The following is a 121896-nucleotide window of genomic DNA, read 5'->3' on the forward strand; positions in this document are numbered from 1 at the left end:
CAGCCGTATTTTAAATTTTCAAAACCCACAATATAATGTAATGGCATAAGGGCATTTATTATTAAAGGACACCGATGGAGAGGGAGGTGGAGGAATTGCTGGGATGGTTGCTCAAGGCGGGTGCGAGGGGCTGAGGCCTGCGGAACTGGGGGCTATTCACAAGTTTGCTTTTACAGAGGTGGGGGGTGAGTTGTGGCTGTGCGGGAGAGCCGCACAGCCGGCTGGCCGTGGAACCCGAAGCCTTCTTTGCTCTGAATTTCGGATCAGAAGCAAAGAACCCAAAGCTCTTTGAAGACGTACCAGGGAAACGTGCAGACTCCTGGTGCTGTAGCATTAATTTTTAAACCACAAACATGTTTCCAAGGCATGCAGGCACTGAAAAAGTTTCCGCCTATGTAGAGTGGCAGGAGAGAAGGGTGCTGCCGTTCGCTGGCGTCGACTGCGTGCAGAGCACTGAACCGTTTTCTGCAACAGGCGTCTCAATCCTCCGCCAAGATAACACCGTTCTGTGGTAATCTTCTGATGACCATTTCAAATGGGGACATTTGGAAGAGGCTCCAATATTCTGTCCGAGCAGCTGTTTTTCTCCCCACCCTCCTTTGCCTCTACCCTCATCTCTGCAGCTGTTTGGATCATTTAAAATAGTATTTTATTTTTTATCAAGTGCCAAGCACCACCTACCAGCCGCCTCCCATAGACAGTCCTTACCCTAACAGTGTGAGCTGGGTAATAGGTATTCATTCTGTAGACCAACAATCCTGACCAAGAGACATAGAAAAGTTAGAAAACTAGCTCCAAGGTGATTTAGCTTTTGAGTGACAGGATTGGAGTTTTACTCCCAGTCAGCCGGGCTTCCAAGTTTCCAAGAGAATAGCCTGACAGTTTCGCATCAAGAAGCATGGAGGAAATTGCCTTTGAAGGCGTTTGAGATCCAGAGAGTTGAAGCTAGGTCCGGTTGCCTTGTGTTTGTCGTAAGAGAGTGTTACTGCTTGGGAAGGGAGTGGGGAAGAGAGACAGGTTTTCATTTTTAAATCCTTACCAAGTCTAAATGTCTTTAGCACCAGGGAAGGAAAACTTCTGCAATTCAGGTCGAAAAATAAAGCATTTATTTTAGAAGTTAATATAAGGGGTAAAGAGAAGAAATGCAAAGTTTTATTTGTATCTATTCCAGAAATGAAACCAAAGGTTACACAGCAACACACAAACTACAGGAAGCAACGAAAAATAAAATATGAGGGAGCTGTGGCCACAGGGAGAAGACATCCAGTTCTGTGGTCCTGCGCTTTCCCCTGCTGGAAAACCCTAAGTGAACTTCCACAGAGAGCTAGGTACGGGGTCAGGGAAGGTGGAGTTAAATAAATAACAAGAGCTAGTGGTGCCAGCAGCCACAGTAATAAAAGTGCAACAGTTAGGTTAGACATGTTGGAAGGGTCTGCCTACGATTCCAGAAGCTAGAGTCACTCTCTGATGCCGGCACGGGGGCGATCAGAGACAGGGTGTCTTCTTCACCTGGTCTCATCTGGAACCTCTGAACTCCCCTCCTCCCCCCAAAAAATAAGGGGTCGAGAAAGACAGCCAGAGCTAGCACTGGCCTCTGCTCACCAACAGCCAAGACATCCAAAGTATTTTCAGTCTCTGGGTTGGGCCCACCTTGTCTGGAATCTTACTGACCACCAACAGCCCAGCAGGCCGGATCTCCCACACACCATCCCTGAACTTAACCCATGCTACTTGATGAGAATGTACGGTAAACCAATAGATACTATGGTTAGAATTTAGGCGCAGAAGGGAATTATTATAAGGCTCTCCTTTGGAAACAGACGTGTTTTATATACTCTAATAAGTTAATTAATCTCCATGTTTGTGTCCCGCTTAAATATTCTAGACTTTATATCATTATCTATTGCTCTTTTTCTTACCTTCGTCCCTGCCTAATGGCGCCTAGTATAAAAGTGATACTTTCACCTTGGAGTGGGAAGGCCAGGTCAATTCACTAGCCCCTCTGCGTTGGGGCTGCAGGCCTAAGGTCCTGCGGTCTCACGAGCAAGGCCGAGTTTCAGCACCTCGGACAGCACAAAGTCCCACCAGGCTTTCCCTTGAAAAAAAAATTTTTTTTTTCCTTAGCGCCAGAACTTTTTTTGGTGGGGATAGAGAGAAAGGGGAAGAAGAGATGGCCGGGAGGCAATTAAGTGGGGCAAAGGGGGAAAGTCTGTGACTCGAGGGAGAGAGCCTGACCTGCCAGGAAAAACCCTAGAGTGTCCCGTAACGTCCCCTCCCGTCGGAAGGGGGCGATGCCACTAGGCTCTCCCGGGTCCTCCGGGTGCCGCACCCGCCGCAGTCAGTGAACAGCCGAGTACTTCATTCGTTTCTGTTTCTGTCTCTGGTTGCAGAACCAGACCCTCACCACATTCTTTTTAAGGTCCAGTTTCTCAGCGATGGCCGCGATCTTCTCGGACGAAGGACGAGGCTGGATGGCGAAGTAGGCCTCGAGCGAGCGCTTCTCCGGGGCGGCGATGGACGTGCGCTTGCGCTTGCGCTCGCTGCCGTTGAAGAGCTCCGGCTTGCTGTTCTTCTCGCGGTAGGCGGCTTCCGCCTCCTCCAGCCAGGCCTGGAGGACCGGCTTGAGAGCGATCATGTTGTTGTGAGACAGGGTGAGAGACTCGAACCTGCAGATGGTGCTCTGGCTGAGAGAGCCCACGCCGGGGATCTTGAGATTGGCCAGAGCTGCGCCCACGTCCGCCTGGGTCACCCCCAACTTGATGCGCCTCTGCTTGAAGCGCTCGGCGAAGGCTTCCAGCTCTCGAGGGTCTGACTCCACGTCGCTGAGACACGCGGGCATGGCACTGTGGGGCGCTACGGCGTGCGGGTGACTCATGCCCATGGCCTGGTGCAAGTGGCCCATGGCGCCCAGATGGTGCGGGTGGATCTGCCCGGGCATCACCGAGTGCTCCGGGGCCCCCAGGCCGCTGACGCTCAGCGTGGGCGAGATGTGCTCCAGCAGGTCGCCCTCGAGGCCCTGGTGCACCGCGTGGTGAGGGTGCGAGGTGAGCGCGGCCGGGTGGGAGATGGGCACCGTGGGCGAGGTGGACGTGCAGGGCACGCTGCTCATGGTATGGTAGGTGGCGTCGGGCTTGAACGGATGGTTCTTGCCGTGGGAGACGATATCCACCGCCGCCAGAGCTTCCGCGCGCGCCAGCAGGCTCTCATCAAAGCTTCCAAATATATTACCCTGCAGCTGCAAGCAAGAAGGCGCGCGGCACGGTCAGTGGGGAATACTGTCAGCTCAGGGTTAAAACACATTTTCAAGCAACCGAGATGCCTCTCCTCAAAGCCCAGGTCATAAAAATTAATACGGAGGCAGCCTCTCTGTTGGAACAGACGTGCGGATCAGAGACATGAATGAGAGAGAGAGGGAGAGAGAGAGAGAGCGCCGCGAGAGAGCGCGGGGGAGACAAGGCGAGGGGTTCAGACAGCGGCGATTGTTCTGGGCGACATGAAAAAAACATGAAGCGAGTGCCTGTCAAAAAATGTGCCTCGGAGCGGTAATTATGCTCCACTACGTACCTGCGGGGCTGGGAGACAAACTCGGCGCATGGCCTCAGAGCCGGAGTGCAGACTGGAGAATTTGGGTTCTTGCAGGACGGGGTGCATGCCGAAAGGCTGCTTGGCGTTCATGGCCATCATCGTCGGGAGTCTGGCAGGGAGGCAGCGGGGGACATGGAATCAGGATCGTCTGGCCGGCTCTCCGCGCTCCGAGTGAGCGCTGCTCAGCGCCAGCGCTCCCCTCGCCCTCTCGCCCGCTGCCTCCCCTCTCCCCCACCTGCTCCTTCACTCATCTTACAAGCAGCTTGCCAGGAAGGGCCCGAGCACGCGCAGGCGTGCACGCGCCCGGGGCTCGCAGGGGCGGCCCGGGAGGCGAGGCGGGACCGCAGGGCTCGGCGCGCCACTCCGAGCCTACTGCGGCTGCCCCCTCCGCTGCGTTTATACCCGGGTCTGGCCGGGCCTCTTCCTGTCCGCCCCGCCCCGCCTGGCTCCAGCCTGCCAGACTTCACGGACTCTCTCTTCTTCCTCCTGGACTTCTTTGCACAAAGTCCTAAACCTCTCTCCTGTCCCAGCTCAAACTGCCTGAATGGAAAGGCAGGCACCCAATGCGCGCGCGCACACACACACACACACACACACACACACGTGTGTGTGTGTCTATCTGTCTGTCTTTCTCTGTGTGTCTCCCTTTCCAAACTGGCCATTTCCAAGGTGCCCTGGGCCCTAAGCTCAAAGTCCTGCACCCTGGTGCAAAGCGAAGTGGCGCCTCCAAGCTCAAGGACCAGCGTGGGCAAGGACCAGAGGCTCCCAGACTCTCCTCCACTGTGGGCTTGGACTGACACAAGCAGTGACTGCCTTCCTGATCCACAAGCCTGTGGCCACTTCCCAGCCCATTGCCTTTTCTGCTTTCATGTGAGAAAGACAAGTTGGCCCATTCCCTTTTACCCAAGGCGCCTAGTCCACGAAAGCTTGCTAAACCACCAGTCCCTCTCACACGCTTCTGCAGGGCGACTGCTTACCTGTAGCCCCCATTACCCGTAACAACAGCTGCCACTTTTGAGCTACCAATTTGTGCGAGGCAATTCAGGCAATCATAATAATTAATAATAACAATGTAGTAAAAATACTGATTACTCAGTGTGAGAAAGAATTGAGTTAGTTTATAGGACCGAAGTTCTGCCGACAGGACTGAGTAGCTGCTGCTATCCCATTAGTGAAGCGAGGAAAACAAGAGCCAAATAACTTAAGGGAAGATATCCGAGCTGCCAGAAGTCTTTCACTCACACGTTTGGCAACGACACCACTTCTGGCTTTGGGCTCTTGACCCCTTCGCCTCTTCTTCCTTCAGGGAGTTCCCCAACTTGAGGGTCTTAAATTTGGTTCTGCCCCATCCCATGTGGCCAACTGTTTCTAACCCCCCCCCTTCTCCTCTCTCCTCGCTGGAGATAATAAACAGCATGAATAATGGATAGGGAATCCTGGGACTGTGGCCGATGGAGATCCGCCTTCGGGTTGGAAGAAAAACTCCTCCTGCCCAGCTGCCTCCCCCAGCGCAGGGTGTGCTGGGTTTCCCAGAATCTTAACACCGTGGGGGCGGAGTGCGGAAAGCCTAGGTGCTAGGGATGAACTTGGCCTAAGAGGACGCCCTGCCTAGACCCAGCTCCCTCATCTCCTCTGGACCACCAGCCAGCCCCTTCCCTACTCATCCCAAGGCACCATCTAGATTCTGCCATACCGGTGGCTGAAAGAGAGGGAGGACAACGGGAATGGCACTCAGGTAGCTTTCTCGGGTTCTGTGGATGCCTATGCTGATGATTTAAAGGAGTGAAGGAAGTACTGAGTACTCGGGGCACTTCCTCACAACCCAGTGCACGTTGCCGGCAAACTGCCTCTACTGGTAGGGGACCGTCACCTTGAAGCCTCTGTACTGCAGCACCCATCTGTACACAGGAGGCGACAGCTTCCCCCACTGTTGGGAGGATGGCTTCACCTGTAAGCACTCGAGACAGAGCCTGGCATGTTGAGATGATGGAACAAATGTTAGTGCCTCTTCTTTAGCCTAAAGAGGGGCCTGCAGTCTCTCCAGGAAGGTGGCAGTCTCCCTGCGATTTGTTCCTCTCCTTCTTCAGTACTGGCTTTGTGCCACGACATCAGGGGCCACCGGGACAGTTGTGAACTCCAAGGAGTCACCAGCCTACTAGCAGAGGGAATGACTATAGATCAGGCACACACCTCAGGGAAAGCTTAATACCGCACCACCACCACCAGTTCTCACTGTGGAGCTCTTGCTGTCCTGGAACTCACTTTGCAGACCATCTGTTTTCAGCCTCACCCTCACCAAGATCATCTGCCTCCACCTCCCGACTGGTACTAAAGGTGGATATTGCGGGATCCAACAGCAACTGAGATTTTTGAAATGTGGAACACACATCACGACAGTGGGATTTCAGAGGGCTGATTTCTGACTTTGGATTGATGTGAACTTGGCTAGGCCTCAGTTAATCCAAAATAAGAGAGCAGGCTATATGATTGCTGAGTACTTCCAGATTTAACAAAGGGCTAGCGAGCTGTTTTATCTGTAACACATTTTGGACAGGTCATAAATGTCTGGCCAGGACCCCTGAAGTCCCCAGACTTCAAACATGTATTAGTTTATTTTCACTAGCATTTAGGACTCCTCAGTCTTGTTTTCTGCCAAGTGTGAAGTCCAGAACGTAGGAGGGAATAAACATGAGGGTACTGGATCTACATTTTGCCTGGCCCCATGGAGCTCTAAGATCCTCTTCTCACACCATAATTCCCCAATTGTCTGTGAAGATGAATACTTAGATGAAGACCCATCCCCACTCATCCTCTTTCACTGCTCTGTCACTCATGAGAAATACTGACCAGGGGGTCTGCAGAGATGGCTCAGAACACTGGCTGCTCTTCCAGGGGGTCTGCAGAGATGGCTCAGAACACTGGCTGCTCTTCCAGGGGGTCTGCAGAGATGGCTCAGAACACTGGCTGCTCTTCCAGGGGGTCTGCAGAGATGGCTCAGAACACTGGCTGCTCTTCCAGGGGGTCTGCAGAGATGGCTCAGAACACTGGCTGCTCTTCCAGGGGGTCTGCAGAGATGGCTCAGAACACTGGCTGCTCTTCCAGGGGGTCTGCAGAGATGGCTCAGAACACTGGCTGCTCTTCCAGAGGGTCTGGGGTCTATTCCACGTGGCAGCCTATCCCTGCTTGTTACTCAGTTTCAGGGGATCCAATACCATCACACTGACATATACGTAGGCAAAACATAAAGCACATAAAGTGAAAATAAATAAGTCATTAAAAAATACTGACCATGGCTGGTCATGGTGGCATACACCTTTGATTTCAGCACTTGGGAGGCAGAGGCAGGTGGATCTCTGTGAGTTCAAGTCCAGCCTGGTCTACAAAGTGAGTCCAGGAGAGCCAAGGCTGCACAGAGAAACCCTGACTTGAAGAAGAAAGGAAGGAAGGAAGGAAGGAAGGAAGGAAGGAAGGAAGGAAGGAAGGAAGAAAGAAGGAAAGAAAGAAAGAAAAAGAAAAAAAGAAAGAGAAAAAAGAAAAAGCTAAAAGCTACTGACCAGGACAATACCACCACTCTCCTCATGCCCCTGGGAAACACCCTCCTGTCCTTTCTTCTCAGAACATCCACTAGCAATGGTCACAGCGAGTGGTAAGCTGACACATAGCAGTAAAACAGCCTCTGTGTACTCACAGGAGTTCGAATTTTGCCATTTTTAATATTTATTTTTGTGTCACATTTTCAAATAAATCTTTTACACAGTGGTATAGTCAACATGGTTGGAACTCAACCATCAATTAGCCTGAAAGATAAGGAATGTAAATTGCAAGGAAACTATCCTTTTCTTCTTTAACTGGCAGAAATACATTTTCTTTATTCTACAAACATCAGAAAAATCTATTAAACCATTAAAAATTTGTAAGATGGATATGGTTGTCCACACCTGTAACTCAGTACTTGGGATGTGGGTAGAGGAGAATTGGAAGTTTAAGACTCACATTTACAACACAGGGAGTTCAAGGCCAGTTTGGGCTACTTGAGAACCTAACTCAAACAAAACAAACAACAACATTAAAAGAAAAAAAAAAACTAATAAAACCTGAATAATTATCTCACCACTGGAGATGATTCTCAGAAAAAGTGATAACGACCTTACCTAAACATAATCCTGTTTATGGAGACAGAGTGAAACTACAGGCAAAGACACCCAGCTACAAAAAGGAGCTGAAATTTTAAAACTGAATTGACTGTGGCCATATGTGTACTTACTTGGCTGCTTACAAGACCTTTGTAGTCTCCTTTATCAAAGTTTTCTGTCTTGTCAGAGGCTTTATCAAGGTCTTTAGAGAACACACTGGGAAATGCCTCAGGGCTGGGTGGGAGACCTGGTGACAAGGAGACCACAAATCACAAAGAACAAAAGTGCTGGGGTTGTTCTCCCAGAAGACCCAAGTTCAATTCCCAGCACCCACATGGTGACTCAGAACTATTTGTTAATTTTAGTCCCAGGGAATCTGATGTCCTTCTCTGGTCTCCGGAGACATTTCATGCATGTGGTACTCAAACGTTATATATAAAACACCCATACTAATAAAATAATAATTTTTTTAAAAAAAGAATGCAAGTAGAAGATGAACCTTACAACATACTTTCCAGGACTTACAAACTGAAATTCAATTAGACAAAAATCTAATAAAACCCAGTCAACCAGTATCTGTAGTTGGTACATGCCAGGGAGGTTAGCCTGCAGTAAACTACAGAACATGTGCTTGTACCGAGACATTACATTGTAATTAAAACACACAGAGAGATAGGTGGGAAGCCAGCATTTTCTACATAGTGAGTTAGAGGTCAGCTAAAGCTACATAATGGGGATCCCGCCTAAAACAACAAACAAACAACCCCATACATGCACAGGGTTCAAAACAATCTGACTCAAGGCTCAGCCAAGGGCCTCATGAGCCCTTATGCAGGTAGCACCAAAGAAATCACAATTTTCTTTCTACAAGCACTTTGAAATACCCAGTGTTTCCTGCGGTTTGTGGCGGGCCCTGTAGGTATAGAGGACACTGTTTTAAGATCTTAGGGTTTAAGTGGCAGAGACAGGTGTATCCCTGTGCGTTTGGGTCCAGTATGGTCTACATAGTGAGTTGCAGGACAGCCAGGGCTATATAAATGAGACCCTGACTTTAAAAATGAAAACAAACAAAACTTGGAGTTTGGCAAGGACATGGGGTTACCATATAAGTCAGTGCCCAGAGCACCAACGTCTCCAGAGAGATACAAGGTAGTGGCAAGAGACCTTTTCCTGTAGGCTAGTGGGCTTACCTGAAACATTAGTATGAGTAGAAACAACTCCAGCTTCTTAAAACCCAGCACCTAACTCTCAGTCTCAGGTTTTGACAAAGGCTGTGGTGATTAATCCTCCTTGTCTATATTTGGAATTACCTGGGAGACTGGTGAAGTCAAGGGGGAAACTGATTAATTCTGAATACAGGTGGTGCCATCCCCACGGGTTGGGAACCGGATGGAATAAATGGTCTAAAAGGAGGGGCTGCCATTCTCCTTTCTCCACCTCCTGACTCACAACATGAAACACTGTGCCCTGACTCTCTCACACTGTACCCTCTGAGGCGGCGATACAAAGTAAATCTTCCCTTTCTTAAGTTGTTTCTATCAGGCATTTGATCAGTGCCAAGAAAAGTATCTAATGCACAAACTACATTCTCACAGCGGTTAAACCTAACCATGGGATTCTTAACCCTTTGGAAGGCATTTGCTGGAGGGACTTGGAAGAGCTTTGGAGAGCAAACTAGAGAAGGTCTAAAATGTGCTGAGCAGACCTTAATGGGAATTCTGTCAGAGTTCAGTAGACTAGGATGTATAGGAAGAAAATATTGGTCTCCTGAGGTTTTTGATGGAAATGAGGTCTCTATTGGGAACTTGACTGAAGGCCATTTGAATTCCATTCTGGCAAAGAATGTTGTCTGTGTCCATAAACCTTGCAGAGGTGGGGGTGGGTGGGTTTAAAGCTGACAGACTTGTTTGGTGGAGGAAATTTCAAGACAGCATAGCATTCAGGCTGTGGCGTGGTTACTGTTTTTAGTCAGGTTTATAGTGAGACTCAATGCAGCAGAAGAATTTGAAAACCACATAGTATGGCCAGAAAAGGGATTGAGTTTAACACTGGAAAAGAAGGCAGCAGTTATTAAAGTGATCAGCACCAAAAATAAAAATAAATTAAAAAAAAAAAAAAGAGCCAAGGCTGGAGAAATGGCTCAGCTGGTAGAGGTGCCGGCTACCAAGCCTGAGGACCTGAGTTTCTGAGTTGGTTCCCCGGATCTAAGAGAAAAGTGAGCCCTGAAAGTTGTCCTCTGACCTCCACAGGCACGTTGTGGTACGTGCTCTGCCTCAACCAGGAGATAAGTAAATTCATTCATTAAATATATATATATATATATATATATATATATAATTTTTTTTTAAGAGACAGTGTTCATCCAGGATCCACACAGCAGCTAGCAACCATCTTTAAGTCCAGTTTGCATTAGAACAGGATGTGCCCTCAATGCTAGAAATGGAACCTCCGGGTTTGATATCTGCCCTCCTGGGTTTTATTCTTGATTTGGTGCCTTCCCTCTCTGTGCCCTCCTTTCTCTCTTTCGGAATGTGATGATCACTTGGTGTCATTGTATGTTGGATGTAAATTGTTTCTGGATTTTTTTTTTTCCAGAGCTCACAGCTAAGCTCCAGAGATCCAGAGACTTTGTTGATTTTGGACTTTTGTCCAGTGTTGGAACTTCTAAGATCATGGGAACCCTTGAAGTTGGACAGGTTGTTCTGCCTTATGAGATATGATACACAAGAGCATCGTGGAGGCCAGACAGAATGTCGTGGTTTAGAGTGCTGTATTTCAGTGTTAAGTAGACAAGGAGTGGTATCACTGGTTAATCCACCTTAGTATCATCTAAGTGGGCACACCTTTAGTTCCAGCAGAAGGGAGGCAGAGGCAGAGGCCCGAGTATCTCTGAGTCCGAGGCCATCCTGGTCTACCTAGGGGTTCCAGGACAGCCAAGGCTATACAGAGAAATCCTGGCTTAAAAAAATAAAAAAGAACCACCTAAGAAGCAAGTGTCTGGGTGTGTCTGTGGGGGTGTTTCTTGAAAAGATTGACGGAGAGAAGATCCACCTTGAATACAAGTATCACCCTCCCAAGGACTGGTATACACAAGGGAATAAAATGAGGAATAGGAGAGAGCGAGGGCAGCACCAGACACCCCCACACCCTTCTCTCGACTTCTTGTCAAACACAATGTGAAGAACTCTATACACTCACCTCCATGTGAGGACCTGAGACCAGGGCCTTGCGCATTCAAGGCAGGTGCTCCACCGCTGAGTTATCCCTCCACTCTACTCCTTTATTAATTTGTTTCAGACTATCTTACGTATATAGATGTTTTGCCTACATGTGTGTATGTCTACCCCCTGAGTGTCTTTGGTGCCCTCAGAGGTTCAAAAAGAGTCTTGGATCCCTTGGAATTGTAGTTATAGATGGCTGTGAGCTTCCGTACAGATGCTGGGAAATCAATCCGGGTCCTTTGTAAGACGAGTGCCTTTACTATCTCTCCAGCCCCATCCGCTCTTATTTTGAGACAAGTTCTGTTTGTGTAAATAAGCCTGGCCTTGGCCTTGCCTTCCTGCCTCAACCTACCCCACAGCCTGTACAATGAACTTTTTGTGAGGAGCTAGAGAGATGGCTCAGCACTCAGGAGCACTTTTGCCCTTTCCAGAGGGCCCTGGTCCAATTTCCAGCAACCATATGGCGGCTCACAACTGTCTCTAAGAGTCCCAAGGGATCCAACATCCTTTTCTGGCCTCTGCAAGGCACTGGTATGCGCGTATACACTTACACACGTTTTTTAAAAAAATGTATGTGTATGGCTGGTTTTGCCTGCATGTACGTTTGTGTACCACAGTTGTGCCTCACTGACGCTGGCCAGAAGAAGGCATCAAGTCCCCCGGAATTGGAACTACAGATGAAGAGGTCCCCTAGAGGTGTTCTGAACGGCTGAGCCATCTCTCCAGGCCTGCTCTGTTATCTTTTAGAAAGAATGTGACATTGAGTGTCAGCTTCTTGAAAGACTGAGAGCTCTTAGAGGGCGAGTCTGAGCTGTCCCTGTGTTAAATGAAAAACTTTAAAGGGCAAGTCTGTGTAATTTGTGTTTGAATAAATCCTCTCCAAGACTCTGGCCAGAGGGATGCCCAATGTGAAGGTGACGACAGGCCCTCTTCCAGAGTGTTCGGCTTGCTAGGCTGTGAAGTAAACTGGCCTCCTTTTCTAGCAAACCGGCGGCGATTGTGCTGAGCCCCGGCTAATCCCAGCCACCTTCACCTCAGCAGAGCCCCGTCCCAGCACGCTGGAGAAGGGGCAGGGAGGATGCCAGGCAAGATGGCTCCGATAGGACCAGCCCGAACTCAAGATGCCATCGCAGGCTGACAGCTGGCGAGGCCACCCAGGCCAGGTGTCCGTGACTGCCTTGCCTTCCGCCTTTTTTCTCTCAGCTTCTTTCACAAACTTCTCACGTGTACCCGCCGCCTGCGCAGCTGCTGCTGGACTCGCCTGTCGGCCGCTGCCTCTCATTGTCTGCCAGGCCCCTGGAGGATCCGAGATGCCCAGAGGGACCGGGGAGACAGAGGCCAAGCATCCCAATTGTGAGACACGCGCCACGAGGCTCCCTCCCCCGTGCCGCCAGCAGGTTCCGGTACAGGCCCTTGCTTTGTACCAGCCTCAGTTTCTCCATTTGCAAAGCCAGTAGGACCTCAGAGTTTACCTGAGCGGTGGGAGGACCTCATTTTCACTCCAGAATCACAAAAAGGTGGAAAGTCCAGTAATTCCTTCCCGTTTCCCCCCTCCCCAAGCTCTTGGGAAACCTGGAGCAAGAGAATCAAGAGTCCAGGCTGGCCTGGGCCACACAGACTCTCAAAATAGAGGGAGAAGGAGTGTGGATGGACTGAGCCAGGGGCCTGTAGGAGACTTCTCAGTTAAATGAACAGAACCCCCACTGTTGAGTACTCACTACTAGTGTCACAACAAATGTAGGTAAGACCTTACCTGTAGACAAGACAGCTCTTCATCTGCATGAAAGTCCTGTAGATGGAAAGCTCCCGAAGGAGATAAAAGGGGTGCATGTGTGTTTGTGTGTGTGTGTGACAGGGTTTCTCTGTAGACCAGGCTCGCTTGAAACTCACAGATCCACCTGCCTCTTGAGTGCTGGGCTTAAAGGTGTGCACCCCCACGGGCTAGTGCAGAAGGTGACGTTTTAAAAAGATAAATGACGACTGCAGAAAAGCAAACGGAAGTGGTGCTGTAGAGAATGCTTAGGCAGAAGAGAAAGGCCTGGCCTACGAGCTAAGCCAGGCCCGATGGATGAATACACTGAGAAGCAAACACTTCTTGAAGGGCCCGAGGGGACGCAAGGCTTGGGGGCTGAGAAGCCAGGGGACTTGTGTGGCTGGAAGGTAGTGATCTTGACAGAGAGGTGAGGCTGGATCAAGCCAGGTCCTGGCAGGAGGGATATTCTGAGGAGAACGAGAAGCTGGGAAGAATGGGCTTCAAGCAGGACAGTGTTGGCATCCGACAGTTGCGCCAGGGCTGCCATCCAGATGTCCGTGCAGCCCTGGGTTGAGAAGAACAGTCCCCAGGTGTCCTGGTTGAATCCATTTACTGCTTCTTGGAGAACAGAGTCAATAGTTGGGATCTGACATACAGTGCCTGACACTTTCCAGTCTGTACCTGCGTCCAGTGACTAGCTTAGTTTTTGTTTATTTGTTTGTTTTTATTCTGCCTTCTCCAGGCTCTGAAGACAACTGGGACCATCATGGCTAGTCCTGGCCCACAGGGTCTGGTTTCATCTTTCCTTACTCCAGTTCACAGACCTCTTGAGAGTTGAATTTCCAGCTGGCAAGTGATGGCACATGACTTTAATCCCAGCTCAGGGAGCAGAGGCAGATGGATCTACAAAATGAGTTCCAAGACACAGAAACCCTCTCTCTAGCCTTCACCTCTCCCCCAAAAAAAGATTAATGGTGGCAGGTGAAGGTATAGGTTAGGGTAACACTGGTAGATGAGGGGCACAGAGTCCCAGGGTATCACATAATCTGGGCGGAGATCTGGGGTTCTTCAGGCTCCTCTGCTGAGAGCTCACTGCTTGTTCTAGTCACAGGTGCATACTGAGACCACCTCTGTGCCCAGCACATACTAGGCTTGGGTGCCCACTCCCCCGGAGAAGTCACAAAGCCTAGAGCCCTGCTGCTATCCATTCTGCAACAAGCGGCATCACCGCCCGCTTTCTTTGTGGATGAAGGGAGAGGTGAAGGAATGTGTCTGGACAGAGCTCTCAATCAGAGCTCAGCTTCCCACTGTCGGTTAAACTTCACTATGGAGCAGGGACTGATATGGTAGTGCCTCTTCTTTTGTGGAGGCAGGAACTGGGATCAGGGAAGCTTAATGTGTTCCTCAAGGGCACCCAGAAATAAGTGGTAGAGATGGGATTTGAACTCACTTTAGGGTGACCTTGACCCTACACCTCAGCTATTTCCACCACACACCCCACCATGGCAGCCTGAGAGAGGGTGAATACTTGTTCCCTTCCGTTTAAGTCCTGGACTCAGTAAAAAGAGCTATTAAATAGTCTTCCTGAATTAAACCAAGAAAGAAAGAAAGAAAGAAAGAAAGAAAGAAAGAGAATAAAAGAAATGAAGAAAAGGGAGAGAAAGAGAAAATAAGAAAAGGCTTTGCTCCCATCAGGGGGGAAGGCGGCGTCTCGTCGCCTAGCTCCATGCCCTGATTTATGATAAAAAATTTAGAGGAAATCATTTATATTTTAAAGGATCTAAATAGCTGCATGAAAGTTTTATCTAAAGTGCCACTGTATTTATAGGCAGTTCTTCCATGCTGGAGGTAATTAATAGCTGTATAAACGCCGGGCTCCCGCCTCTCCCGCCCACCAGGCGGCCTGGTGCCTTGGTACTTGGGGACCGTGCATGCGTGCGCAAGAAAGGGTGACAGGAGCGAGAGATGCGCACTGCAGCTCACCATGCTGACACCAGACCCCAACAAAGGGGAGCTTTGCGGTTAGGTATGAGAGGAGTGGATGCAGCCAGTCTGCAGCGCCTAATTTCTAATCCCTTGAAGGAGTCTCCAAAAGAGGGTCCAAGAAGCCTGTCCTGGACCTGCACCCAATGACTTCAGGGGATTTCCAACTCCCCGGGGCCCTGTTAAATAAAATTCTAGCCCCTTACTTCCTTCCCTAACTTTGAGCAGAGGCCTAGTACCTACGCTATGCCCACCTCCCACCGTAACCCCCACCCTGGCCGAGGTGCTTGCTGTTTGTTTTGGAAAAGTGGGCCAGTTGCGAGAGGCCCACAGCTCAGCTCTCTCTGCTTACTTTAATTACGGCTGTGAAATATTGATGTTTTTGGCGCTGTTCTTGGCCGCCACACCTTAGGAGCTCGGAGAGGAGGCCAGGATGAACAGGTGGTGGGGGCCAGGTGGTTCTCTTCAGACAGCCACACAGACTGTGACACGGAGGCGTGTCACTGCGTGAGGGTAGCGCTCCGGCCTCAAAGACTGATGGAACTCCTGAGTTTGGAAGGAAAAGGAGGCACCAAAGTCGAAATGCCAACGGCGAATAATTCCTGGTCACACCTTGGTAATGGGAGGAAGAGGTGTTCAAAAGCCGGATCAGGGGAGGAGATAAAGAAGAGGTACACTCCTGCCCCCCTCTGGGGTCTTCCAGCTGGTCCACCTGCGCAGCCTGGCTTACCAGGATATAAGGCCCAGAGAGTTCACTCCAGCAAATCACAGTCTTCTCTCCTCTTGGGGCACCAAGCACAGGAAGGCCTTTTCTGAGGAGAAATGCCAGCGCCTCTGCAATTCTTTCTTTCTGGGAGAACGGCAGTTCTTCCGTTTCTCCAGCTCTTGGATCTCTCCCCCTTTCTGAGCAGCATACGAACCTCTGCATGCATCCCTAAGAGTCTTTTAAAAATAATTGTTAAGCCAGGCACAGTGGCCTTTTATCCAAGCATTCTGAGAGACAGAGGCAGGCTGATCTCTCTAAGTTCAAGGCCAGTCTGGTCTGCAAAGTTAGTCCAAGACAGCCAAGGCTACACAGAGAAATCCTGTCTCGAAAAACCCAAACCCAAACCAAAACCAAACAAAACAGAAAACAAAAAAACTACTTTTAACTGACCCTCAGGAGACACAAGTATCTATGAGAAGCAGGGTTTTTCAACACATAGATATGATGTGTCCTGATTAGCTCATGATAATTGCTATCATTTCTTTATATTGGGAATATTCAAAATCCTCTACTATTTTGAAACAGGCAATCACAATTGTCAGTCATCATGATGGAATGGTTCAAAATTCAAACTCAGATCTGGCAGCAAATAGAAGGACCTGGAGAGGAATGCCACGATCTAAAAGGGATGTAAGTTCCCCAATATGATAGGAGCCACTTGGTTACATTTCACATTTATAACCTCCTTTTCTCCAAAGAGCACATTATACATGACCGGACAGTTTCATTGCAGAAGGAAACGGCTGCATCATTTGTAAGTGGTAAGTGGTCCTAATAGGAGGGCCTTTGATGACAACGGGGGGGGGGGGGGGGCCTCTGTGGTGGAGAGTAGCCAAAAGGATTCAGTGAGTCTGAGAAGCCTCCTCTCAGTTGCCAGACCTTTATGGGAAGAAGGCATTAGCATAAGATGATCTCTAGGCAGAGAGATTAGCGAGTGCTGAGCTCCAGACAGGAGTTAAATGATTTGCAAGCCAGGGTGTGTTTTTAACAGAACCCCAGTGATTCAATTTTACCAATAAAGTCTCAGCAGCCAGATGCTGGGGTGAAAACCTGCTAGCTCAGAGAGGCAGAGAAAGCACCCAGCTCACCTTCCTCTTTAGCCAACATCTCAAAGAGAATGCTCCTTCCCCATACTGTCTCAAAACAAACAAACAAACAAAAAACAACCCTCAAACTTTTACTTCCTGTTAGTCTCTATCCATCCTCCTGACTTCCTCTTACTCTCTGTTTTTTTTTTTCCTTCTATATTTACTCCTTTTCAATTGGTTGCTTGCTCTGCCTCTTGACCTATGGTTGACTTTATTTAATCAGTCATGTTTACAAAATCAAGCAGAAAGCTCTTGGATTAAAGGTGTGTGCTAGGGCTGAGCCACACCACAACTAGAGACAAGTTTTTCCAGTAAACTACACAACCTCTGGGTTCATTGTGTGATCAAGTACCCTGCAATAGCAGGGCAAGCCATATTTTATTCCAAACATGACAGAGATAAGCATTTTAGTAAAAGTCTCTCAGAGGGGCATAAAATGCAGGAACAAGCAGGTGACAGGGGAAAACAGTACCTCTTACTGTTCCCTTTGTCTAAGATGGCTTCTCCAGTTAGCCAAGTGCTCACTTTTCCGTTTTCTTCCGATCACTTAAGTGTCACCTCCTCACTGACAGCCACTCTATGTAAACTGCGTCCACCTTTCTCAAAGATATCTTTGAGAGCCCCTTTCTTGGTTGATTTTCTCCACATTAATATCATTTTATGCTCCCTATAGCTATACTTTATAGGCTACTTTCTATCTTTCTAATAAAATGTAAACTTGATGAGGTCAGTGTTGGTATAATGTTCTTCTGGAATGTATACAATTTACCCTCGTTCATTCAAATGCTCATTTCTCTCCCCCACTATCTGGTGTCAACCTGGACATTGCATTGTAATGTTTATTCTAAGTATTACCTGTCTCAAGTTTGTAAACATGCCACCATTTGTTCTCTACATTGTCAATTAAAACAACCAGCCACAATGCTGAGCAAAGGAGAGGATGGGGTAGGACATACTGACCTGGAGTAGGAGGAAGAGAAAGGAGGCTGGGGGCGGGGGCAGGGGCAGAGAATCCACAGGAGAGGACTTGGAACCATGTGGAGAGATGGATCAAACCTGAGATATGACTAAAAGCAAGTATAATGGGTAAAATCTAAATGATAGGAAGCGATGCCAGTTTGGAAGTTTAGGATGGAGTAATCATTGCCCAGCATTGTGCTCTGAGTTAATTAAATAAATCCCAGTCTCTGTGTGGTGATTTGGGTACACAGCTGTTTGAGGAATAACGCTGCCTAACTAAAAGATAAGTCAATAGTAAATATTAAATACCTACAATAGTCAGTAGCTATCGTTAGTGAGTTCTGAATGCTTTCTACTACTAACGTTAGAGCTCAATAAATATGTACTGAGTGAGTGGATTCACCTGAGCTAGACTATTTTGAGACAGGGTCTCAACTAGCCAAGGCTGGCCTCAAACTTTCTAGCTGAGGGTGATATTAAAATTTGAATTCTTGCAAGGCATGGTGGCACATGCATGTAATCCCAGCACTCAGGGAGACAGAAGCAGGTGGAGCTTTGTGAGATCGAGGCCAGCCTGGTCTACAAAGTAAGTCCAGGACAGTCAAGGCTACACAGAAAAACCCTATCTTCAAAAAATAGAAAAAAAGAAAAGAAAAGAAATTTGGGTTCTCCTGCCTCCACCTAAGTGCTGAAATGACCAGCATTTACCACAGTGCCATTTTATGCAGTGCTGGAGATTAAACCAAAGGTTCAGGCATCCTAGACAAGTGCTCTCCCAAATGAGCTACATCCTCAGCCCCTTCCTTGAATTTTGACAGCATCCAATTCTCATGTATTCAGAGGGTCACTGTCTGTACTATTGGTGAAACATGTATTGTGAAAAGCTTATCCCGACCCATAGTTCATCATCCGTATGTAGCTCCCCATGGCCGACAGATCCTTGTGTTCACAAAAGGAATCAAAGGTGGACATCCAGTGTGCATTAAAACTAACTCATGCCATGGTTCATGAAGCTCTTCCTGACTCTTCTGTATAAATCCTAAGACAGGCATGGAGGAACCATTGGCAGGAGCATCACAAGTTTAAGACCAGCCTGTAGCCAGAGCGAGCCTACCTCCTCATCAGTCATGCCCATCCCACAACCTCATGAGTATTTGTCACTATCTGAAGAAAAAGGAACTTACTTTACTTTAGCTAACTTAACCCCTTTACTTGTAGGCTTTTATATAGCCTATAAATTCCATAAAGACAGACACTGTTTGTTCTGTAATCTTCCATGCCTGATATGTAAGAGGTGCTCAATATGTAAACCAAATGAGCAAGGAAAAGAACAGAGACAGTGAGATCACTCAGTACCTTACAGCACAGGTCTGATGCCCTGAGTTCAAGTCCTGGCACCCATGTGTTCGTTTTTGTTTAAACCACAACGAAGGACAGTGATGGCCAGGCCTGGTGGTCACACCTTTAATTCTGGCAGAGGTAGGTGGATCTCTGTGAGTTTGAGGCCAGCCTGGTCTACAAAGCGAGCCCAGGACAGCCAGAGCTGTTACACAGAGAAACCCTGTCTCCAAGAACAACAACATCAACAGCAGAAGCTCCAAGGCCAGGCAGCCTGGGACTAGTTCTGCATCAGAAATGAGCGGGATCCTGGCTCAATGCAGGCAGAGAGAACTGACTCTACAAAGTGGCCCCTTATTTCTGCATGGGTGTGGTAGCATGTGCTATGTCCCAACACCTACCATGTATATCAGGTACATATGAGGATTAAAACTGACTTAAAAACAAATAAGGGATAATAAATGAGTCAGATAAACTAGGACCGGCCTTGAACTGCAAAGCGAATGAGTGGCCCTGCCCGGAAAACCCCAATCCCCACCTCCCCTCTCGACCACATTGCCTTCCCGACTGTGTGTGAAAAAAGGTAACACAGAAGGGCTGCAAGTTTTCTAAACCCAAACCAAAGGGGAAATGCTGAGCTCTTGTGGAGGAAAGAGGAAGCGTGTCTAGGCTCGGGAGAATCCCTCTCTCATGGTTCACCTGAGCCTCCGGGTCAAGAAAGCAGATTTCTGACATCATAAAACTGATTAAGATAAAAAAAAAAAAATTTAAAAACTCGACACTGGCTATGACATGACTGTTCCATTGTACCATCTGATGGAGGAAATGTATCTAGGATTACCCAGACAGTCAATTATTCATGAGCTAAACGTCCAGGCATCAATTACCTGGCTTGATGCTCTTTTTCATTAAGGAGATTGAACAGCCCAACTTAACAAAGCTGGAGGAAGTTGCTAAGTAACAGGAGTTACCTGACCAGCCTCAAGCCTGACGCCTCCACAATGCGAGTCTTTTCACGGCAAGCAGAGGGCCTGGGGATCACCAGCGCGGGAGAGCAAGTGGTAAACGGCACTGGAGATAATTTCAGCCTTGGCAAAGAAAAGGAAGTGGGTGTGGGTGGGTTGGATTTGTGCAGAACAGGAGACGGGTACGAGATATAAGCTAAGTCACTTTCGTGGTTTTTACACTGGTGTGTTGGGGATCAAGCCTGGAATGTTACTTACACAAGCGAGGAAAGTGCTCTACCACTGAGCTACAGCATAGTCCCAACCAGGTCACCATTTATTTATTTATTTATTTATTTATTTATTTATTTATTTATTAACAAGGTAGGTGTCTATCAAAAATTATAAGACTATTTCACAAGATATTAATGTTGTGAAGTCTGTCAAGGATGCTTATATAGCATGTAATTGAACAAAAGTCAAACCCAAGTATGAAGATTTCCCTGGGGGAGCTGGAGAGGTGTCTCAGAGGTTAAGAGCACTGACTGCTCTTCCAAAGGTCCTGAGTTCAATTCCCAGCAATTACATGGTGGCTCACAACCATCTATAGTAAGATCTGGTGCCCTCTTCTTGCCTGCAAACACACATGTTGGCAGAATACTGTAGAAGTAATAAATCTTAAAAAGAAAGAAAGAAAAAAGATTTCCCTGGGAAACAAAGATTCATAGATTTTCTTTTTGATCATTTATCCGAAACTGAGTCTAAACATTACTCTAAAGGAAACCTGTAAATTGGATACAGTTCATCTAGAGATCAGAGTACATTATGTCCCAGCCTGATTTGCTGCTCAAGAGAACTTGTTCTGCTGTCTATAAAATCATGTGCAGTCCTCTTAATTACCATCTAACGCCTTTCTGTATTTTTTTTCTTTTTTTTTTTCCTGTATTGTATGGCATTGGATGGTATTGACACAGGAATTCACTCTGTAGCCCTGGCTGACCTAGAACTGTATCACCAGGCTGGCTTGAGCTCACAGAGATCACCTGCCTCAGCCTTCCAAGTGCTTGGATTACACCCATGCGTGGTCCACCAGCTCTGCTGTCTGCCTTCCTTTTATCACCAGGGAAAAAGAGCTGTGGGTATATTTTGATTTCTGCATGAAGTCTTGAGAAAGGGAGTTTGCGTTTTGAGCATTGGTGTATACAACTTTTAACAAAATTTTACCAAAACCTCAGGATGCTCACCACAGACTTGGTACCAGACAGTGTGGAGGAGGTAGAGGTGGCTTGGAAAATGTGAATCGTTTTGTCAAAATGTATTGAGAATCTCCATATGGTGAAATCAGAACATTAACCAAGTGCAGAAGCCCTCTAAACCCAGGAGCACACAGCGTGCGCCCCTGAGGTCTCTGCCTCAGCTGGCCATGGCTCTGGGTCTTGAGGTGGACCAGCTTTCCAAAGAGATAAGCCTAGGTTTAAGCCCTAGCTCCACCCTTCCTAGCTGGCAGGCTTCCAGGGGTCTCCCAGTTCTCATCTGTGAGGCAGAGATAATAAGAGAATGTTACAAAGTTTCCATGAAATTGTGCCCCTGAATGCCACATGCTAACAGCGTGTCAGTGACAAGTAGTGACTGAAGTGTTAGCAAACCAAGAGCTGAGCATCTATAGTGGACAATTGTAAGGGAAACATGCACACTCCATCATGAGGCAAACTCCAACGTGGGGTAGAGTCCTTTCTCTCCACACCACAATATCACAGGATCTCAGTGGTCAATGGAATCCCTTCTGTCCATATCTATTGGCACCCGAGAGGCCTGATTTGGGGTGATGTGATCATTATGTGAAGTAAGACTGTTGCTGGTTTGATTGCTCAGGTCTGTTCTGGGATGACACAGTTTGGCCCATTCATTTATTTACTCATGAAACATTTTTGATAATCATTTACTGGGCCCACACTAGATGCTATGCACTATGTCAGGCATTGAGAATCAAACAAATTATATCCAGTTCCTGTTATAAGGTAAAGAAGTGGATATGGGATGTGCACTGTTGAAAATACTGCCACCATCCCTTCATGGTATGGACTTTTCTGTATTCTTCTAGTTAACCATCTCAAATAGCCCCATAGACGGATCTTTCTCAATTCCCCCTGACCAGTGACTGTCACATCACTCCATCTATTTCCTTTCTAGATCTTCTTCTCCTGTTTGTCAATGACATGATCATATCTTGCTCATCCCTGTATATCCAGAATAAAGAGCAAGGCCTGGTTTGTAGTGGGAGCACACTAAATCTCCTTCAAAAAATTAATGATAAAATATGAGAGATATTTGGTAGTGCGCAGAAAGCACAGAGGATACCCTCCATAGCCTACCTGACATGGTTACAGATAGAGGTGTCTTTTTGGAGGAGATGCCATTTCAGAGGCTTTTTGAGAGATGAAGGGAGCTTGAGAGGGATGGGGATGTTGCACACTGAGGCGACAGGATGCATACATAAAAGAGGAAGTGCAAAGGTGGCAGAACCAAGAAGCAGGGGACAGCAAGAGCAGGAACAAGGACCAGAAGAGAAGCAAGAACCTCATTACAAATCCCTTGTATTTAGTTCCCAGAGATCTAACGTCTACACTGTCAGCAGGAAAGCATACTCCATTTGCCAAGCACGGGCTACATGTAAGATATACACAGTGCTAGCAAGAAATTCAGTCTCTGCCCTCAAGGAGCCTATTTTCTTTTTAACAAAGAGGGTAGATGTGACATGAATGCATAGTTATGTAGCATTTAATGGTTAAACAAAAGTAATCAGAGGCATTATGATGCAGCATCACAGAAGAACAACATGTGGTGAGTGGCTAAAGCAGGGAGACACAACCAGATCTACGGTTACAGACCACAGTTCATGCTCTCAAACTTGTGCTGAGAAAAAAAAAAATGTCTTGGTGCTGAAAGTTACCTTAAACCACAAACACGAATACAGAAACAAACAAACAAAAGAAACCTTACGTGTATACTGATGAGTTTAGGGTCCATTCTGAAAAAAATATATTTGGTTTGATGCTATTTATATAACATTTAAGGGCCAGAGAGATGGCTCAGAGGTTAAGAGCACTGACTGCTCCTCCAAAGGTCCTGAGTTCAATTCCCAGCAACCACATGGTGGCTAATAACCATCTATAATAAGATCTGGTGCCCTCTTCTGGCGTGCAGGAGTACATGAAGGCAGAACACTGTATACATAATAAATAAATAAATCTTTAAGAAAATCATTTAAAAGCCTATACAATGCTGCTGCGTGTGCATAAGGACAATGGGAGGAATGATGGGTACCGTGGGTGGTACTAGTCAGGGAGACTGAAGGAAAACTATCACAGAGAAGATCCTGTTTTATTTCTTTTATTTTTGTTTTCCAAGACAGGGATTCTTTTTGTAGCAGGCTCTCTTGGAACTCACTATGTAGACCAGGCTGGCCTGGAACCCACAGAGATCCTCCTGCCTCTGCCTCTGCCTCCCAGCTGCTGGGATTAAAGGCATGGGCCACCATGCCTGGCCCTGTTTTATTTCTAACTTGGGGATAGATAAGTGAATTTAATCTTGGTGTTTTTCTATATTGAAAGTATTTTACTTTTTAAAAATATGTAGCGCTGGGCATGGTGGTGCACGCCTTTGATCTCAGCACTCAGGTGGCAGAGGCGGGTAGATCTGAGAGTCTGAGGACAGCCTGGTGTACATAGTGAGTTACAGGACAGCCAGGCTATGAAGAGAAACTCCATCTCAAACAACGACCAAGTCTGTAACGGCTATGTTTATTAGTCATGATTACCACAAAAGGGGTGCTAAACCTCTTCTCAAAGACTACAGGAAATGGAATTAAGCAAGCCTCTCTTGTGCAGGATAAATGAACCCCAAGGGCATTAAAGGACTGTGGATTAAAAGCATCCCTTATTCCTGTAGGATCTTTTTATGTTTACTTTAAAAAGAGGCTCCTCAAGTAAAGAACAATCTAAGCAAGGCAGAAGTGTCTGGAACCTCAAATTCAATGTCAAGTCTAGGTGCCAGTGAGACAGCTCTCTAACAGACAGTGGAGTTCAAGGAGGTGGCTGACCCTTTGCCCCTCATAGACAGTTTGGTAATACCCCTCCGGGGGAACTCTGGATTTACCTATGTGCCGTAAGTCCACAACCACAGCTAAAGCTATATCCTGTTTCAGAGGACATGCAATGGGCTCCAATGCTTTAGGACGTTTTCTCTTGAGTCCTCCGTAGGTCTCTGTGGAGGTCCTTAAAATAACCAGTGAGGAGGACCTGGACTGGCAGCCAGCTATTGATCACTCGGCAGAGCGCGATCAGCTGCCGTCAGCCCAGAGCAATATAGACCGTGTACCTCCCTCCCCAGCAGGACGCATTTCCCTAAATCCTTATCACAGACCCAGAGCTAAAAGCCCTAACTAATTTGCTACCTCAGCATCACAATGTCTAATAATATTCTCTGATAAATGGAGATAAATAGCATTTGGAAGGCAGACTGTGCTTTCTAGATTGACAGCCCAGTCCTAGGAGACAGAAAGGCGTCAAGCCATCAGCTGAAGTGGAGGCTTTTTCTATGGGCCTATTCAATTGCTAACTCCATCCATCTATCTGTCCATCTACCTACCCACCAATCCATCAATCAAAACATGGCTCAGTATCTCTCTGTGTCAGGATCCATTCTAGATTGTAGAATATGAAAATGACCAGATTTTTCCCCAGAGAAGCACACAATTCATGTTAATGATGTAGTCAACTAGAAATAGCACCTGGCATAATATTTCTTAGGAAAAAATCCTTCCTCTAGCTTTGATGTATCAATTTTGACTAGCTGGCAAGGTCACATGGAAGGCTAGACAGTATTGTCTCAAATGGCCAGTAAGTTACTGTAACAGTACTGCAACTTTTGTCCAGTGAGTAAAGACCATCCAGAGTGTTGCAGAAGGACATGATCCTGAACATGCATTTAAGTAGACCAAGGGAAAATGTGATTGATTAGTGACAGCAATTATAGTTTAAGAATCAGTGAGTGGGGGCTGGAGAGATGGCTCAGAGGTTAAGAGCACTGGCTGTTCTTCCAAAGGTCCTGAGTTCAATTCCCAGCAACCACATGGTGGCTCTACAACCATCTATAAAGATAGCTAGTGCCCGCTTTTGGCGTTCAGGTATACATGCAGGCAGAACACTGAATACATGATAAAAGAAATGTTTTTTTTTAAAGAATCAGCCAGTGGCTTCATGCATTTGCTATCTCTAGGATGGTGGAAAGCTGATAGTCAGAAACATACACTTACCTTGCTTCTGTTAAAATTAATCGTGGCTGGATGTGGAGTCCTAACACCTTTGTGTCCAGGACTCAAGGAGGTAGAGGCACCTGGAGCTCTGTGAGTTTGAGGCTGGCCTGCTCTACAAAGTGAGTCCAGGACAGCCAGGGCTACACAGAGAAACCCTGTCTTGGGGGGTGGGGTAACTATGGAGGTTGGTGAGATTACTCAGCAGGCAAAACCCACCGACCCTGATAAGCTGGTGATCAGGAACTCACGTGGTTGAAGGGGAAAACTGATTCCGGAGAGCTGTCCTCTGACCTCCACGTGGAGTGTGGTAGGAGTACGCCCTGCCCTTCTAAGTAAGTGCTTAAGGGACGTGCTTTTTAAAGTAACGATGCTCTCACATAAGTTAGCTACTTTTCCCCCCTTAGCTGCCCTCGCCATGGAACAGCAATGACACACACACACTCTTTGCACCACTTTCCTCCCAGCCTCACCAGTGTTCAGTGAGATAACAGTAGGAGACAGGACTTGCAAACTGTAAATCAAACCGCCCAAAAGAGACTTTTTCCCCCAACATGTTTTTATTAATTATTTAGGAATTTTATACAGTGCATCTCCATCACACTCACTTCCTCTTCCTCCCAAATCCACCCTCCCATTCTTGTGCCCCACCCCCAGCCCCCAGGCTCAACTTAAGTTTCCCAGACTCCCACTGGAGCACGGTGAAACTCCCAGTGGCCTGTCCCTTAAAGAAAACTGAATTCTTCCCCACCCCCGCACCCCACCAGAAGCCATTAACTGTGAAGAGCTACTCTTCAGCATCTTTATCACAAAATTTCAGGACTCTCTTCAGTAGCTTTCTGTGTGGACTCGTTCTTTCTTTCTTAAAGAATTTTATCATTATGTGGCAGGTTAGTATCAGGCCAGCTAACCTGAGGAAGACGAGGAGATCACTCGGTTTATCTTCCTTTACTGCGACTTCTTTTTCCTATTTATCTGTATCAATGAGAGCACGAGATAGGCCTTGAAATGGTTATTTGCTTTTCTTTATTTTGATGGAGAAAGAGGGCTGGAGGTCAGAGGACCGACTTGTGGGCCCTGCAACATGGCCCCAGGGATGAAGCTCAAATCATGAGACTTGGTTGCAGGTGCCCACTGAGTCCTCTTGCTGGCCTAATGTAGGCTTTAAAAAAATGCCAGTGAGCATTCAGAATAGATGCTATCATAAGCCCTTCAAAAGTGAGAGGAACAGAATTCTCATGAGAAACCAGTTCGAAATACGATGAAGCCGGGCGCGATAGAACAAGGCTGTAATCACAGCACTCAGGAGGCCGAGGCATGAAGATTGCTGAGAGTTCAGGACCAGCCTGGGCTATATAGTGAAAACCAGGCCAGTCAGAACTACCTAGAAAAACCCGGTCTAAAATCAAAACCATGAAACAAAACAAACAGGCGAAAGATAAGATGGCTACCTTATGACCAAATGCAGTCTCGGAGTGGGTGAGTCTTGCCCCTTCGTTGTGCCTGTCTGTGAGGTTAAGGATGATACCAATGGTGAAGGACCCACAGACTTCACTGGTGCTTCTCCCTTCACTCCTTCCTTTAGTCCTGTGGGGAGGAACTATTATTGCCTCCGTTTTAGAGATGAACGGAACTGACTCTTAAGAGGTCACAGCTGCAGTACTGCTGAGGTCCCCACAAGCTCTTCCACGATACTCCTCGAAGTCCCCAAGTGAGGTGAGCGATCCACCCAAGAAAGATTGGCTCACCCCTCTTCTCAAAAGGACTTGAAAGCTCCCAGGGCTCCTGTGGCTTGGAACCCTATGACTCTCAATTTCTCGGTGCCCACATGGAGGACCGCCGCATTAAGGAGACCTTGATGGTGCTAGACTGAGCTCAACCTACCTTAGAATGTTGTAGTTCTGTCATTTGTGTATGTGTGTTTAAAAAAAAAAGTATATTTTTTAATTACTAAGTTCTAACAAAGCAGCAAAAAATAAGAATTTTTCCCATTTTCCTCTCATCACCTATTTCTCTTCCCAGAACTCATAAAATTTCCATTTTCTAAGATCATATTTTACAGAGCCCTCGTCCATAATGCAGACCACATCCTCTTAGCATTTATATCCTAGCAGGTAAATAACACTCATTTAAAGAAGTTCCCATCACATGCTTCTCAAGAAACAGCGAAAGGCTATAAATAGAGCAAGTGCTTGGGCTCGTCTAGACCACCAAAAGGAACTGTTCTGCCATAGACCCTGGGGTGGGAGGAATATCATTGAATTCACAGCCCCACTACATCCACGGTCTGAAACCATCACCTTGTAACTTGACTTTTTTTGTGGGGAGAGAGAGGCTGGGCCTCTTGTAGCCCAGACTGGTTTTGAATCGGCTGTGTAGAGCTGAGAATGACCTTGAACTTCTGGTGTCCCCACTTGTGCTTCCTGAGTGGAAATGTTCATCTGCACAGCCGGTTTGCAGCTTCCTGTCTTCGGCTGTCCGCCTTGCCCACAAACTGATGGACAGTAGTGCCGGGCAGAGCACAGGTGCCCAGGGTCCTGTTCAGCTCAGGTTGATGGGGACGTCACAGAGGCTGGCTGGGCTACATTTGTAAAGCAGTGATTAGTGGCCGATCATAAGGGGGGTTTAGGAGGGGAACACGGATGGACATCTGTGGTGACTGACGGATGTTAGTGATAACTGCTACCACAGCCATCGCAGGCCACCTCAGGACATAGGGCTCTTCCTTACTCTTTTAATAGCCTCACGTAGCCCATGGTAAGAAAATATTTCTTTTTTGTTTAGGTTTATTCTGTTTTAATTCTATGTGTGGGCGCCTGTGGGGAGGGGGGAGGTCAGGGGTAGGCTAGTCCAGGACAAGTGTTAGCCAAGTGACATTCAACACAAGAATAAGGAAAACTGAATTCGGCTTCTCGGCATAACAAACTGCCCCAGGCCAGAAATGGTCCACAGAGTACTCAGGGCTGGTAAGGCTCAGAGCCAGGGAGGGCCCGAGGCAACCACCGTGGGTCAGAGTTTGTTCTACAGCACCGACCCTGCCTCTTTCTGATCCTGCGTGGGAGATTTCTGTAGGGTACCAGACAGCGGGGCTGGCTACTTGTACTGTTTCTAAACTGTGGAGTCCTCATCCTTTTCCTAGTACACAGTTTGCCTGGGCTAGGAGGAGAGAAAAAGGGGGAGTCCCACTTTGCTAAATCTTACTTGGCACTTTTGAATTAAAAAGCATTTCAAACACACTCAAAAGTCTACAGAGTACAATGAACCCCATATACTTAGAGCCGTGTACCCCCATTATATGCAGAACATAGGAGCAGTTCTGGCCACCAAGACTCAAAACGTGTGTCTCCTGTTATTTTGTTCCTTTGAGTTCTTGTTATTTTATGCGCACTAGTGTTTTGCCTGCCGTGGATGGCTGTGCGCCATGTGCATGCAGTGCCTGAGGGGGCCACAAGAGGGCAGTGAATCCCCTGGAGCTGGAGTTGAAGACCGTTGTTGGCTAGGAACCCAGCCTGGGTCTTCTGCAAGAGAAGTGCTCTTCACTGCTGAGCCATCTCTCCATCCCTCCTGTTCTATTTTAAAGCAAATATCCGGTGGATTATTTCCATAATTATTTCAGAATGCATCTCTCCAAAGATAAAAACTCTTCAAAACTATCACAAAAAAATACATATCAATAATTTCATATTGTTATCTAATTCTTACTAGTTTTTGAACCAACGGGGTATCTATAAAACTTGAAAATATGCATGGTGTTGCAGGCCTGTAATCCCAGCGCTCAGGGAGGCAGAGGCAGGCGGGTCTCTGTAAGTTTGGGGCCAGTCTGGTCTACAAAGTGAGTCCAGGACAGCCAAGACTACACAGAGAAACCCTGACTCAAAACAAAAACAAAAACAAACAAACAAAACAAAAAACAAGCAAAAATCAAGAAGAAAAAAAAAATAAAACAAAACAACAACTTGAAAACAGAGCCAGGCATGGTGGTGCATGCCTGTAATCCCAGGCAGAGGCAGGTGGATCCCTATGAGTTCGAGGCCAGCCTGGTCTACAAAGCCAGTCCAGGACACCCAAAGCTACACAGAGAAGCCTTCTCTCAAAAAAAAAGAAAGAAAGAAAGAAAGAGACAACAACAACAACAAACAAACAAAACAAACAAACCTCAAAAACAAAGCCAACAAACAGTTCACCAACGTGACAGTTTGTGACATGATGATGCAGTTTGCTTGGGACTTTGATAACACAGTGCATAAAAATGTCTGTCTCAGATTGGTGTCTTAGAACAGAGATAAGATCGAAACCCTCTTTAAGGGTCGGTCAAGGAAAGCTTAGCTGAGGAAGGAGTGTTTGGGCTGATACCTGAAGGCTGTGTCTCTGAAGGGTGTGTAAGGAAGGCAGTTTAAGTAGAGAGAACTTTCCCTACTTGATGGACCACTGATGGGTCATCATAAGATGAGGTCATCATAAAAATCAAGATTGAAATCAGGCGCGATGGCACACACCTGTGATCCTAGCACTCTGGGAGGCAAAGACCAGCCTGGTCTACAGAGTGAGTCCAGGACAGCCAAAGCAACACAGAGAAACCCTGTCTTAAAAAAAAAAAAAAAAAAATCAAGGTTGAAACACCAGGGCAGACTGGGGTTCTATGTGGGTGCTGTTTTCGCAAAGCAGGCATCAAAATCAAAGTGTTGGGCGGCTTTTAAAAACTTCACATTACTTCTGCTATCGATTCTATTTCCACTTCTCAGGATGTTTAAGCATCCTCCCTTGAGTCCTCCTTGTTGCTTTTCTTCTTTGGATCTACGAATTGTAGTGCGGTTATCCTGTACTGTACGGCTGGTATCCACTTAGAACTGAGCACACAGCATGTGTGTCTTTACCTCACTCAGGATGATCTTTTCTAGTTCATTCCATCCATTTGCCTGCAAGTTTTATGATTTCCTTGTTTTAAGCTGAGTAGTATTCCATTGTGTAAACGTACACGTTTTCTTTATCCATTCTCCAGTTGAGGGACATCTGGATAGGTTCCAGTTTCTGGCTGTTACGAATAAAGCTACAATGGACATATACATAGGTGACAGGTAGCTCGGTCAACATGTGAGTGCCCTAGCAAGAGGAAAGGGGGCTGTCTCTGGTATGGACTCTGTTGCCTGCTCTTCAATCACTTCCCCCTGGTGGGGCTGCATTTCCTAGGCCACAGGAGAAGATGCGCTAAGTCTTGATGCGACTTGATGTGCTGATCTGAGTTGGTAGGGGGAAGCTCCCCTTATCTGAGGAGCAGGGGAGGGGAGACGGGGAAGTGGGAGGGAGGATGGGAATGGGAGAGAGGAGAGGCTCTACGATCGGGATGTAAAATAAATAAATTAATCAATAAAAAAAACCTTAACACTACGCCATAAATACCTTTGCTTGGGGTCTCAGCAAAGCTAGTTTTGATAGACACATACGACAATGCCGTTGTATGATCCAGAATGCCTCGCTTGGGTAGTCCCCTCTCTTTTCACTCCGAATGCTTTCCTCACCATCGTGAAAAGTCCTGAAGAGAAAATGCTTGTCATTCAGTCCCTGAACTCAGCATCAGCTGATTTTCATGAATTAATCTAGCATAATTTCTAGGCCAATGGGTATGAACATTTTAAAAGCTTGCTTGCTCTTTCTTATGAACTGACAGATCATTGCTGAAAAGCTACTGATGGACCCAATATGGAAGTGGACATCCTTAATCACAGCACTTCGGAGGAAGAGCATGAGAACACATGAAAAATGGAGGCGAGCCTGGACTACATAGGGAGTACCAGACTTCATAGTGAGATTCTATCTCAGAAAACAGAGGTGGGATGGGAGGAGCAGAGAGACGGTATAAAGTTTCAAGATTATGATATAAGAAAGTCACTTGATTTCACTATTTTCTGGCATAACAGAGGCAAGGGGAAGAGGCTGGAAGAAGGAAGTCTGCAAATACACAGGGATATTTCATTGAGACGAAACAGCAGAACTCATACATCAAGCAAGAGTTCCAGTAAGCACTCCTCTCTCCATCCACAGTATAGATCTCTCTCCCAGCAAACATTTAGGGGCCGTATAACTCAGGAGCTGCTGAAACCGATCAATGGGCCCTGCTCATGATGAGAAGCTTCACCCACAATTGAGAGCCTGGGAGTCAGCGCTCTTGACGGAGCAAACCAGGATTGTGAATGGCAAATCGCCATTCAGGCCGCAGTGGGAGGCAGCGCTTTCCCTCCGAAGCCCAGCCCTGAAGTGGCGGAAAGGGAAGCCTTGTGGCTTTGTGGTTTCATCGGAGGACTGGGCCATTAGAACTTCAATTTCTCTTTTGGGCTCCACCACCGACTTCTCTGATGGCCTTGGCACTGTCTGTCTCCTTTTCTTAGCTGCAAGAGGCAGACAACAATGCTAGCTCTTCTTCATGTAGAAGGTCCCCTAAGTATGTGGGGACCTTTAAAGCCTAGATATCCATAAAGGAAGGTTTGTTGCCACGAGCAGGTCAGATATTTGAAAACCACTATTGTGTCTGTCAGTGCTTTTGTTAGGTCCCTTACAATAAAAAAAAAAAAGAAAAAAAAATCTTGCACTTTTTTGGTTCTATAAAGAGACAAATCAAATGAAGTTTCCAAATGAGAAATAAGAAAAGCAGTACAGGGGTTTTGTTTTGTCTCCAGAATGAACAAATAAGCAAAATGATAAGACCCGATGCCCAGGCAGGTGTGGTGGCTCATACCTGGAATCCAAGCATTTGAGAAGCTGAGGCAGAAGAATCGCCATGGGTTCAAGGCCAGCGTGGAGTCCCGGGGCAGCCTGATCTACAGAGTGAGACTTTTGTCTAAAACAGAACAAAATCCTGATCCTCACTGGAACTGCAAAAACAATATGGGAGTGATGTTTTGGAAATTGTAAGCACATACATGTAATGCCTGACATGTAGAAAAAAAAAAGGAAGCAAGCAGTGCACGCACACACAGTGATGAAGCAGTTGTGTCCTCTTTTCAGTTTCTTTCATTCTGTTTTTTAGGTTGTTCAGATTTATTTATACTATTTCATATGTATGAGAGTTCTGCCTGCACATGCTTCTGTGTACCACATGCATACCTGGTCCCTGATGAGGTGAGCTTCCATGTAAGTGGTGGGAATCAAACTCAGGTCTTTCTAAACAAGAACAAATGCCCTTAACCACTGAGCCAACTCTCCAGCCCTCACTCTCTGTTTCTTTTTCTCTTTCTTTCCAGTTTTCTATCTCTGTTTTCTGATTTTTCTACAATAAGCATAAATTACTTGAGTGCTAAAAATTATCTTAAAGTAAGTGATGAATATTTCAGAAGACAATGATCTTTGTGAATCTAAATAGTCAACCGGGAAGCTATTATATCTAGATGGACAGCATCCAAAATTGAGTAATATGAAATATTTGTTTTCACTGGAAAGAAGTTGGTAAATCACAGGGAGCTGGCATTTCCTGACAAGCAGGAGACATATTTGGGGACTTGACTGGGACTGGTTATTGACTTTTCAGAGTTAGACACTCTGTCTGTAATTGTGTCAAAAGTCAGATTCTCTTTTTGCAAAGATGGTGCAAGTCTGAGCTGCAATCATAGAGCTAATTACAGAGGGCGATAGTGATGTCTGAACACCCGTTGTTTCTTTTCTTCTTTTCTTTCTTTCTTTCTTTCTTTCTTCCTTTCTTTCTTTCTTTCTTTCTTTCTTTCTTTCTTTCTTTCTTTCTTTCTTTCTTTCTTTTTCTTTCCATTTCTTCTTAGTTTTTCAAGACAGGGTTTCTCTTTGTAGCTCTGGCTGCCCGGGATGGAACTCACTCTGCAGACCAGGCTGGCCTTGAACTCACAGAGATCCTCTTGCCTTTGCCTTCCAAGGGCTGGCATTAAAGCCATGTGCCACCAACAACAACTGTTTGTTTCTTTATTTTCTAAAGTAGCCAGCAACCCAACACCTAATACCATGAAGTCTTACGGAAGGCAGGCAACTCTGGCCTCACACACATGCCTATACATGCTAAGAACATGCCTTATGGTAATCAAAAGGCATGACAATAACAACCCTATACAGAGTGGATTTTTTTTTTTTTTTTTTTTTTAGACAGGCTCTCACTTTTGTTGGTCTCAAGCTCAGTCCTCCTGTTTGCTTTGCCGACCGAAAGCTGGGATTACAGGTGTTGCCATCACCCCTGGTTCGGCTCCCAGAAAGAACTTTCTTGTGCTACTCTTGGTGGAATGCAATCCTAAGAGAACAGGAAAAACATTTACTTTTACTTTGATCATCCACTGACATGCACCCCATTTGTGCTTTGAAGAACCAGCCCTTTTGATAACATATGATGTTGGTGGTTTCAATGAAGAATGTCCCTCATAGGCTCATGTAGTTGACTACTAGTTTCCTTCTTGTAGGTCAGTGGTTCTCAACCTTTCAAACGCTGTGACCTCATGTGCTGGTGATTCCCAACCATAAAATTATTTTTGTTGCTACTTTGTAGCTGTAATTGTGTTACTGTTATGAGTATAATTAAACACCTGTGTTTTTTGATGGTCTTAGGTGGCCTGTGTGAAAGTTTGACAGACATTCCCCTTCAAAAGGGGTAGAGAGCCACAGGTTGAGAAACCTGTTGTAAGTTCTATTTGGGAAGCTTATGGAAGGAGGTGAAGCTTAAGGATTTACAATCTTGCCTTGCTTCCTTTTCTCTCTCCTGCTCTCACTCTGCTTCCTGTGTGGATAAGAATGTTATCATCCAGCTTCCTGTTCCTATCTCCTGTTGCCATGCCCTTCCCACCATACTTTTTTTTTTAAATCCCGCAGGAACCATAAGGTAAAATAACCCCCTTTTTTCCTTAAGTTACTTTTGGCTGTAGTATTTTATCACAGCAACAGAGAAGGAACGAATACTTTGGGAATCTCAAATAAAAGCCTTGTGTTTCTCTGGAACATAGACTAATAAAGGCCAGCCTGTCAGAGCTGAGGACTTTGTTCTCTGCAAATGAAGACAATGTAGTGTTTTTTTGTTTGTTTGTTTGTTTTTCCCTAGGCCCTCTGATCTGCTTCCTAACATTCCTCTCAATTGTGTGAGCTAGTCCACATTTGCCCCTAAATTCTTGTTAGTCAAGATTGGTCTCTATAGCTCACAACCAGAAAACCCAGTCACCAAGTGAAACATTCACATCCTCTGACTCTTTTCAAAGTCACAAGATGGTCAGACTCTACACTTTCATGGAAAATGTGTGTCTGGAGTATGGTGACCAAAGAGGTCTGGAAGTCTTAATTGTTCCCTGAAAATAAATACAAATCAGCATATGTATCGTGTATTTTGCTGTGAAGGCAGCACTAACCCTCCTGAAAAAAAGAGAGAAATTCTGAAGAATCCAATCAAATAATTGATAATTTCAGCACTAGGAGGTCAAGGCAGGAAGATCAAGAGTTCAAGGTCACTGTCATCTATATAGAGAGCTCCAGGCCAACCTGCACTACAGGAGTCTCTGTCTCAAAGCAAAACCAACAATGAACAAACAAACAAACGCTGAACTTCCGGAACTCCATCTTGTCTAAATGATCTTGCCCACACAGAACTGCTCTTTTCAAGGATGGATGTTCTCCATAGGTCATTCACCTGAGGCCACAGATGGATGGGCAGTAGAAAAAGGCCTGGCTCTGAGAAAGTGCAGGGCAGTTACAAGAAAAGGTCAAACACATGCTACAGCAAGGTAAGCTAATAAGAGGGAATGTTAGAGAAGAAAGCCCAGTTTCAGGCTAAGACTCCAATATTAGACTATACTATCACTTACAGTGTGGTTTTTGTGAAAGAGAGGGACAGAACAGTAATTCCCAAGGCCCTGAGAGCAATGCAGCATGGTGCAAAGATTAAGCTTGGGGTAACCTGGCTAGTAAACAGAGCATTTATTCACAGCGCGGTAGACATGCTTCAGAGGACAGGTCTAACATAGGTTCTAATGTCAGGCTTCCTGAGTTCAGCCTTGGCTAAGAGTGTACCTCTGCTCTCTCATATCCCCACAGTCCTGCCTTATAGGAAATCACTAACATGAGACGTGCTGGGCTACCACTGAGATGTGACATCTCTCTGCTCCATGGTCTCCACAGGGAAAAGGAAAATATTAACAAATCCATTTCTCTCTCTCTGCCTGATTTCAGAATTTAATCTTCAGTTTTTTTCTTTTCTTTTTTTTTAACTTTTTTTTTTTCTAACCAGTCTTACTATGTAGCCCCGACTGGTGGAAAACTCAGAGACATTCCTGCCTCCTGCCTGCTGAGTGTGTGCTTCGTTGCACAGCTCCGGTTTTTAATCTTCTCATAAAGTGCAATCTTGTTTTTTAAGATTCATTCTTGCGTCTATGTATGCATTTGTTTGTCTTTGTGTGTGTGTCACGTGTATACAGGGGCCTGCAGAATCCAGAAGAGGGTGGTGGATTCCTCGGAGCTGGACTTACAGGTCACTATTAGCTGCCTACCATGGGCCCTGGGAACCAAATCTGGGCCCTCTGGAAGAGCAGCAAGTGTTCTTAAAGACTAAGCCATCTTTCCAGCTCCAGATCATAATCTTATATCAATCTTTCACAACAAAAATTCATGTACTCTCAGGAAAAAATTCTTTATTACTGTGACCATTTAGGGTAAAGTGTAATGAACGAAACAGGGATATGTGATCATGTAAGCACTGCTAATTAAATTTTTTTCTTTAAGTGATCAAGGCCATTTCTCATTAAACCCTGGCTCACACAGTGAATGCTCCCTGACACTGGCCTCCTACACTCCCTGCTTGCCCGTTCCCTGCTTGCACCCTCCCTCTCCCCTCTCCCTCTTCTTGTTCCTACCCCTCAGCACTGTCCCAGCTCCTGTGATCTGCCCTCCCAGGACTGCCTTCAATAGCGGGGGGGGGGGGGAAACACACTTGCTATTGATTTCATCTCGTATACATTTATGCTGCTGGTTGGGTGCTTTCATGTTACACCCAGCCTTCAGAATTCAGGCCGAATATGTCATGTTGTGATATGTAGGAGGCATCACAGAGTCAAAGAGACACTGGGGCCTGCAGAGAGCGCCCCTGGACTTTAATAGGAGATGAATATATTCAAAAGAAGAATTTTGCTTTCAGTGTATTTAACACTGCTTGCCCGGAGTTCCGTCTCTGCAGGGGCTAACATCTGTGTAAAGAAAACCAGGAGGGGAACCCTTGGCCTGCTGAGAACAAAGCCAGGACACTGGAATTAAAGGGGCCCTAGTCCTACAAAGCGTTGCTTGTGCATCTCAGTATTTTTACTACCTGTGCCTATATCCTTCCAAAGCTCACGTGGGCCAACCTCCTGAAAGTTTGTGAATTTGGTACAAATGGCCTTATATTGTTCCCATGCTATTGTCACTTGCCTGTCTTGATGAACGTTCTGTTTCTGAGATTTACCCACACAGGACTCCACTTGATTCATTGTAACGGCTCTGTAGAACTTTGTAGGGCATGTTGCATTCTGGTGACTTGTCATATTCTTTTCTGAACTCTATGGGAAGTCTAAAATAGTCTATTGTTAAAAAAATGAAACAAAGCAGTCGCTGTCCTTGGTGTTTTCCACACTCGCTGTCCTGGGAGACTGCGAGGGAAGCATCCTACAGCTGCACCTTCCTGGCCTCCTGGCCCTGCTGCTCGGCAGGCAATGGTTTTATAATAATAGCTAGTTGTATTTATTGAGCCTTATACTATGGCAGGCACTGTGCCCAGAGCTTGAGAGGGCTCATTTAATCCCAACAAGAGCCCTAGAGGAGGAGATGCCATCATTATCCTGCATTTATAGTTAGCAAAGAGGCTCAAAATTGGACGGTGTCCGGCACTTCGTGACTAGAAGACGCAGAGCCAGGCCTGGCGAGTGTGTCTCCAGGATGTGTGTCCTCAACACCTTCAGTTGCGTCACCCTTGGGAGCAGGAATGATGCCTGTAGGCTGCTGTGGCTGTCTAGGTTGCCTCACTCAGACACCAACAGTACAAGCACTGGGGTTACAATCTTCCAGTACAGACGAGTGAAGAGAACAGTTTGAGACGATTTTGTTTGATTGACACATCCCGTATCTTCCTTCACACCACTGAGTTAACCACTGAGTCATCCCTCCTTTTTTCTGTCTTTAAATACTAAGAAGCATTTGCACAAGTCAATGAAAGGATGGAAATATGACAATTCCTTAGCTGCATTTTCATGTTTTTTATTTTATGATATTTTAGGAATAGCCTGAACTTTTTAAGACTTGTGTGAATTGTGTGAATTGTGTGTGTGTGTGTGTGTGTGTGTGTGTGTGTGTGCCCCCTTTCTAGGGTCCTAGAGTCTTCCCTAGATATTAAAAGTTCTGCTATTACCCTGTAAAATGTAACAGCCAAACCAAATGAAGACTCCTGGGCAGCCCACAATTCAGTATCTGTAGAAGACTGAATAAATGCCACATAAAGATTTGTTTTCCTCATTCAACAATGACTGAGAACTGCTTTTGCAGAGTCCACCTTCACCCCAACACCCCCAGCAACCAAGTCCATGCCAAAAGCCATGGACTTTTAATCCAAAATCTATTAATCCTCTTTCGTGGCTACCAAAATCCAAGCCTGGGGTGAAAACAGAAATAAAACTTTATGCTTCTGAAGAGTCATTCTGCTCTACATTCTACATCAATCAGAGATGTCTGCTTCCTAGCCAGGACTCTGATATGCTATTTTAATAATTTCAAGCATTCCAAGAATCGCTGCTGTAACTTCAGGCTCTTGTGACAAAACCTGGGTGAATTATTAGACAATTTCATGCTGGTTTGCGGAGTGATTAAAACAAGTGGCCTTGAATGATAGGGTATGTTATAAAGAGATGGAGCCTTTCAGTTATAAAAGATGTATCAATCAGGGAAAAGCAAACACAAATTAAAGTTTGATGAGCAATCGGGTATTAATTGGTACTAGCTCTGCCTTTTATGTCACTTTGATGTGGAGCTGCTCATGAACACGGTGAGCGATGCTCATAATGTATACTCACTTCAACACAGCTTTATGGCTCCATTTATTAAAGAGGCCAATACTGAGATTGAGTTGTGAGTGTTCTGGTGAACTCTGTTCTGCGGTCTACTCCACCTAGCTCCAGGCCTGCAGGCGCTCAGCTCAGCCCTTAGTGCAGGCTGCAGACCGTTAGACAAGCAAGTCATTGCCTAGTTTTCTTCAGACACCAATCAGCTCTAACTAATGGTGAAAACAAACTTAACAGAAATGTGGGGAGTTACACTTTTAAAAAATAGCTTCTCTGTGAGTTGCTGCTGTTTAGAACTCCGACAGTACTGTCAAAGGAACATCCACAGGGCATCATGAAGTAGACAACAAATAGACCTTGTAGTAGCATGGTTCTATAAATGACTAATATATTTTATTTTAAACATAACAAACACATCTTATCACAAATACAAAAGTGGCTTTTTTTTCCCCTTAATCACAAAGATGCTTTGATACATGATCACAGGTTAAAGAAGGGAAATTTTTTTTTTCTTTAAAAGCCAGGCATTTGGGAGTTGGAGGTTGAATGATCAGGAGTTTAAGATTGTCCTCAGCTGCATAGAAAGTTAAGAGCTAGCCTGAGCTACAAAAATCAAGGATGCAGGGGCTGGAGAGAGGGCTGAGGTTAAGAGCATTGGCTGTTCTTCCAAAGGTCCTGAGTTCAATTTCTAGCAACCACCTGGTGGTTCATAACCATCTATAATGAGATCTGGTGCCCTCTTCTGGTGTGCAGACATGCAGGCAAAATACTGTAAAATTAATAAATAAATCTTTTTTTTTAATTAAGGACACAAACAAAACCATAAATAAAGTATATATATATATATATAGAGAGAGAGAGAGAGACATTTTAAATTAAAATGAGAAATTTTAATTTAAAATGTCTAAATTTTAATTTCTAAATTAAAATTTAAATTAATTTCTAAATTAAAATTAAAATTTCTAAATTTTAATTTAAAATTTAGAAATCAGTTTTATGAAGGCATTTTCTCCTTAAACTTTCACTTGTGCAGTGAGATGACTCAGTGGACAACACTGCTTGTTTCAAGCTTGAGGACCGGAGGTTGATCTCTGGGACTCCGGTGGTAGAAGGTGAAAACTGACTCTAAAAGTTGTCCTGTGGCTTCCACACAACTGCTGTGACACACACACACACACACAAAACAGCACGTGCACTTGTGTGTGTGCACATGCATATAGCTAGCTAAATAACACGTGATAAAATTGCAACTCTATTGGCATAATTTTCAAATACTTCTATTATGTGCATTAGTAGCCTTGGTTCCCTTGGTTACTTAATCTCTGTGCTTTTTATCAGAATAGGTTGTCTGTAAAATGCATATAATAATATGTACTTAAGGATTATTGTAAAACTAAATGTCATATTTTTCTTAAGAAGCATTCTTTAAAACCGTTTCTTAATACTAGCACGGTGCTTAAAATGCTTTAAACAGCTGTTTGGGTCACGACAATCAATCTTGATTGTGACAAGAGGGGTCTCTTTGGTTGTGTGCCATCCTATGGGGTTGAATGCACAGACTTGCAATGCTGAACAAGTGCTCTGAGGTATATTTCTAGGATCTGTTAAACTGATCTGCTGTTGCTGGTCTGGCCTACCTGGTTGACACTGATATTTCTTACTAATACTTGGCATTGTTAGCTGGGGAGAAAACTCCAGAAGCCCGCATAACGACAAGCCTGCCCAGCCCCATGCATGGTAACCTCCCCAGGACTCATTACCCGGCTGCATCAGAGGATCAACTTCTGCAGAATAATGTTAGCACGGGGCTCTGTTTTTAAACTGGCCACAGTTTACTGTTGGTGAGTAAAGCATAGCCCAGCTTAGAGGGAGGCTGGAAAGACCAAAAGACCATGTTGTAGCTGCTAGGAGTGGAGTGGGAGAGGGGGTTATGTCCGCTGAAGGCATCAGAAGCAAACAAACCCTGAGGTTCACTTCTCATCCAGGAGAAAGTCTGTTCATCAGGCTAATGACTTGGAGAAACAAGTATTTCACTGGGCTATTTTCCCCAAAACCTGTATTTTTATTGTCTACTCATTAATTGGAATAGCTTATTTATATGAGACAAACATAACAAATGAAAGGGCTAAAAACTAAACAGGACGAAGGCTCTGCTGTGTGGGGATCATCTCAGAGGAGGCCCTCAGCAAGCAACAAGAAGAAGGTGGCTCGGTAAGCAAGGAGGACAGGGCAGGGCTAGGAGGGATCTCTGGGTTTGGGATCTGCTTAATTAATGGGAAGACTTGCAAGCTGACTGTGGTGACTGTAACCCTAGCCCTCAGAAAACTGGGACAGGAAGATCACCTGAGCTACATAGCAAGACCCTGGCTCAAAAGTAAAATGCAAAGTAGCCAGGCAGTGGTGGCACTAGCCTTTAGTCCTAGCACCCAGGAGGCAGAGGCAGGAGGATCTCTGAATTGGAGGCCAGCCTGTTCTACAAAGCAGATTCCAAGACAGCCCAGGCTATACAAAGAGACCTTGTCTCAAATAATTAATTAATTAAAAATTTAAAAATAATGAGAAACAGATTGTCAAAAAGTTGCCTTGTGATAAAAAGACCTTAAAAACCAAAGTCTTGCATTTGCCACTCAGTGCCATAGGCTTGATCTTCTTGCTACTAATGACTCAGATACCACAGTTTCCCCCCAAACATAAATGGCCTGTTTTCAAAATAAGCAGTATTTCTGTCTTTATATCTCCTCTTAATTCAAGAAATTTATCTAACTCTAGTCTAACAAGAGTCAGCTTCTGCAGAAATTAATCAGGAGCAGCCATTAATTATTTACACTCTAAAACAGTAGGTCTGCTAATGTTTCCACTAATCATCAAAGCTAAGCAGATGTGTCTCCATAAAGAATAGAATGAGGATAACAGAGGCACAAACAGGAAAAATCCACGTGTGTATACAGCAATGACAGGAACCACCAGTGAATGCATCATTACAGGACAGCATTTGTTTAAACTATAAGGCATAGTCAGATAGTTCTCATGGCTTTCATTATATAAAATATCCTATTAAGGCAGTATTGGTAAGATGCTGCTATAGTATCAGCACTTCCGAGGCTGAGGTAGGAGGGTTTCGTTTCAAGGACAGCCTGAATTATGTAGCAAAAACTGTTTCAAAGTCCAGCTGGATGGTGCATGAGCTGACAGTGCTTGCATCTGGGCCTGATGTCCTGAGTTTCATGCCTCAGACCCACAGGGGAGAAGAAAACCGACTCAGTTATCCTCTGATCTCCATATGTGCACCCAAACATGTATACACCCAAAGCTAATTAAATAGATAAACTAACAAGTAAATACCCTGCTTCAATAACTTGTGCATGTATAAATCAACACAATCAGGAGTAGAAGTTATGAAGGCTAAAGTTAACAGGAAGAGATGAAAAGAATCCCATTCCCCTTTCTTGACAACATTTAGAAGGCATCCAGTTTTGCTAAGCATCTGAAAGCAGCCTGTTTCACAGGTGTTAAACGTACGATGATGTTGCAGATTTTACAATCATTTCATATAAATTCAAGATGATACAACCTTCACTTTGGGCCTGTTTTGTTTTTTGTGTTGAGTTTTGGAGATGGCGTAGTCTGTCTGTGTAGGTCTATGACTTGTGTGTGCAGGAGTAGAGGCTCCCACTTGTCAGAGCGCCATTCCCTGGGCTTGTCCCCACTCTGCCACTTGCTAACAATGAAATGTCACCACTCGTCAATTCCATTGGCCATATAAGGCTGGTAGGAGTGTCCAGACGAAGGCATTACAAAATGAGTTCTTATGGTATCCGGGGTATCCTAATTATGGGCTAGATTTTTCTGTGACTCGTAGGAATTGAGTGAAGTCCTCAGTGACTGTGTGCTGTTGGTTATACCAAGTACACCAATGCCTCAACCCCATGGGAGTGGCAAAGCCTTCTCCCGGCAAGGGTCACAGGCATGGCGACGCCTTCCTCCTGTCCAAGTGGGAGTGTTGACAGTGTGTGCAGCAAATGGCCACTGTAGCTTTCTGTGTTTGCAGCCTGAAGCCTGCTCCCTTACAAGACTGCGTCTACAAGGCTAGCAAAACCTGAGTCTTGTTTAGCTGGATATAATTGCCCTGCCTCCCACTAGGGGACAAGAATCAGGAGGAAGAGGGAGTGAGAAGACCAGGGAGGGGGCTATGACCGGGATGTAAAGTGAATAAATTCATAAAATTAAATTAAAAAAGAAATGCGAGAGGAAGTTGGATATGTTTCCAAGTATGAGAGGAAGAGCATAAACAAGGGGAGATCCATATTACAGGTTTTTAAAATAATCGACTTATTTTTATTTCATGTACATTGGTGTTTTGCCTGAATGTATGTTTGTGTAAGGATGTCGGATCCCCTGGAAATGGAGTTACAGACAGTTTTGAGCTGCCATGTGGGTGCTAGGCATGAACCCAGGTCATCTGGAAGAGCATACAGAGCTCTTAACTGCTGAGCCATCTCTCCAGCTCCACACTGTAGTTCAATTCAACTGCAGCAGAAGCCTCAGTCCCACTGGGCAGAGAAGACCAAAGTCTGAAAGAAAAGCAGGTGCTGGAAACAGAAGAAATGATGGAGCCACAGAAAGGAGAAAGCTAAATTTAATAAAATGGCCTGTTTACATCGTTTAAAAAAAACAAAAACAAAAACAAAAAAAACCCACCTGCCTCTTTGTTTATCTGTATGTACTAACCCTTCTTCTATTGCATATAATACACACGCTGAGCTTCCAGAGTGCGGCGGCTTCTCTCTTAGAAAGCCCAGGCCACTTGATGGCAGCTCTTCTGTACGTGTGTCTGTGTGTCAGTCATTTCTTTATTGTCTCATTATTCCTTGTCTGAGTTCTGGGACCCAAGCAGAGCAAGGGGTCAGCATGTAGTGAGGCCAGTATTTCTGTGGTCAGCCAGTCAGGGCAACTGTGGGTTTACCCAGGCTCTCTCCTGGAATGACAGTCACAGACCCCACCTTCCCTCCTAATTCCTGTCCCTGTCACAGTGCTAGACAGAACACAATCTTTTCATGTTCCAGGAAGATTTGTGGGGTGGTTATTATCAGCATGGAGACCAGACTGGGAGCCTAACCTTTTTCTTTTCCTAGGTGTTTGCTCCCAACCCTCACTGGAGACTGGGAATTAGCTTCCTCACTGGCATGCAGATCTTAAGATCCCCCATCAAAGTACTAATCAGGTCTGACCCTGCTTAGCTGCTTAGATCAGGTGTTTTCAGCACAGCATGGCTGCAGGGACTCAGAAATTAGGTATAAAATGTCACAATAAATATGTGCTTGCCCCTCGATGGGAATACCACCTGTACATCCTGCTTGCTGAATGACATGACATGATCCTAGGAAACCCCTTCCCTACTAGGGACCCTTGGGGGGAGAGTGCAAGTGTAGATGTACATACAGATGCATGGAGAGAGGAAGGAGGGAGGGAAGGAGATGGAGAGGGAAGAGAAAAAGTAGAGGAGGAGAAAGAGAGAGGAAGGGACAGCGATAAAGCCAGGGTGGAAGGGTGGGAGGCGTGGTAGCTTGTCCAGGACGACTGCCTGAGATTCCTCAGGGCTGGAGCGGAAGCTCGTGATTTCAAATACTCTGCAGGCCCTTTGGGGTACCCTTAGCTCCAGAAGCTTCCGCTCAAAGGCAGTGAGTCTCTGCGTCCTGTGTCACAGCACATGGCATCTAGAGAATGTCATCAGTGAACGACCCGCTTGCCATGAAGGTAGATCTGAGGTTACCCCCTCCAGAGAAGTCACTCTCTGCTCGTACTTTGTCATGCTTCCTCGCAGGGGGTGAGCGGAAGCTGAATCTCTAGCGCACAGCGTTGGTCTCCTACATTCTTCCAGCGTGTTGTCCTGCGGACAGTACAGACGCTGTTTTCTACCCATCAAGGACCGCTCCCAGCAAGAGCCCACCCTCTCCCAGCAATCAGCTTCAGCTGAGGACCCAAAGGCCGCGCTAGAGGTGGTAAAACGGCAAGCACCATAGATTCCTTCCGTTCCCAGCGGGCCTCTGCTCTCCATCTACCGCGTGTGCAAACAGCTGCTAGGCTGTGAAATTTAAATAGGGATGCCGAGAAGAAAAGAGAGTCTGTCACCTAAATCCAGGTACCCGTGAACTCAGGTAGGCTGAGGAAAGCCTTCGCTGTGCCGGCAAAGCAGCAGCCAGCTGGGGTCACAGTTCCCTGCGTCGCTGCGGCGTTTTCATTAGGCCGCCTAGCCAGGAAAGCGGCACAGTTTCTGGGCACAGACCAACTAAGTTCACAGATGCTCAGTTATATACGGGGCAACTTTATGTTCGGTTCCTTCCACCCTTGAGGGTTACATTTCTGTTTCCAGGAAATCCTTAGTATCCACACTACCTGCAAAAACATACACCTTCGCTATCTATGTCATTAAAAAAAACAAGCAAAACAAAACCCACAGTAACAACAGTAAAGAGATGTTTGGATTACTACCAAAGATGGTGATGTCATCAACAGGCCCGGGCCACACAGCGACAGCGTTATCGCCAGGTCCAGACTACTGTTCACGTCATTTATTTTATTTTTTTTTTTCACGTCATTGATTATCACACACTTCTGCTCTGGTACCTTTTACATTATCAACTCTGAAAAGCAGCACCTAAAATTGCATCCATTACTGAAAGATCTGCAGGGTCTTAAGATATTAAACCAGACAGTGAAAGAAAAGAAAGAAAGAAAGAAAGAAAGAAAGAAAGAAAGGAGGGAGGGAGGGAGGGAGGGAGGGAGGGAGGGAGGGAGGGAGGGAGGGAGGGAGGGAGGGAGGGAGGGAGGGAAAGAAGGAAGGAAGGAAGGAAGGAAGGAAGGAAGGAAGGAAAGAAAGAAAGAAAGAAAGAAAGAAAGAAAGAAAGAAAGAAAAATTAAACAGTCATCCCAAAATTCCTCTCTGTTTCTCAGCCTTGCCAACTTGAGATTGCTCAGGAGAGGATGCTCATGAAAATGTGAGCGGCTGAGATAACTTAAAAATCAACACGTCCCGGGGAAAGGCAAGAATGTGTCTGTCCTTTGAGCTTGTCATGGGATTTAGCACAGTCCTGAAACAGTGGCACCGCTTGTTCCCCACAGAGCGCCGTGATGGTGAGATCTTTGTAAACTGCAATGCTCTTTCACATTAGTGCAATGCATAGCATGGTAATGTCAAATTATCTGTGCCCACGTGGAGAGATCCAAACTCTCACGCAGTCTGAGACCCCACAGCAGGAAGTACTGTAAGGACTTGAAAGTCTGGATGATTCCACAGTCCTGAGGTTTGCAGCCTACAGACGCACCGTGTCCATTATAGGGGCGGCTCTGTGGTTGTGAGCCCTTTGGGGGTGCATGCAGAGTTGGGTGGAGGCCCTTCCTGTACTCCAGATCTAGTCCTGATAGTCATCCAAAATTTCACACTTGCTATTCTGTTTTGATTTTTCTTTCGAAGCACAGCTTCTGCCCTGGCTCCTGGGCAGTTCCATTAAGTTAATCACTCCACCAGAGAGAAAGATAAAATGGAAAACAAGGGCTCTCCCAGTGAATGAAGCCTGGTACCCTGAGGGAATCATATTGTCACAACCTTCTTTTATTCCTAAAGGAAATCCACTGCTACAGGAAATGAGTTAAAAAGAGAGAGAGAGAAAGACTTAAGAGTTGAACACAGGGTGCTGGAGAAATGGCTCAGAGGATAAGAGCACTGATTGCTCTTCCCAAAGGTCCTGAGTTCAATTCCCAGCAACCACATGGTGGCTCACACCCATCTAAACATGAAATCTGGTTCCCTCTTCTGGCGTGCAGGTGTACATGCTAACACACATTGCATAAGTAATAAATAAATCTTTAAAAAAAAAAAAAAAGAGTACACAGAGGTGACATCTTGAGGGCACACAGAAATGGAAACAGCATCATGGAAGCAAACATCTGACTTAGTCTCTGCAACTGTGTGGTGCACACTAGCAACAAGAGAGAGGCAGGCAGGCTGAAGCCTCATTTCAGGATACACTGTATAATATATCCTCCACTGGAGCATTTAAAGCGTGTCCACATTACAGAATGGTCAATAAATCATTTGCCTAAACCCAATGAAAGTAAAAATTTAATCGTTTTATTAACATAAGTTGCATGTGTGTGTACTGCATGTTTAGGTGTATATGCATGTAATGTGTGAATATGTCTGGGTATCAGAGAACAACTCAGGTGTGGTTCCTTAGGCCTGTTGCATTTTATTTTATTTGAGACAAGGTGACTGGGACCTGGGCCTCACCAATTAGGCTAAGCTAGCCAGTCAGTGAAAGCCAGGGATCTACCCTTCTGTGTGTCCGCGCCACCACTCCCGGCTCTCCTTTGCATGGTTGTTTTGGGATCAAACTCAGATCCCTACGCTTACAAAGCAAGCTCTTTCTCAACTGAGCTATACCTGAATCACCCATACTTTTATTAGCTTGATCACTTTTTCAGAGAACCACGGATAATTTTTGTGTGCATTTTGCTTGCATGTGTATCTGTGTACCACCACAGGCGTGCCTAGTGCACGAGGAGTGGGGCACGGAAGAGACCTCTGGATCTCCTTGAGAGGAGTCACAGACAGTTGTGGACCTGGGAAATGAACTCGGGTCCTCTACAAGAGTAGGCAATTGTTTTGAGTGTGTGGTGTATGTGTTGGGCACATGTGTGCGCCGATGCACGCACATGCAGAGGCCAGAGGTCAACACTGGGTGTCTTCCTCTAAGTCTTCTCCACCTCATTTGAGGTAGGTTTCTTTCTGAGCCTGGGGCTCTATGTTTAGGCTATACAGGCTGCTGGAAAGCCTCTGGGATCCCAGATCTGCCTTTTCCCCCTGAAATCTGGGCGTTCAGACTGCTGCCTCACTTTGCCAGGTTGGTATGTGGGTGATGGGGATTGGAGCTCCAGGTCCTCACGCTTCTACTGCAAGTGCCTTACACGGAGTCAGCTCCCTAGCAGTTCCTCCCCCTATCTTCTTTTCTTCATTTCATTCAGAAACACAGACCCCGGGTGAGTAGTGAAACTGTTTCATAGACTTTGTACTATCTGTTCAGTCCCTATTCCACGTACCCCAAAGAGATCTGCTTCCTGTGAGAATAGTTTAATGAAGGTCTCCATCTCACTGGTCTTCCTCTAGTCACACCCAAAAGCACAAGTCACTGGCTTCTTTTCACATGCAAATATATACAGCTTAGGGAACAGCTCAGCCAAGAGCTTAGGAATAGCACTCAGAGGTAGAGAGAGCCCTAGCCTAGATTCAGCCCCCAGCACCAAAACAAAGAACTGCTAAGGCAAGGGAAAAACATATTTTACATAGCTAAGAGATTGACTGAAGGATTTATCAGGAGCAAGTCCTGCGGACACATAGTAGGGCAGCCTGTAAGGGTCTACGGTCAGGGCCCAGGGTGGGAAATATTTATTCTCTTAGAAAGGCTAAGGAAAACTGGTTAAAATGGGACTGTAGTGAGGAGAGGAAGCCCCCTCTAACATAGCAGCTGGCTCATAAGACTGTCAAAACATGCTGGATTTGCCTTACTTTGTGGCTACAGGTAAGGGAGCACTCCCAAAGGCTGAGGTCTAACTGAAAATTAAGACAATAAATAAGGGAGATCATCCCTGGAAGTCTATGAATGCCCGTGATGCCTTATAGAAAGAGTCACAAGCTCAGGCAGAGAAATCTCGTCTTTCTCCAAGGTCATCAACACTCACTAGCTGATGCTATATGATTTAACAAATATGGTAGGAAATTCAATTATAGTTGAAAATAGCTCCATTTGGACAACGCGATGAAGCTTCTATTTCCTAACAGCAATGCCTTGCACAAATATCTTCAGTGATACCGACTTATCCAATGCTCACAGTAATCCTGTGAACGCTTAACAAGACTAATATTAAAATACTTGTCACAACACATTAGAGTACAGGGATCACATGATTTGAGCAGGATCTGACCAGAATGTCTCTTTCCTTCAGTCTAACTTCCATGTTTCCAAAACATACTATGCAAGGAATACCACTGAGCAGTCCTGCCCAGCTGCAACACCTATAAACTATGCCAATTAACAGCATGTAAAATATGCATAAAGGTGAAGTAAGTGGCACTAACATGTCCCGGGTAATAACAGCTGTTTGATTGGAATTAAGGTCCATTCAACAGGAGGGAAGTCATGCCTTGTACTGGAAAACGTAGCCAGCTTCCAGAGGGAATATAGTAATGGACCTTAGTAAACCATCTATCACCACTTTGCTAGACCAGCATAATTCCTTACTCCATACTAAATCTTATCTTGATACCCACAGATAAGTGTAGCTACCACCCCTCATCAAAGAAGCCTCTCTTTACAGAAGATGGAGGCAATCACAGGCACTCACAGCTGGATAAAATGCAAAGATCCGCATGGGGAGCCTAGCCTCCGTGCTACATCTGCTTCTCAGCCTCTGTATCTATGACTCAGCAGACATCATGGAAGAGGGGGTGGGAGACTTGGAGTCAGATACCAGGAAGTCTGCAGTGACGCAGCCTCTCCTAGAAATGCCTGCATTTGGATTGGAACAGCGGCAATATCAACAAACATGCTAACATGGAAGGGAAAAATTTTATGGCTCTCAACCCTAGAGAGAGAACTACGGGCAACTAATGACTATTGCACAAATTACCCTCTCCAAAGGATGAACCCCCTTGTTGGTTGTCCAGTGTAGAGGGGTCAGCTTTGAAACAAAAACAGACTCAGCAGGTTGCGTTTATATATATTTGTGTTCATAAATACATACGTACATACGTACATACGTAACAAAAATAATCAAAAAGAGGCTACTAACTCTTTTAACAGAGTGTGGGGACATCAGAGGGATTTGAGGGAGGGTAGTTGAAAGGGCTGGAAGGAGAAAAGGAAGGAATGGTATAATACTATTTCAATTTTTTAAAAAATAAAAAAGCTACATTTTTAATAAAAAAGCAAAAAAAAAAAATTAAAAACTTGTCTTGCCTGAGTAAACAAAAGCAATAGCCAGAAGCCCTACCTTGACATTAGGCAGAAAGTGGTTTCCAGTCTTTGCTTTGCTGCAAGGTTCTGAGCTATACCACCTCTCTGTGCCTTAGCTTTCTCTTGTAGAAAAAAAGAAAGTAAAAAAAATAGCATAGTGTATCTCACAGAGTTGCTGAACTCATCAAAGGTGTTTGGAAAGTGTTCGGCAGAGTTATGTAATGATAAACAGTGCTTTAACTGTCAGGCTGAAGAGCTATTGACAATCCAGGAAGTGGGTGATAGCTGCCTGGCACTGGTCTGTGAGCTCTCAGAGAGAGAATACGGACATTAAAAATACTACGCAGAAAAGGTCCATACTTAAAGAAGCAAAAATCACAATAAAGTCTCATGATAGAATAACATAGCTTTTACAATAACTTACTCTTCGAGTCACTGACTTTGTGTGGTGGTTTGAATAGGTGTGGCCATATAGATCCGTGGGTTTGAAATGCTTGGCCATAGGGAGTTGCACTATTAGGAGGTGTGGTCTTGTTAGAGGAAGTGTGTCACTGTGGAGGTGGGGCTTTGAGGTCCAAGTGCTCAAGCTACACCCAGTATCAAACAGGGCCAACCTCCTCCAGATCAAGGCGTAGAACTCTCAGCTCCCCCTCCACCACCATGTCTGCCTGCACAATGCCACACTTCCCACCATGATGAAAATGGACTAAACCTCTGCCACTGTCAGCCCCAATGACATCTTTTCCTTTGTAAGAGTTGCCATGGTCACTGTGTCCCTTCACAGCAATAGTACCCGAAGACACACTGACTGTTAGAATGAGACTGGAATGAACTACGTAAAAAGGAGATGGGTGTGTTGCACTTTATTAGCTCTTGGGTCTACATTGAGTCACTTACTCAACAATTACCAAAAGTTCTCGTGTTTCCTTCTTCTTCTTCTTCTTCTTCTTCTTCTTCTTCTTCTTCTTCTTCTTCTTCTTCTTCTTCTTCTTCTTCTTCTTCCTTTTTTTTTTTTTGTTTGTTTGTTTTGGTTTTTTGAGACAGAGTTTATCTGTGTAGACCAGGCTACCCTGGAACTCTCAGAGATCCACCTGCCTCATCTGTATTCTTAATGTTATTTATGGCACATATTCACAACCCCACTTCCTCTCCTTGCTGCTGGGCATGAATGGTACAGAATAACCCAACAGAAATGATGAACACACTCAAAGCTCATTATGCCTTCTCCTTATTTCAAACATGCAGATTTCCTCTGGATTCTCAGGAGTGTGTGTAAGGGAAGAAAAAAACCACCAAAACGTACTGAAACTATTCCTGCCATGTCTAGTCTATAAAACACAAATCTGATGCTAGTGATGACAATAGAACCTAAAGGTGAAGACACTCCTCTTACTTTTAAAACACGACCAAACAGCTATGCAATGGTTTCTATACTGCTCAGTTTTCTATGTGCAAGTGAATATCCCAGATTCCTTCCTCTCTCTAGATGCGGCCACTTCTGAGTTTACAACTTTCCCAAAGCCCTCCAAAAATATCAAGAACACAATTTTTTTAAAATAAAAATGTACTTTTTTTTTTTTTTTCCGAGACAGAATTTCTGTGTAGCCCTGGCTGTCCTGGAACTCACGCTATAGACCAGCCTGGCCTCGAACTCAGAGATCCGCTTGCCCGTCTCCTGAGTGCTGGGATTAATGGCGTGTACCCTCACCACCCAGCTCCTTGTGAAAGTCTTTGGTAAACTTTAATAACTTACTTCAATGTTTAAAGATATTTCCCTTAGCTTTGTCTGATTTATCAGTAGCATTTACTTCAAAGTGTGAAGCAGAGTGAATTAAACTTCTTTGACACACATGATTCCAAATAATTTTCACATGAATGGCTAAACTGCAGAAATGTATAATTTATTAGTACTTAAATAAATTGGAGAATCAGAGTGTTTTAAAGTTATTGGTAGAAAAAAATTAAATCAAAATATTACAGTTAAGAAATTAAATTTTAAATCAAAATATTACAAGTAAGAAATTAAGTCTAGGGGCTGTAAAGATGGTTCAGCATTAAAGAGCACTGACTGCTCTTTCAGGGGATCTGGGTTCAATTCCCAGCACTCACATGGCAGCTCAGAACTGTCTGTAACTCCTGTTCCAGGGGATCTGACACCCTCATATAGACATACATATAGTCAAATGCCAATGTACTTAAAAAAAAATACATTTCTTAAAATCTCTACAAATAGAAATCAAGTCTATGTGCAAAGTCCTCCTAAATTTCACACCAGAGCAGAGCTGCTGACAGTTCTGTAACATGACTTGTGCCTTTAGCATTTAACAATACAAATATTTTCTAAAACATGACATAATTGATTTTATTTTTAGGAACATTTCCCCTTGTGAAAGCAAGTAGTAGGTTGGCAATAGGATGTTACAGTCAGTCTCCTTTGTCTCAGTGAGTTCTCCAACAGTGTCATACTGGTAGCGTTACCTGCACCCACAAAATTTACCAAGAACAGAGGTAGCTTGATTGTCATGTGCCTGAGGGTGGATCCCTAGTACATGCCTTAAAGGCATGACCTATGACCCCAAAACAAGGGAGGCAAAGGAAAGAGGACCCCTGGGGCTTGCTGGGAGCTGGTTTTGCCAAATCAGTGAGCTCCAGTTTCAATGAAATACCCTTTCTTGAAAAATGAGATGGGATGCAATACAGGGAGACACCTGGTATCAAACATGAGATGGGCAGTGCCTGTCGTCTATTTCTGGAAGCCACATGCACATACATGTGTACACTCACAAACACATATGCACGCACACACACATGTACACACATCAGACACACATACTTCTGAAGAAAAATATTTTCACTGGAATAATTAGGTCATGCCTAGTTTTTTCAAGTGCTGTCAAAAACTACAAGTTCCCTGTCCCTCAAGGCTGATTTCATCTTTTTTCTTTCAGTTGATAATAATACCCTAAAAATTACAACTCAGTAAATATTGTTTAGTGGACAAAATAGGAAAAAGTAGAAATCCCCAAGGATTTAAAACAGTGTTACTAAAATAAAGAAGCTGACTATGTAAAAGGCGAGTAATTATAAACAGAACCATGGCATGACTAACAGTTTCATTCAGTATGATTGTTCTTTAAAAAAGGGAGGGGTGTTATAAACAGAACCATAAACGAACACTGCTATTCTCAGCACTTTCTGTCCAGAAAATTCAGTATACCATATGAAAGTAACATTAAAGCATGTCAACTTATTTATGTACAACATGATTTTCCAAATGCCAAGGTTAAAAGAAGGCACCAGAAATATTGAAAACCACGAAGCAGCAATGTGGAAACTGTGTGAGATTATCATAATTCAGTTTGCCACAGGAAAAATATTAAGATAAGATGGAAAATAAAATAAGCAGGTTATGATATAGCTAAATTATTGCAAAATGTATCAAATTGGCTGGCTGTACATTGCAGAGGTCAAAGAAAGTGATTACTTTAAACTATTTCTCTACAAATTAGCATGAATAAACACTGCTTTCCCTGGTTTCAAATATGCTCTCTAAAAGTGCGGTGGTGTTCCCTGGGGAAGCTGGGTTCCAGTCTGAGGCATATGAGGCAGGAGCCGGGATGACAGTATTTGACAAAACACTAATAATAAAGATCCGTGACATCCCACGCCCTGCAGCTTCCTACTGTGTTGGAAGCAGCAGAGTACAAAGGTAAAGACCATGAGCTCTAGAGACAGACCTGTGTTCAAATCACGATCCCAGCACTGCAGACCGTGGCCTCAGGAGAGCCTCTTACTCCTTTCCTAAACTGAATTTTGAAAGTTAAACAAGGAGTTAGGTGTGCCCCATCTCCTCAACAGCTGTAAACACAGAAGGCAGGTAAGTGCTCCACCCTGAGTCAGTGTGCATTCAAATCCTGCCATCTAAAAAGTTTTAAAGACGAAAGATTTATATGATCCGAAGAGAAACCGGAGTCTGTCAGGCGAAGTGGCACACGCCTGCAATCCCGGCACTTAGCGAGGCAGAGGCAGGTGGATGTGAGTTCAAGTCCAGCCTGGTCTACAAAGCGAGCCCAGGACAGACAAGGCTACGCAGGGAAACCCTGTTTAGAAAGGGGGGGGAAGGCAAAGTTTTAAAGTAACGGAAAACATCAGAGTGGTACCATGGCAGCATAAGGAAATGAGATCTGACTGCCTATGGAATCTGACTGGCCAAAAAACAAGAGGTTTAGAAACAAGAGTTGCAATACCATTAGTGCCAATTATTATACCACACAGACCCAATGAACCCTGTTTACCCTCAGTATACTCTTGGTCACGAATTGAAATGTCACTTCCCCTCATAATCCTTAACAGTTATTACCTGTTAATTACAGGGAAAAATCAAGTTTCAATAGCAAAAAGAATTTAAGTGAGAAACAAAGAGAAAATACATATGACGTTAAAAATGAGAAAAAAGTAACGGTTTTTTTCATGAATTGGTTTATCTATTATGATCTCATAGACTTAAAAATATCTGTTTCAGGTAAAACACCCACCACTGCACAATGTTGGAATATATGTAATTTTATCACACATTAATCTTTGCTGGGACTTCGACTCCCTAAGGAGCAGTGCCAAAACAGGGGCACTATACTGCATCTCAAGAGAAGGGTGCGAACACAAGGCCAGCAATCCCCAGCAGCTCCTTACCAGGTGCCTGCTCTCTAAAGAGAGGGCAGATTTGCTCTGGCTTACAGAAGGGCTTGCTTTTAAAATCCCAGAGTACAAAATACCCTTCAGCAGCAGGAAGTTTATGCAACTCCTTCCACCTTTTAGTGTGGAAATCCTGCAGCTTTGGACCCTGCAGGATTTCTTCCAAGCAAAATAAATGTCAGTTAGTATTCAAAATAGCATCGATGTCACAGTGATAGTTTTTAGAGGCACAGTTCATCCTGTAACCCAACCATATCAGTGTTTCAGGGTACAGTTGAAGGGCCAAACAGTCCAGACATGAATTTTTTGTAATAATTACAATAATAATTAAAAGCAAGTGTGACCAAAAAAAAAAAAAAAAAAAAAAAGCAAGTGTGCACTGTGCAGTAAGTATGGTCTTGTGAACTTGTTTGATGTGCACTAAGACCAGCTTACATTGGAGAACATGTGTCTGGGTTGCTATGAAGGTCACTACTGTCTGAAGCCTAAATCTTGCCATTTGGAGCCCCCTGCAGGCTCTGACCTGCATTCCATGGCAAGTAGCTCTAGCTGGAGGGTGGGTAGGTAGTTCCCAGGCTGGAACTTTATTCAAAAATATAGGTTTACAGATGGACAGTGTGTAGTCTACAAACTCAAACAGCATTTGGGCAGCCTCATTCTTCCTCAAGGAACAAAACTAACACGGCAAGGGTCCTATCAGCTCTTGCTATTTTATGAAAACTGAACATCTCCCAGCAGAGGTGTGAGGGCAAATGAAGAAAGCACAATATGCTTTGAGTTTTTTGGCAAAGATAAAATTGATTTTAAAAACTGAGTAAAAAATAGGATGACACAAACATAAAAGCAACATTTTACACACTTATCTTAGACAACCAAAGCACCTTCATAACAAAGACCTTAGAAGTCACCTTTAGACACTATTCTGACCTTAATGACAACTGTATCAAGTCACCTGTCTCAAAATGCTAGGTCTGACAATTTAACAGGAAAGAGACCACATAGCACATGATCCTCCAAAACACCACCTCTCCACCATACCTCCAATTTAGGTATGTGACTTTGTCACATAAAAGCGGTGTTAGTCTGAGCCAATGAAGGTTAGCTCCTAAAATTAGAAAATAACAAAAAGTGCAGGTCTGTCCTACATTTAATGTGGTCCAAACATGTCCCACTCCGACCTCAGCTGCACACACCACATCCATGGCTACTATAACCGAATCCTGACTAGGTCATATCTGGGGCTCATAACCTAAAATTTACCTCTTGCCTTCATAATTTACACCAGATTCAGAAAACAAACAAAAACTTCAATAAAACCAAGAATTTCTGCTAAGCAAAACTCCATTTTAGCAAAAACTTTGGTAACTCTTGGACACATAGAGCTATGTTCAGAGTGCCTGGCCTTAAGTTCTGGAAATGATCAGTATACACGGGAACATCATGATCTAGTCAAAGCGATTGTCTACATCCAACTCCACTGCCAGTTGCATTAAATAGTCACTCATCTAACTTTTCTTTTTCTTTTTAAGATTTATTATGTATACAATGTGTGTTTGCATGTACAGAAGAGGGCACCAGATTTCATTTTAGATGATAGTGAGCCACCATGTGGTTGCTGGGAATTGAACTCGTGACCTCTGGGAGAGCAACTAATGCTCTTAACCTCTGAGCTAATTCTCTAGCCCTCGTCTAACTTTTTGAAAAGGATAAAAATTTAACATTTTTCAGTATTTTCTTCATGAAGTAGAAAATATGAAAGAAAATGACCATTCTCAGAGAAGGCATAGTCACTTGGAGGAGTAGTTTATAATAGTGACTTAGAAATTAACAAGGGTTCCAAGTAACTTCCTGTCCTGTCTCAGCGTGGAATCCTGGTGCTGCCTTTTCCTGGTCATCTCTGTAAACCTTCAGATTTAGCACCAATGTGTTTTCAAGCCATCTTTCTGAAGGGCCCTTTTCTTTCTATTCTAAACATCCTTCATATTACCGGTAGACATACTGAATATCTTTAGCACCAAAATAAATGTCACCATCAAAATGCTTATGCTTTGTATCTGAGATACAAACTTAGCCATGACCTTTCAAAAACATGGCTATGAAAGGTGAGGCAGGGGGCCAGAGAGATGGATTAGTGGTTAAGAACACAAGTGCTCTTCCAGTGGACCCTCAGCACCCACACGGTAGGTAACAACTTCCGGCTGTTCCAGGGGCTCTGGTGCCCTCTTCTGACCTCTGTAGGCAGTAAGCACACGTGGTACACAGACATGCATACAGGCAGAGCACCCACACACAGAAAATGAACACAATCTCTCTCTCTTTTAAAGGTTATTTACTAGCTGCACTTCCCTCCTTCTGAGCAAGGATCTCTTTGTATCTCTGCTGGGACTCAATTTATAGTTACTGCTGCAGCTCCCAGCTGCTGGAATCACAGGCCTATGCTGCCATGTTCCTCTGCTGTCCAGACTACCCTGCTGAAGGAGCACTGCTATTCAACATTTACAACCTCTGGATCTGAAACCAATTTCTTGTGTACATGAAGCATTCATGCATATCTATTACTCACTCAGCTCACAAGCAAGCCCACACTCACATTTCTTTCTTTCCAGAACAAGCCAGAATTACAGCTCTTTTAGTGATTGTTATAATTTTTGGAATGGTTCATAAATTTTTTGGATTCTTTTAAATTTGTAATATTTTTTTTTCTTTTTTGCCCAATTGTGAACCATTCCATATTGCATCTTTATTGCAAAAGTCAACATGCTTCTTAGAAATTCAGATTGTAATCGATAAAACAAACATTACATATATGAATTTAAATGTATAAACAGTTAGAAATCCAACAATATCTCCTATATACTATTACACAAGTTCACAATCTTGTAAAAACTATAATACAGGCAATACTATACATCAAGAGGAAACACTATTCCTTTTCACATGATTTTTTTCTTTTTGAAGTAATGATCCACCACCACCAATCTTTTCCACTGTAAAAGGGCTGCTTTCCAATGTCTCAGCTGGTGATGACATTTTCCCAATGCTCCAAGAAGAAACTGAGAAAACTTCCACGTTCCTTGGGGTTACCTTTTCAGGCTTGGGCAGAAATCTAGTAAATCTGACTGAATAATCACACTGGCAACTCTCACAGTTGATCTGCTACATGGAGAGCCACACACTAGGACAGCAGAATTTGCCTCAAGTGCTAAGTGTCAGCTCTATAAATAAAGATGCCAAGAAAACAAGTCATGGTGTGGAATTTGCTTTTAAGAGGAATTCTAACAGTTGGGGATTGGTGAAGGGGGAAAAGGGGGAGCTACATATATATACACACATACACATATTCAGCTATTTTATACTAACCTTAAGCTTTATAACAGTGTAATTAATCCCTATTTTTAATTCAGTTTTGAATTAAACACATTGGAAAAGAATTTTAGTTATTTTTAAGGAATACGGAAAACCAAAGTTTTGTACTAAGGACCTAATACCTTAATGGAAAATGATCTAGTCTTCACATTAGCACCTTTCTCTTTCATCCTCTGCCCCCAATAACTAAAAAGCCAAACAAATCCTCAATTCTCTTATAGTGAGTGTATAAAGATGTCAATTTTAAGGTTAAAAAAAAATCATATGAAAAGGAATCTCATTCTGTTCAACTGTCAGTCTATTGAGACTTTTCTTACAGCTTCACTAATTTACTGTAATTTTCAGTTTCCAAATACAAAAATACAACAATTCTTATTGAAATCTATACGCTGGTAGTTTTAGTACACAAAAGAAAAAAAAAAAACCCAAACAAATTATTTACAAAATTATACAGTTTAAGAAAAAACTTTGTACAAAAAATATATAAATCCTTTGTTCCCTCTATCACGTTTAAATGGTCAGGACTCAAAATATTCACCACAATGAATCTTTCCAAATATATACTGACTGAGCCACAGACATCAAGGAAATTTCATTAGAGATGATGGAGAAGTAAGGAGCAAGATGCTTATTGTAGGTTCCCTGTTCTAATGTGTTCCTTCTGTATCTTATTTTAGCCTCAGTGTCATCAGACACAAGACAATAACCTAGAGGGGAAGTCCCACTACAAAGGGAAAACTACATAAACTTAAAAAGAATCCTGGTGTTTGACACGTCATTCCAGGACAATAAGAAGAGGAAAAAGATGATCAGAGGTGGGATCTAATGTCTTGTCACTACGTAAATCTAGAGTCCTGATGGTTTTAGGTTTCTAAGTGAACTGTTTCTATTTTAAGAAACAGCCTTTACTTCAGGGAACAAAACCCTGACACAGTGATCACCAAGAACCTTCTGAAGCCAACAGGAAGTTTCAAACTTTCACACCACACATAGTATAAAAACAAAGATGTATATCTCCGTGAAAAAGTGACATCCTATGTACAGTAATCAATTCATTTCTCCAGGGGTCAGTACAGTGTAGTGTTGCTCCTCTGCTTTTCCACCTAACATTCAGAACACAAGGACATAAATTTACATGTATATTTTACTTAACAGATACTCTGTACAGTGTACAGTAAAAATGCACACGGTAAAGGAAACTGCCTACTAAAGTGTGTGTTCACGGACAGCAAAATATATAAAGTTATGAAAATAGAAGGTCATCTGATCAATCCAGACTCCTAACCCCCAGCTCAGCACCTCACCCATCGTGGTGACAGTTTCGGAGGAGAACTTCAGGTACCTTTAACCCTTTTCTGTAACTTTAAGTAGCTGAAGCTTTAAAACAGGAGGGAAGCCAGCTAATAACTCTCTCCCCTAAAATTCTGCCTTTATTTGCATCAATTATCACTTATTTATAAAGGTGTTGGTTTAAACCTTTACTGATAACTGATTCTTGATTGCCCAACTGAATCACTTATTTTCAAAAAGTCAGGCTTATTAATCAAAAGGGATGAGAAAGATAGCAGAAAAGGGCAAAAGGCAAGATGAAGCTTATTATTATTTTTTAAAAAAGGATCAACTGAAGCAAGGCTCAGCACATATCAAAACAAAGAAAGATGAGTGGCAGGAGCCCAGAATGGGTGTGAGGAAAGGATGGGTGTGCAGAGTCAGTCTCTGTGCTCTGTAGATCTGCCACCAGAGACGGTAGTTTTTCTAAGTTCTGCTGCACTAAACTCTGAAAAAGACTGACTATAAAAGTGGGCTCTTCCATGGTTAAAAAAAAAAAAATTAAATTTATTTTCCTTCCAAGACCATCCTTGAAAAGAAAAGGTATTTAAATTACAAATCTCTCCTACTGTCTGTGACGACCCATCCATAATAGCTAAGAGTTAAGAGATTCCAGGCGATTTTGACATTTAATGAAATTTTTATCAGATTTATAATCCAAAATAAAATTTCTGAACACCCTGTCTTTACATTGTAATCCAGCACCAAGAGCAGAAACACATGGTGTGGAAGGTAAGGTTCTAGAGAATCCAGTCAGTCCTGCGGATCTTCACAACTGCATAAAGTCACGGCCTTTGGTGATTTGATATCACAGACATTTATGAGATGTGTTTCAATAGCAACTTGCTGTCCTTAAACCTACTGTGTTGAAGAGAAAAATAAAAACAAAATATTTTTGGCTCATTGACTTCTTTAAATAATTCTAAAAAGTTGTTCTTCTAAACAGTATTTCTAAAAATTACACAACTCGCATCAAATTTCATCTTCGCCACGAACGAGACTCATATTCATCTTCATCTTCATCATCATCATCATGCAAAAACAAATCTGAGGTTTCTGTTTCCTAAAGAGAGGAAGATACATTTGCTCAGCTGTGCACAAACGCAAAGTGAAATAGCCACATGATAAATACACTAGCATAAACGCCCAGCTCAGATTTACAACAATTTAGAAGTAGTTTATTTTCAGGGCAAAACAAAGGAACAAAACTATCAACCAACCAACAACCCAGTCCTTTAATATGAAGAACAGTATGGTATCTTGCCACAATTAACCACTGCATTGATCAATCAAACTCAGATACAGTAAGGATGTTTCTTTTTTAATGAGAACATTCAACATTCTTAATAGTGATCTTGAATATACAACGCAATACTGCTAACTGTCAAATAATGTGGCTAACTCTCTAACAGAGTACTAGGGCTTTATGCTTCCTACCTGGCTGTGATTTTGTACCTTTTGACCTATTTCCCCTCCCGATATCCCAGAACACATTTTCTTACAAATGGATATTACTATTTATCCTCTGTTTATTTTGAAAACATTAATAGGCGAATTCCATTCCAATATCACCAAGAAAATAAACTGCTACATGGAGGAAGTCAGCCATCTCCATATAGGCCTGTGATCTCAGTACTCGGGAGACTGAGGCACAAGTTTTGTGCATTTGAAAGCAGCCAGGGCCACAGGGTGAAACCCTATCTCCAAAAGTATTAAGTAGATGTTTAGAAGCAATTGTTCCAATTTTTCGTGGGTAATTTACAATTGATTTGAGAGGAGTGGATATATATGTTAACTTCCCCCATGACACCAATATTCAAAATCTTATATAACTTAGCTGGGCATGGTGGTGCATGCCTTTAATCCCAGCACTCAGGGAAGCAGAGGCAGATGGATGTCTTCTGAGTTTGAAGCTAGCCTGGTCTACAAAGCCAGTCCAGGACAGACAAGGCTACACAGAGAAACTCTTGTCTTGGAAAAACAACAATAAAATCAAAACAAAACAAAACAAAATCTAAAATTTGACACAATGTAGAAATATTCAAACATTATCACGGTGCCAAGCAAGGAAGCAGGGACATTCCTGCTTTTGTTATATAAACTTATCCTTATAGTCAGAATACACTCACTAACTACAAAAACCTGATGGTTGTAAAAGCAGGATTATAGAGTTAGAAATAATTCACATCCTGGGTTCAATATTCTCTTTAATAAACTGACTAAAATACAAAAATAAAAAGCAAAATTATCTCTCATATTTTAAGAGGCTGAGTACTAATTCTAGACTGGTTTTTGCTAACCAAATGAAAGAAAATTGAGTTCCTATTTTTAAATGTACAGTATTTGATATAAAGAAGAAAACAGGAAGTACTATAATATACATCTTATTTTAATGGTTGAATTTACCTCTTCTTTGACCTCTTCTTCCTCAGTCTCAGTAGAGATAGACGGTACTTTGGGCTTGTGCCATGATATCTGTAGCCGACGGTCTTTGAATTTTGATGCTTGGTTTGTAGCCTAAAGAATATTTTAGAAGAACACATAAGTATGCACTCATATTTACTAAGGAAATCTTCAAACTGTGCTGTTTAAAAAGTGTAATGTCCTGGGGGAAAACAATCTGTTAAGTGGCGCCTTTCATTTAAGGCAAGTCTATCTGTCCATGTTTATAGACATGACTATTGTGGCACAGTAACTCTGCAAGGTAGGATTAAGATGAGGATAACAAATACTTTCTTCATTCAATGACTGACGTTATCAAACCTTAAAATCATAATTTCTAAAACGAATCATCTCAAGTCATTGCACTGCGTTTCTCAAGTTATACAAAGCTCTTCCTACTTCCTTCTCATAACCTTCTTACCCCTTGATAGAGCCTAGGCTGACCCTCAACTTTTGTGCCTCAGCTTCCCAAGCACTAGGATTACAGGTGTGTGCCACCATGTTCGCTTGCTTTTCTCAAATGCTCACAACTCCCTAGGTCATCAATACATTAACACATTAAATAAACATTAGTTAGAGCTGGGTTTGGTGCTCACACCTATAATCACCCAGAAGGCAGACACAGAGGATCATACTTCAAGCTCATCCTGGCTACACTGTGAGTTCCAGATGGGTCAGGACTACAGAATAAGACCCCGTCTTTGAAAGAAAAGAAAAAGTCACAGTCTCAACCACAGTAAAACTTCTGTTTCTTTCTTTTCCTCCTCCCTGTGTATGCTAGGCAAGCACTGTATCACTAAACTACATTTCTAGACCTTAAATGATGTACATGCACAAACTTTTAAAAACAAAATTAAATTCACAACAGAAAGTCTAAGTGGGCCAGTGAGATAGCCCAGAGAGTTCAAGCACTCATCCCACAAGCTTGATGATGTGTTTGATCCCTGAGACACACATCATAAAAGAACCAACTCCCACAGGTTGTCTGCTGACATCCAAGTACATGGGTGTCATGGTTTAAGCAGCCCCCTGCCACTACCGCCACATGCAAGTCTCTAAGGTGTATCTGAGGTGGGTGTTGTTTATTTCCTTCTATATCTTCAAACTTTTAAGCTTTCTTCAGTGAACATCATGAAAGATGCTGTTCCATAATCAACAACTTTAACTTTTCTTCTTTCTAACAGAACCTGACTTTCAGCTCAGGGGGCAATTCAAGAGTAGTTTAAGGAACTCACAGAAAGGATGAGTTTAGTTTTAGTTTCTCTCAGAAAGGATCTATTCAGAAATGTGTGTGTAAAACTTATCGCTAAGACATGAAAACACAACCCTCAGTGTGAGTCAGGATGGGGAGGTAAGGAAGTTTGCTGGGAAGACTACTGAATCATACTCTTTTTGCCTTTGGGTTTTTTTGTTAGAAGCTGTGGTATCTGTGGTTTCTGCAGACATTCTGGCAGCTTTAGGAAAAAATGGCTACCAGCTAACATAGTAGGAAAGCAAACGAGAAATAAAGTAGGAGCGTGTGTGTTCAAGTAATCTTAATCTAAAATTTAATCCTAAAATCTCCCTAAAGATTCTTAAGTGGAAAGAGAATAGAGGGTGGGTGAGATGCTCAGCAGGTAAAGATGCCTGCTGCCAATTATGACAATGTGAATTCAGTCCTGCATAGTAAAAGGAGAACCAACCTGTGCACGCCTTCTTGTGACCTTTACATGCACAGTAATATGTGTGCCCACATAATCACATATACAAGACAAAGAAATATAAAATTTTAAGAAGGAATAGAAAATGTAAGAGAAAGGGAAATAAAGGCTGAGGAGACTACTCAGTGGTTAAGTATTTGCTGTGTCACCAAGCATAGTGTCCTGAGTTCAGATCACTTGCAGCTACACAAAAACTAGGTGCAGCATCGAGCATCCAGAACTCCAATGCTAGGGAAGAAAGGGAGGGCAGAGTAGGAAGATCCCTAGGAATTCTAGCCAGCCAGTCTAGTGGCAACAGCAAGCTCCAGATTTCAACAAGAGACTGTCTTAAAAAGTAAAATGGACAGTGACAGGGGGAAAAAAAGTTGATGTCAACTTCTGAATTCCACAGGCATGTGTACACACACACACACCAACACAAGGATTCACACATAAGCATATACTTCAAATTCAAAGTATGTTACTTGGCACCAGATGCATCTTGTAGTTTAGAGGCTGCTTCAAAACAATAACTTAGTGTCTGCTACTTGAAAAATTCCTCAGTAAAGTTCAACCATTCTCAACATTTAAGAGAACAATTTTCCTTACTGAAAGTAGCCAAATCTCTTCAAGCAGGGATGAAGGAGAGTGCCAAAGTACCTGTCCTGTTTGTGTCCTTTAAACAAGACTCTTTGACTTAAAATTATCAGCTTTAGGATTAGACTTTAAAAATACTTAAAGGGGATTCTTCATAAAGCTTTTTAGCTTGGTGGAACATTATGGAATCCCAGAACTTGAGCAACAGAGGCAAGAGGATCAATAATTCAGGGCCAGCCTTGGTGATGCAGTGAGTTTGAAGTCAGCTGTAGTTACATCTAAAAGAGAAACAAAGGGCAAGAGAGTCTGTCGAGAGGTTAAAAGTGCTTGCAGCTCTTCTACAGGACCCATGTCCAGATCCCAGTCCCTCACAACTACCTGTAGCTAAAGCTCCAGGGGATGTGATTCCCTGTTCTGGCCTTGCTGGGCACCTGCATACATCTACATTCATGCATACACATTACATTCAAGTACATACATAAAAAATTTAAAAAGTAATACCAACAAAAATAGATCTTTACTATTCTCAGAGTCTTATGACATAAAAAAATTCTCTCTTTAAAGAGCTTTTCCTGAACTCATTGATCCTTAAAATGTATTATAGTTCTACTCACATATTACAATATTTCATACTTAAGGATATATAGTTTAAGCTTAGTATTTAGCTTCTAACAGAATAAAATAACGCATGCCAAAGCTTTGCAAACTAGTTGTCAAACCACATATAACACAGATCCCAGATTTTGTTTCTTAAGAGATGGGATTCTGTCTGTTTTCTAGACCTCAAGTCTTAGACTCAGTGGTCTTTTTGCCTCAGTTCCTAACTGCCAGGACAATAGGACACACCACTGTACCTCACTCAGCACCCTGTTTCTGATGGCCTGAGAACTAAACACAGTTTGTAGGTTATTAAAAGAGGAAAAAAAGGAGACTAAGCACAGGCTTGTAATTCAGCATATAGGAGGCTGAGTTGGGGATTTCATGAGTTTGAAAAAGCCTGAGCTATATATTATGAGTTGTAGGCTAGCCTGAGCTACAGAGTGAAACCAGTCTCAAAAATCAAACAAGCCAATGTGGTAGTGTACACTCATAAGCCTAGCACAAGCAGACAGGATGATCGGGAGATCTAGCATGAACCACATGAGGCTATCTCAACAAACCACAAAGGCTACAAGACAAGAAAGTGTGAAAATAAACAGGAAAAGCAAATGAACAAAAGGGAGGGAAGGGGAGAGTAGAAGAGGAGAATATAAAAGTAAAAGTATAGGCAGAGGGAAGGAGAGAAGGAAACATGATAAAGACCACCTGTGGGCACAAAACCATAATATTTTACACTTAGCTTTTACAGAACAAGCCTGCCAACATTTTAAAAAGATTTTTTTAATGAATATGTATGCATGTGTGGATTTGTGAGTTTAAGCCGTCTGAGTGCATAAGGAAAACCAGAAGAGGGTCCTTTGGTGTTAAGAGTTAAGGCCACCCAACATGGGTGATGGAAGCCACATGTGGGTCCTCTCAAGAACATGGCTTTAATCTCAGCACCACAGAGGCACAGCTCTGTGCACTCCAGGCCAGCTTGTCTACGAAGTCATTTACAGGACAGCCAACTCTGTTATCTGAAAACATGCCTTTAATCTCAGCACCCAGGAAGCAGAGGCAGGTGGACATCTACAGTGAGTTCTAGGAGAACCAGTGCTATGTAGAGACACCCTGTCTCAACCCGCATCCCCCCACCCCTAAAACAGAAAAACAAAAACAAAGACAGGAAATGCTCTTAATTGCTGAGCCATCTCTCTGGGCCCAAAGCCTGCCAATTTCCTAATGTTGCATGTTTATCTGTATGAGTTCAGATGCGTATTTGCTTATGGAGGACTAAGGCTAACACTGGTGTCTTTCTCTATGTATTTTCTTACTGGGTTTGTCTCTATCTGCGCAGCACTGGAGTTATGGATACATGCTGCTGGCCTAGCTTTCACATGGTGTTGGGGATCTAAACCCAGTTCTTCATGTTTTCAACCAACTGAGCCATCTCCCCATCCCCATATACATTTAATGTGAGTGAAGCCACTAATCGTGATTTGCCTCACCAACTTTAACATAAAATACAATTGGAAATATTTTCCTAAAGAAAGATGTTAGGGGTGAGGTAGGAGTGGTGGTGGCAGTGAAATGGCTCAGTAGATAAAGATGCTTGCTATTAGACCTGATGGCCTGCACTTGTTGCCTGGGACCCACAAGATAAAAGAGAACCAACTCCCCAAAGTTGTTCTCTGATCCCCACATGCACCACATGTTGTGGCACATACCCCCAAAGAAATTCATAACTTAATTTGTAAAAGAGTTGCCTAGGACTAGAGAAACCTGGTTATGATGGCTCTGGTATTTGTCAGTGTTATCATGGGAGGTGGTTTTAAGATTTGGTTCTAAATCTGGGAAAAAAAAAAAAAAAAAAAAAAAAAAAGACCTTCACTGGAGACTGGGGAGGATCAGCCTGTACAGTGCCTGCCTAGGATGCAGAAATCCCATACTTAAATCCCCAGCATCACCTAACACCAGCATGTATTTACAACTGTAACTGAAGCATTCCGGAGATGGAAGCAAGAGGATCAGAAATGCAAGGTTTTCCTCATTTACATGGGTATTTGAAGCGAACCTGGGGTACTTGAGAGCCTGTCTACAGTTTTTGGTTTTGTTTTGTTTTTTGAGATAGGGTTCTTCTGTGTAGTCTTGGCCGTCTTAGATTTGCTCAAACTGGCCTCAAATTCAGAGATACCCTGCCTCTCAAAGTGCCGGGATTACAGGCATGCACCACCACACCTAGCTCCTGTCTTCAAAGTTTTAAAATAGACTTTACTGTACACAATTTTACATGTTTTTCATACTTAATAGTCATTTAACATTACAGGAACCCATTTATAAATCTTTAATTCAGAACTATCTACCAAATGATTTAGTGAGTGGCTGGAAAGAGAATAGTTTGTGCACGTTTGTCTATAGCCAGTCTCTATGTGCGCATGTGTTGACACTGTACACAGACTAAACATGCTTACCACCTTAATAATTTGAGTTTTGCCTCTAGTCCAGATTTCTTTAATCTTTCTGCCTAGTAAAACTATGCAAGGTAAACTGTGAAATTATCCTAAGATCAAATATGGCTTTGGAATACTATACCACTACAAATGTGTTTACATAGATTATTATGGAATGTTGGAGCAAGACTTACTTCCTGACCTTCAAAAGTACTTTAATAAGAACTTGGTAAGGTCTGCATTTAAGAACTAACATTTCTAAGCTAGAAATCATTTGATATTTATAGACTGTAGCAAGCAAAGTGCTGAGTGAATTGTTTTTTTAGAGCTGGTATGAGTTACATTAAAATCTTACTGAGAAATGCTGAAGCAATTCATCCTTTTCCTCTTCAATGAATCCTCCAACTGTGAGTGCTTTGGGGCGGTGGTCCACCACCATGTGATTCAGTGATCCCCGCCCTCTTCCTCGACCCCGGCCTCTCCCTCGGCCTTGAGAGGACATGGGCTTTCCTCGTCCCACAGGTAAAATGCCCAATCTTGCAGCCTAAATCATAACAAAAATAGAAGGGAGCACACATTGTTAATCCTTCCTAAGTTAGTAAAAAGAAAATCTATTTTTTGAGATGTTATACAGGTAAAATCTCACCTCAACCTGTAACTGACTAAGCTTCTTGCGTAATTCTGTTGTGTCTTCTCCTGAAGAGAGCCTCTTGTGGAGGTCCAGTTCCGTGTCTAGCAACTCCTTCTGGGCCTGGGGAAGGGAAAGGAAGATCTTAATCAGAGCAATCTATCTGCTTGATGATGTGCTTCTCCTTTGAAAAGTGCTTCCAGGAAATTAACCTTCACAGGTACACTGTAAACACAGCCAGCACAGTAACTGCTGGAAACTAAGAGTTAACCAAGACACTTTCCACATAACAAAGCATCATAAATGAAACACATATGATGAAACAGAAACCATACAGCAAGTATTTATTAACTTTACAAAGGACTACTAGTGTGGCTCATACCTATAATCCAAGAAATCAAGAGTTGTTAAAGTAGGCCTGCCTCAAATTAGAGCCATCCCAGTTACAGAGTGAAACCCTGTCTTAAAACAAATCAATTAAGTAAAATACAACACAGTACAAAGAACAGTAGGAAATTACTTTCAGACTGACATTCTATTATTAGCACTCTTATCTGTTTGGGTGTTTGCATAGAGTTCAAAGAAGCTAGAAGATGGTGTCAGATGCCCTGGAAGAGGCAGTTGGGAGCCACCTGATGTGATGCTAACAACAGAACTTGGGTTTTCTGGAACAGAATTCATTCTTAACCAATGAGCCATTTCTCTAGCCCTCTAAAATTTGCAAAGGGCACATATTGCTAGGTGGAGTGACATATGCCTACAGGCCAATTTAAAATAATCAGAAGGCCGAGTTGAAAGGATTATTAAATCCTACAAGTTTGAGGCCAACTTGAGTAATATCCAAAAACCTTCTTTCATTAAGAAAGAAAGGACAGAAGAAAAAAAAAACCAAGAAAAAAAAATAAACTCTCCATATGTGCTTTCTAGAACTAGAGAAAATATCTGTAATATATCTGAATTGTATTTTTAAAGATTTAGTTTTATTTGTGTGTTTTGTATGCCTAGATATTTGTGCCTAGTGCTCAGTAAAGTCAGAAGAGGGTAAAGGATCTCTTGTAAATGGAATTTCGGATAACTGTGAGCACCTGTATGTTTTTGCTGAGAACAAAACCTGAGTCTTCCTCAAGAGCAGCAAGTGCTCTTTCCAGCCCCACAGCCATCATTTTCCCCTTACAGAAATATGTGTCATTCTGCCTGGCTTTGATATGCTGGCCTGGAGCTTACTGCACAGCTGGGACTGGCTGTGAGTTTCTCCTTCTCTTGCTTTCCAGTACTAAAAGTTCAAGTGTTTCTGTACGTCCAGCTTTCAGGAGAAATCCCAGTGAAAGATTCAGTGTTTCAAACAAACAAACCCACATATTTGGTGTGTATATGTGATACAGCACATATGTGAAGGTTAGAGTACAACCTGTGAAGAGTCAGCCCTTTTTCTCAGGCATGGGGTCCCGTGAATCAAACTTAGACCTCAGGCTTTGTGGCAGACCCATTGAGCCATCTAAGCAGCCCAATAATTTACTTTTAATAAAAGTATTTTATACTTTTATTTGAAAAAAATATTTTATACTTTTAAAAAAAGTATTTTATACTTTTACTTAATTTTATTTTTATGTGCATTAGTATGAATGTGTCTGATCCCTTGGAAATGGACAGTTGTGAGCTGTCGTGTGGATGCTGGGAATTGAACCCCGGTCCTTTGGAAGAGCAGGCAGTGCTCTTAACCACTGAGCCATCTCTCCAGCCCCGTATTTTATACTTTTATTTGAAAAAAATTTCAAATATACGGTATATGTTTGTATATAAATGTGTATGTAATAAGCTTACTCCCATTTTTTCAAAGGATGAAAGTAACCTAAAAAAAAAAATCCCACTACAGAGCTATGATTCAATGAAACCTTTGAAAAGCAAGTGTTCTCCAAGGGTAAGAAAATGGAAAAACTATTAATTAGTTTTAACTGGATCCTGAAATTCTGATTATTCTTCTCAATGAGCATGTTATATCTTTACTCTTGTCAATATCAATGACTGTGCCCAATCAGTAAGAGATCATGAATAGTTGCAATAGGAAATATTTCTTTCCTTCTTATATTTTATCAAATTGTTCTTCAACACAGAGGACTAAAAATTCAACTTAAGTAACAATATGTGTGCTGGGGAAAGCAGCTCAGAGTGAGCTTGCCTGGCATATACAAGGCCCTAGTTGAGTTCCCAGCACTGAATAAACTGGGTGTGGTGACACATGATGATGAAATCAGTACTCTGCAGGTAAAGGCAGAAAGAGTAGTTATCCTTGGCCATATAATGAGTTTGAGAGCATATCTCAAACTTTTCCACATTATAATAGCACATGTCTGTAATGACCACACTCAGCCTGAGGCAGGCAGATAACAAACTCAAGGCTGGTGTAGGCTTTACAGTGAGACTGTTTCAAACAAGGCACATATATAAACAAAGATATGTCCCCAGACCAAAAAGCAACCATATCTTCCCTGAAAACGAAATAAAGTTTTAGGCAAAAAGATCAAAGGCAAAACCAACAAATAGTTAGGGCTTGTGTGTAGTCACTGTTTAAAATGCATATGGCCCTGGGTTCTACCCGCAGCGCCACACCTGTCCATACAGGACTTGAAACTTTTCTCAGAGTATACATCACATCAGTGAAAACAAGTTGTTCTCTAAATGCTTGCTGATCTCCCCATTGGTCTACCAAGAGCTTTACCAGCAGGTGTAGTGGCTGTCTATTGGTTGCACTGTACTCTCAAAGTACCAAGCACATTGCAAATGCTGTGTAAGGCTGATAGAGGAGAAATGCAATTGGATACCTCTGTTTTTGTCTTTACTTTGGATGGTGTGGAGACTGCAGAAGATGTTTTTAATTCATCTTTCAATTGTGAGATCTTCTCTCCCAGTTCTTTCAAGGTTTTCATTATATTTGCTCTTTCTTCTGGCTTCATGTTTTTGTTTTTTTCTAGTTTAGAGATCAGCATCTACAAAAATAATCAGAAAAAAACTGTCCATATTTAGTAAATTTAAGCCTTACTATTACACCTTTGTAAATCAATTCTATACGACATTCTAGCATGCAAAGTATTCCTTGAGTACCTTCTGGCATTCTATTTGCTTTTCCAACATTTCTTGCCTCTTTTTTCTCATGTCTTGCTGTAACTTCATTGCCTCCTGGATAACATAAACAAAGAAGCCAGTAACAGATTAAAAAAAAAAAATCTGCTAACAATATATTCTCAACTCATTTCTTCTTCTCTAACATGGACTTTTCTCCCTAAATAAAAAGAGATGAAAGCAGCACCTCTATAGTATGTGACTAGAACATGTCTATAAGCCCAGGACTCAAAAAATTGAAGCAGAAAGATCATGAATTGGAGGTTAGCCTGGGATACACAAGGAAAACCTGTCTAAAAATGAAAAACCAAACCAAAGCAAAAAAACCCAAAAGACCTAAAATCAGAAATGAAACATTTGAGTATAAGAATTCCAGTATAACTGTGTAATTTTTAGCTGTACTTTTTATCTTTAAAGAAAAGCAAATTGTTTTCACTTTCCAGCATAATAGGGCAAACCCTTATTCCTGAAGCTTAAAAGTTTTAAAATGTGAGATATAGCTGTAAGTTAGGAATGATCAGGACTTAAAAAGTTTTACCTGGAAAATTTTGTTTCTACCTTCCTGGAAATTAAATTTCTCTATGGACAGTACATATAAATTTGTGTTTTCACTAAAAATCCCCATGTAAACAGCTTAAATCTAAAATGACAATGTTACTCAAAACTGAGTCTTCATGACCCACAAATGTGTTATATGGAACATTATCTAACTTTAAAAAAGGAATTAAAGGGATGGAGAGATGGTTCAGTGGTTAAGAGCACTGTCCACTCTTCCAGAGGTCCTGAGTTCAATTCCCAGCAACCACATGGTGGCTCACAATCATCTGAAATGGGATCTGAGGCTCTCTTCTGTCATGCCGGCTTACATGCAAATAAGAGTGCTCGTGTGTATAAATAAATACATCTTTAAAAATAGGAATTACAGCATGTGCCAGTCCCTGGGGCCAGTCATCCCATCCGCCCAAAGAGAAAGAAAAACTATTTTTCTCCCTTTCATGGAAAAAGGAAATTTAGCTGACTGAGGTAGTACATCCCTTTAATCCCAGAAACCAGCCTGGTCTACAGAGAGAAACCCACCTCAACCCAACAGAAATATATAGAAAATATTAATGGGCAGTTCAGTGGTTGTGTGTTTAGTGTGCATAAGGCCCTTGGCTTAACATTCAGACCAAAGCCAATCTATCAAATGTGTTTGTTTGTTTTGAGACAGGGTTTCTCTTTGAAGCCTTGACTATCCTGCACTCACTTTGTAGACCAAGCCGGCCTCTGCCTCCCTGAGTGCTGGGATTACAGGCATGCATCACCACACTCTGCTGTATCAGACATATTTAATGTGGCTACGGAAGGCAACTGTGAAGCATTTTTTTTTTAGTTTATTCATTATTTTAAGTGTATTAAATGGAGGAGAATAAGAATACACAGCCTGTCCTATAACTCTACAGCAACATGAAAGTAAAGGTGTTAGCATATACACTAGAGAACTTAACAGACAGAAGAATGGAAACTGTTACCTGTTTCTTCTTAAGAACGTCTTGAATATCAGGAGCTTTAGACCCTGAACAAAGCTTTGAAGGTGCCTTTAAGTTTGAGGAGCTATAAATTGTTTTAGGATGACCTGGAGTAGAAAATACCTAAAAAATATAAAATAATAATAATTAAAAAAAATAATAATAAAACAAAGCCAATAACACATAATTTAAATTAAATCTTAAAAAATGTTTAAAATCATTTAGAATAACTATTTCTACTAGAGACAAGAGATTCTTTTTTTTTTGGGGGGGGGTGTTGAGATAGGGTTTCTCTGTGTAGCCCCAGCTGTCTAGGAACTCATTCTATAGTCAGACTGGCCTTGAACTCAAGAGAGATCACCTGCCTTTGCCTCCTAAGTGCTGGGCTGTTTTTTTTTTCCCCTTTCATTCAAGAACAATTTGTGTTCCTGAGGGATGATGCTGGGGATGGAGCCTCAGAGCCAGGCACATGCTGTATAAGTTTTGCTCACTTCATGGTACATATAAAAATTATTCCTCATTCCTTTGTAAAGTTAAGTACATTTGTTGTATAGTTAAATGACATTTAGGAAATCAGTTCCCCCCCGCTGACAGGCAGATGAAGATTTTCTTAATTACGAAGAGCTTACAATTAGTAGCTTATACAAATGTACTTTACATTTTGGACATTATATTTCTGGTGCAGATTTTTAGAAAAACTGTATATATGTGCATATAATTTTGTTATATTGCCAAGTTTCATTTCATGAGAGTTGAATCGTTTAGCATGTCCATCAGAATTTAAGTCTAAAGCCCACTTAAAATTTATCCTGGTTTATGATGTATTTTTTTAAATATATTTTCCATATGGCTACCCACTTATACTAATATAAAAAACATTATTTTTGATCTGAAACTATTTAGTAAATATAACAAATTTCCTTTGCAATGTAGTCTATTTTAGATTTTCTGTTCTGTTTCATTAAACTGTCTTACTCACAGACACCTTATAGTATTTTTTTTTAACTACCCCCTATCACTTTTCTTTTTCAGAGTTCCTCTGGCTCTTTTTAATATTCATACACATATTGTATAAATATATTCCTGAAAACAGATTATGACAGAATTACATTCACTGCTTTTCAATTTCATGTGAATGCATATATGTCTGGCCAGGATTACGCAGTGCCCACAGAGGCCAGAAGAGGATCTCAGATCCCTGGGAGCTCAAGTTATAAGCAACTGTTAGCTGTATCTCCTTAGCCTTCACTAGGTTCTTAACTACACCTAAGATGTGGTGGTACAAGTCTTTAATAACAACACTAGGAGGCTGAAGTGACAGGATCGTGAGCAGAAGCTAGCCTGGGCTACACTGTCAGACCTAGTCTCAAAAAATGAGGGGGCAAAAAAGAAATGGACTAATTAAGGACATCTGCCTAATACTATACAGCTAAAAGCTAAAATTCTCTAATTGTTAGGTAACTCTAAATAAAAGAAAATTAAACCGCAAATTCCTGACTGAGCTATGGAAATTAGGGAAGTCCACTTAGGTTGGCAAATGTCATGCTTATCCCTTGAGAAAGAGACTACAAATCTTAATGAAAAGGAATTTCTGTGCCTACATACACATGGATGACACAGAATGCATACCGGGCAATCCTCCCCAGAACCACCAGACTGATTCAACAAGTGGGACGTGTCACTCTGGTTAGTACTGGCATGTCCAAGACGGTGTTTAACAGGGACTTTGTTAAGAACATAGGCACCGGAGGTCTGTGGTTTACCCATAATCTGCAAACACAAAATAAACATTATGTGATATAAGTTTAGAAACACACCCTAGACTGATAAAATGAGAAGGTGCTTCCATTTTTTTCAATTGTATTTTTTCTAGGCATTATAGATATATAGGTAGTTGTATTATCCATATTGTTCTGGATGGCTAACACATCCTAACAGCTGGGGGAGCCGAGTAGTACAGCATGTGCTAAGTATGCACAAGTCTCTAGTTCAATCCTTAGCTCCAAAAATACATATTTCACAGTAATAAACACACACACACAGCTAGTAACTTTTAAAAATCTCTCCAGTGTACAACATTTAGAAGACAGATTTTTTAACATAGTACAAAAACAGCAGTAAAATGAAAAGGCAATCTTTGACTACATTTTTTCACCATTCATCCAACATCTAAGACAAGTATCTTGGAGATTTGGGTCCAATTATGAAACAGAACAAAAATAAAATGTATGCTTTAGATGCTAACCTGCAGGAATACTTAATAGAACTGCAATTATATGCTGTAAGGAATGTACGGATGTATTTTTCAATGTTTTGACATAGGAACTTGCTATGTAGCACAGGCTGGCCTTAAATTCAACAGATTTCTGCCTCAGAGCTCTGCTTGCTTGGTTATTTTTTCATCAGAACACATTTACCCTACAGACTGTGACATCTAGATAAAAATTATTACTAACACCTGAACTACTCTATCTAATGCACGGTGTTTTTAGCTCTTTCCTTCATTTACTTTTTCATTCAAATGTTCTAAGAAATATGTATATAAACACAAGAATCAAAGTCCTCATTCCTTGGCCTGACATGATGATGCAACTGTGCGTCCAGTGTTTCTGAGGCAAGGGTGGATGATCACACCAAGGCCAGCCTAAGCTACAAACTAGGAATTCCTCTCAAAAACACAAAACAGAATCTTGATTCCTTGGATATTCCATTTCAGTTTTTAAAGGAGTAAAATTGCGCCCATGGGAAATGGTAGACAAATGGGTGGATATGAAGATGAGTAATATAAAACAATATAAAACTAATATAAAACAAAGTAGCTCAAGATTCAGAATTCAGTGGTAGATGGTGCATATGCTTGCTCCAGATACTTCCTAAACACTCAGATTTAAAAGGACACAGTGTCATTATCTGGACACTGACTCTGTCCTACAGATAAAGCTAAACAGAATAGACCTGAAACAGCTACCTCAGCTTTAGGGCACTGAGAAGCTTCTTGAAGCACATTCCTGGGCCTTTCTCACAGGAATTGATTCAGGAGATGGGGGGGGGCCTGGGAAAAGCTAAGTTTGAGAATCAGAGTTTAGACCCCTACAGCCACATAAAAGCCACACAGGTAGGGAAACCACCTATCATCCCAGCACTTCAGAGGAAAAAAAACAGAATCTTTAGGGTAAGCTGGCTAGCCAGACTAGTAGAACTATCAGCTCAGGATTCATTAAATAAAGTGAAAGGATCAACAGAGACACACAATGTCAAGTTTGGATCTATACCCACACCAAATAATTACTTAGTTAATTAAAATAAAATGGGTGAGGTCTAAAAATCTGTACTTTTATAATAATCAGGTCTCAGAGGAGACCAGATGATGCTGGTTCATACAGCAAGCCACAAACAACTCTATTGTGGAAGGTGCCAAGGCTGTTAGCTGAGAAACACTAGCTGGGAAATGAGACTAGAGTTTTAGTTATTAAAAATGATTACCTTTTGGATACCTCCATGGACTGATGAGGGGGAAGACTGTGTTACGATCACCTGCTGTGAGTGAAGATGCTGTGGTAGGCTATGGTGCTGCTGTGAAAGGTGACTCAGGGTGTGTTGCTGTTGCAGGAGAAGCTGTGCTGGGGATTGGAGTGCTGGTTGCTCATTGTTCTCCCTATGCCACAGGACTCGAATGAACCGATTGTTCAAAACTGCTTCTGTGCTAGAAATAGCCTTCCTGGCCTCTTCATTGGTAAGGTACTGGATGAGCGCTGCTTCTGGATCACCCTTAAAAGCAACCTTTAAAGAAAATAATGGGAAAAGCTTAAATTTAGACAGTAATTAAACATGTGTGGTCCAGTACTATGAACTAAATTATGCGCCTCCAAATCCCTATGTTGAAATTCTAGCTCTCAATAAAGAACAGGATTAGGAAAAAGGTCAGGTTACATCGGGTACTAAATTTGTGGCCTTAACTTTTTGAGTTAAGGTGGCCTTATGAGAACAGGAAGGGGTCTCTATACATCTCCCTTTCTCTCTCACCCTCTCTGCCATATGAAGACAGTGAAAAAAATCAGGTTTCACCAAGCTAAGAAGGTATCCTTCTGAACCAGCTTAGTACAAATAGCACTGGATCTCCTTGGAACTGGGGTTACAGGCAGTTGGAAGCAATGTGAATGCTAGGAACCAAACTTAGGTCCTCTGGAAAAGCAATTCATGTTCTTAATTGCCAAACTGTCTCTCCTACAACAGAACAAATTTCTACTGTTTTATTCAGCCTACAGTAATCAACATGGATGCCTGAGAAAACTGTTTTGCCTAGGTATAATAAGCCATCCAGTTCTTTTTCTAAATGCCATAGAGAATAATGACAGAAAACTTTTAAGAGAAATGGACATGAATATAAAGAAACATTAAACTAACATGTAAGTACATTCAATTAAATCCTTACTTCTAACCAAAAACTTATAAATTCAAACTTCTAACAAGTGAACAACAAAAGATTATATTATCACTACAACTGATTTGATCTTAGATAATACAGCAAAAAATCTCAGCTTCTTAGATAATAACATAATATAAAGTGGAAAAAGTTGCTCCGACAAAGACCTATGAACACAACAACAAAAATAACAGGAACTAGCACAGTGTCTTCAGGAAGAGATTACAGAAAAGAATCAAATGAATTCTCAAGAACAAATTCAACTAAATAATTCCATGATACAGAGATATACCCTCAGATATATAACAGAGTTTATAACTCTTTGCAAAGTCAGAATTACTACTGCCTCTAATCAAGATGGACTGCTAGGAATACTTTCCAAGACTCACAGCATACATGCATTCTGTCACTGATAAAAACTAAATTACCTGGATATTAACTATGGTTCCAAATTTGCTGAAGTGTTCATTGAGTTTGGTAATGTTGTTCAGTTCCTGGGGGATTTTTTTCACTTCTAATTTGGTGTTCGTATACTGATTCTTCCGCAAGAAGCCTGGTTTACTTTGATTGTTGTTCCCCTGTCTGAAACAAGCATTGATGAATCTTGATTAATTTTCCCATCTTATGGCTAGCCAAGAGATGCTATCACAAGGAAAGTAAAGTTTAGGCACTCTTCAACAACTACAGAATTTTAACATAACCCCTATTGCAATATAACAAAGGGAGAAGAAAAAACAATAATTTTATTTCCAAGAGAAGCAGTCCAACTGATACTAACACATGTTAAGAGCCACACATATGCCAGTTTACTTTAAAGCAAAGAGCGAGCAACACTTCCAACCATGTAGTTTTCAATTTCTGCAAAGATACCAATGCTTTCTTTCTAGTCACTTCTGAGATCTCAATATTGGGTGAGGAGTAGGTACAGTTTACAAATATCTTATCATAAAAATACTCTTAGCTTCTTAATTTCTAGGATATTCTAAAGATGCCTCTGGGAACCCTAACTCTGTGAAACATACTTTGGAAATCACTAATGATTTTGTTATTATTTGCTTGTTTTTCTAGAAAGGGTTTCTCTGTTCAGTCATGGCTATCCTCAATTTGAAGACCAGGCTGACCCTGAACTCACAGAGTGCTAGGATTAAAGGAATGCACCACCATATCTAGCAAGGTTAATGACAATTTTAACAACTTTATTAATACAAATGAAGCCCCACAAGCATCAATTACATAATTCTAACAAGCAAAACCATCTTACTTTCCCAGCCAAGGCTTCTTTGTAAGTGGCCCTTCTAAACCACTAATGGCTCTCTTTCGACTCTCTGGTTCCAGGACTACTCTGGTGATGTTGCTATTAATAGAAACAGGAACTGGTGGTTCAGTCTGGATGACAATATTAGCAGCTGTTGAAAATAAAAATTTCCATTACTGAATTTTAAAGGAAACATCAAATGATTGGATGATTTAATCTGAAGCTAAAAAGTTCTATGGACATCCAACTACTTACCATTTTCTATTTTTGCTTTGTCTGAAGACAGATCACTGACCTCCTGCCTCAGTTTCCCAAAGGCTGGGATTAGAGGCATGCACAACTGTGTCTAGCTTACTACTTCATTCTTAAAAATTCGTAAACCACAAATGCCTCTATTCTTTACATTCAAAATATTAAAATGCAAGCTTAAGACCTCAGAAAGTTGTCTGAAGAGCAACACATTTACTTCATATATTTATCATGAATTTACTTAATTTTACAACATAACACTTACTATCTTCAACAAGGGATCAAACAGTACAACCTGAATTATTATCTATCTCCAGTCATGGTCCAATAAAATGTTCACCATGTCTCTGTCTGTCTGTGTTTTTTTTTTTTTTTTTGATGTTGTTTGTTTGCTTGTTTTGTTTTTTTCAAGACAGGATTTCTCTGTGTAACAGCTCTCACTATCTTGGATCTCACTCTGCAGACCAGGCTGGCCTTGAACTCAGAGCTCCACCTGCTTCTGACTCTGAGATTAAACTATGTGCCACCACCGTCTAGCTAATGATTTTCTTATATGCAATACTACTGCATTGTTTTGTTTTAATTTTTTCGAGATCAGATCTCACTCTGTAGGCCATGGTGGCCTAGAACTTAAAGCAATGCTTTGCTCAGTCTCCTAAGCCTGACTGAAATTATAGGGAGACACCATGACCAGTTATGTGTTCATATAGGACTACATCTTACTCTAATGTGTTAGCAAGGAGAAAAATGAATTCACATTAAAGGTATATGCTTTTATTTAATCTTGGCTTGAATTTTTTTGGGGGGACAGAGGGCAGCTTGAGACAGGATCTGACTATGACTGATTAATCTGTAACTTACTATGTAAACTGGTAAAGTTATTAAAAGAGTTTTGAGGGGGCTGGAGAGATGGCTCAAGGATTAAGAGCAGTGGCTGTTCTTCCAGAGGTACTGAGTTCAATTCCCAGAAACCACATGGCGGCTCACAGCCATCTATGATATCTGGCATTCTTTTCTGTCATGCAGGTGTACATGCAGGCAGAACACTGTATACATAATAAATCTTTAAAACATTTTTTAAAAAGTTTTAACATTACAAAGTATCTTTCAAAAGTATAAGTAGTCCCATTTCCTCATGAGCGATCAGAAACACAAAAGTATTAACTACATTAAATTATTGCATAATGTTGATCATCAGAAAAGGGCATTCTCACCTCTTGGATTTGCATCCATATCTCCAGATGTGAGGCCAATTAGGTTGGGACGCTGTGTCTGTGCTCTTGAAAAGAACTGTCTATACTGTGATCTGCCAGAACTGGTGATACTAGGAGCTTCAGGATTATAACCATCTGGTTCGTATGTATCTGGGGGAAGAGAGGGTAGAGAACACTTAGAAAATCAGAGAGTGTTCAAACTATTCCCTTGTTACTATAAATAAAGAGCTGTTCAAGCTATGTATTCTTCAAAATATATAATTACAATCAATCCATTACCCTTCTCTTTGACTTATGCCAGACACTCCTTTTAGGAGTAAAACAGTACTACTGTCACAAACATACAGACATTCAAATTTAAACACTGATATATACTTCTCAATCCACTCAATCATGTTTACCCTATATATTATCACTTAATCTAATCTTCAGTAACAATACATATTTTCACCACCAATTTTTGCATTTGTGAACAAATTTATTCAAATACTGTTGAGTTGTGTCTCATCAATTTCTAAGTATTTCTGTTACCAACAAATAGATTTTTTTAAGCCAAAAAAAAAAAAAAAAAAGAATAGCTGGCTTCCTATCCAAAGCATATTTCAAATAAGAGCTAGGTAAGTTTAAGATTATATATATATATATGTATATATATATAACTAGTTTAATACCACCTTATTATTCACCAATGTACTTTTATCACATTTCTTATACTTTTTTTTATAAAAGAAAAAAACATTTTCAAATTATGAGCCCTGGCTGTCCTGGACTGGCTTTTTAGACCAGGCTGGCCTCAATTGATGGAGATCCACCTGCCTCTACCTCCTGAATGCCGGGATTAAAGGCCTGTATCACCATACCCAGCCTAAAAGTAACTCAAATGGCACATATCTTCTTCCCTCTAAATCAACTCATAGTAAGATAGACTAAGATAGTGGTTTTCACAGTTATGATTCAGAAGTTCTTGTGTTTCTTCTCTTTTGCTCTTAATGGAAAATGTGTTTAATGATTCATATAAAGTTAAAGCTACAAGCTCAGGCTCAAAAATATCTTTACTAAATGTTGTCACTTTTATGATCCATGGTAGAAGCTCACAAATGATCCATTTGCTGCAGAGATGGCTCAGTGGTTAAGAGAGCATACTACACTTGTAGAAGACCCAAATTGTGTTCTTGGCACTAATGTCATCTGGTTCACAACTACCTGTAACTACAGCTCCAAAGGAGCCAACAACCTCCTCTGGATGGGGTGGGCACCTGTACTCACATGCACATGCCCACAGACAGACACACAGATACACACACACACACACACACACACACACACACACACACACAGAGTCAAAAAATAATAAAATAAGCCAGGTGTAGGGGTACAGGCCTTTAATATTAGCACTTGGGAGGCAGAAACAAGTGGATCTTTGTGAGTTTTAGGCCAGCCTGATCTACATGGTAAGTTCGAGCCAGCCAGAGCAACATAGTAAGAATCTGTCTCAAAAGGTTTATATTCAGTTTCAAAGCTTCCTGGCGATGACTTAATAAAACCAAATTCTATCTCAGTATGCTATCTAAACAGTTAACCTGCCAGAGTATTCTTTAGTTCATACTGAATTACTTCAGCTCCTAAGTCCTTCCTTATAACTTGAAGACAAAGGTCATTGATCGGTGTTTTCCTCAATCCTCACCATTTTATTTCCTGAGATAAAGTCTCTCATTGAATGTTTGGCTACAGAGTTTTCTCAACTCAGCCTCTAGTGCTAGAATGATAGGCATGTGTCCCCAAGCCCAGCTGAGGATTCAACTTAGTTTCTCACAATTTGGGGGGGGGGGGAAGCATTATGCAGAATGAACCATACCCTTAATTTTTCATTTGTTTAAGTCATCTAGGCTGAACTATTACTGAGAGAAACATGCTTTAATGGCATATAGCTTAAAAGAAAATCCTATCTTACAAGTTTAAGTACACTAAATGTCTGAAGAATACAGTTTTGAAGATGATATGTTAACAAATTCCACGGTTATGCTGTCCTAATTAGTTTTATGTCAACTTCACACAAGCTAGTGCTAACTGAAAAGAGGAAACCTCAATTGAGAAAAATGCCTCCATAAGATGTAGCTGTAGGCATTTTCCTAATTAGTGATTGATGGGAGGATGATGCCATCCCTGGGCTTGTGGTCCTGAGTTCTATAAGAAAGCATGTTGAGCAAGGCTTGCTGAGCAAGCCTCGATGAGCAAGCCAGTAAGCAGCACCCCTCCATGGCCTCTGCATCAGCTTCTACCTCCAGATCCCTGCTGTTTGAGTTCCTGTCCTGACTGCCTTTGATGATAAACAGTGATGTGGAAGCATAAGCTGGAATAAATCCTATCCTCCCCAGATTTCTTTGGTTATGGTGTTTGATCAGAGCAATAGTATCCTAACTAAGACATAAGCCAACTCCAAACAAAATAAACACTACTTCAACTTTTAAGCAAACCAAAGTATGGTCCAGTTTTCGATTACTGCCTAGTAGTAACAGAAACTCCTGCAGTTGAGGCTACAAAAAGGTTCAAGTTCACGCAATCAAATGACCCTGTTCTATGTATGCCCCCTGGGAACACAAAACTCCAATAAATGTAATGGTTCTACAGTCAGGCCAGGCATGATAGAAAACACTTTTCACTCAGATTCCAAGTTCAAGGCTAACTTGGACAACGTTTTTTAAAAAACCCTTTATGAACTGAAATCTAAAGGCAAAGTGAGGCAAACATCTTTAAAAAAAAAAAAGAGAGATTATAAAAAGACACCAACGAACATACCACAGATCTTCAAAACACATGTCAATAGGGTAAAATAATTTACAACAATACTACATTCACTAAGAGCACTATGTCCATACAAAAGGGAGTATAGGGAGAAACTATTCATCCACCACCAGCAAGAAACCAGATGTTTAGATTTATATCAAAGAAAAATTACCCTGTTTTTCTTGTAATATACAAATAATTAACTAGAAAATGCTCAAGTAGATACTATCTTCCTATCTACCTGAGTAGAAACTACCTCAACGAAGATGTGACTGTTACTAAGGCACTGAAGGTAAATATACAAACAACAGAGATGACAAACACAGATGGCCTAATCATCAACAACCACTAGAGACAAACCAAAGAAACAAAGAACAGAAAATACTTCTACCTAAGAGCTTTAATAGGAAATTGTGACAGATCGGAGTGCTAGGTCATTTCTTAGGTTGACCAGTTTAAGGTGTAAAAGATCAGTGTGGTGGGTGGCCATCTGAAGCAAAGCTTACCTGGGACCAGAGGGGTGGGGCTGGAGACTGAGGTATGATACCCAATGGAGGATCCCATGAGGTTTCGAGGTGGCACCAAACGAGCTGCCAACAGAGGAGGCGGTGTCCCCAACTGAAGTCGCTCGGATGCAGCAGCACCATGTTCACGAGAATACATGGGCTGTCCTACAGAGGAAAGAATAGGAGGGCAGCTGGGATTGAGAGTCACAAGCTTGCTTCTCTGAGGTGTACTTACTGAGACTGTGAGTCAAGAACAGAGAAATTACAACAGGAACAGTAGTAGAGAAAGACAATGTTGTGATTCTAACTCAAGAAAGCACAGACATGCAACTGGTTAGGATGTATCAAGGTACAAAGAAATTAGCACTGCATAATCTGCTCTTTAGAATCCTCTTTCTCTCACTCTCTCCTTCTGGAGAGAGAGTTTTGTATAATCCATGCTTGCTTTGAATTCACTATATAGCTGAGGCTAACACTGAAATCCTGATCCTATTGCCTCCATGGCCCAAGTTCTGAGACTGCAACACCATACCTAGCTTTCTGTTTTTTTGAATCTTAAATGGAGTGAATGAACGCTAATTTTATCTAAAGCTGAGCATTGAACCAATCATGTTTGAGAAAGACACCCTAAGCTATTGTTCACACAGAACCTGGTATTCAATGAACTGTGCACATATCAAGGTCGTCATGCTCAAACCCCTCTACTCACAAAATATCAACTCTGCACAAAATATGTTCCTGTATCTAAAAGCAGAAAAAAATACTAAGAAATACAAGACAAACTACCATATCCATAGCCTCACAAAGAATAAGAAATGTTCACTAGAAAAAAAATGTAAAAGCTAGTAGAAATTTGTTATCACAATAGAAAGGTTGATAACAAAGAAAAAAGAAAAAAATAAGAAAAAGGCAGAGAGACCAAAAATGGATATAGGAAATGATTCTGGATATTAGGAACCATGTTTTAAAATAAAGTACATTTAGGGATACAAACATACAAGTATATACACATAAACGTACATATACAGATTCACACTCTATAAAATAAAGTACTGCAGAGTAAAACCATCCTTTGGGTTCTATTTAGTACCATTCCCTAAAACAACATACGAAACACACAAATTTGTAAAATTTAGTCAACATTTTATATCATAAGGCCAAACAATCACTACAACAGAAGACATAATAAAGCAAAGTTAAAAGAATTTTAATATGTGACTAAATGTCTTAAAAGTTGCAAAATTCCTTTAGATTTTAATATGCATTGATAAGACAGGCCACAAAGTAGTCACTTGATGTCACAGTAGTAAGAAGAATTAGACTAAAATCTCCTACTTCTCTGTCTACATGCATGGAAAAAAAAAGATGACAAATCTCAGCACAAGAAGATGACATAAGTACATATTTAATACCAATCCTTTCAAAATGTGTTTTAAAAGATTCAATCACTAAGATCCAATCACTATATTGCAACAAAAATTTAAACTATCCTCAATCCTTTGAAAATGGTTCTAATCACATCCTACTGCAGAGAATTCTCTGTGGGGAAGAACAAAACAAAAACCAAGAAGTACCATGCTGAAGAGAAAAACCAAAAGAAACCTAATTCCAATCTGTATGATGGCTTTACAACTGCCTATATATGTAATCAGCAATGATAATATGAACTAAAGGACAAGCTTATATGATGTCCATTTTTAAACCACAGACAACATGTTATTCAAACATGAAGAAAGGTGGCTGTGAGTTGGTCAGATGCATGACTGGTACCTATCGAGGCCAGAGGAGGGTGTCACACACCCTGGAGTCATGGACAACTGTGAGTTGCTGTGTGGATGCTGAAAGCACACCAGTACTCTTCACCACTGAGCCATCTCTCTAGCCCCTCAAATTTCCCAATACATGAAAATATACATAAAGCTCTTTATTTGCACAAACAAAATTATGTTGTTTGGAAATCACCAATTATATTTACCAAAAAAAAACAAAAAAAAACATGAAACAATCTTAAGGGTTTAACTTATCTATCTCAAAGACCGTAGTTTTTTTTTTTTAAACTACATTAAAATCAACTAACTAAAAAAGATACTTTTAAAAAACCCATGGCCATGCCAGGAAAGGTTGCACCCACCTGTAATCCCAGCACTCTGGCAGGCAGATTTCTGTGAGTTCTGGGCCAGCCTGGTCTACTAAGTGAGTGTAGGACAGCCAAGGCTACACATAGAAACCCTGACACAGGAAACATACACACACACACACACACACACACACACACACACATAAATAAATGAATGAATAAATAAGTGAATAAGGGAACGAATAAATGAATGAATAAATATACAAAGTCTATGGCCAAAACACTCTATTACTCTTCAATGTTTTTTATGTGTATGTTGTGTTTCTATGTCCCTGTGAGTGTAACATGTGTTCCTGTGAATGTACACATGTACGGCACTGTGCATGTGTGTGAGGGACCCAGGGAGTCAGAGTACAACCTTGAGTATCTTTGCTTTTTGACCTTGTTTAGTACAAGGTCTCATGCCATTCAACAGCTGGTCCTCAAGCCTCCAGCCAATCTGCTTCTCTTCTCACTATAGGAACACTCAGATTCCAGACACAAGCTACCACATCTGGCTTTACCTGTTCTGGAAATCTGAACTGCAGTTTTCACTTGTACAGCGAGTAATTTATCCATTTGAAGCATCTCCCCATAAACCTCCAATTTTCAATTGTTTTTTTAAACCTGTGATTACCACTGCAGACCACTTAGTAATGATTCAATCACAGAATTTATTAATTTATTTATGTGTGTGCGTGTGTGTGTGCACATGCAAACGGGTGGAGGGCAGAGGACAATTTACACTAGCTTTCTTTCTCTTTCTACCTTATAGGTCTTGGGAATTACACTTAGGTCAGCAGCTTAGAGGCAGGCACCTCACCTTTACCCATGGAGCTATCTCACCAGGCCCCTGCAATTGTGTTTTCAATGCTTAGATGGCTACCAGATACTTTTTTCTATAAACTGTGTGTGTAGTATATGTACAAGGTCATGTATGTGGGCATATGCATGTGAACACAAGAAGTTGACATCAACGTCTTCCTATACTGCTTTGCTTTCTACTTTATTTCTCCCTCTTTTAAAAACTGAGACAAGGTTTTGTGTCTGGCTGGCCTCAAATGTACTATCAAAAAGAAGGGCCTTCAATTCCTGATTCTCCTGCCTTCACTTCACGAGTGCAGAGATTACAGACGTGCCACCACCTCTGGTTATAAGTGGTACTGAGCACTAAACCCAGGGCATCACGGACGGTAGACAAGCATTATACCAACTTAGCTACACCCTCATCTCACCTCTCATTCCTGAGTCTTTCACCGAACCCACACTGAGCTCCAGGTACCCATCTGTCTCCTGACTGCAGCACCAGAGTTCCAAGCACTTACTACCATACCTGACTTGTATTTGGTGCTGGGGACCCAAACCCAGATCCTCCTGCTTGTACAGGAAGCACCTTACTGATCATCTTCCCTGCTCCTCCCTATATAAACCAGAATCAAATTGTACAGAAGAAAATTCACAAAGTTGCTTGAATGACACAATTCTGACTTGTCCAATATTAATAATCTATTTGTCAACAAATTCATTCTCTTTATAAACACTGACACAGCATCTAAGATTGTAAAACAGTAAAACACAAATACCAACGAGAAATTATCATTTTTTTTACTGGTCTTGAAAAACAAATGGGAACAAAAATGGTAATTACTAAAGGACTGCTTTTATTCTAAGATTGTTTGTTTTTGTTTTGTTTTTCGAGACAGGGTTTCTTGGCTGTCCTGGAACTCGATCTGTACCCCATGGTGTCCTTAAACTCAAAAATTTACCTGCCTTTGCCTCCTGAGTGCTGAGATTAAAGGTGTGAGCCACCACCACCTAGCTTTAAATGCATTTTTTAAATTAAAATGATACTACTTTGTTCTGACAAAGCAAGAAGTTAAAAATTATATTTTGTCTCCTAATATTCTTAAGTGTGTTACTAATCTCTGGAAAACAAATGTTTGGAATTTCTGCTCTAAAACATCACACTCTTTTAAAGGCCAGCCACCTCATATCTGTTACCTTACACAACACCCTAGCATCTACCACAATGCCTGGCACATGGTAAGCACTAAACAAATATTTTCTGAATTAGGTTACTGAGATTACTGGCAACTGACAAAGTCTTGATGATGATGATGATGATGATGATGATGATATAACACTAAGCAGAGTACTTACAGAGTGTCATAATATTTAATTTGGTATAAAAAGATACCTACCGATTTTTTTAAAGCAGAATTTTTACTATGACTAACACTAAATATAACAATATAAAATACACCATTTGACACAGACTGCAATAAATCCAGTTTTTCATATTTATAAGTACAAAAGATATTTTAAACTGTTAACAGCTGACTCAGAAATGATGAAGGAGTTAGCCACAGGCTGGTCACTACAAAGGCTGGGTAACAGGTACCAAGACCTTCATTATACTGCCCATACCTGAGTTCAATATATTACCTTCACCTGATATTTCTCCTAAGTAAAAAACAATGATAACAACAATAAAACAATCCTACACTATAAAAAGATACTAGAGTAATCAGAAGACCATGAGAGGAGAAAATGTCAGATAGATTGATGATTTATATTCATAAAAGGAAAAATCCAACACAGCTATATTTAAGTGTGCATCATTATGTAGCAAATGCTTCTTGTTATATAGGAATCTTTAAACAGGAGACAAATGATTTTCAAGTACTTAGACTTGAACTTTGAAGCAGAAGAGAAAGCATATTTGTAGCAGTAAAGAAGAAAAAGGCAAGTTGAGTCACAACAGCACGGACACTGTGCATGTTGAGAAACAATGAAAAAAGATCAGAAAGAAAACGTAAGCCATAGCAAGTCAGAGCCTAAGAGAGGAGTCTCTGATGATTCAGAAGGAAATAGTAACTAACCACTGAAGAGTTCTCATGATAAAAGCCCAAGGAATACTCACTTAACATTATGTGCTATACCTTTGGCGGAATTGCTTAAACAAACATAATAGTGTCAAAGAACCCAAATGTGCAGTGAGTCAAACATGAATAAGTGGAAAGATTCTGGTGGAAATATGGTGAAGGAGAAACTCAAAAGAAAAAAGGTTTTGATGAATGAGGTCTTTTGAAAAAGCAAAACACATTTGGAGCTTGTCTTGTATGCTAGGAGCCCGTATTTAAGCGCTCCATCATTAAAGGAAAAAAAACAATGTGTTAGTTATGTGATGATGGCCACAGGAGTAGTTGCCTCTTGTACCCATCAACAAAGACAAAAAAAGTAGAAGGCAGAGATTTAAGAACAGGCCTTATTGGCCAAGTGGTGGTGATACACTCCAGAGGCAGAGGCAGGCAGATCTCTGAGTTTTAGGCCAGCCTGGTCTACAGAGTGAGTACCAAAACAGACAGAAGAATAATGAAAGAAGGCCAACCTCTGAATTCCTGTCTTCCCATTCCAACAGGTTAAAATGGGAGATCAAGGAGACTCAGCCTTCAAAGAACAGTAGGGTGCTGCAGTGGGGACAGACTATATTTACATGCAGTTCACCAGAGCCACACAAAGAAACCCTGTCTCGAAACAACAACAACAACAAAACCAACCAACCAAACAAACAAAAAGACTTTATTTTCTGAGGTTGAAATCTGACAAGAAAATAGTAACTATATAGAATATAAATAATCCTTTCAGGTTAACAGATGCCAAAGACCTATTCGATGCCTTACATGAATAAAAATTCATTTTCCCCTCAAAGAACCACAATAAAGCAACATTATTCTCACTTCAGAAAAGAAAACCGAGGCCCACAGAAATTAAGTCACATGGCCAACATGAGAGAGAATGGTGAAACACGAGGATTTTAAGCTGATCCAACCACTTTACTTGGTTGTCTCTTTGTGCCACGAAAGAGATGAGGAAATGCTTCAGAGGTAAAATAACTTTACAAGTACAAATACGTAAGAAATGAACACACCACCATTTCCGCAGAGAGCAAGCTCATTATCTGACACTGTAGAACAACCATTCTTTTGACTGTTTCTAGTTTTTTGAGACAGTGGCTGAAGCTGCCCAAGGCAGACTCATACTTGCTGTATGACTGAGACTGGCCCAAGGGCCTGGGATTTACAGGGATATGGCATCATGTCTGGCTTAACTAACCTTAAAAAATATTTCTGAGAAAATAACTTTAGAAGATGTATCAAGTTGGGCAGTGGTGACAGATGCCTTTTAATCCCAGCACTTGGGAGGCAGAGGCAGGTGGATCTCTATGAGTTCAAGACCAGCCTGGTCTACAAAATGGCTGTCTACAGGACAGCAAAGGATATACAGAAAAACCTTACCTCAGAAAACAAAAACAAACAAGCAAACAAAATCAGCCAGTCACTTGACTTTAAAAGAGGTATAAATCAAGGGAAATACTTTAAATTAAACACGAATGTTACAAATGTGTTAAAACTTACTACAATTTATGTTTTCTATCTTCACCTCAACACACAGTTAAAAAACTATTAGACATATTACCTTCCTCTTGTATACTTGTTAGAAAATAGGCCGTGTATGTTAAGGGATTCCTTTAGCAGAAGCTCAATGCTATGACTGCAGTAGTCACTATGAAGTGACTCTATGCTGCCAGTCTACAGTAACAGAGGACTCCTTGCTTCTCCCTACCCCAGCACACAAAATTAAAATATAGCCATATGATATGACTGCTTTTAAAGAATGAATACAATCATATACAGCTATTCCAGAAGAATAAGCATTTTTGGTGTAATCACACATAGTGCCACAGTACATGTGTGAAGATCAGTTTCCAAAGAGTCCTTTCTCACCTTCCCACCATGTGGGACCCAGGAACCAAATTCAGCTTCTAAAGTCTGGTGGCAACTGTCTTTACCCACCATCTTGACAACCTATCAAGAACACATTTTGGGTCGGTCTATCTCTCTACAAATTCCTAGACTGTCCCAGACATTCTAAGGCCATGCCAGGCAGAAAGGACATGACACAGCCTGCAGCCCAAAGGCAAAACCCTAGCATTGGACCAGAACTGTGTTGACTGGACTGAAAGTTACACTCAGGCAGCTCATACTAAAGTCTTGGAATTGTCCACTCCCCATTCTGGACTGCCGTCCATTACAGCACACATCCCCAGAAGCTACACACAAAGAAGCCTTACGAGAACATAGGGAGACATCCTGGTCCTTGCCCCACAAGTTCCAATGCCACAATTCCAGGTGGCATTGCACTTACTGCCTACCCCAACTGCCCTATGTATAAAAAAATGATCAGTTTAATTAATAATAAAAAAAAAGGTTAAGAATTTGTTGAAGTGACATGTACTTACTTTCTGATACTGTATAAAGGAGGTTCTGGGGTAAAGGAGGAGGTAGTCTTGCTCCCACTGGAGCAAGATTGGGCACTGCACTTGTCCCAGGCTGGTCACGGCTGTTTATTAAGCTTGACTGTGAAATGGGAGGTCCTACAAAAAAAAAAAAAAAAAAAGACAGACAGAAAAATAGTGACAAGTACAGGATTAGTGATTTCAAATAAGAATGTGATACTAATACTAACATACTCAGACTTAACAATCCTGATGACACTGATAACTCTCCAACAGGCAAAGCTCATCACAGGTGTAGGAAAGCAGGACTGGTGCCTGTGCACACACACACGAGAACGGAAGGAAGGGACTTGAGGAAAAGTATATGGTGTAAGCGTAAGTGAGCAATAAACATACTTATGAGTCTGCAACTGTGAATGCCATGGAAAATATCAAAGACAGTGAAGTCAGTCCATGGCGGTTTGTGCCTTTTAGCCCCAGCACTCGAATGGCAAAGACAGGCAGACCTCTGAGCTCAAGGCCTGGTGTTCATAGGCGTTCCAGGCCATGCAGGGTTACACAGAAAGACTCTGTCTCATACACACACAAAGAAAGAAAGATGGAGCGCTGGGCTAGAGATGTTGTTTAGTTGATGGAGTGCTTGCCTAGCATGCACAAAACTTTGATTTGGATCCCCAGCATGATAGCACATGTCTGCAATTGCAGCCCTTGGAAAGTGGAGGTAGGAGGACCAGAAGTTCAAGATGCCCTGCCTTTATATAAATAAATAGGGAACTAAGGGTGGTAAGGATGCAGTGGTAGTGTTTGCCTGGCATTTGCTAGACCCTGAGTTCAACTGTCAGTACCCCAGTAACAAATTAAAGTAGGTAAATAAAAGAGAAAAGCTTAAGATGAGAATAAAATCACTTTAACACATATTATAGAAGTAATGTGTTAAGAATAAAATCTCTTCTTATGCTTCAGTTATATTTTCATATGACTTTCTAAAACTTATATAATCAACTTACACGCATGAATATTTTTGCCTGAATGTATGTACATCACATAAAATTGTGCCTGGTGCTTGTAAGCGGTAAGAGAGGACACCAGATCCCCTGGAACTAGATATGAATGGTTGTGAGCCACTGTGGGGTACTGGGAACTAAACTCAGGTCCTCAGGAAGAGCAACAATTGCTCTTAATGCTAAGCTTTCTCTTTACTCCCTTCTATCAATATTTAATATTCACAGCTGCTAAGTTAAGGGCTCGAGGTGTTGCTCAATGGTAAAGTGCTTGCTTAGTGTACTAGTTAGTTTTTTATCAACTTTCTATTAACTAATCATCTGGAAATTCCTCCTTTGAGGAATTACCTCCGTCAGACTGCTCTGTAGGCAGAAATTATCTTCATTGTTAGCTGAGGAAGAGGGCTCAGCCCCTGTGTGCAGGTGGTCCTGGCTACATAAGAAATGTTGCTGGACAAGTCAGTAAGGAGCATTCCTTTGTCTCTGCTTCAGTTCCTGCCTTCTCTTCCCTCAATGATGAGCTGACTGTAAGCTCTAAACTGAAACAAACCCCCTTTTCTCCCAAACCCTCAGTTTCAGTCACTGTTTTATCATAGCAACGAAGGAAAACTAGGACACAAAGCACATGCAGAGCCCTATAATGTACAATCCCCAGCACCCATCTCCCCCCAACAAAAGCAAAGCTGAAAAAAGAAACATTTTCATTAACGCCTATATAATAAATCCTTATATATTATCACCCACTTAAAAAAAATTATTGTTTGTGTGTGTACATATGTGTAAGCTCACATGCTACAGAATGTATACGGAGGTCAGAAGACAAGCTGAGGGAGTTGGTTTTCTCCTTCTGCCACATGGATCTCAAGGATCAAACGTAGGTCCATCAGGCTCGGTGGCAAGCTCTCATGGTTCCTTTTATGATTATCATTATTATTATTAATTGAAGGGAGGTTAGCCACAGCGTGCATGTGGCGGTCAGAAGACAAACCTACATTTATGTGTATTCTAAGGACTGAACTCAGATCTCCAGGCTTACATAGCAAGCACCTTTAATTGCTAAGCCATCCTGCCAGCCCTTTTGTTACCAACTTTAATGTGCTGTACATTTTACTACAGGGAAGCTTAGTAGTGAGTTCATAAATAGGACTGTGCTAAATTATTTTTACTTATGAACAGTTGTGGTTTTAGTTTTAGCAAAAAGAACAAAAAGCAGGTCCTCATATACAGTCAAACACCTAAGTACTGAGCTATACCACAGCCCCAAGATAAACTGCTTTAAGAAAAATAGTGCTGGGGATAGTTCAGAGGCTGACAATTTTCCCAGAATGCATAAAGCCCTCGGTTCAAATCCCCAAACTGGGATAAGAAAAAGAGAGAACCAGATGTTTCAGGCCTGTAATCCCACCTATATACAGGAGACTGCTTACAGCAAGATGTTCTCAAATTCAAAGCCTGCTTGGACTACAAAGCTAGTTCAAAGCAAGCCTGGGCAGCTTAGTGAGACTCCAAAACACACTAAATTAAAAGGGGCTGAGGGCAAACCTGTGTGAGGAATGCTCGCAGAGGCATGTTCTAGTGCCAGGAACAGAGAAACACTGCCTTAAGTTAAATGGCAATAATTTTTAAAATAATAAATTGCTATTTTTTATATAACGCAATGTTAAATGTCTGTAAGCATATATTTTCTTTATACTTCTGCATACATGTAAATAATTCATTCTGTAAGTTTTCCAATTGAATTTTTAAAATTTAGTCTTATCCTTATTCTTGCTATACTCATAACCTTACCTTGGCCGTCTCCTCAGCCTCCACAGTGCTGGATAACAGGAGTGTGTCACCACACCCAGCTAGCAAGCATTAATACTTCTTAAATGGACTTTTGAAAGGTGTGAGGGTGAGTATAAAGGTATATACACTCATGCAGGTGTACAGAGGCAGAGAAGGGCGCCAATTGTCCTGCTCTGTTACTTGCCACCTTGTTCCCTATAGACTCTCTCATTAAACCTGCATCTAGGCTGGCAGGCGACAACCCAGCAATCCTCCTGTCTCTACCCTACCCCCTCAAGTGATGGAGTTACAAATACACAGCCAGGTCTAGCTTTTGATGTCAACACTGGGGATTTGAACTCAGATCCTCATGCTTGCATAGCAAGCACTCTTACTGACTGAGCCATCTTCCTAGGCCCTTAAATGGCCATTTTTAAACATATGTTACTCTTGATTTGGGTAGACACAATAATGGAGTATTTTAAAAAATAACACAAATAAGAAATCCATAGAAATATACACTGTTAAAATGACATGGCGTTTAGAATTTACTCCCACAAAAACAAATCAACCCAAAAAACTACGAGGGTTAGCTTAACAGATAATCACTGAGGCCAATTAAACAAATACTACCCAAGTTATTCATCCTTATGTATATCTGAAAGACTCTAATCAAAAGATTTCAAACGTTATTTCAATATTCTTGAAGAAATTTTCTTTAAATACTTAGAAAATCCATAAAACTCCAGGCACGTTTCTTCTCTAATATCTTAAAATACTAACAGCTAACCAGGTTTTGTCTCCAGGTCAGAACAAATCAGACTACTACAAAGGGACACTGCAGGTACTATAAAGAATGGCAAACAGTAAGAACATCTTAATTATAGGAGAATATTTTAAATTTCATTACTGTTTTTCAAACATTTTAACAGTTAGCAAAAGGAATGAGGTTTCTCTAAATACAACTCATCAACAAAACAAGATTCAACCAACACATACTTACTTGGTATGGGAAGCACAACAGAAGGTGGAGGCTGACCATGTCCTTGAGGAACAGGAAGTCTCATACTATGGCCAGGGCCTGGGCCTGGGCCGGGACCAGGGCCAGGGCCAGGACCAGGGCCTGGGCCTGGGCCTGGCATTGGAGGCATTAACATTCCGGGAGGTGGTGGAGGAGGAAGCCCAGGAGGAGGGGGTGGGAAAGGAATCATACTTGGCAGAGCAACTTCATCAACAACTAGAGGATCATTTCCATGATCAAACTGACAAAGGTCACCAAGTACACAAAATCCTCTTTCTGTAAGAATTAAAATTAAAAAAACAAAAACAAAAACCTTATTATGATATACTTAGAGTTCAAAGAACAAAACAAATTCCAGAAAACTCAACATCCTAATTTACATTGTAGTTTTTTTCTAAGAAGTCGAAATGTTGTTAGTGTTCTCTTGTTACTGACCACATAACCTGGAGGCAAGCATCCCCTCTCTCTACGAGAATAGGATGTACCAAAAGTCTAAAACAGTAGGGTCAAACAGGATACCAAGTATCTACTTGTTATTAGATTAACCAAGTTGCTAAATTTTCACAGTAAGAATCAGGTGTGGTCCTGTAATCCTAGCACTCTAGAGGCTGAGGCAGGAGGATTGCAAGTTTGAGGCCGCCTGAGTTACATCCACATTTGAGGCAAGCCTGTGCTATATATAATAACACTTTCATTTTTAAAAAAGAAAGGTTTTCTTTTTATAATAAAAACTAGGTATTTTACCAAATATCCATTTACCAAAGATTTGAAAGGAATAAAAGCCTTGAACTAGATAATTACATTTCAATGATCTATTTCATGATATTATTTTAAAGCAAACATTCTTGCTATATATGGTTTTAATTTAACATATTCAAGTAAACAGGAGAAATGACTTATAATATTCCACAATAACATAATTACAGCTAACAACAGTTTTAAAATAGCTGACAGAGAAAATCATGAACATTCCCAACACTAAAACAGGTTTGAAGTTATAAATATGCTAGTTAACCTGATCTGATCACTACACACAGTATACACATATCCTTTAAGTACATAAAGTCTCTGTCAATTTAAACAATACTTCAACACTAAATTTCCACTAGGAAGGCTATACAAGGCTATTTATTGTAGCACTGCTTATAGTGTATATGCTGGAAAGGACCTAAGTGCATTTTTGTGATAAATGGATTAAACCTATTTTCATACATATAAAATATTAACAGCCTAAAAAAACAACTAAGGAAGTTCTTTATGCGTCAGTATGGAGTTACTCTGAGGAAACTGTAAGTGAAAAAACATGTCTTGGCATATGAAGAAAACACTAGTATTCACATAAAAAAGCATGGCAAGCTGCTGGGATGCACCCAGGCAGTAACTGCAGCACTTGCTTTCCTAGCTGGGGAGAGCACACACAAAAGAGAAGGCAATCTTTACCATCATAATCTCTGCAGCGCCTCTTTGGTGGTGGGTTTCGACCAAAAGAATTGGAAGAGCTATGATTGTTATAGTAATTAGACCAGCTCTCAGTTGTGTTTTCAGAGTGGTGTGCAGGTGCGATCACAGTGACAGTGCTGGGAATAGACTGTGCCCCAGAGGAGTACTGCTCAGAAGAGTTTGCAGGTGGTGCAGACACAGGCACATAGGAGCTCTCCAGGTCATTTCTTTCACTCTTAAACTTTGATCTTTCCCTGTGCTCTGTTTTAGAGACAAAAAGAAATGAAAGAGGAAGAAGTCACATGCTTATGTGCTTAAGCCATGTTTCGCGTCTCAGAACAGCAATGCTGAGAGAACACTAACTTAAGCTTCCTGAGCGAGCCACAGTTTAAAAGCATAAACTTGTAGTATATTCTAAAAGCTGGAATATCACCAGAGCATATCTCAACTGACTTGTGAAAAACATTTTATAGTATCAACATCAAGTACATCAACAGAAAAAGGGCCAGCCTCTCCACTGGCATTTCAGGGTTTATCTGTCATTTCAACTTTATAAACACTGAGCAACTTTATAGCAAGTCAATTACTTCCAGGAAAAAACAAAACAAAAAGCAAAAGGAGGCAATCTTTTTACTTAAAAGGTGTTGTCACTGATCAAAAGACATTTGTATCAATTATAAAAATTATTTAAATAAGCTGGGCACAGTGGTGCACACCTGTAATCCCAGAATTCGAGGAGGCAGAGGCAGGCAGTTTTCTGTGAGTTCGAGGCCAGCCTGGTCTACAAAGCGAGTCTGGGGCAGACAAGGCTACACAGAGAAACCCTGTTTGTCTCAAAACAAACAAACAAGCAAAAATCACACACACAAAAAAGAATAAAGTATTTAAAGATAGATATATACTATAATAAATTAGGAATAAATTTTTTAAAACTGCCTTGATTCCAAAGGTATACAAGATTAGCTCTCTTTGTAAGCCTTTTGAGATGATTCCGGTTTTCCCATTTTTTCCACCTTTATCAAATAAGCTTTTCTGGGCTGTCACCTACTCACCAACATTCCTGTTTGGATCCCGGTCTTTGCTACGGCCCCTGCTTCTGCTTCTACTCCGACTCAGGCCTCGGCTCTTACTCCGGCTCTTGCTCCTGCCCCTTCTCCAGTCATACTTCTCACGATACAGCTCATTCCTCTCGTAATACCGCTCATAGTCTCTCCACTTGCCATCTTCTCTTTTCTTCTCCCGTGTCCTGTAATACACAGATATAAAAGCCATATGTATACTTTAGAAATGAGATCTGTGCACAAGCCCAGAGAATAAAATACTCTCTTTATGCCACCACAATTCATAATGTCTGTTTTAGAACGTCTCAAGACTACCACTAATTTTTCTAACCATTATTAAAAGGAAGGGTTTTCCCACTGCAAGTATACAGGTAGAGACAAACGAAGAAGAAAAGGTGAACTCAAAGTATGACAGAAATTGGGGGAGAAGACAGAAATTAGAAGGAGAAAGTAGGAAATGGCTCATAACAAGTCTTCTTGAACAAAACCACTTTGTGATCACAGGTGAACATATGTCAAACTGTACCCTTTTGGCAAAATGCTAACATGGATAATTTTAATACCCCACACCCCTGAACAAATGGAACATCTCATTTCAATTCTCTGAGGAGACTGCTCCCATCCCTGCACTCTTGGGGAAAGCAAATAATGACTGTTTATAAAAGAAACAGAAGCTAAGACAATAGCAAAAGACAGAATGGAAAGAAGGAAACGTTCTTACCTCAGTGCTTTACAGAGGGCATGGGGACACACATAAACGCTAGCTAACTCTGCATACTGAAAAGTAGCTTTCAGTATCTTACTATTCAGAGACAAGCACAAACCTTCGTTCACTAGATTCTGAACGACTCTTCTGGGGACTAGGATATTTCTTCTTTCTAGTATCTCGTTCTTCTTCTGCTGGTTCTTGAAATACCTGCAAGATTTGTTAAAAATAAGACCAGTTCCTCTCTGTTAGAAAACTCAAACATCTAATAAATCTTTCTAGTGTAAGAAAAGGCATGAATAAACATACTGGATATTGTGGCCTGAGCCAAGTGTGGTCCCACATACTTGTAATCATAACACCTGAGAGGTAAAGGGGGACATCCTTACAGTACCTGAGACCCTGTCTTAAAACAAACAAAACAAACAGTTCCTCAAAAAGAAAGATAAAAACTCAAGGTGAGTTTAATTAAAGACAGTTATGTGTACACTTACATTGTTTTAAACCATTTCCAAAAAAGTGAAGAGAACAGGGAAAAGTAAAAAAGCAGGTGTACATTAGTTCAAAAAACGTGCAATCACATGACTGAACAATGGGATTGTTAGGTTTGAGGCCAACCTGACCTACAGCAAGACCTTGTCTTTAAGGAAAAAAAAAAAAAAAAAAAAAGTCAGGTATAGTAGCTCACACCTACCATCTCCACATTTTTGGTAGGGCTGAGGCAGGAGGACTGCCATATGGTTAAGGCTGGCCTACAAACACAGTTTCAGGCCCCCAGAGCTACAAGCAAGACTTTTTGTCTAAAATAATAATAAATTTAAAACACCAACACGCCAATTATGATGTTACTTAAAGGAGGTAACTGTAATATAAAAGAATAAGCACATCGTTCTCTCTAAAGTGAGACAGAAAAACTAGCAAGCATTTGGTACCATACAGTAAAAATTTATATTTTCTTCATTTCAAAATATAGTCAAGCTGGGAATGGTAACATACACCTTTAACTCCAGCAATGGAGTGACAGAGGCAAGCATATCTCTGTGAGTTTGAGGCCAGTGTGGTCTACATATCAAGCTCCAGAACAGCCAGGGCTACACAGAGACCCTGCCTCAAAATGAATAACTAGGTAGATGGATGGATAAAGTATTAATAAACAGAGTTTGGCTGAGTGAAGTGATATAAGCCTTCACCCAGCACTTGGGAGGCAGAGCCAGACAAAGCTCTGTGAGTCTGAAGCCAGCCTGGTCTGCATAGCAAGATTCTGTTCTCAAAGAAAAAATAAATAAATAAGCTACTTTGGACCAGGTGTGTTAACATGCAAAAGCAATCCTAGCAAGCATTTTGGAGACTAGACAAAAAGACAATGAATTCAGGGCAACTTTGGATATCATAAGACCCTTAAAATTAAAAAGAAAAAAAAATTTCTAAGGAGCGAAGAGCCTACCACATACAAATGAATCAAATTTGTGAGAACTAAATATATTTCCAAATAATAGAGAAGCTCCTTACTTATTATCAAAATCTGGAAATGAATGAATGGACCAGAAGGTAACAATTTAATAAAATGCAGACAGCATAATAATGGCAGCTACAATTTGGCAGGCATATGGCATCAATAGAGGCTATACACTCATCCAACCGGATTCAAAAGTCTGTTTCTTCTAGCAATTTGCAAGGAACGAAATTGATGCATTACTCCACTTGGAAGCAACAAGCTGAATCTAGATAATAACAACTCCACAGAATAAATAGTGTTTCTTCACAAAATAAAATCTCAGGAAAGTTTTGGTAAAAAGGAACAAATGCCATATGCATTATAAATTATAGCATACATCTTCTCTTCTATTGTTTTTCAGCATCAGGATGAGCTAAGTCAATGGTCCAAATTCTCTTGCTTTTTTCCCCTGTGGCCAATAATCTAATTATAAAAACAACTGAAGCTGCTGAGGATCAAGTCAAGATGGCTAGTCCGAAGATTTGCTTCAGAGCCACTCACTGTAAAAGTGCAACTGTGTAGACCAGGAATTAAACCATTACATTTAAGCTGTGTGAAGTATTGTTTATGACAATAATCACAATTAACTCAAGCATAAAATTAGGAATGTTAGGTGTCCGTTAGAAGAGTTCAAGGGCCAAGCACATATTACAGAGGTTTCAAAATTAGGATTCCTTACAAAGATAGTATCAATGGAACTGTGTAATGATTTTTTTAAACTATTCTTTTAAACATAATAAAATTTTTAAAAAGACATGTTTTTGTATGAGTTCTTGTACACATCAATGTGTCCCACATAACTGTATGGTATCTGGGGAGCCAGAAGAGCCCCTAGAGCTGGAGTCGCAGGTATTTGCACGCCCTGATGGGAGTGGTAGGAAGCTCATGAAGAGCAGCAAGTGCTCTAGCCACTGAGCTCCTAGTATTATGTTTGTTAATATTTAATTGCCATTTAAACAGATTCTTAAAAACCAGTGAATGCCTGCAATGACTATAGAAAAAGGCTACTTGCTGGAGCCAGAGAGGTGGCTTAGTGGTTAAAAGGATTGGCTGCTCTTCCAGAGGATCTGGGTTCATTACCCAGCACCCACATGGCAGCTCTCAACTGTCTGTAACTCCAGTTTCAGAGGATCTGATAGCCTCACACTAATGCACATAAAGTAATTTTTTTTAAAAAGGCTACTTGTTATAAAAAAAAAATAGATTATAAAACATTTAATCTATACCAAAGACCATAAATTATACACTATGTAAAGTACCGAAGAAAACTTTCTGTACAGTATGCAAGGAAGGTTTACATTTCTGCTACTCAAAAACATAGACCAAGAACCTCACCAGCCTACTTTTTGAGCCAGACTCAAAACCTTAAATCCTAACCTTTGGGAGGTAAAGGTAGAATCAAGACCACTTCTGGCTGCATGAGACCCTGCCTCAAAAATAAAAGTTCTGGACTGGAGAGATGGCTCAGTGGTTAACAGCACCAGTTGCTCTTCCAAAGGACTTGGGTTCAATTTCCAGCACACACATGGCTGTCTCAGTCTCAGGAGATCAGCCAATACCCTCTCCTGACCTCTGAAGACATTAAATCCACCTGGTGCACTGACACACATGTAGGCAAAACACTATACACATAAAATAAAGGTTAAAAAAAAAGTACATATACAAAGACATTATAGAGCACTATATAAGAACAAAGTAAGTGACAATGGTCTCAGCTAATCTTAATTTAAAACAGCCACATTTTGTTGGATCAGTTCAATGATATAGCATTTAACCCACAGACTGCTAGGGAGATGGCTCAGCGGTTAAAAGCAGGGGCTGCTCTTCCAAAGGACTGGAGTTCAGTTACCAGCACCCACATGATAGCTAACAACTGCCTTTAACTGCAGTTTCAAGGGATCCAATGCTCTCTTCTAGCATTGAAGATACATGGTACACAGATAAACATGCAGGCAAAATACAAAAAAATAAATAAATCTCAAAGAATTTTTGAAGTGAATCAGAAATGACAAGTCAACAACATACAAATCTCAGAATGAATTCATAGAAAAGGAAAAGAACAGAATATAACCAAGGGACACAGCTATGTAAACTGATTAAAATTGAAATAGACAGTAGAGAGTTTAAAAGTTAATACACTGAAACTAGTAATGCTGCTACAGTTTTCCTAAAGTGTGTGTGTCTGCATATTTACAAGTGGGCTTACCACATGTATACACACATGTAGAGGCCAGAATCCACATCTGGTGTCTTCCTTTATGACTTTCTACCTTATTTTTTAGACAGGTTCTCTCTAACCCTGGAGCTCACTGGTACCACTGGACTGTTAGCCAGCAAGGCCCAGGCACCCTTCCAGAGCTGGTATTACAGACATGAGGTTAGAGTTCTATTTGAGGATTCTTGTTGGGGAGGAATGGGGATTAAACTCTGGTCCTCATGTTTGTGGAAGAAAGTACTTTTCCAACTGACCAATCTCTCCACCTTTTAATGAGACAGGGTTTCATGTACCCCACATTTAATATATCTCATTATCACCCTTGAATTCACTATATGTATATCCAAGGATGACCATGAATTTCTGATTCCTCTGCCCCTGCCATGTAAATGCTGGGATTACAGGTGTGTGCACCATGACACCTGATTTTATATGATACTAGTGATCAAACCTAAGGCTGTGTTCATGTTTGGCCAGCACTCTATAAAAATCTCCAGTTCTGTAAAGAATATTCTTATTCTTAGAAAATGCAAAGAAATGAAGGCCATGATTTATGAGAGCAATGACTCAAAAAAAAATTTATGGTGCAGCTACATCATGAAAGTAAATGGGGCAAATCCTCAATAACACATCTAAAGCAGGCATCATGTGAGTGCCGCGGGTGCTACCCGGATAACGCTGATGTAAATTTACAATTATTTCTAAATAAAGGATTTTAAGTCATTTTTGTCCGTAAAGTATATTTTAAAAGTTGCAAAAACAGGGCTTAGAGAGATAGCTCAGCTGTTAAGAGCACTTGCTGCTCTTGCAGAGGACCCAGATTCAGTTTCAAGAACCAATATGGCACCCCACAACTATCTGTAAATCTAGTTCCTGGGGATCTGTCTTAAGTTAGGGGCACTCACTACTGCTATTATAAAACAATATGTCCAAAAGTAACTTGGGGAACAGGGACAAAAGGGTTTTTTTGGCTTATACCTCCACATCACTGTTAATCACCTAAGGAACTGAGCACAGGAACCCAAACAGAGCATGAACCTGGAAGCAGGAGCTGATGCAGACACTATGGAGGGGCGGCTGTTTACTGACTTTTACATCATGGCTTGCTGAGCCTGCTTTCCTATAGAACATAGGACATCCACCCCTGGGGTGGCACCACCCCGCAATGGGCTTGGACCTATCTACACTAATTAAGAAAATGCCCTACAGGCTTGCCTACAGCTGGATCTTCTGAATGCATTGTTTAATGGGGTTCCCATGTCTCCAGTGACTCTAGCCTGTGTCAGGGTGACTAGTGAGCACAGGATCCAACATCCCCTGCTGGCTTATGTAGTCATCAGGCAAGCACATGGTGCAGACACACATGCAGGCAGATACTAGTATATATAAAATAAAAATGAGTATCTTTTTGGATTTATTTTTATTTTATGTACATAAATGTTTTGCTTTCATGTATGTCTGTGTATCATGTGTACCCTGAAACTGGAGTTCTAGATGGTTGTAAATTGTCATATGGGTATTGGGAGAAAAACCCGGGTCCCCAGTAAGAATAAGTGTTTTTTTGTTTGTTTTGCTTTTGTTTTTGTTGAGACGGGGTTTCTCTGTGTAGCCTTCGCTGTACTGGACTTACTCTGCCACCTGCCTCTGCCTCCCTGAATGGTGGCATTACAGTGTGCGCCACCACGCCTAGCTAGAACAAGTGCTCTTAACCACTAAGCCAACAATTCCACAGCTGGTAAAAAAGAAATATTTTTAAAGAAAAAGTAAAAAAAAAATTTCTATTCTTGGTACTAAACACCACATATATTTACACACATAAAAATCTCTTCCAAATTATCAAATATTGTCTGATTTATATATAAAAGGAATTATAAATGAAGGCTGCAAAGTTTCTATATTGGTTCAAGCAAGCAATTTGGTATCTTTTTGTAGGATTTACTTTTTTAATTATGTGGGGGTGGATATGAGGTGCACACAGAGGCCAAAGGCACTGCATCCCCTGGGGCTAGAGTTAAACAGGGTAATAAGCCACCAGATGTAGGTGCTAGGAACCAAACTCAAGTCCTCTGCAAGAGCAATATGTAGTCTTAACTTCTTAACTGTTGAGCCATCTTTCCAGCCCCTTAGCTTGGTATCTTTAATCATGTTTTTATAATTTAACAGCATTTCTGTATTTTTCCAGTGTTAACAGTATAGTTACAAAGAGTAAATCATTTCCCCGTATTATGTGACGGCATGTTACCTAATGATTTATATTAAATTTTCATTAATACTCTTTCATCCAAGCCTCTGTATACAACCAAACTTTCCCTTTTTATGAATCACTCAATCTCTGAGGGCTGAAGAAATGGCTCCATAGTTAATAGTGTTTGCTGTTTAATCACAAGGACCAAATTCAGATGCTGGCACCCACATAAGTGGGGCATCCTACTCACACCTATAACCCAGCTCTGAAGAGCAAGCAAACAGGATCACTAGGGCTTGCTGGCTTCTAACTCAGCTAAGAGAATATACTTCTAGGTAGAGGAATAGACCCTGTCTCAAAAAAAGAAAAAAGAAAAAAGAAAAAAAGACTTCAAGGTGGGCATGGTGGCACACACCTGTATCCCCAGCATAGGAAGCAGAGGCAGGTGGATCTCTATAAGCTCAAGGCAACATGCTCTTCATAGCAAATTCCAGGCCAGTCAAGGCTACATAGTAAGACCCTGTTCTCAACAAAGCAAACAAACAAACAAACAAAATAATAATAATTTCAACTTGCAATTAAGAATCCTGGTGATAGAATCTAAGAAGTGTATTACCTCTTCTTTAATTTCTTCTTTTTCTTGGACTAGTTGCTTTGGCTCAGGTTTAACTGGTTCCAATGGTGGAAGGTAGTTTTTAGTATAAAGACTTTCAAATAATTTGTCCACAAAACCTGAAGTCTCTAAAGAGAAAAAAATATTTAGAAGTTATACAAACAAAAATGGACCACTTAGACACTGTTGCCAACACTTTAGAAAGTAGGAAATCTTTAACACTGCTGCCAGGCTTTAAAACTAAGCCTTACCTTAACGGAGGAGAAATCCACTTGTAGGGGGTTTTGTTTCTTTTTTAAATCCTTCAGACATAATTGTATGTGAACAAATGATATAAATATATATTTTGTTGCTTAAGTTAAGAACAAAAGATTAGAAACAAAGTTCCTATAAGAAAGAGACTAACAAAATAAGTTATCAAATAGTAGATTATAAAACTATTTACCTAGTAAAAATATCAGATCTGAAAGATATAAACTAATATCTTATGTGTTTATATGTGCAAAGAAATTGAAATGACAAACTGTACTACAAGCGGAAAAGAGGCATATGTAGAAGAGGAAAAATCTTACATTGGAATAATGGAATACTACGTGAAATAATCTTACATTGGACAGAATGCACAACCTGTTCAAAGACTGAGCTAGATATGTTTGAATGGGTTGAAATCGGTGTCTGTGTTTTTACTCAACTCCATGTTTTGGCCGTATTTGAAACTTCCTCAGACAAACAGAATAAGAGAAACAGGTAATTTTGCTGAAAACATAAATATTAAAATATTTCTAGTTTTACTCTAATTTAAGTGGTCTTGCCCTAAGAAACACCTGAAGGTGGCAGAGGTTCAACTCCCAAAATAAGAGAGGGTTGTGTACTTCAAGGGTATAATGTGGGCTCTGCTCATACTATTGTTACAATTGTTACACATTTCTAAAAGGCCAACTACTTTTACCACAGAAAAGTATCTTCATACATACTCCTTTACACTACTAATTTTATAACCAAACTTTTTTTAAGGTTAATTTACTATTTATACAGTATTCTGCCTGCAGGCCAGGAGAGGGCACCAGATCACATTATAGATGGTAATGAGTCACCACGTGGTTTCTGGGAATTGAACTCATGACCTATGAAAAAACAGCCAATGCTCTTAACCTCTCTCTGAGCCATCTCTCCAGCCCCACGCAAACTTTTTTTTCCCAAAATGGTAAAACCATCAGTTAATGTGGAACATGGTGCTAGAGAGTCACCAGCAAAGACTACTGAGTGAGTTTCAACAGCCTGTACAGAGTGTTGACCGGGAGGGAGGGAGGGAGGGAGGGAGGGAGGGAGGGAGGGAGGGAGGGAGGGAGGAAGGGAGGAAGGGAGGAAGGGAGAAAGGAAGGAAGGAAGGAAGGAAGGAAGGAAGGAAGGAAGGAAGGAAGGAAGGAAGGAAGGAAAGATAACAATCTAGGGGCTACAGAGATGGCCCAGCAGTTAAAAGGGGTCGACCGTTACTCTTAAAGAGGACCCAGTTTTGGTTCTAGAACCCCATGGCAGCTCATAACCATCTACAACTGAGCTCCAAGGGATCTGGACCCCTCTAGTGGCCTCCACAAGCATCAAGAATGCAAAAAGAAAACTGACATACATACATACATGTATGCAAAACACTCATACACATAAAATAAAAATTATTTTAAAAAATTAAAAATATTCGATTTGGAGGTACAAATGCATGTTTGCCTAGTATGCAGAAAAACTTGTATTCAAACAACAGTAAACCAGGCTTAGTGGGTTATGCCTGTAATTTCAATACTTCAGAGGTTGAAGCAAGAGTAGGAATAGCCAGACAGTGGCTACAGAGAGAAACACTGTCTCAAAAACAAACAAAAATAAAACAAACAAAAGCAAAAAAGCAATAAAAATAAAAAAGTTGACAAGTTTAAGGATATCCTGTGCTATATGAGTCCCTATCAATAAAGAAACAAACACACAAGAATAAAACTGTTAACTCTTGTTAACTATTACACATAAGTTTAAGGTAATTGACTCTTTAAAACCTTTATTTTCATATGTACTACTTTTGTAGTTTGAAAAACACAGTTCAAGAAAAAAAAAGGGCTAGTGATATGGTTCAATGAGTAAAAAGGCCCCTACCACCAAAACTGCTGACCTGACTCCAATCTCCACAACCCACATTGTCGGAGAGAACCCACTACTGAAAGTGCTCTCTGACCTCCAAAAAATGCACGCTGTGGGACATACACATGAACTCATGCGCACACACGCATGCACACACACAAATAATATAGAAGAAAATAAATGAATGAATGAATGAATAAATAAATGATGGAGAATAGACCCAATGCTAAAAAATCTATATATCCTGTAGGTTCCAAGTCTCTATTTTCAAGAAAAGGAAAAGCAAAGAAGACAGAAAACCCGGCAAATAAGTAAACAGCAGGGATGTTCCAAGTGCCATGAAAGAGTAAGGCACTTGGAACAGAGGTGCTTGCTTTTAAGCCTAGTACTCTGCAGTACAAAGCAAGCAGATGTTTATGAGTTCAATGCCAGCCTGTTCAACATAATGAGTTTCAGGCCAGCCAGGGATACCTAGTGAGACCCTTTCTCAAAATACACACACACATACATGAGTGAGTAAATGGGTGAATGAGTAAGTAAGTAAAGCAGAACTGGGAGGACGAAAGAGAACATGAGCACCAGGGAAAACTACATGATAACATCTAAAGAGGCCAAAAAGACATGAGAAAGAATCTTCCAGGCAAACATAAAACATGTCCAAGGACTCTGAAAAAGGACATGTTCAGTGACATTCAAAGACAGATAGGTGAGCAGTGTGGTCTGGAGAAAGACTGGACAGGGGTCGGGGTGGAGTGGGGCAGAGTATCAGGAAAACTTCCTGCAAGCTCTGTATCATGGCAGGACTTTGGTAAAAAGGTAGGAAAGCTGTTTATTTTGAGACAGTCTCATGCAGCCCAGGCTGTATTAGCAAAGGATAATGCTGATCTTCTTATTCCTCCTGCCTCCAACTCCCTAGTGCTAAGTTACAGGGAAGTACCTCACGTCCAGCTGAAGGTAAGAAGTTAAAGGTGCAAAGAGGAAAATAGTATCCATCTCTCTGTGGATCTCAAGATGCCCCAGCCAAGAGGGAAAAACAAACAAACAAACAAACAAAAAAAACACATTAGGTTTACTGTTTTAACAGCAAGAATGTGCAGCTGCAGAGCTAGGGAGACTGCTCGGTTAGTGAAGCACTGAATTTGAACCCAAATCCATGCCACGGTGACACTTGTTTGTAGTCCCAGCACTGGAGAAGGAAGATCACTGAGGCCTAGCCTACTTTGCAAGTTTCAGACCAATGATACAAACTCAAAAATAAATAAATAAAAATAAATAACATATCGAAGGCTCCTGAGAAATGACAGGAGTTAACCTATGTTCTCTGTAAGAACACATGTATGAATATAAATATGTATAAATACATACAAATAGGTGCACAGACACACAAGTACATGCACGCACACACACACAAAAGCACTAGAAGGCAGCTTCCAAAGCCTTAAACAGTTATCTCCTAACCATCAACTAAATATTGCCAAAAGCTACAAAGAGTCTAAATCTAAGCAAGTATTAGAACCACTGTCTCAATACAGGGAAGAAGAAAAAGACAGAAAAAACCTGTCCTTCCCAAACACACAACAAATATATAAGCATTCATAATGGGCACACTGAAGTATTCAAGGGACCATGCCTGATTCACTGCAGTCTGTGCCTGTCTCACTTCAGAAGCACACATAGTAAAATTGGGATGATACAGAAATCAGCATAACACTGTGCAGAAGGATTACATTTTCTTTTTTTTTTTTTTTGCTTGAGTTATATCTTCGTTAAGTTTGGTTGTGTTGCTGCTGTTTTGTTTAAGGCAGGATCTTGCCCAGTAGCTTAGGACTTGGAATTCCCTACATAGCTCCAGGTTGGCCCTAAATCATAATTCTTGGGAGACCTTAGCCTCTCAAGTTTTGGAATTACAGGCATGTGCCACCATCCCTGGCTCTTTTCAGGAAGTTTTAAATTAAAAATATTTACCTAAAATACTTGGTTGAAGGCCCACAACAATTACCTTTTTGTAAAAAGACATCAAGTTGGTCAGCACAAAAGGCTTTCAATTCCTTCTCAGGTTTGTCCTTCTTGACCAGGGCTACAACATAGTTGGCTAGGGCTGAAGGGTCCGCATCACATCTAGTTAAACAAAGAGAAAATTAAAATTAAAATGATGAAACAGTTTCTAAGGAGTTATGTTACTGAAGAAATTACCAGTATTTTAGAAAAATCAAAAGTCAAAGATTTAAAATGACTGCAAATACAGAAAGGTACTGTAACAAACAGCATATATATATATATATATATATATATATATATATATACACTCCAAGTGAGATTTTCCTTTTCTGCTTGTTTTTTTTTTTGTTTTGTTTTTAATAATTAGTATTCTTCCTATTTCCAAGGTTCTAGTACCAAGAACACTAAATTAGTACATTTATTTGCTTTCTTGGAGCAACAGGAAATGGGTTACCCCTAAATTGCTGCCACAAATAATACCCCCACCAGGAACTGTGTTTCTTGTAACCAAAGAGGAAAAGCAGGGAAGGGAGTATGATAGATTATTTCTTTTCTCAGGGTACGTTCCCTAGAGCCACAGAGACTAGTATCTAAAATTGGTTACTCAATCTACCACTAACCTTCTCACCCTGTTCCTTAGGCACTACTGGCTAGCTTGCTTCACAGCTATAGGCAAAGGAAAGCTTCAAGAGTTAGACGCAAGGATACAAGAGCTTGAAAGGTGGCAGAAAGAACCTTCATTTGCTTTGATACTCAAAAAATCACCTCCTATGCCAGAGATCACATGATTCTGGCTTCTGACTCCTGACAAATCTGTCACAAGTAATGTTTTATCTAAGCCATATCAAACTAAAAGTTTACACATTACAAATATATACATGTATGTATTTCTTAAAATAGACTTGATTTTCTAATACATTCAGGTTTAAGTAACACATATCCCATGTACCTTCAAAGAGTTATTTGGGTTTCGGTTTTTGTTGTTATTGTTTATTTCTAAAACAGGGTCACACTGGTCTAGAATTTTCTTTTTTTTTTTTTTTTTTTTAAGATTTATTTATTATGTATACAGTGTTTTACCTGCATGCCAGAAGAGGGCACCAGATCTCATTATGGATGGTTATGAGCCACCATGTGGTTGCTGGGAATTGAACTCAGGACCTCTAGGAAGAGCAGCCAGTGCTCTTAACCTCTGAGCCATCTCTCCAGCCCCCTAGAATTTTCTATGTGGCATCAATCTACGATACTCCTCCTGCCTCTGCCTGTTGGAATGGGAGGTATGCTACCATGCCTGGTTCTTATCAAGGTAAAATGAACATTCAGGATGACAGTGAGTCATCACACACCACCAATGATCCAAAGTCAGGCCCTTGCTGCAAAGCACTTTGCCAAATGAGCTCGCCCCAGTCCCCTAGGTACATAGGCTTTCTTTATAGGACCACCCTTCCCTAACAGTGTTGGCACTGGGCAATGAAGACAAGAGTTGGTCTTTTACTAATAATGTGTAGGCTTTTCTATAGTTGCTTATTTGCTTTAAGATTGGGTTTCCTTGGCCCAGTGTGTCCTTGAACTCAATGTGATTTTCCAACCCTGGTCTCACGAATCCTGTGAATGACCATCATAAGTTGAAATGTCTTAAAACTTTGTTTGACAAAGGAGGCCTAAAAATTATAGAACAAGATTATATTGAACAACATTTTATAAGGATTTGATCACTTTGCTTGCATAATGATTTAATGAGTGACCAGGGAAATAGTTCAGTGGTTAAGAACCTGGGTTTGATTCCTAGTATCCTCATGAAGACTAATAACCACCTGCAACTCTACTTCCAGGATATTCAACTCCTCTTTCTAATCTCTGCAGGTACGAGGTGTACAAGGTGTACATATATATGCAAACTTCATGCAGATAAAGTACGTAAGTAAATAAATAAATATGGCAGAAAATGGCAGGGTCTTTCTTTCCTTCTTTCCTTCCTTCCTTCTTTCCTCCCTCCCTCCCTCCCTTCCTTCCTTTCTTTCTTTCTGGTGTTATCAAGACCTTCAGCGTCTCATGACCTGATAAGCCTAATTCTGAGTAAGAATATGTGAAGCCAGGGGCCAGAGAAATGGCTCAGCAGGTAAAAGGGCTGACTGCTCTTCCAGGACTCGGGGTCAAATCCCAGCACCCACATGGCAGCTTACACATATCTGCAACTCCAAGATCTGACACCCTCACACAGACATACATGCAGGCAAAACAGCAAAACGTACATGAAATAAAAATCTAAAAAAAAAATTTTAAAATAGTATAATGCCAGGTGTTATGGCTTACACCTTTAATCCAGAGGCAGATGGGTATATGTGGGTTCAAGGCCAGCCTGGTATATAGAGTGAGTTCCAGGACAGGTAGGGCTGTATAAAGAGACCCCATCTCAAAACCACAAAACAAAAAGAATGTGAAGTTTCTAGTCAGAAACAAAGTATCTAGTTACTAATTTATTAATAAACCTACGTACTTTTTTTTTTTTTTACATAATTTAGTATTCAGACTAAAGGACACATAAATGCAGAATTGGGCTGCTTCTGTGAAAGACATTTTAGGGTGATTGAAACAAGTTACCAATATGTAGCTCACACTGTCTAGATCTCAAATGTAGCCCAGGCTTGGCTCAGTCTTGGAGATAACCTTCTGCTTCTCTTTAGTTCTCGGTTATAGGGATGTACCACAATCCCCCAACCCCAATCTAATGAAATACATTTTGGAGTGATAGTGTCAAAATGAAGATGAATATTTAAGATGAAAGAGTAGACAAAGACTCTAGGAAAGGTTTAAGCATTTGCTTAATGTAAATAAATGAATGGTACTAACTAGTACAATTCTACACCAAGCACAAATGTATGTTACAGCCAAAGGAATACGACCATTTCAATCTATATATTTCAATATGTGTTGAGGAAGTAGGCTATCAAGGAAACCATCAGTCTGAACTACTAAGTCATACTAAGTGAACAATGAAACAAAGACATTTGGGAGTTTTATGTCAAAACTGTCAGACCTTTCTAAAATCTTACTCATCCTTTCAACACATGACTCCTACTATAATCTTCAAAACCTCACAATTATAGTACATAGCCATGGTACTGACACTTAAGCTAGTAATAGCCCAATAGGATTTTCAGAACTGTTTCTGTTCACAGAAACTGCCTAAGACCCTTGATATACAAAACCACCCTTGTCCTCCCAAAATGACTTTTTCTTTTGTGCACCCAGAAATAGTGTACAAAAACAGTGTGTACATAAAACCTTTAGCCACTTGTATAGAACCAAGCTTATGGATTCTGTTTAACTACTGATATAGCACATTTAGAAAGAAATTTTAAAATTTTGTGTTCATAGCTTACACTAAACATGTATATTTCTGGGCAAAAAATGGGTTTCTGTTTAAAGGGTTAGATTATTACACTGGGCTGAGAATGGTGGCACATGCTCTAGTGCTCTGAAGGTGGAGGCTGGATCAGCTGTTCAAGATAAGAGTTCAGATTCAGCTTCAGCTATAAGAAACAGTGTTTTAAAACAAAACAAAAATGGTAGTCCAGAAGCAGAGGAGAGGCAGAAAGGTGGAGAGAAGAGATGGAGAGGCAGAAGGGAGGTAAAGAGATGGGGAGAGGTGGAGAGACAGGAGAGAGGTAGAGCAACAAAGGAGGAGAGATGAAGAGGCAGGAATGGGGAGAGGTAGAGAGGCAGATGAGAAGGGGAGAAGCATAGAAGAGATGGACAGAGCAAGGAGAAAGAGCATTAAAAAGGGAGAGAGGCAGGAGAGGGAGAGATGGAGAGGCACACATGGGAAAAAGGGAGAGGCAGAAAAGAGTGGGAGGTAGAAGCAAGTGGCCTCTCTGACTTAGAGGGCAACCTGGTCTACATAGGGAATTCCAGGCCAGCCAGGGTTACATAGACAACAAAAACAATAACAAAACCTAACACTAAAATTGCAAATCTTCATGAAAACTAAGTACTTCACTCAAGAGAAGGGCTAGTGAGATGGCTCAGTGGCTAAAGGCCTTGCCCAGCTGAGTCCAAGCCCCAGGAGCCACAGCAGAACTGTGGCTCCCACAGTTGCCCTCTGACTGCCACATGTACAATGGTGCAGGTATGCCCATACAAACAACACACACACACAATGTATGTACACACACATGCACAAGTAAAAAAAAATTAAACTTTAAATGCTTAAAAAATTAGAGTCCATCTTTGAAGTAAAACTAGCTTGTAAATCCATACATGTAAAATTTATTTCACATCACATATACTTTCCTAACGTATATCTGCAAGCCAAATTAACATGTTATAAGCCTTAACCAGTAGTCACTTTCATTGAAATAACAATAAATGAAAGAAAATTTCAAAAGCAGTGTGTTACCAATACCAAGACTCATCAAAATTCACATCCTGTATAATGTAAAATGTTTTAATGGTCTTTAAGTCATCTTAAAAAACAAAACCAATTACACAGCAGCAGACCTGGTGATAGAGACCTGACGTCCCAGCTACTTGAGAGGCTGAAGCTGAGAGATTATAATATCAAGGTCTTCCTGGGCTACACGCTGAATAGACTAGGCAACTTAAGTGAATCTCTCTCCCTCCCTTCCTCCTTTCTTTTCCCTCTCTCCATCCCTCATCCCTTCATTCCCTCCCTTCCTCCCTCCCTCCCAGTCTCTCATATTCTCTGCTTTCTCCCACTATGGCTATATGGCTATGCCCTATTCTCTATCTCAGTGACTCAAGTGTTGGGATTAATGGCATACTCCACTATGCCTGGCTTTATCTTACTCTTTTCTGTTTCCTTTTTTCTTTAAATCATTTATTTATTTATTTATTTATTTATTTATTATCTAGTAATTTACTTATTTGAGACAGGGTCTCTTTCTACATGATCTCTAGCCCTAGAGTTCAGAAAGATGAAATGTTATCCCATATATTTCTTTTCTCCTCTTCATGGTCCCCACCTCTGTGTGTGTGTGTGTATGTGTATGTCTGCTATCTGCCTGCCTTTCTATCTTCATGTATCCTTCTCTCTCTCTCTCGCTCTCTCTCTCTCTCTCTCTCTCTGTGTGTGTGTGTGTGTGTCCATGGTCTACTTACTTGCCAGCCCAGGTCCCAGGTTTGTGTTTCAGAGGTAAAACTTAATTAATTTATTTATTGTGTTGAGGCTTATGTGGGCTCTGGACTACCCTGCCTGAAAAAAAACCAAGTGTGTGTACATGTCAGGGAAAGGAGCATTAGAAACACTGGACTCAGTGCAGTAGACTATATATCCAATGTGGAGTCAATCTCTAATCCATGGGGGGTGGGGAGGGCGGGTCCTCCTCTTTTCAGCTCCTGAGTGCTGGGATTAACTTCACTGTACTCTTACTTAGGGGTTTTCATGAAAGTATATATGGAAGAAATAGCTTCAGATTTGTTTTTGGTTTTGCTTTTGATAATATTCATAATATAAACATCCATCTGTCGGCTCCAAATGCCATTGACATCTGAACTGTGGATTGTAGAACAGTAATCACCCATTGAATATATGTACAAAGTTAGATTAGCAAAAAACAAATCTCGTTTTTTTTTTTTATGCTGGGACTCAAACCCAAGGCCCTCCGCATTACTCTATCACTAAGAGGCACCTCCAGCCCAAACTTACTTTTCTAATTGTCAAGCAATCAAAATATACATATGAGGATGTTCATTCATTCAAACATTTACTATTAATTAAGTACCAAGTTTCCTTCTTTAATTTTTGAGACAGGGTTTCTGTATAGCCTTGGCGGTCCTAGAACTCACTCTGTTGACCACAGTAGCCTCAAACTCAAGAGATCCTCCCGCCTCTGCCTCCCAAGCGCTATGATTAGAGGCATGCACCACCACCACCACTAGCCTTAGTACCAAGTCTCTTGCTTGATGACTTTGATCATTAATCACATGACTAGAAGATGGCTATGAAAAAATATCAAACAAAATTACAAATGGTACAAAAAAAAGCATGTAAAAATTATTAAAGCAACAAGAAAACATAGTGATAGGAAACGAGGGACTATAAAAGCAACTTCTGGCTTCTAGCCTATAGCTATTGGGCCAGGAAGAATGAAGTCAGACATATTTAGGAGGCAGACCAAGGACATAAGAACAAGTATGCTCTTAACTTAGTACACCAAAATGTGTCAACAAGTCTTCTGGCAAAATAACCCCTGTCCTATTAGCCAATGAATGTTGTGTTAAACAAGTCTCATGTCATTTCACAGGCACAAGAATTTTGTGAAGCCACTAGTGTACCTTAGAAAATTGAATGTAGTCGCAATACTCATTACACCCCAGCAGGCCTAGTGACCACTAGCTGATGTTTGCTCCTATTTAGGCAACTGCAGTGATAACTAGCCAGAATTTTATATCATAAAAATTGCCAGCTTACTCCAGGATGTAAACCATACTTGCCACGACTATTAAACCAATAAATAAGAAACAATGAAATAATCCTACTCAGCCAGGTAGTGGTGGCTCATGCCTTTAATCCCAGCCCTCAGAAGGCAGAGGCAGAAAAATCTGAGTGAGTCTGAAGCCAGCCTGGTCTACAGAGCAAGTTTCAGGACAGCCAAGGCAACACAGAGAGACCCTGTCTCAACCACCACCATCATCCCGCAAAAAAGAAAAATTATCCTTCTCTTAAAGCTTTTGCTGCCCTTTCCATCACATTTCAGGATGTCAACATATTTCTGATTATAGGTGAAAGACTCTGAAGTGATCAGAATGCCCTGAAACTACACACAAAGTCCATGGCTTTCACTTGCAGCTCCTGTTCTTAGTTATAGAACAGCAACCAGTTACTAGAACTCACAGAAACTACAAGTCCAGGACTTTCACTAGCAACTCCTTTTCTTATAGGATGGCAATGAGTAAGTAACTCACTGTTTTATACACAAGACAAATGAACATTTGTTAAATGGTAGTGGCACCTAACATTCATAAACAAAATATCTGCAAAGCTAAGTGTATCTTCATTTATCAAAAAAACTCCTAAAATTTACAGTACAGAGTGCCTAAAGAACACAAAGCACTCTGACAGTACACATTATGACCACACTATATTTGTAAGGTGGGTAAAAGGCTAATATTTAAGAAGAGAACAAATAATTTCTCCAAAATCAAAACTAATCAGACAGATACAGAAGTAAAAACTAACTACCCTGATTCACACAATCTTCTATTATATCACACAGACAGAAGTAACTGTCCAAGAAGCTTATAAACTCCTCCAGTCCTTTAAAAACACACACCCAATGGCACACAACCTGTAATCAAAACGCTTAAAATAAGGCAGGATTGTGAGTTCAAGGCCATTCTAGACAACAGTGAAATCCAGACCTATATAATAGACTTGCTTTTAAAAAAAAAGGTTCATGCCTTTAATCCTAAAACTTGGGAGGTTAGAGAGGGAAGGATCTCTGTGAGTTCCAGGCTAGCCAGGGCTACACAAAGAAACCCTCTCTTGAAAAACCAAACCAAATCAAAACCAAAGCAAATTTAAAAAAGAAAGAAAGAAAACAAATACACCAAGACAAATCTTTACAATAAGCCAAACAAGAAGCAACAAATATTTAAAAATTCTGTCACAAAGCTGACAGTGATAGAGTACTTGCCTAAAAAAATACTAGGCCCTGAACTCAAATCTTGGTGTTGTTTAAAAAAAAAAAGAAAAGTTCAGTCCCATTTACTTTGGTAGAAATGCAGGTCTGTTACTATAATAAAAATGCTGTCTTGGTCCCAGAGAGCTAGGTCAGCAGATAAAGATACCCACCAAAAGGCCTCATGACCTGAGTTAGAGCCCGGGAACACACATGGTAAGAGTGAACAGACTCCTAAAAGTTGTCCTCTAACTTCCACATGTAGAAATACATACATACATGCACACACACACAGAGTAAGAACTGTATGTTTCAAATGATTTCAAGTGATTTCTGATAGAATGATGCCACAACATCCCAATTTATGCACAACTCCTACATGGTCTCTCTGACAACGATGTCTACAATTCTTTATAGGTAAAGAAAAATAAGGACCTCATATAAAATCTGTTATTCTAGCCTGTATTTAACTTTTGACCTGGTTTCCTCTTTTTAGCGTACTCCCATCAAAAATGGTAGTAGTGGTCTTTCCCCAGCAAGCTAAGGGAGGCAAAGGGCTATTCCTTCCAGAGCTAGAGATATGGCTCAGCTCCTAAGAGCACTGACTGCTCTTCTACAGGACCCTAGACGCCTCACAACAATCTATAACTCCAATTCCTGAAAACCCAATACCTCTTCTGACCTTCATGGGCACAAGGCATGTACATAGAGCACAGACAGGCATGCAAGCAAAACACCCATACAATAAAAATAACATCTTAAAAGAAAAGGTACAAGAGGAATAGACTCATGTGCTCAGCCATAGCTGGATTTCAAGCTAGCCACTGCAACTAACTACATTATCCCAAAGCCTGACAACTGCTCTGAAATGCTATGTTGTAGTAACATGTCAATCTGCCACGAAAAATGTTCTTGAATCTAGAATATGAAAAGTAAATTTACAAACAAACCCTCATTAGCATATCATTTATGTTTTAGAAGATCTAAACAAAAAGTAATCTGCTATAACAGAGCACCAAGAATGAAAATCTATATAGCATTTGCACTTAAAATTTTTATTAACATCTCTCTCTAAAACCAATACTATAAATTGAAAATAAAACTTTATTTCATAGGTCTAGAAAAGACACATTGTTAAGTCTAAGTAGTGATGTTAAGTCTTTTTTTTCTTTCTTTCTTTTTTTTTTTTTTTTTGGTTTTTAGAGACAGGATTTTTCTGTGTAGTCTTCGTTGTGTAGACCAGGCTAACATCAAACTCAAGAGATCCACCTGCTTCAGACTCGTGAGTGCTGGGATAACAAGCATGCACCACCACCACCTGGCTCACAAATTAAGTTTTAACAAGTTCAAGTAATCTTTTATTTGGTCGGTTTTCTTCTTTTAAGACAAAGTCTTCATTCCATACTCCTAGCTAGGCTGGAACTCACTATGTAGCCCAGGCTGATCTGGAAATCATGGCAATGTTCCTGCCTCAGACTCCAGAGTTCCAAGTCTCACTGGATTCCAAGTGTGCAACACCAGGCCTCGCTTTCAAGTATTCATTTTTTTTTGAAGATTTATTTTTATGTTTTTAATTATGTGTAGCCGTGTATGTCTGCATATGGGTATATACATGTGAGAGTGAGGTGCTCTCAGCCGCCAGAGATACAAATGTTTTGAGTCACTTCACATGGATCCAGAAAACCAAACTCGGGTCCTTTGGAAGAGCAGCAAATACTCTTAAACACAGAGCCGTCTCTCAAGCTCTCAAGTATTCATTTTAAAATGCATTTTTCATTTAAGATTACAGAATAATTTAAAAAATTGCAGTCCAGTAAAAAAAAAAATTACCCTAATAAAAAATATCACTATTAAGAAAGACACCATTCCTACACTAAATTTTACGTTAAGGAGGGAAAAAGTACTAGCTAGTATCTTTACTATATAGTAAAACATTTTAGAGTGCCTCAAAAGAAAAAAAAAGATTAAATAAAAGGAGTTATAATGCTAAAAAGTGGTTACTGCCTACCTAAGATATAAAACATATTTACTACTTTTAAAAGACTCTTCTACTAACCAACAGAGCGCTTATCTAGGTTAAGGAGAAAAAGAAGGCGGGCTAGGGATTGAGCTCAGCCAGTAAAGCCCTGGGTTCAATGTTCAATGCAAGAAAAGACAAACAGGGCAGCAGTGTCCAAAACAGACTCTTTCAAGTGCTAATTCAAAAAATATAACTAATTTCTTAAAAACACAGACATTTTCCCTTTTTTCAGTTCTTTCCACACGTATGGTAAATTTTCCTAGGTCTATCCTATTTGCAAACTGCACATCACAACTTAGTTCCACCTTTGGGCCCTAAAACTTTCCACTGTAGAAAACAAAGCAAAGCAAAACAAAACAAAAACCAAAAACGATGAAAATATTCTTCTACCAAACTTTTAAGTATGTCCAGAAGTCCTTTTTATTCTAACTGGACTAACTGTTCTACCTGGCATAAGCCTCAGAAGCCCTTCTTGCACTTATTCACTCACTCATTCATTTCTTTATACCTAGGTTACTCATTCACATGCAAACGGCATTTCAGACATACAGCCTCCTTCCCCTCCTGCCTCCACAAGAGCAACACAGTGGACTACAGATACATGACCTCCTCCAGAGGTACCATTCCCCCCACCCCCACCCCCGCCAAAATGAAGTAGTAAAACAAACATAAAGTTAGTTAAACCAATTTCTTGGGGAGAGAGAGGGGTGAGGAACTAATGGCTGAACAGGGAAGCAAAGCATGACAGTGTCCCCCAACAGCCTCAACTTTATCACACCTCCACACCTGTGGGACTACTTCCCATTTCCAGCCCCTGAAAAACACTCATTTTTCCCCTTAAAACTAGAGTAATCTGATTTTATGAATCAAGCCCTGCCTTTCTCCTCCTCGAACCCTCCTTGGTGGGGGGGTGGGGCAATGAGAGGGTAAATAAGAAACAAGTTAAAAGGGGGCAGGAAGTGCTTCTTTCCCTTCTTCCATTCGGTTCCCCATGCTCTCTTCAAAGAATCGGCGAAAGACTCATTTGTTTCTTCTCCCATTCTTTACTCCCCACAAGACTGTGCCAGAGACTAGCTATACCCGAGTATCCCCAAACACTCCACACAGCCTTTACTTTCTCAAAAGTTATAAAACTGCAAGTTTATGCCTCTGCTGTCCCTGTCAAGCCTCCCAATGATATCTCTACCACTGAAACCCAAACTATCTTAAGAGGACAGGTCTCTCATTCTTCTTGCCCCTCAACAATTACCCTACGCCCCAATTACAGCTGCCTGTCATCTTTCAACAATGTTTACAATGTCCTTATTTATTCCTGGTCCCATTTTATTCTTCTAATACCTGTATCTTAAAAAAAAAAAAAATAGTAGATACTGCAAGTATATCCGATTCAACCTCCAGTTGATCCGATTCAATACTCTACTTGGTCCTTACAAACCTCAAACACAAAAATCTCACAGTACCTACAGTACCTAGAAATCATCAATTCTACCATCAACTCAAGTACAACCTAAAATCCCTTAGTATCTTTGCTCTCATACTCATGAGCTCCTCAATAATTTATCAAAACCCTCCCAATGCCCGCCTATCCACCTCAGCACTCCATCTCTCAAACCCTTCAATATTCTCATCCCTTGGAGCTCACCCATAATTACGACTAAGATGCAGGGACCCCCACTCTCCCTCTCTGCCCCACTATCCCGAGAAGGCCCTCGACCCCGGGCTCCTGTACACTGTTTGCAAAGTCCTCCAGCCTGCTCCGCCGTCGCACACCTCAGCCTTCACATTTAAAAATCCCTCGACTGTCGCGCCACCCGCCTCAGCTCCCGGGTCGCCGTCCTTCAGTCTCCCGCCGGCCTGCAGCCCGAGCTGGCTCCCGGTGTGTGTCCTGGGGAAGCCCCGACGCCGTGCCCGGCCCCTGCCCCCTCACCTCTCACCACCGCGGACTAGTACCAGGCGGGCGGCCCGGGCTCCCGCCTCCCCTCCCCCACGCCCCCGCGGGTCCCCAACGCCCATGCCGCCGGCCCGGCGCGGCCCGGCGCACTCACATCGGCTCCAGTAACTTGGCCAGCCAGGACTTGAGGGCATCCACATCCTCTATGAGCATGGTGCAGGGAAGGCGGGCTCGGCCGCCGCTCCTCCTCAGGCCCGCCGCGGGTCTCCGCTCGCCGCCGCCTCGCGTTCCCTCACAGCTCCGGGTGCCCTGACCCACCGGGCATCTTAGAGACTTCACCTACTCCCTGGGCCGGGGCCTAACAGGAACTAACCCAAGAGCCCCACTCAACCTAGCCTGGAGGCTCAGGGGGGCGGGAGATAAGCTGGAGTGACGAGCGCGCCACCCAATAGGCGAGAGAGGGCCGCGCGCGGCGGGCCAATCGTAAGGATTGCCCGCCCCGCCCGCCTGCCGTACCCAGTGAGGGCGGAGGGGCCTAGCAAGGTAGGTGGAGAGTTCAGTGAACTCCCGGTGCAAGATGGTATCTTGGAGAAGGTGCGGTGCCTCTTAAAGGGTCCACGGCGCCTCTTTTGACCACGCCGCCACCCACACCCGGAATGCCGGAGTCGGCTGCTGGGAGTGCCTTGGGGAACCCGGAGAGCCCCTCTTCCTGGTTCCTTCCGCTCGTTTTTCCTGGAAACTCACTCCGGTGTCCCGAAATGACTCAGCTGTAGTAAATCTGCAGCACAGCGTGCAATGCTTTCACGTCGGACACATTGCAAAGATCTTGCTAATTTTTTTTTCTTCTTTACGCACTCATTTTGATGATGGGCGCTCATGCTTCTATTTTTTGCTACTAAGCCTTAATTACACCGAATGTTTCTCTCTCGCGCTCTCTCTTGGTTTTTGTTTTTTTTTTTTTTTTTTTTTTTTGTTTTGTTTTGTTTTGTTTGTGTGCTTGCTTGTTTTTGTTTTTCCTGAAATCAGGGTTTCTCCGAATAGCCCTGGCTAGCCTGGAACTCGTGGCCTCAGATACCTGCCTGCCTGTTTCCCCAGTGCTGGGATTAAAGGTGTACGCCACCCTCGCTGGGCTTTAAATTAAAAAAAAAAAAAATCTCCTAATTGCATCTCTAAGTTTCAGTTGTTTTTCAGGAGGAATTTTGATCAGCGAACATCATTTAAAAAATAATGGCAAAAGCGGGGCGTTGGGAAACCCTGTCTCTGAAAAAAAAAAAAGAAAGAAAGAAAGAATAATAAATGAAAAAAAAAATTGAATTGTGTCAAAAATAGGCCACTAAGTTTTTATTGGATAAGAAATTCCTGTTTGTGTCTGAAATTACTGCCTTGGCACTGGAGTTAAAATAAATGCTCATTCCAACCAGGCGAGTTGGTTCATGCCTTTAATCCCAGCACTCAGGAGGCAGAGGCAGGCGGATATCTGTGAGTTCAACGGGAGTTCAAGAACAACCAGGGCAACACAGAGAAACCCTGTCTCAAAAAACAAACAAACAAAAACGAAAAATATATTCAGTAACAAATACAGAGACTCTGTTATATACTTAAGCACCAGGTGGCCAATAGAGGGGAAATCCTAGATAACTGAACAGTTTATGTAATATAATAACATACAGTAATTACATATAAACTGTTTATATGTAATATAATAACATTTTGGAAAATACCCAGTGAGCTCACATCTCACAGAAAAGAAGCAGAACAATTCAAAATAAGCAGTTGTACTAAATATACTGTACACAGAGCATGGACTGGCCAGCTTGCTCTCTATAATGCAGCCAGATAATGGTAAACATTTCTGGTTGTGTGAACTTTGAGGTCATTGTGGCAACTATTCAACATGAAGTGAGTTTTCCTAAACCTGACCATAGATGATATGTTGACAATTGTGTCTGTGTTCCTATAGCATGAAAGTTTTATTAAATTAAAAATGTCTATTCCATGTAAATTTTTGCATCACGAAATATTATTTTTCTTGGCTTTTAAGACATGGTTTTGTTGCATAGCCCAACATAAAACTGTCCTGAAACTATCAGTTTTCTCCTGCCTCTGTCTCAAAAAACAAAAAACAAAACAAAAAAAAAAAAAAAGCACCTAGTGTTATGAAGTGTGGAGTCATTTTCAAACATGATTTGTTTTTGTTATCCCACCTTCCTGCACTTCTCCCCAACCCCGGCCTGTCCTTTTACCCTTCCACCCTTAGTAAGCCTCACATCACATTCCTTTCACAAGTGTTTTATTACCCTCACCTTTTCTCACAGCCTCATTCCCCTCTTTCATGCCTGCATTTCTGGTGTCAGGACCTCACTCATACCCAGACAGATCCACACATGCAAATATTAAAAGCTAGGACCCTAATATGAGAGAGAGCATGCAATATTGATCTTTCAGAGTCTTGGTTACCACACTTAATAGCATACAGACCCATCCATTTTCCTGCAAATTTCATCATTTTATTTGTCTTTCCAGCTGAATTAAATCCCATTTTGAGTATGCAGCACATTTTCATTATCCATTCGCCTGTTAATGGACATCTAGGCTGACTCCATTTCATAAAACATTATTCTTTTCATTCTTTTCAATCACTTAAAAATGTAAATGGCACTGTAATCTCACAGGTGCAAGAAGACAGGTGCCATCAGAGTTCAGCTTGCTGGCCTCTGCTTGGATACCCTTTATGTAGAGACACAAAATAGAAGTTTTATTTATAACGAGAGGGAAAGCCCAGAGAAATGGATTGATGTATCCAGAATCCCATCTCTGTGGAGCAGAAGTTGTTTCCAGAACCTCTGATGGCAAGCCCTGAGTTCTCCCACACCCCCCTGTTTCCTCTCTCTTACTCCTCCTTTTTATGCTTATATGTTTTTCTTTCACTTCGGTCATTAAAGTGTTACCCTAAAAAACATCAGACAAGTTTGAAAAAGGAAATCCTGATATAGCCATTCATGCTTACAGTCTCACTTAGGAAGTAAAGGAGGAAGAAGAAAATAAAAAATATTTAAAGAATGCGTTGATTAAGCCTAGTTCTAACCATATAATTTGACACAATGAACAGGGTACCGTGGTTCATGCCCATAATCCCACTACCTGGAGCCAGAGGCAGCAGAATGAGTTTCAGGCCAGTTCCTTGTTAGGCTACATAACAAGAACCTGTCTCAAAACCAAACAAAAAACTGTGTGTGGTGACACATTGTTTAATCCTAGAACGTGGAAATCAGAAGCAGGTGGATCTGTTCGTTTGAGGCTAACCTGGTCTACACAGGGAGTCCCAGGACAGCCAGAGCTTTATAGAGAGATTCTGTCTCAAAAAGGGGGGGGGGAAGCAACAACAAAACCC

General features: G+C 41.6%; 2 protein-coding genes across 4 annotated transcripts; both read right to left on the reverse strand.

Annotated features, from left to right (window-relative positions):
* Positions 1-1132: 1132 nt before the first annotated feature.
* On the reverse strand, positions 1133-3829 carry Pou4f3 (POU class 4 homeobox 3). The gene is made up of 2 exons (XM_021650741.2): positions 3565-3829; positions 1133-3235 (listed from the first exon to the last, which is right to left on the reverse strand). Exons 1-2 carry the CDS (start codon positions 3682-3684, stop codon positions 2339-2341), a joined length of 1017 nt encoding a protein of 338 aa, XP_021506416.1. The 5' UTR covers positions 3685-3829; the 3' UTR covers positions 1133-2338.
* Positions 3830-56414: 52585 nt separating this feature from the next.
* Positions 56415-118903, reverse strand: Rbm27 (RNA binding motif protein 27). Of its 3 annotated transcripts, none has more exons than XM_021650731.2 (21): positions 118660-118903; positions 106953-107071; positions 102836-102960; positions 96443-96534; positions 95610-95803; positions 94558-94818; positions 93100-93393; positions 89332-89466; positions 81914-82078; positions 78624-78773; positions 77167-77311; positions 76334-76487; positions 74966-75262; positions 73112-73252; positions 71486-71605; positions 69957-70031; positions 69677-69841; positions 66876-66980; positions 66585-66773; positions 60889-60999; positions 56415-59545 (listed from the first exon to the last, which is right to left on the reverse strand). In XM_021650731.2, exons 1-21 carry the CDS (start codon positions 118716-118718, stop codon positions 59462-59464), a joined length of 3180 nt encoding a protein of 1059 aa, XP_021506406.1. In that variant the 5' UTR covers positions 118719-118903; the 3' UTR covers positions 56415-59461. The 3 variants fall into 3 exon arrangements, with proteins under 3 accessions (XP_021506406.1, XP_060233318.1, XP_021506407.1); XM_060377335.1 differs by having other exon boundaries at positions 106919-107071; positions 118660-118897; XM_021650732.2 differs by lacking the exon at positions 81914-82078 and having other exon boundaries at positions 118660-118897.
* Between the last annotated feature and the right edge of the window lie 2993 nt (positions 118904-121896).

Source organism: Meriones unguiculatus, chromosome 2 (genome assembly GCF_030254825.1).
Source record: "Meriones unguiculatus strain TT.TT164.6M chromosome 2, Bangor_MerUng_6.1, whole genome shotgun sequence".
Classification (NCBI taxonomy): Eukaryota; Metazoa; Chordata; class Mammalia; order Rodentia; family Muridae; genus Meriones; species Meriones unguiculatus.

What these genes read in the sequence shown, in the direction of transcription:
- Pou4f3 (XM_021650741.2), bottom strand. Translation starts at nt 3,684, where the DNA reads ATGATGGCCATGAACGCCAAGCAGCCTTTCGGCATGCACCCCGTCCTG. An exon ending in TTTGTCTCCCAGCCCCGCAG is followed by an intron (nt 3,236 to 3,564) that starts GTACGTAGTGGA and finishes TCTTGCTTGCAG; the next exon opens with CTGCAGGGTAATATATTTGG.
- Rbm27 (XM_021650731.2), bottom strand. Translation starts at nt 118,718, where the DNA reads ATGCTCATAGAGGATGTGGATGCCCTCAAGTCCTGGCTGGCCAAGTTA. An exon ending in AAGAAGAAATTAAAGAAGAG is followed by an intron (nt 96,535 to 102,835) that starts GTAATACACTTC and finishes CAAATCTTGCAG; the next exon opens with GTATTTCAAGAACCAGCAGA. An exon ending in GTTCTGGGGAGGATTGCCCG is followed by an intron (nt 71,606 to 73,111) that starts GTATGCATTCTG and finishes TATATTTTTTAG; the next exon opens with GTATTTTCTACTCCAGGTCA.